The following is a 144179-nucleotide window of genomic DNA, read 5'->3' as shown; positions in this document are numbered from 1 at the left end:
AGTTTCCGGTAACTTCTCCCTCCCCTTTGTCTCTTCACTTTAGGGGCATCTTCATAAGAGCTGTCTTAACAGCTCTTCACAACCCCAGGGCCTGAGGTGCTGCACTGATCTTTGCTGTTTCTCTAAGTTTTGTCCATACCTTGGGAATCAGTCGCTTCATTAAATTCTCCTCAGATTGATGAAGCCATTTGTTTTCTACCAGGACCCATATGCCTCTGAAATTCAATCTCAATCTTCCGGTTTAAGCCTAAAGGTAGAACAATCTGTCAGAACTTGGGGACATTCTTCGTAGTAGTTTGTTCTTCAGTATTCTGAGAAAAGAAAGTACACATACTTGTAAATTATTTACATTGAAAAAGTGTATATACATGTGCTCATGAATTAAGAAATATTTTGGTCTCATTTCTAAGTGATGCCTGATGACTGTAGTTTGATTGATCAGCAAAAGGAGGGAGTCCATCAGGAACCACGGGCTAAATCCCTCTGGGAGCCTCAGCAGCTGAGGCCATCACTCAAAATTTAATGGTGGCAGATTTTCCTTTTGACCTGTAGTGCCATTCAGGAACTAACATCTGCCCTGCCCCTTCCATATTCCATGTTGTCTGATGGATCGTCTTCTTTCTCTTTGGAAAGTTGGAAATTAGGAAGAAGTATTCAACTTGTCGTTATCCAAGTAATAAAACCACCAGAATAGCCAGCGGACTTTGCTTATCACTCTTTACAAAATAAACTTTATTTTGGGATGATTTTAGATTTACAGAAAATTTGCAAATAGAGTACAGGGAGTTCCCATACACCCTTCACCCAGCTTTCCCTAATGTTCATGTGTTACATAACAATGCCAGTTTGTCGAAACTAAGAAATTAGCATTGATATATTTCTATTAACTAAACTCTAGAATTCATTTAGATTTCACCAGTTTCCCACTAATATCCTTTTTTGTGTGTAGGATTCAATCCAGGATAACACGTTGTTCTGATCTGTGGTCGTTTCTCAGATTTTCCTTACCTTTCATGACCTTGACAGTTCGATTTTAAAATTAACTGGAAACTCATGAATGTAATTAGGACACCACGTCTAATTTTATATTCCTATCCAGGAGAGGTAAGAATTAGTTCAAGCTTTTGTCATCCTGTAGATCCCCCCCCTTAGAAGACAGCTGCTCCACCTCTGCCTTGCACATCTCTATTAGTGATAATATTGAGTGTGTTTTGATTCACAGTGAAAATGGAGTGATTTTGAGGACATGCATCTTAGCTTGCGATCAGTGCCTGCTTATCGTAGTAGCCAGCAGCTTTATTAGCTCTCTGTCTGGAGAAATGAAAATATCTCTTTTAGGAAGGAGTCCATTTATTTTTCCCAGTGGCTTCCCCTTTGAAGCTAGTCGATAAACTCCCTTAGGTGGCAGTCACTTATAATAATTTTGAATAACACCCTGAGCCTAAGTTCCCATAAAAGCCTGGCCTGTTGGTTGGTCTTTCTTGAGCTTTCATTGTTATCACTATGAGGGTAATATTCTTTCTTGCAAAAAGCTTTTAAGTATTACTTTGTGAAAGGTGTTGGAAAGGTGAAAATGATAATTAAATCTTATCTCGAGTGTAATTTTATGATTACATAGCATTATTCCCTAGAACTATGCTTTCGAAATTGTTGTGGGCCCACAAATGCCTCTTGTGTATCACTGTAGAGAAAGTGCTAAAATGGGGCTTTGTTGTCCAGTTATTTTCATGTCAGCATCTGAATGGATTCTCAGTCTAGGCAGCCACTCACTTGTGTTCATTCTTCTCATCCATGTGACTAAATGAAGAGGCATGACTTCTACAACCTTATTTTGGATGAAGATAAAGCTAGAGCACCAAAGCTAAGACACTGGGACTAAAGGAGTAAACATCCTTCCTCCCGATGACTCTAACCTTCTGTGAACTGTTGTATCTTACAATCTTCAGGGACTTAAGGTCAGTTAAGCAGCCTCGGTTTTGCATACTTCATCTATCTGGAGGGAGGATACCTTCAGTTATATTCATTTATTTACTCAGGCACTTACAGAGCATTGATAACGTGCTAGATGTTGTATCAGGATATCAGGGATATCATCCTAGGATATCAAGATGACTGAGAATTGGTTCGCATCAACCTAAGAGGGGAGACGGGCAACAGATAATTGCTGCTCAAAGTGCATGTGCGTGAGGGAAGGAAGCCAAAGGGGCCCTGGGAGCACAGGGGGACGGAGAGTGACTGGGGGAATGAAGGACACCAGGGGTCTTGGTCCTGAGGACAGTCCTCTTTAGAGCTTAGGACTTTTAAAGTGAACAGTACCACTGTAAATAAAACTCTAGGGGAAATTCAGTCATGTGTAGTGAGAATAGAAATGACAAAGGAATGAGATAGAAAGTGGGAAGATGCACATAAATACAGTTTTCCACCTCCTCTTCTGTTCTATTGTGAAAGGAAGTCGTGGTCTATAGAAAAAAATGTATGGAACTGGTTTGTAATTAAAGAAATTCTAGCTCTACCACTTGCTGATGTATGACCTTGAGTATATCCTTGGAGTCCTCCAAGTATCCCTTTTCTGTTCCACAGAACGAGATAAAATGTAGAATCAACTGCCTGATGGCTCTCAGATCCTTTCTCTGCCTTTCCCTGATCTGCTCCGTAACACAGGAAGTTTCTTTCCCAGGCTTCCCTGCCCTTTGGCTTCCAGATTGATTTGACCAATGAGAGGCAGCAGCAGAATATTAGAGAGCCTGAGTGGAGGGAACCCAGGACACTTCTCCTCTTGGCTTCCTGTGGCATCCTTGGCTCATTCTTTCCTTCATGGCTGTGGAGCCACTGGATGGCCTCAAGTTCTGGGCTCTGTTTCATCACTTCTTCCCATTGCCCCTCCAGACCTAGGGGTGACAGTGGCTTCCTACTGTTAATTATGCCACGGTTCCTTCAGTGACCCTGATTGTATTCCTAACTTTTCCCTCACCAGAACGTGACCAGTTCCTCTGTATTTGCTTTCCTCTATTTGTAAGAGAAATAGCAATTTTCCATTTTCTGACTAGATCATGGCTAACATGTGAAATGGAAGTGTTTTTTAAACTGTGATACAAATGGGGATCTGTTAGGTTACATTATTACTATTTAGGATGTTTATATCTGAAAAGAATCTTGGAATGCAAAATCCTGTGGTGATTTGAGCTTGGTCCAGTTTGTGCTAGTCAGTAGGCCTATAGGTATAGTAGGCAATCTCTTCAGTTTTGGCCCCCCTGCCTGTGTATCCATACCAGAAGCCAGCAATTGGTTGTGTATTGATGGCTTCTCTGGATCTACACGCTGTGTTGAGCAGAGACACAGATACTTAAAACATATCTTTGACCTTGGGAAACTTATAATCTAGAAAGAATTAGCAGGAAATACGTAATATAGTAGTAACATCCTTTGGGATCTGTACTTAAAAGCAAAGTACAAATCAAGGCAATTACATTAAAAAGCTTCTCTTGATGAATCAACCAACTACCAAGAAATCAAAAAATAATCTAGTAAGTACTATATAGAAGACATTGTTCTAGACAATGCAGGGTGTACAGAGGAGGACTAAGACATGATTTTCTTCTCATGAAGCTTGTTTACAATCTTTTGGGGGAGATAAAAATAGAATTACATGAAATTAATAACAAAATAAGTATCAATATATTACAATTGTTTAAGAATTGCAGAGATGATGTTTTAGGACTTCAGTATGCTTGATCGGTATGTAAGTGCAAAATTCTCCTACTCCCAACTTCACACATTACCTTTAAGTATTTTGCATAGACAGATAGATATAATGTTTTGCAAAAAAAAATGCACTTAATTTCCAGGCATTGGTGTAAACATTTTGGCATTATATAATGCCATTTAGTGTTAGTGTACATACATAATAGTGTATATGCTTGAGATACTGTCATATGGGGTGAGTATATTGGGTAAATCAAAGGGTTTTCCAAGTATATTGGTTAAGAGTCCAGCTGTAGAGTCCAGCAGAGCTGGATTGAAAATCTGATCCCATTGCTTACTAGCTATGTGACTATAGGGAAGTTACTTCCATAAGTCTCATTTTCCTCCTCTGTAAGATGGGGTATTATGTGGTACGTAGGTTATTGTAAGGATTAAATGAGGCAATTAAAGTAAAACTTTTTAGCATAATGCCCGGAACATAGTAAACACTCAAAAAAAGTCAGTCATCATTGTCTCTACGTTTGTCCCAAACTAGAATCTAAGAGCAAAATAATAAGAATTAGAACAAAAGTGTATAGTAGACTTCCGTTTCTGGCCATGATGGAACAAGAGGAACTTTATCACTTTGCTATAGACAATGAAAAACTTGACAAAACATATGAAACAACTGCTTTTATATTTTGGACAATGGGCAGGGGAGGATTGTGATCTCTGAAAGAAATAAACAAATGAGATGAGCCCTGTGATTGCCCCAGCTTTCTTCCTGGAAGGACACTCTGAACCATGGAACAGGGAGTAAGATTGTAAGCAAAGCATGTTGATTCTGTGGAGTTGAGGAGACATAGATCTTAGTTCAGGGAAGCTGAAGTGTCTGTAACATAAAGGGCAGAGTTATGGAGAGGAGGGTGCTGCCCAGAAAATTATCTCCAGGAATATGTATAGAGGTCTCCTTGACTCTTTGCTGAAAACTATGATCGACCTGCATAGGGTGAAATGCCACAAAAAGACGCTGGTAAGCTGGGAGCTGAAGGTTTCCCAGGGATAACTCAGGACTGGGTCATATTCAGGTTCTGACCAAAGAGGGTGAAAAGTCTTTGTTGACCATGCAGGGCATTCAGTGGAAACTCCAGAATAGTTACACCATTGTAGTAAAGTTAAAATATACTCTAGAATAGAGGGTTCTCTAGACACACTCTAAAAGTCTTAAAAACAAGAATCAAGCTTAGCAGGTAATTTAGGGGCCTTCCAGAATAAATCCCGAAGATCTTTAAAGCAAGACAACCAGATACTCAAAAATGTAAAATATACAATGTCTAGCATTCAATAGAAAATTGCTTAACATGTGAAGAAGGGAAATTGTGACTTATAACTAGAAGAAAACTCAATGAAACGGAAGTTATTGAATCAACAGACAAGACTACTAAAGTGTTATTATTACTATGTTCAGGTATTTAAAGGAAAACATGAACATGATGAGGAGAGACATGGAAGATATTTAAAAGAAGCAGATGGAACTTTTAGAGGTAAAAATAGAAATGACAATTTCCCTGAGTGATGTTAATAGCAGATTGTATACTTAACAAAAAAACAAAAGATTAGTGAATTTGAAGACCTAGTAATAGAAATGATCCAAAAGGAAACATAGAAATAGAATGAAAAATAAATGAACAGAACTTCAGCGACTTATGATATAATATCAAGTGTTCTATAATATGTATAATTGGACTTCCAGAGAGGGGGGAGGGTGCAGAAATTATTTGAAGAAACAATGGTCACGAATTCTCAAACTTGAGAAAAACTATAAACCCACACTTCCAAGACATTTATTAAATCCCAAGGCTAATTAACATGAAGAAAACCACACCAATGCACATTTTAATTAAACTGAAGCAAATAAGTAATGAAGAGTAAATCTTATAAGCAGCCAGAGAAATAGATCACAGAGGAAAAAAAGATCATATACAAAAGACAATATAACAATATATTTAAAGTTTTAAAAGAAGAAAGATGCAAAACCTGTCTACCTAGAATTCTTTACCCAGCAAAAATATCCTTCAAAACTGAAGGCAAAATAAAGATGTTTCCAGATTAAGAAAAGCCAAGGAAGTATGTTGCCAGCAGACTTGCACAATAAGAAATGTAAGAGGAATCGGGTGGAAGGAAAATAGTGCTAGATGGAAACATATCTGCACAAAGAAATGAAAAGCACTCAGAATGATGGGTATGTGGGGAATATAAAACACATTTTTCTCATATTTAAATTTCTTCAAAATATTTGACTTTTTAAAAGCAAAAATAACAATGTAGAATTGTGAGGCTTATAAAGTACATAGAAGTAAAATGTATGCCATATTATCAATATGATAAATGTAGGATTTATCCCAAGGAATGCACAAATGGTTTAACATTAAAAATCAGTTACAGTCCTCAGAACACTAGTAATAAAAGGGAACTTCCTAAACCTGATAAAGGATATTTGTGAAAAACCTACAACTCATACTATATTTAATGGTGAGAGACTGGAGACTTTCTCCCTAATATCAGGAACAAGGAAGGATATCTGCTTTCCTCACCTCTATTCATCATTGTCCTGGACATCCTAACCAGTATAATAAGGCAAGAGGAAAAAAAAAAAACATGTATAGATTGCAAAGGAAAAAGTAAAACTGTCATGATCATAGCTATTGAAAATCCAAAGGCTTCTACAAGAAAGTTACTAGAACTAATAAGTTAAACAAAGTGCACGATAAAAGGTCAATGTACAAACGTCAGTTTCTATATATTAGCAACAAACAATTGGAGATTAAAATTTTAAAGATATCGTATGGAATAGCATCAAAACCCATGAAAAACTAGTAAAAATTTTTACAAAATATGAATAAGGCCTATACCCTAAAAACTACAAAATACTTGAAGAAATGCTGAGACAAAGGAGACTGAAATAACAGAACGATCTTGTTCATGTATCAGACTCAATATTGTTAAGATGTCAATTTTCCCTGTATTAATCTATAGATTCAATACAATCTCAATGAAACCCTAGTATGCTTTTTTTAAAAAATCAGCAAACTGATTCTAAAATTTACATGGAAATGGAAAAATACCGAATAAATCCAAAGTAATTTTGAAACATAGGAATAACTACCTGATTTCAAGACTGAGCATAAGGATACAGTAACCAAGACAGTGTGGTACTGGTATAAGGACAGACATATGGACATGTTCAGACAGTGGAACACAACAGTGATTCTAAAAATAGGGCCCCACTTATGTGGTCAATTGATTTTTTTACATTAATTAATTATTTATTTTTAGCTGTGTTGGGTCTTCGTTGCTGTGCGCGGGCTTTCTCTAGTTGCGGCCAGCAGGGGCTACTCTTCGTTGTAGTGCACATGCTTCTCATTGCGGTGGCTTCTCTTTGTTGTGGAGCACGGGCTCTAGGTGTGCGGGCTCAGTAGTTGCAGTGCATGGGCTTCGTTGCTCCCTGGCATGTGGGATCTTCCTGGACCAGGGCTCGAACCTGTGTCTCCTGAGTTGGCAGGCGGATTCTTAACCCCTGCGCCACCATGGAAATCCCTGGTCAATTTATTTTTGATAAAGGTGCCAAGAAAATTTAATGGGGGTAAGGAGAATATTTTTTAAAAATTATAATGGTATAAGTATATTTCCATATGGAAAGATGAATATTGATCATTGCCTCACATCATATACATAAAAATTAACCCCACATAGATCATGGAAGTTTTAAAAAGCTAAATCATAAAACTTGTAGAAGAAAATAAGAGAAAATCTTTTTCATTTTGGAGTAAGCAAGTATTTCTTATATAGAGGAGAAAAAAGTATGAACAATAAAAGAAAAAAGGAGGTGGTTTTGATCAAAATTATTTTTATTTTTCACAGTAGAGTTTGGACTTCTAAAAATTGAAGTATAGTTTATTTACAATATTACATAAGTTCCTGGTGTACAACATGGTTATTTACAATTTTTAAATGCTATATTACATTATAGTTATTATGAAGTATTGGCTATATTCCCTGTTCTGTACAATATATCCTTGTACTTTATTTATTTTATACTTAACAGTTTGTCTCTCTTAATACACTACCCCTATCTTGCTCCTTCCTCCTTTCTCTACCCACTGGTAACCATAAGTTCTCTATATCTGTGAGTCTGTTTCTTTTTTGTTATATTCACTACTTTGTTTTATTTTTCAGTTTCCACCTATAAGTGATATCATACAGTATTTGTCTTTCTCTGTCTGACTTATTTCAGTTGGCATAATATCCTTCAAGTTCACCCATGTTATTTCAAATGGTGAAATTTCATTCTTTTTAATGGCTGAAAAATATTCCATTGTATATATATACCACATCTTCTTTATCCGTTTGTCTGTTGATGGACCCTTAGGTTTCTTCCATATCTTGCCTATTGTAAATAATGTTGCTATGAACATTAGGGTGTGAGTATCTTTTTGAATGAGTGTTTTCATTTTCTTTAGATATATACCCAGGAGTAGAAATGCTGGATCATGTTGTATTTCTGTTTACACACACTGTAGCTGTACCAATTTACATTCCCAGTAACAGTGTACAAGGGTTCCCTTTTTTCCACATCCTTGCCAGCATCTGTTATTTGTGGTCTTTTTGATGATAGCCATTCTGACAGGTGTGAAGTGATATCTCATTATGGTTTTGTATGCATTTCTTTGGTGATTAGCAATGTTGAGCATTTTTTCATGTGATTGCCATCTGAATGTCCTCTTTGGAAAAATGTCTATTCAGATCTTCTGCCCTTTTTTAATGGAGTTGTTTGTTTTTTGACATTGAGTTGTATGACCTATATATATTTTGGATATTAACCCCTTATCGGTCACATCATTTGCAGATATTTTCTCCCATTCAGTAGGTTGTCATTTCATTTTGTCGATGGTTTCTATAGCTATGCAAAAGCGTTTAAGTTTTATTAGGTCCTATTTGTTTATTTTGACTTTTGTAGGCTTTGCCTAAGGAAACACATCAAAAAACTATTGCTGTGATTTTTGTCAAAGAGTGTTCTGCCTATGTTTTCTTCCAGAAGTTTTGTGGTTTCTGGTCTTACATTTTGAGTTTGTTTTTGTATGTGGTGGGAGAAAATGTTCTAATTTATTCTTTTACATGTAGCTGTCCAGTTTTCCCAGCACCACATATTAAAGAAACTGTTTTTTCTCCATTGTGTTAATTCTCTTAATCTATCTATTTGTAGTATAGTCTGAAGTCAGGGAGCATGATTCCTGCAGCCCTGTTCGTTTTTCTCAAGATGGTTTGGTTATTTGGGGTCTTTTAAATTATTAGTTCTAGTTCTGTGAAAAATGCCATTGGTATTTTGATAGGGGTTGTACTGAATGTGTAGTTTGACTTTGATAGTGTGGTCATTTTAACAATATTAATCCTTCCAATCCGTGAACATGATATATCTTTCCATCTGTTTGTGTTGTGTTCAGTTTCCTTCATCAGTGTCTTCTAGTTTTCTGAGTACAGGTCTTTTACCTCCTTAGGTAGGTATATTTCTGGGTATTTTATTCTTTTTGATGTGATTGTAAATGAAACTGTTTCATTAATTTCTCTTTCTCATAGTTCATTGTTAGTATATAGAAATGCAACAGATTTATGTATATTAATTTTGTATCCTGCAACTTCATCTAATTCATTGACTGGTTCTAGTAGTTTTTGGTGGCATCTTAGGATTTTCTAGGTATAGTATAATGTCATCTTCAAACAGTGACAGTTTTACTTGGATTCTTTTTATTTCTTTTTCTACTTTTTAAATTACGTTTTTATACTGATCAGTGTACCCAAATGTACAAACTTACATATATATGTATATCTTACATTATGGAATGGAAATCCTTTCTATGCCTTAGAATATAGTCACATTTCTTTCTAAGTTTGAATCATTTCCAACATTTTATTCTTAGAACTTTCTTTTTTAAAATTAATTAATTGTTTTTTCTTATTACTCATCCATTTTATACACATCAGTGTATACATGTCAGTCCCAATCTTCCAGTTCATCACAACACAACCCCCACCCCTTGCTGCTTTCCCCCATTGGTGTCCGTACATTTTTTCTCTACTTCTGTGTCTCAATTTCTGCTCTGCAAACTGGTTCGTCTGTATCATTTTCTAGGTTCCACATATATGCGTTAATATATGATATTTGTTTTTCTCTTTCTGACTTACTTCACTCTGTATGACAGTCTCTAGATGCATCCACATCTTTACAAATGACCCAATTTCGTTCCTTTTAATGGCTGAGTAATATTCCATTGTGTATATGTATCACATCTTCTTTATACATTCGTCTGTTGATGGGCATTTAGGTTGCTTCCATGACCTGACAATTGTAAATAGTGCTGCAATGAACATTGGGGTGCATGTGTCTTTTTGAATTATGGTTTTCTCAGGGTATATGCCCAGTACTGGGATTGCTGGGTCATAAGGTAATTCTATTTTTAGTTCTTTAAGGAACCTCCATTACTGTTCTCCATAGTGGCTGTATCAATTTACATTCCCACCAACAGTGCAAGAGGGTTCCCTTTTCTCCACACCCTCTCCAGCATTCGTTGTTTGTAGATTTTCTAATGATGCCCATTCTAACTGGCATGAGGTGATACCTCATTGCAGTTTTGATTTGCATTTCTCTAATAATTAGTGATGTTGAGCAGCTTTTCATGTGCTTCTTGGCCATCTGTATGTCTTCTTTGGAGAAATGTCTATTTAGGTCTTCTGCCCATTTTTGGATTGGGTTGTTTTTTCTTTTAATATTGAGCTGCATGAGCTGTTTATATATTTTAGAGATTAATCCTCTGTCCGATGATTCCTTTGCAAATATTTTCTCCCATTCTGAGAGTTGTCTTTTCGTCTTGTTTATGGTTTCCTTTGCTGTGCAAAAGATTTTAAGTTTCATTAGGTCCCATTTGTTTATTTTTGTTTTTATTTCCATTACTTCAGGAGGTGGATCCAAAAAGATCTTGCTGTGATTTATGTCAAAGAGTGTTCTTCTTATGTTTTACTCTAAGAGTTTTATAGTGTCCACTCTTATATTTAGGTCTCTAATCTATTTTGAGTTTATTTTTGTGTATGGTGTTAGGGAATGTTCTAATTTCATTCTTTTACACGTAGCTGTCCAGTTTTCCCAGCACCACTTATTGAAGAATCTGTCTTTTCTCCATTGTATATTCTTGCCTCCTTTGTCATAGATTAGTTGACCGAGGTGTGCGGGTTTACCTCTGGGCTTTCTATCTTGTTCCATTGATCTATGTTTCTGTTTTTGTGCCAGTACTATATTGTCTTGATTATGGTAGCTTTGTAATATAGTCTGAAGTCAGGGAATCTGATTCCTCCAGCTCCATTTTTTTCCCTCAAGACTGCTTTGGCTATTCAGGGTCTTTTGCGTCTCCATACAAATTTAAAGATTTTTTGTTCTAGTTCCGTAAAAAATGCCATCGGTAATTTGATAAGGATTGCATTTAATCTGTAGATTGCTTTGCATAGAATAATCATTTTCACAATATTGTATCTTCCAATCCAAGAACGTGGTATATCTCTCCATCTGTTGGTATCATCTTTAATTTCTTTCATCAGTGTCTTATAATTTTCTGCATACAGGTCTTTTGTCTCCCTAAGTAGGTTTATTCCTAGGTATTTTATTCTTTTTGTTGCAGTGGTAAATGGGAGTGTTTCCTTGATTTCTCTTTCAGATTTTTCATCATTAGTGTATAGGAATGCAAGAGATTTCTGTGCATTAATTTTGTATCCTGCTACTTTACCAACTTCATTGATTAGCTCGAGTAGTTTTCTGGTGGCAACTTTAGGAATCTCTATGTATAGTATCATGTCCTCTGCAAACAGTGACAGTTTTACTTCTTTCCCGGTTTGGATTCCTTGTATTTCTTTTTCTTCTCTGATTGCTGTGGCTAGGACTTCCAAAACTATGTGGAATAATAGTGGAGAGAGTGGACATCCTTGTCATGTTCCTGACCTTAGAGGAAATGCTTTCAGTTTTTCGCCATTGAGAATGATGTTTGCTGTGGGTTTTTCATATATGGCCTTTATTATGTTGAGGTAGGTTCCCTCTATGCCCACTTTCTGGAGAGTTTTTATCATAAATGGGTGTTGATTTTTGTCAAAAGCTTTTTCTGCATCTAGTGAGATGATCGTATGGTTTTTATTTTTCAATTTGTTAATATGGTATATCACATTGATTGATTTGCATATGTTGAAGAATCCTTGCATTCCCTGAGATAAATCCCACTTGATCATGGTGTACGATCCTTTTAATGTGTTGTTGGATTCTGTTTGCTAGTATTTTGTTGAGAATTTTTGCATCTATATTCATCAGTGATATTGGTCTGTAATTTTCTTTTTTTGTAGTATCTTTGTCTGGTTTTGGTATCAGGGTTGTGGTGGCCTCATAGAATGAGTTTGGGAGTTTTCTTTCCTCTGCATTTTTTGGGAAGAGTTTGAAAAGGATGGGTGTTAGCTCTTCTCTAAATGTTTGATAGAATTCACCTGTGAAGCCATCTGGTCCTGGTCTTTTGTTTGTTGGAATATTTTTAATCACAGTTTCAACTTCATTACTTGTGATTGATCTGTTCATATTTTCTATTTCTTGCTGCTCCAGTCTTGGAAGGTTATTCCTTTCTAAGAATTTGTCCATTTCTTCCAGGTTGTCCATTTTATAGGCATGGAGTCACATGTAGTAGTCTCTTAGGATGCTTTGTATTTCTGCAGTGTCTGTTGTAACTTCTCCTTTTCCATTGTTAATTTTATTGATTTGAGTCCTCTCCCTCTTTTTCTTGATGAGTCTGGCTAATGGCTTATCAATTTTATCTTTTCAAAGAAGCAGCTTTTACTTTTATTGATCTTTGCTATTGTTTTCTTTGTTTCATTTATTTCTGCTCTGATCTTTATGATTTCTTTCCTTCTGCTGACTTTGGGTTTTGTTTGTTCCGCTTTCTATAGTTCCTTTAGGTGTAAGGTTAGGTTGTTTATTTGAGATTTTTCTTGTTTCTTGAGGTAGGCTTCTATAGCTATAAACTTCCCTCTTAGAACTGCTTTTGTTGTCTCCCGTAGGTTTTGGATCGTCGTGTTTTCATTTTCATTTGTCTCTAGGTATTTTTTGATTTCCTCTTTGAAAAGGGAATGAATCTTCCTATAACTTGGCAGTCTGAACAAATTTGTGCTCATAGAACTCTTTGATGAGCATTTCAGCTCCACCCCTGGTCCAGGTGTACATCCATTAGCCACTGACCAAGACAGAGCGTAATTTTTATTAAGGACTCTTTTTATATGTACCTGAAGGCTCAGCAGGTTTTTTCATTTGTTTTGTTTTGTTTTGTTTTGTTTTTGGTAAACAGATACATTAACAGTGGTTAACCATTAACAGTGGTTAGCCAATTTTATATACCTCTGCTCTCAGGGTCTGTCTAGGTTAATACATGATAAAACTCAAGGCAATAAGGGTTTCTTTCTTTGGGTTTCTGGATTATAATATGTAAAACTTGGGAACAATAGGCAGCTGTATCCCACTGTCAAACAGAGAAACATAGGGAGCTAGTTTATAGAGAGGAGAATGAAACAGACATACAGAGCAAGGAACTTGACACATGGAGAGAGGAAAGTTTCTGATATTCCTTGAGAGTCACTGGAACCATTACATGCCACTCTATGTGTGTTGTGTAGTTTATTTGTGTGTGTGTGTATGTATATACACACACATACATAATACACATGTAATTTATATATTATATATATATAATTTATATATATATATATAAATTTTCCTGTTTCTCTCATGTTACTTTGAGTTTCCTGAAACCAGAAACGTTTAATATGTATAAGAAATATGTATGAAGAAATATTTTCAATCCAACTGGAGATTTTAAAAAGTGATTTGGAATGATGAAACTATTGCCATATTGCTGGCTTGTGTTGGGCTGTGTGCCAAAAGTGATTGTGATTTTTGAATGAAAAATGCATGGGTTTATATACCTAAAAATAAATTTAGGAAATATGTGCTGTTTTATCAAACAATTGAGGACATAGAATATATTGGGGTATCCGTTAGGGTATGGGTTAGATTGCTGCCACAAAAGCACAACTTAACAATGGATTAGGTAAGATATACGTTTATTTCTTTTTACTTAACCATCTGAAAGCAGAGAACTGGTAGGGCTGATAGAGTGTGTCTGTTATCCCCCATATATGGCTTACATCTCTGTGTTTAAAGTGGCTGTTTCCGATCCTGCTATCACATCTTCATCCTAGTCAATGTGAAGGACAAAAGAAGAATGCCAGTGCACGTTACTTCATTTTGAGGGTATGACCTAGAGGTTGCACATAATACTTGTATTCTGATTGTATTGGCTAGAGCTTGATTGCAGGGGCACACCTGGTTGCAAAGGAATGTACAAAAATTAGCCTTTATTCAGGTGGTGATGTGCCCAGCTATAATCTGGGGTTCTGTTTTTAAAGGAGGAAGAGGACAGTGGATATCAGGGGACATCTACTCATGTGTCTCACAAATGGGAAGACTGGAGTAACATAGGAGTAAGAGAGGGGAATTTAGATCAGGGACTTTTATTGATTCTACAGACCAATTTGAAGACAACAGGGTTTTATGATTTTGTCTAACAGTGGTGTGGTCTCTGGATTTGTGTGCCAGAGGCTGGAGTAAAGTTGGTAACCAGGTGGGAGGTTGTCTTAGTTGCTCAGGAATGACTAGGCTGATGGCCATGGAAATGGTGAGACAGGGCTGGACCTGAGATATAATTTGAAAAGGTTATGGTAAGACTTGGGAGCAGGTCAAAATGCAGAGGAGAGGGGAGTTTCTGGGATGACCTCAAGGTTCTAGTTTGTGAAAGTAGAAGAGAGTTGATTACACCGACCCAAACAGGAAAGTTGGGAGAGAAAACAAATTCTTGGTAAAGACACTGACTTTGATAGGCATATTTTTGTGGCTGCTCTTGATCATGATTTAGGTGTGGGACAAAAAACAGGTTAGTACTTGGTCTATTCTTGAATTCCTGTGCTGATTCTGATCTCTCCCAATTTCTCTTTGATTTTTCCTAACTAAACACACTTAAAACCACAGTGGAAGCCAGAAATCTGGGAGAGTTTTGATATGAGAGGTGGAATGAGATTCACATAGTGTGCCCATGACTGGGCACAGACTCTTCACCACTCTTCATTTTGTTATTTTTAGAAAATATGCAGAATGAATTAGCCTAAGTACTGGCAGAAAATGCACATTGGCTATGTTGATACCCAGTTTTTGCTCAAATCTCATTAAGCTCTGAAACCAGAGGTTTGTAATGTTAGGTGTTCCTCTTAGAAATTTTCTTTTTTATTAGAAACTTCCTTGAACTTACCTTTGAGATCAGTCTAATCAAGCTACATATCAATGTAAGTTTTTCCCAACAGTAGCCAAGTGACAGTTATTGTGGTTGAGTAAATTATTGTTTTGCAAAAATTATTCAGATAGTTCTTCTAAATCCTTTGGGTTTCTAAATGTTGAAAGAAGTATGAAAAATTGCATTCAATTAAACAACTAGTTCTTTTCAAAACCTGAACGAAAAACTGGACGAACTTACTTTGTGATTGCTTAGTAAAGAAATAACGAGTCGTTTGCCTAAATGTAGTCTGGACTTAAGTTTTCTACCTCTAAATTTGTTTGTATATGATGTGAAGACTAAGTCAATTTTCAGAGGAATGGCTGCTCAGAGAGCTCCTGCATGAGTATTTTTGGCAGAAAAGGGGTAAATGAAAATGTTTAGGGAGATTTCCTTCCTTCTCTCTGCTATTCAAGCACTGTTGGGACATTTTGGTCTTTGTGGACGTTCACCACTTGAGGTTTGCTTGACATTTCTTTGTCCAGTTTCTCAACAATCTATTTAAAAATATAAGTGAACAAGTCCTTCCTTGCCACCGTGGGGAGGAAGGTGCATTGTTGTCTCTTATGAAACATTTTCCTTTGTTGCAGAGGACTTTCTTTTCCTTCTCCCTTTTTATTCTGCATTTCTTTGAATGATAGGTAGAGAAGATTCTTAACAAAGAACTTGGTTGGTGAGTTGATCCTATTTGAGTCAAGAGATTGATTTTTTTGTATGAAAATCCTGTCCAAGAAGATTACACCTTACAAGTAGAGACCAGTGGTTCTTCTGATTGAAAAAAAAAATCTATGTACAATGTAGGCAGAGATGAAAAGACTGCTATATAAAGGCATAACTGTCTTTCTAAATTCAGTGGCTGTTTCCTGCTTAATTTCCTTTTCCTTTTCAAAATAGTCATAGGTATCAGACAACATTTTGGGCTAATGGCCTGGAAAAATTCATTATAAAATCATTTTGAATTACTCAGGGAAAATGCAGAGCCTGAAAATCATTGCTTTCCATTTTCCCCCATGAATTCCTCTTATTTTTGTCCATTGTGGACATTTCTCAAATTTGGAGCATTAATGAAAGGCTTTGAACTTGCTTCTCTTTTCCACAGTGGAGATCTGAGCCATTGATTTTGGATCAATTGGTTCCCCATCTCCAATAAAAGGAGAAGCAATAAGAATTTGACAAATTCCTTTTTTTTTTTTTTTTTTTTTTTTTTAAACATCTTTATTGGGGTATAATTGCTTTACAATGGTGTGTTAGTTTCTGCCTTACAACAAAGTGAATCAGCTATACATATACATATGTTCCCATATGTCTTCCCTCTTGCGTCTCTCTCCCTCCCACTCTCCCCATCCCACCCTTCCAGGCTGTCACAAAGCACCGAGCTAATATCCCTGTGCCTTGCGGCTGCTTCCCCCCAGCTATCTACCTTACTACGTTTGTTAGTGTGTATATGTCCATGACTCTCTCTCGCCCTGTCAAAACTCACCCTTCCCCCTCCCCATATCCTTAAGTCCGTTCTCTAGTAGGTCTGCGTCTTTATTCCTATCTTACCCCTAGGTTCTTCATGACATTTTTTTCCCTTAAATTCCATATATATGTGTTAGCATACGGTATTTGTCTTTTTCTTTCTGACTTACTTCACTCTGTATGACAGATTCTAGGTCTATCCATCTCATTACAAATAGCTCAATTTCATTTCTTTTTAAGGCTGAGTAATATTCCATTGTGTATATGTGCCACATCTTCTTTATCCATTCATCCGATGATGGGCGCTTAGGTTGTTTCCATGTCCTGGCTATTGTAAATAGAGCTGCAATGAACATTTTGGTACATGACTCTCTTTGAATTTTGGTTTTCTCAGGGTATATGCCAAGTAGTGGGATTGCTGGGTCATATGGTAATTCTATTTGTAGTTTTTTAAGGAACCTCCATACTGTTCTCCACAGTGGCTGAACCAATTCACATTCCCACCAGCAGTGCAAGAGTGTTCCCTTTTCTCCACACCCTCTCCAGCATTTATTGTTTCTAGATTTGACAAATTCCTTTTTGATAGTAGTAGTTTGGCTGTAAGGATTTTTCAGGTGGTAGCTTAAAAAAAATTAATGGTTACATGCATGTACTAAAATAACATAGTAGAAATAATAGCCGGATGTAGAATTTAGTTCTTAAAAGAATGTGTTTTTTAGCTCTCATTCTGTATATCAGGAAATGAATATAGCATATCACTTTACAAGTATTATGCATTTCAGAAGAGTAGTATTTAGCTTAAAACATGAGCTTTCTTTGGAGTGAATGTATGTAGTTATATGTGTGCCTGCGAGCACACAGTAATGCAAAAAAACAAAAAAATCTCTGATCTGAGTGGATATTGGTTATTCAATTTCTGAGCATTTTACAGCGTTAGGAGTGTGTTCTGATGGGTAACACCAAATGAGGAGGAAAAGTAGCCCACTGATGGCCACCCAGAGGCCATCAGCTCATCTGCGATGTTGGGTTGGGTCTGCCAAGAGCTAGCAAGGTGAAGCCCAGTGTACTCCATCAGCCACATATGGGTGTGGGTATTTTTCATTCCTGGACAATTCCAGTTAAGGTTTGTAGCAGGCAGTACCAGCGTTTGCACACGTGAACTAACACATTGTTGGGGAGACTGGGAGAGCAATGTCCGTGGAGAACTCCCCTGGATTAGTGTGAGGCATATATACTTATATGAATATAAAGAGATGCACCCGGTCATATGTTTTTTGGGGTTTTTTTTGCGGTATGCGGGCCTCTCACTGCTGTGGCCTCTCCGTTGCGGAGCACAGGCTCCGGACGTGCAGGCTCAGTGGCCATGGCTCACGGGCCTAGCCGCTCCGCGGCATGTGGGATCTTCCCGGACCGGGGCACAAACCCGTGTCCCCTGCATCGGCAGGCGGACCCTCAACCACTGCGCCACCAGGGAAGCCCTGATCATATGTTTTTAAGCATATGTAACTATTCAGAAGTGACTTGCTATGAGTGTCACTATATCAGTTGCACGCACTTGCCAAAAGGTTCATGTTCGTACACATGACTCCTTTGTGTGGAGTCCGTAATGTGCTAGATCTGGCTCCTACTGGCATGGGAGCCCCTTGTTAGATTTTCAGAATATTTCCAAGCTGGTTATTAAAGACAGACATTAGTAAAAATCAAATTGTATAGGCTTATAATTAGATATGTTAAAAACAAAGGCAATAGGTACTCCAAGCTCATTCCTTTCTAATTAATTTACTACGTTTTACTCTTGTCTATGCTCTTGAGGATACTTGAGACTATTGTGTGTATATGGTGGAAGCATATATAGTATTGTGTGTTGTGCATCTCTTCCCAGCTCTGTGTTCAGTGGCATCCATTTAGTAACGTGAAATCAGGTGAACAAGAAACCCAGGACACACCTTCCCGCCTTTTTTTGAGGCTTTTGATGTATAAAAAAGATGAAAGGCCAAAATAGGTTAAAAAATCATGGTATGTTTTAAATATTAATCTGGAACAAAAGTACATTTTAATATATTATGATTCTGCTATCTACAAGATGACTTTAAATTTTAATAAAAAATGTTAATTCATAGTACACTAAAAGATGTGTCCTCCTGGACTTTAATCAGAGAAGAAGGTTAAGTTGTTCACTTTTAGTGGTCTTGGTTTCTGTCTGTGATGGTATCCACTCATTTGGAAATAAAAACAAAAGTCTGAAATTGAAGTCTTTTGTGAATGCCAGGCTGGTTCATTTGTTACTTCTGGTCACTACCTCAGGAGGCCTTGCCTTATAAGATCTGATTCTTCATTTCTAAAGTGACTGTAATAGTAATAATGATATTCACTGGATAAAGCTGTAGTGAAAATTCAATAAGATCATGTATAGAAATCACAGTGACTGTTCAAGTCATCTACAAATTGTAGTTATTAGAAATCATCATCGTCATTATGATCATAGCTTTATTGAGTAGTTAATAAAGACAAGTCCCCCTTCTGTTGGGACCTGTCCTAAGAACTTTGCATATATTATCTCATTTAAACCTCGAACAGCCCCCTAAAACAGAAAGAATATTAGCCTCCACTTAACAGATGAGGAAACAGAATGGTTTAGTCACTTGCCTGAAGTCATAGGGCTAGTATGTGGGGAGTTGGAATTTGAACCCAGCTTTGACTCCAAAGTCCATGTTCATATATCTCAACACTTTCTACTTATTCCTTCATTATCCCTCACAAGGCATATAGTAGGTGTTTAATAAGAAATTTTTTTTAAATTAATTCATTTATTTTTGGCCGCATTGGGCCTTCGTTGCTGCACACGGGCTTTCTCTAGTTGCGGTGAGCGGGGGCTACTCTTCGTTGCAATGCTGTGGTGGCTTCTTGTTGTGGAGCATGGGTTCTGGGCACCTGGGCTTCGGTAGTTGTGGCACGTGGGCTCAGTAGTTGTGGCTTGCAGGCTCTAGAGCGCAGGTTCAGTAGTTGTGGCTCATGGGCTTAGTTGTTCTGTGGCATGTGGGATCTTCCCAGACCAGGGCTTGAACCCATGTCTCCTGCATTGGCAGGCGGGTTCTTAACCACTGCGCCGCCACCAGGGAAGTCCCTAAGAAATGTTTTGATAACATTGTTTATGGTGCTTTTTTCTAAGCTGGTCAGCCTCATTTCTTAGCTGTAGGTCACCACGGGTTCAAAGAGAATAAATACCTGCTCAGAGGGAGAAATCTCAGACTGCTCTGCAAGTAGTTTACTAAAAAATCCATATATATGTATATATATATTTCTTTTTAAGGGCATTTTTTCGTATCTTTATTTGTTATGCAATTAAGAGAAGTTTTGTTTTAGTGCCTTGTATATGTGTTTATGAACTTCTCCCAATGAGGCTCTATAATGTAGCACATGGAGACTGTTCCCCTCTAGTATGATTTACCTTACAAATATCTGAAAATTCTTCCAGGAGAAGATTAAATTGTTTAGCTCAATATTTAATCTGTTACTTCCTTTCTAAAGACACCCCATGGACTTTGTCATGCATTTGGCTGATGCGAGGGGTATCGATCAGTCATAAAGCAAAAAAAAAAAAGCAGGAGAATGGCCAGCCTAGCCTCTCCCATTCCCACCTTATAATTAAATTTTGATTTGAGCTGCTTTTGATTAATCTTCTTATTTGTGAGTGTGTGAATTTGAGACGACTGCTAAGTTTCTAAAGTTGCTGGGCATTGGTCTCTGGTGGATGGCTCAGCTAAAGAACAGTATGATTGCATTTTTATGGTTTTCAGATATTTAATAGCTTCTTCGTGTCATTTTCTGAATGACTGAATACGATTCAGCCCTTTGGGAGCAGCGCCGCATCCGAGAGCTGGGAAGATGACTGAGGTCTGTGTACTTGACTGATTGCTTTAGTCTTAATTGTTCTCTTAATTAGCTGCAGTAGCAACTGCATCTGGGGAGAGATCATGGTATCGGTAAACACTTCCACCTTGGAGCTCAGAGTGATGCCTTTTGGAGTCCTCACAGTGAGCAGCTCATGGGCTGGGCTGGGCTGGTCTCTCCTCAGGGTCGGGGACCTGCCAAATTGGCAGCCCCCAAGGCCGTAATGCCCCCTCATGTGATCTGTCACTCTGGGCCCTGAGAAGCAGGCCTCCAACTGTTTGTGCTTAAGCAAATGAAGTTTTAATATGCAAAAAGCTGGCTTTACTTGGCTGAGTGGACTAACGTGAAAACAAAAGGATGAGAGGCCCAGAGAAGGCGCCTTGCTAGGAAGGCCGTCTTGGGAGCAGGAGGCCCAGGAAAGGGCTGCTGTCAGGAGGGCGGTGCCTCCTAGCAATTCGGGTTTTTTCAGGAAGGAGTCAGGTTCAGTTCAGCTCGTCTCTGAGGTGTGACTTAGTCCCCGAAACCTGGCCTCGCCTTGTTTCTATAACCTACGTGGCATTTCTCTTTTTCTTTTGTATTTCTCCACTGAGGTGTTGCACTGAGACATGAAACTTAACCCCTAACCCTCCTTTCCCCCTAAATAGGAGAGAGTTCATCTAATTTGAGGGGTTTGGGGCCTGAAGAGTGAAAACTACAGGAGGTGGCTCAGCTTGTTCTTTTTATGGGTGACAGCGCATTAGTGTCGTGCTGACCCAACTGAAGTATTTCAGAGCTGGTAGAACCTGTTCAGACTCACATTCACGTACAGAATGGAAAGGAAAACAGGTGCTCAGGTGGCCCAATTGCAAGCTCAGCACTTAATACGTATTTCAAAGGGTTACATAAAAGGGTAAGAAATTGGCGTGGAGGTGTAGTGTGATCATAAAAATGAGGTGAACCAATTTTCTGTATTTTGCAAGTAAATAATAGAGAAATCACTAGTGTACGGCTGAAGGGCACAGCATGAATCTGTGAACTCTCAGGCAAATCATTTTCCTTTTCTGTGCAGAATTCCTCTTTGACATAAACAGGTAGATGCTATCTACTCCAAATACTTGTCATGAAGCTCAAATAAGATGATAGTAACGAACTTGCTTTGAAAGTAAAAGGCATTATTCAAAACAGGCTTTAGATAATTGTGATTATCTACATTTTATAGTCAAATTGCAAAACTCTCATGGCCACAGGTATATTTTTAAATAAGAATGTGGCTCAGATGTGGTGGCATTTTCTGGCTATCTCTTACCTTACTCTTAATTTAAACTGTCTTTTTTCCCCCCACCGAGCAAACCCCACTTAAAAAAGCAACTGTAAGTTCAGCCCTCTGCCTGTTTTTATCAATAAAGTTTTATTGGGACCCACCCACATTCATTTATTTACATGTTATCCATGACTGCTTTGTCCTACAACAGCAGAGTTGATTAGTTGCAACACAAATTGTGACAGAGACCATATGACCTACAAAGCTTAAATGACCTGTCCAAATGCATTTGAACTCCACAATAAGTTCTGTTGTTCTTTCTGGCAGAGTGCTGTGCTTTAACCCTTTAAGGCATTACTTTTGCACTGAGGACTGTCCAGCAGGGTGTGCATAAATATTAGGCTTTTGGTTTTCACCAGAGACAAGGATGCAGCCTCCCTGGAGGGCTTGTGTGTGCAGGGGATGCACACCTTCAGAGATAGGACTTTGCAGGCCTGTCCTCAGCCAGGCTTCTCTCAGTATCCGATTCCCGTAAAGTGGATTCTAACCTGTGTCTGATTCTTCTTTAAGCCGATGCCAGTGCTGCTCGCTTGGAAAAACATATGCCAGTGCTAGGGGAAGAGATTCTGAAAGCCTTCAGTCATGCGCATAGTTGCAAGGCTGCCTCTGCAAGGGCACCATCAGAATCCCCGGGCTGTCAGGTGTTTCCTTACCCTTGAGTGCAATTCTTTTTGGCATCTTTGAGAAGAAAGGGAGAAAATACCTCAATACAACTGAAAAATCCAAAAATTATGTATTAATGAAAACAGATAAGAACAAAGTCAGTACAGTTCTAACCAGTTTTCCCTATTGTCATCTCTCCCCATCCCAAGCCCTAGATCTTCATCTATCTGTAGTGTTGAAAAAAAAAAAATACTCATTCTCACTTTACTTTTACTTCAGTGTAGGTAATAACTGATGCATTGCTCTCTTTTTCTCTCTCTCTACTCCCCCAAATAGACCTTTGTGTTCTTCTGATAAAAGAAATGAAAAAGGCAAAAGTAAGTCATAGGTTTTGATATTAAGTCTCTACCTTATTTTGCTCTTTCCTATCTCTTCTCCTACAGATAGGAAGGCAGAAGTCCAATAAAAATAAAAAAGTAGAAGAGGAGAAAGGACAACTATGGTAATACAAAGATGAATTTGAGCCAGGTAGTGTTGGTACTTAATCTATTCAGGGTTGCAATCTATTAGTGGTTTTGGTTTTTGCTTTAGAGGGGCAAAAAGGAAATCTTAAGCTCCTATCTGGAAAATGAAACTTCTGCCTGTCAAAATAAAACTAGCAGGAGAACTAATCAAGCCTCCACACTCTGGAAGATACTCAGCCAAGTAAGCCTTTGGTAGTTCCTGGCCTCCACAAAGAAAAGGATCAGATGATATAAGAGTTGGTCTGTGGCTTGGAATATAAACTTGGGGGGAACTACTTTGCTGAATTTAGGACTCTGGATTCAAGTTCAGTGCTCTGTTCTATGACACCTATTGATATGTTAATATTACTGACCCTAAAAACTCATGCCTTGGGAGACGAACTAGACACTGAATTTGCAAAATGCATCTTGTAGAAGAATGATGTGCCCGAGTCATTTCCAGTAACTCAGGTCTGTAACAGAGGCAGGAAGATTGGAGAAACCTGTGGAAGACACAAGGCAAAGATGCTTTGTAGTTTACCTGTCAGGTGTGGATACTGCAAATGGATTGAGTTCTCTGTCTGGAAGAAAGTGCTTTTCCATTGTGACATGGAAAACATTCTGTCTTGGTACAGCATTTTCACTGTGCATCATGTCCACTCCCCCCACTCTCCAAATATGTACACCTTCCTGTGTGGTCTGGAGATGGCAGGCATGATCACTCATAATTTACAGATGAGAGAAGAGTGACCGCAAAAGGGCAAGAGAACAGGTAGGGAGAGCAGATCTGGGACTTGAACTTAAGCTTTCTGATTCCAACCCTTCCTATCTTTCTGCTACATAAACTCTGATGAAGGAGAAATTGAAAGCAACTGATGTTGACTCTCAGATCTTAACCTGCAAAGAAAGCGTATAGGCTCCCATGTGAATACTAGTTGAGGTTCAGTCCGTGAAGTGTAAAGAAATAGTTTAACTTTGACCACCATCCAGCCTACAAATTCATGGAGCTCTGAAGGGGGCAGGTAGGTAGAAGACCAGTGCATTTGGATTAAACCATTGCAATTCCTTGGCTCAGCCACAGAATGTCAAAATGTCATCTTTGCATCATGTAGCTTTCTGGATAACAGCATTTCCTAGTGGGCAGAAAAAGAGGGATTTTCTTAAAGAAGCCACTTTACAAGCACAGAATTATCTCATTCAGTGTTTGAGTTAAAGCAGTTCCCAAGTTATAGAAATCATTGTTATTTTTTAAAAAATCTCCTTTCTTCTCTTCTGCCTGTTTTTTCCACATTATTGTTATTATTTGCAGTGTTTACCGCTTTTCTGAATTTCTTCTTTAGTATACAGGGTTTTTTTTTTTTGCGGTACGCAGGCCTCTTACTGTTGTGGCCTCTCCCGTTGCGGAGCACAGGCTCCGGACGCGCAGGCTCAGCGGCCATGGCTCATGGGCCCAGCCGCTCTGCGGCATGTGGGATCCTCCTGGACCGGGGCATGAACCCGCGTCCCCTGCATCAGCAGGCGGACTCTCAACCACTGCGCCACCAGGGAAGCCCTAGCATACAGTTTTATAAACTACACATTTTTATTTTAAAAAGTCTGAAACTTTATGTTTTATTTAACCAGCTTAAAGATTTAAGTTTAGAAATTCTTCTTTTTTTAATTGAGTGAAAGATTCTTTAAATTCTGTAGTGCTTTAGTCTTTAAAATCTTCACACACCTGATTTCACATAATCCCATAATAACATTTTTTTACTTCTACCCCTATATTGCCCCTCCCTCCTTCCCTCTCCCCACTGGTAACCACTAGTTTGTTTACTATATCTATGAGTCTGCTTCTTTTCTGTTCTATTCACTAGATTGTTACATTTTTTAGATTCCACATGTGATACCATACAGTGTTTGTCTTTCTCTGACTTATTTCATGTAGCATAACGCCCTCCAAGTTGATCCAGCTTGTTGCAAATGGCATTATTTAATTCTTTTTTATGGCTGAGTAGTATTCCACTGTGTGTGTGTGTGTGTGTGTGTGTGTGTATGTGTATGTGTGTGTGTGTGTGTGTGTGTGTGTGTATACTACATCTTCTTTATTCATTCATCTATTGTTGGACACTTGGATTGCTACCATACCTTAAGTACCTAATACTGAAGATCCCATATTTATAGAAGGCTCTTCATAAAAGAAAGTAAAAACTTAGCTATATTAATGGTTTGGGTGTAATGAATTTCTAAAGACTGAAAATTGAAGACCTACCTTGTGGGGAAGAGATTGTGGAGAGAAGCCAGCTGGTATTGGAGAGTGAGTATGCATGGAAAAGACAGTAACAGGAGGATCCCTGATGGGGATGATGGAGATAAATGCAGAGGTTAACGCCAGAGATTAGTGGAATGGTCAACCACCCAGCTATTCAAACAACAGGTGTTTCTGAGGTTCTTTGTGTTTAAACAGTCCTGTAGTTACCATCTTTCTGAAAACATGATACTGCCTTTTGAAGGGGAAATCAAAAAGCCATCAAGTCATAGGAATTTGTTGACCTCAGAAGTGCTGGGGGGCCCTGGGACTGCTGGAAGCATCCTGGGCATTTGACATCCTGGATAAGATGGCTGTAATCTGCCCCTTGTCCTCTTTTTTATTTTAATCTGTGCTGTTGGTTGGGAGGAAAAGGAGCCCAGTGGCAAAGTTTGCCCTTCTAGGAAGTGCAGACCATGGTGAGCGTGTTATTTCCTGGCAAATATTCACATTTATCATTTCTTCATTAGTTCTATTTGGAGCACACTTCACTCAGTAGCTGCTCAGATTAAGAAAATCCTCTAGAGTCCTTGGTACCCATGGCCTTTCATTACTCTTGGAATTCATGCTTCTTTTTGGATGTGCTTTCTTCGTTTTGCAATTGGACTCTTAATTCATCGATAGCTCTGGCCAATAGCTGTTAATTATCACTTTGTCCTGCTCTTCCCATAGCAATTATTAATTAAACTGCTCAGAGGGTCACAATGAGAAATTAAAGGCTGTGATAATATTTAGGAAGCAGCGTTCCTTGGTCTTGCAGGTCTACATTCTGTTCCAAAGGCAAAACAGGGTTCATTGTTTAATTCACAAACATTTACTGAGCCCCCTATAGGTAGAAGGCCCCATACTAAGTGGCTCATGCTCTAGGGAAGAACTTCAGATCATGGTGTGCATTGCGTTTTGATCCAACTCTTAATTCCTATTGCTTTTTCTCTTTTCAACCTGTGCCATTCCACGGAGGATCAGGCCCAACTTTCCTTCTACCTCCATTACCTACTGTTCCTTCTCACAACCTTAAGAGCATTTGGCTTAACTGCTCCTCTTTAGAGTTCCTATGATAACCTTGTATAAGCCTTTGTCATAGAATCAATACTTTATCATCATTTTTAAAAACACCTCAGCTGAGGGGGACCTTCAAGATGGCGGAGGAGTAAGACGTGGAGATCACCTTCCTCCCCACAAATACAACAAAAATACATATACATGTGGAACAGCTCCTACAGAACACCTACTGAACGCTGGCAGAAGACCTCAGACCTCCCAAAAGGCAAGAAACTTCCCACGTACCTGGGTAGGGCAAAAGAAAAAAAAAAAACTGAGACAAAAGAATAGGGATGGGACCTGCACCTCTGCGAGGGAGCTGTGAAGGAGGAAAACTGTCCACACATTAGGAAGCCCCTTCACTGGAGGAGACGCAGTGCGGGGGAGGGCATGGGGGAAGCTTTGGAGCCACAGAGGAGAGCGCAGCAACAGGTGTGCAGAGGGCAAAGTGGAGAGATTCCTGTACAGAGGATCGGTGCCAACCAGCACTCACCAGCCAGAGAGGCTTGTCTGCTCACCTACTGGGACGGTTGGGGGCTGGGAGCTGAGGTTTGGGCTTCGGAGGTCAGATCCCAGGGAGAGCACTGGGGTTGGCTGTGTGAAGACAGCCTGAAGGGAGCTAGTGTGCCACAGCACGCTGGGAGGGAGTCTGGGAAAAGTCTGGACCTGCCAGAGAGTAGGAGACCATTGTTTTGGGGTGCACGAGGAGAGGGGATTCAGAGAACCACCTAAATGAGCTCCAGAGATGGCCATGAGCCATGGCTATCAGCACGGACACCAGAGATGGGCATGAAATGGTAAGGCTGCTGCTGCAGCCACCAAGAAGCCTGTGTGCAAGCACAGGTCACTCTTCACACCACCCCCCATGGGATCCTGTGCAGGCTGCCACTGCCAGGGTCCCGTGATCCAGGGACAACTTCCCGGGGAGAACGCACGGCGCACCTCAGGCGATTGCAACATCACGCCAGCCCCTGCTGCTGCAAGCTCGCCCCGCATTCCATACCCCTCCCTCCCCCTGGCCTGAGTGAGCCAGAGGCCCCTAATCAGCCGCTCCTATAACCCCCTCCTGTTTGGGCGAAGAACAGACACCAGAGGGCGAGCTGCACGCAGAGGCAGGGCCAAATCCAAAGCTGAACCCCAGGAGCTGTGCGAGCAAAGAAGAGAAAGGGAAATTTCTCCATGCAGCCTCAGGAGCAGTGGATTAAATCTCCACAATCAACTTGATGTACCCTGCACTTGTGGAATACCTGAATAGACAACAAATTATCCCAAAATTTAGGCGGTGGACTTTGGGGGCAACTGTAGACTTGGGGTTTACTTTCTGTATCTAATTTGTTTCTATGTCTTTCTGTATCTAATTTGTTTCTGTGTCTAATTTGTTTCAGGTTTTATGCTTATCTTAGTTTAGTATTTAGAACTTATTATCATTGGTAGATTTGTTTTTTGATTTGGTTGCTCTCTTCCTTTTTTAAATATACATATATAATTTTTTTTCTTTTTTCTCTTTTTGTGAGTGTGTATGTGTATGCATCTTGTGTGAGTTTGTCTGTATAGGTTTGCTTTTACCATTTGTCCTAGGGTTCTATCTGTCGTTTTTTTTTTTTTTTTTTTTTAGTATAGTTTTCAGTACTTGTTATCATTGGTGGATTTGTATACTGGTTTGGTTGTGCTCTTCTTACTTTCTTTATATTTGTATTACTTTTTAATTTTTTTTTTTTTTTTTTTTGCGGTATGTGAGCCTCTCACTGTTGTGGCCTCTCCCGTTGCGGAGCACAGGCTCCGGATGCGCAGGCTCAGGAGCCATGGCTCACAGGCCCAGCTGCTCCACGGCATGTGGGATCTTCCCGGACCAGGGCATGAACCCGTGTCCCCTGCATTGGCAGGCGGACTCTCAACCACTGCGTCACCAGGGAAGCCCTAATTTTTTTCTTTTAATAATATTTTTTAAATTTTTATTTTAATAACTTTATTTATTTATTTATTTTCTTGCTTTTTTTCTCCCTTTTCTTCTGAGCCATGTGGCTGACAGGGTCTTGGTTCTCTGGCCAGGTGTCAGGTCTTAGCCTTTGAGGTGGGTGAGCTGAGTTTAGGACATTGGTCCACCAGAGACCTCCCAGCCACCTGTGATATCAAACGGTGAAAGTTCTCCCAGACATCTCCATCTCAATGCTAAGATCCAGCTCCACTCAACAACCAGCAAGTTTCCATGCCAAACAGCTAGCAAGACAGGAACACAACCCCACCAATTTGAAGAGAGGCTCCCTAAAATCATAATAAGTTCACAGACTCCCCACAACACATCACCAGACAGGGTTCTACCCACCAGAAAGTCAAGATCCAGCCCCACCCACCAGAACACAGACACCAGTTCCCTCTACCAGGAAACCTACACAAGCCACTGAACCAACCTTAGCCACTAGTGGCAGACACCAAAAACATTGGGAACTACGAACTTGCAGCCAGTGAAAAGGAGACCCCAAACACAGTAAGTTAAGCAAAAGGTAAGACAGAGAAATACACAACAGATGAAGGAGCAAGGTAAAAACCCACCACACCAAACAAATGAAGAGGAAATAGGCAGTCTACCTGAAAAAGAATTCAGAGTAATGATAGTAAAGATGATCCAAAATCTTGGAAATAGAATGGAGAAAATACAAGAAACGTTTAACAAGGACCTAGAGGAACTAAAGAGCAAACAAACAATGATGAACAACAAAATAAATGAAATTTAAAATTCTCTAGAAAGAATCAGTAGCAGAATAACTGAGGCAGAAGAATGGATAAGTGACCTGGAAATAAAATAGTGGAAATAACTACTGTAGAATAGAGAAAAAAGAATGAAAAGAATTGAGGACAGTCTCAGAGCCCTCTGGGACAACATTAAACACACCAACCTTCGAATTATAGGGGTCCCAGAAGAAGAAGAGTAAAAGAAAGGGACTGAGAAAATATTTGAAGAGATTATAGTTGAAAACTTCCCTAATAAGGGAAAGGAAATAGTCAATCAAGTCCAGGAAGTGCAGAGTCCTATACAGGGTAAATCCAGGGAGAAACACGCCAAGACACATATTAATCAAAATTAAAAAAAAAAAATTCAAAGAAAAAATATTAAAACAGCGAGGGAAAAGCAACAAATAACATGCAACAAAATCCCCATAAGGTTATCATCTGATTTTTCAGCAGAAACTCGGCAGGCCAGAGGGGAGTGGCAGGATATATTTAAAGTGATGAAAGGGAAAAACCTACAACCAAGAATATTCCAGCCAGCGAGGATCTAATTCAGAATTGATGGAGAAATCAGAAGCTTTACAGACGAGCAAAAGCTAAGAGTATTCAGCACCACCAAACCAGTTTTACAACAAATGCTAAAGAAACTTCTCTAGGCAAGGAAACACAAGACAAGGAAAAGACCTACAATAACAAACCCAAAACAGTTAACAAAATGGGAATAGGAACATACATATCGATAACTACCTTAAGTGTAAATGGATTAAATGCTCCAACCAGAAGATGTAGACTGGCTGAATGGATACAAAAGTGAGACCCATATATATCCTGTCTACAAGAGACCCACTTCAGACCTAGGGACACATACAGACTGACAGTGAGGGGGTAGAAAGAGATATTTCATGCAAATGGAAATCAAAAGAAACCTGGAGTAGCAATTCTCATATCAGACAAAATAGACTTTAAAATAAAGACTGTTATAAGAGACAAGAATGCTACATAATGATCAAGGGATCAATCCAAGAAGAAGATATAACAATTGTAAATATTTATGCACCCAACATAGGAGCACCTCAATACATAAGGCAAACGCTACCAGCCATAAAAGGGGAAATCAACAGTAACACAGTAACAGTAGGGGACTTTAACATCCCACTTTCACCAATGCACAGATCATCCAAAATGGAAATAAATAAGGAAACACAAGCTTTAAATGACATTCAACAAAATGGACTTAATTGATATTTATAGGACATTCCAACCAAAAACAACACAGTACTTTTTCTTCTCATGGAATATTCTCCAGGGTAGATCATATCTTGGATCACAAATCAAGCCTCGGTAAGTTTAAGAAAATTGAAATCGTATCAAGTATCTTTTCCGACCACAACACTATGAGACTAGATATCAATTACAGGAAAAAATCTGTAAAAATACAAACATAATGGAGGCTAAACAATACACTATTAAATAACCAAGAGATCACTGAAGAAATAAAAGAGGAAATCAAAAAATACCTAGAAACAAATGACAATGAAAACACATGACCCAAAACCTATGGGATGCAGAAAAAGCAGTTCTAAGAGGGAAGTTTATAGCAATACAATCCTACCTCAAGAAACATCTCAAATAAACAACCTAACCTTACTCCTAAAGCAATTAGAGAAAGAAAAACAAAAAAATCCCCAAAGTTAGCAGAACAAAAGATACAATAAAGATGAAAGATAAATAAAGATATCATAAAAATGAAAAAGGAATGAAGGAAATGATAGCAAAGATCAATAAAACTAAAAACTGAGAAGATAAACAAAATTTTGAGAAGATAAACAAATTTGATAAACGATTAGCCAGACTCATCAAGAAAAAAAAAAAAGGGAGAAGACTCAAATCAATAGAATTAGAAATGAAAAAGAAGTAACAACTGACACTGCAGAAATACTAAGGATCATGAGAGATTACTACAAGCAAATATATGCCAATAAAATAGACAGCCTGGGGGCTTTGCTGGTGGCGCAGTGGTTGAGAGTCTGCCTGCTGATGCAGGGGACACGGGTTCATGCCCTGGTCTGGGAAGATCCCATGCCACAGAGCAGGTGGGCCTATGTGCCATGGCCGCTGAGCCTGTGCCTCCGGAGCCTGTGCTCCACAACAGGAGAGGCCACAACAGTGAGAGGCCTGCGTACCGCAAAGAAAAAAAAAAGAGGACAACCTAGAAGAAATGGACAACTTCATAGAAATGCACAACCTTCCGAGACTGAACCAGGAAGAAATGGAAAATATGAACAGACCAATCACAAGCACTGAAATTGAAACTGTGATTAAAAATCTTCCAACAAACAAAAGCCCAGGACCAGATGGCTTCACAGGCGAATTCTATCAAACATTTAGAGAAGAGCTAACACCTATCTTTCTCAAACTCTTACAAAATATAGCAGAGGGAGGAGCACTCCCAAACTCATTCTATGAGGCCACCATCACCCTGATACCAAAACCAGACAAAGATGTCACAAAAAAAGAAAACAACAGGCCAATCTCACTGATGAACATAGATGCAAAAATACTTAACAAAATACTAGCAAACAGAATCCAAAGGCACATTAAACGAATCATACACCATGATGAGGTGGGGTTTATCCCAGGAATGCAAGGATTCTTCAGTATATGCAAATCAGTCAATGTGATTCACCATATTAACAAACTGAAGGTGAAAAACCATATGATCATCTCAATAGATGCAGAAAAAGCTTTCAACAAATTTCAACACACATTTATTATAAAAACCCTCCAGAAAATAGGCATAGAGGGAACTTACCTCGACATAATAAAGGCCATATATGACAAACCCACAGCCAACATTGTTCTCAATGGTGAAAAACTGAAACCGTTTCCACTAAGATCAGGAACAAGACAAGGTTGCCCGCTCTCACCGCTATTATTCAACCTAGTTTTGGAAGTTTTAGCCACAGCAGTCAGAGAAGAAACAGAAAGAAAAGGAATCCAAATCGGAAAAGAAGAAGTAAAACAGTCACTGTTTGCAGGTGACATGATACTATACATAGAGAATCCAAAAGATGCTACCAGAAAACTACTAGAGCTACTCAATGAATTTGGTAAAGTAGTAGCATACAAAATTAATGCACAGGAATCTCTTGCATTCCTATACACTAATGATGAAAAATCTGAAAGAGAAATTAAGGAAACACTCACATTTACCATTGCAACAAAAAGAATAAAATATCTAGGAATAAACCTACCTAAGGAGACAAAAGACCTGTATGCAGAATACTCTAAGACAGTGATGAAAGAAATTAAAGATGATCCAAACAGATGGAGAGATATACCATGTTCTTGAATTGGAAGAATCAACATTGTGAAAATCACTGCTACCCAAAACAATCTACAGATTCAGTGCAATCCCTATCAAACTACCAATGGCATTTTTCACAGAACTAGAACAAAAAATTTCACCATCTGTATGGAAACACAAAAGACACTGAATAGCCAAAGCAATCTTGAGAAAGAAAAATGGAGCTGGAGGAATCAGGCTCCCTGACTTCAGACTATACTACAAAGCTACAGTAATCAAGACAGGATGGTACTGGCACAGAAACAGAAATATAGATCAATGGAACAGGAGAGAAAGACCAGAGATAAATGCATGCACATATGGTCACCTTATCTTTGATAAAGAAGGTAAGAATATACAACGGAGAAAAGACAGCCTCTTCAATACGTGGTTCTGGGAAAACTGGACAGCTACATATAAAAGAATGAGATTAGAACACTCTCTAACAGCATACGCAAAAATAAACACAAAATGGATTAAAGACCTAAATGAAAGGCCTGACACCGTAAAACTCTTAGAGGAAAACATTGGCAGAACACTCTATAACATCAATCACAGCAAAATCCTTTTTGACCTACCTCCTAGAGAAATGGAAATAAAAACAAAAATAAACAAATGGGACCTAATGAAACTTAAAAGCTTTTGCACAGCAAAGGAAACCATAAACAAGACAAAAACACAGCCCTCCGAATTGGAGAAAGTATTTGCAAATGAAGCAACTGACAAAGGATTAATCTCCAAAATATATAAGCAGCTCATGCAGCTCAATATCAGGAAAACAAACAACCCAATCCAAAAATGGGCAGAAGACATAATAGACATTTCTCAAAGAAGATATACAGATTGCCAACAAACACATGAAAAGATGCTCAACATCACTAATCATTAGAGAAATGCAAATCAAAACTACAATGAGGTATCACCTCACACTGCTCAGACTGGCCATCATCAAAAAATCTATAAACAGTAAATGCTGGAGAGGGTGTGGAGAAAAGGGAACCCTCTTGCACTGTTGGTGGGAATGTAATTGAGACAGTCACTGTAGAGAACAGTATGGAGGTTCTTTGAAAAACTAAGAATAGAACTACCATATGACCCAGCAATCCCACTACTGGACATATACCCTGAGAAAACCATAATTCAAAAAGAATCTTTTACCACAGTGTTCATTGCAGCTGTATTTACTATAGCCAGGACATGGAAGCAACCTAAGTGTCCCTCAACAGATGAATAGATAAAGAAGATGTGGCACATATATACAATGGAATATTACTTAGCCATTAGAAGGAATGAAATTGGGTCATTTGTAGAGATGTGGATGGGCCTAGAGACTGTCATACAGAGTGCAGTAAGTCAGAAATATAAAAACCAATATTGTATATTAATGCCTATATGTAGAATCTGAAAAAATTGATATAGACGATCTTATTTACAAAGCAGAAATAGAGACACACATGTAGAGAACAAAGGTATGGAACAAGGGAGAAAGGAGGGTGGGATGAATTGGGAGATTGGGATTGACACATATACGCTATTGATACTATGTATAAAATAGATAACTAATGAGAACCTACTGTATAGGGAACTCTACTCATTGCTCTGTGGTGACCTAAATGGGAAGGAAATCCGGAACAGAGGGGATATATGTATACATATAGCTGATTCAGTTTGCTGTACAGTAGAAACTAACACAACATTGTAAAGCAACTATACTGCAATGTAAATTAAAAACATAATTTGAAAGAAACTTTTGGTTGTGCGGAGAATAGACAGCTGGTGGGTGGCAGGATGTAGTTCTGGATACAGGCTCTTCTGCAGTGTGGAGAAGAGCTAGAAAGATGAGTGTCACCCATACTGTAAAAGCAGTAGACGCCAGTGGACATCTGTCGTTTTTGCCACACAGTATCTATTCACCGTTCTTTCCGTAAAGAACTGTGATTATCCTCTTGAGAACTGTCACTCCACAAACCTCAGCTTATAAAGTTTGAGTGGTGTTGCCTCCACCATAGACTGTATGTGTGTTGGGGGTGGGAAGGGTGAGAGAGGCTTGGCCAGCAATATATCCCATCTCTGGCCACTGAGATGGTCCAGTGAGAGTCAAACCCAAGATTTTCATTCTGTTTTTTTGGAAAATAATTACCCATTTCTACTGGGTTTGTGGTTATGAGAATATAAGCTGGAGAAGGTCTGATGATGAAAGAGATTACCAGGAGTCAGGCCCACATAGGTGAGAGCAGATACCAGCAATGGACAGACTCAACATCCTTTGGGGAATAGAGCCAGGTATACTCTCTATATCTCAACTATTCAGCCAACACATATCCTTTTTTGTTTAACCCGGTTTCAGTTGTCATTTTTTCTATCACTTGCAATCAAGGTGTCCTGATTAACCTAACAACTAGAGAAAACATGCCTGGGTTTGAGATCAGAAGACCTGAGCTTAAACTCTACCTCTGTCACTAATTGGCCATTTACTTCACTTCCCTGAGCCTCGGTTTCTTTATCTGTAAAATGCAGTAAATGATGCCTGTATTGCAGGTGTGTTTGTCAGCATTCTTCATAGTAAGCAGCCAAAAGTGACTCAATCAGAAAAGGAATTCATTGGACAGATATCAGATAACTCAGAATTGAGGAGAAGGCTGAGGAGACAGGATTGGAAAATGGGCAGAGACCAAGGGAAGCTGAACAGCCAGAATGTCAGCAAAGATGCAGCTGAAGGAACAGTCCTGTTAGGATGCTGCCACCTCTGGATGCACCACTGTGTGACGCTCCAGCTGTGGGATACTGCGTGGCTCTCAGCTCCATTCCTCTTGGCACTCCCTCCACATTTAAGCCTGTTTGGGGCTGGACATTCTATTGGGCGAAACGGTGGAAGGTTCTCGGAAGGGAAGAGGGCTTGGATGTTAAGCCACCTAACATGATGACAAACGTTCATGACAAAAGAGCCGCTGAGAGAATTGCATAATGTCATGGCTGTAGAGGCCCATTGCTGTGCTCAATCGGTGTTAGTTTTTCTTTCCCTTCCTCACATTTCTGCTCAGGGCTGACTCTACCAATCCTGTAAGTCTCTCTGTCTTCAGAGAACCAGCTCTGACAAAGCCCCAGATCTAACAGGCCTGAGTAGGCTGGACAGCAGGTTCCTGCCTCTGTACACTGAAGTATTCAGTGACTTTTCCTGTCACTGGGGACCTCTCTATTCTGCTGAGTTTGCCCAGTTTGTCTTTGCTGTGCAGAGGCTCAGCTACTCTGCTAAATGGTTAGGTTCTTGAGGACATGGTCAGCATCTATTACATCATCTCCCTAAAAGTGCTCAGGACACACTCAAGCACACAGTAGGTGCTCTTTGAGTCAGTGTTTATTTAATGATTGGTCCCAAATTAGGATTGACTGGATGACCATTCCAGGAAGACCATGGGTTGGAATGTATTCCTAGTGCCAAGAACTGTGCCTTGAATATAGGTCCCTGTTGAATGGATGGGTGGACAGTAGTGGCAGAGTAGGCAACATCCACTACCCTACTGTAGTCCTTCCTGTCAGTGAGATCTTGTACTGAGCCACTTGTTACATATCTCACACATTGCCACCAGGTCAGTGTAAATGATATTAGTGATGGTTTACTGGGCTCTGCATAATCTTAGGTAAGAGACAGAGGTGTACACTGGAGAATTGAATCCCTCTTTGAGGTGTGGGCATGTGGGGTAGGCAGGCCATCCAACAACAGTAGCCGTCTAGGAAGACCTCTTATGTGCTGGGAACTGATGTACAAATATGATGGAAATATAGCCTGTGCCTTTGAGGAACTCAGAATCTGGTGAGCTCGCAAAACATAGCTTCTTAGATGCTTTGAAATTAGTCTTCAGCACAGAGTGTATCCTTGGGAAGCATTAAATAAGAGGAGGACACATTCGTGTATTGACGACACCATTTGTATGTCTGGGTGGATTTTAAGTTCTGGAGGATTTTCTTGGAGAAAGGAGATCTTAACATTCCTTTTTTATAATTCAGGTCAGAGGCTTCTCAGCGTAGTCTCCTCTCTCCTGATGTTTCTAGCATCTCTCATGACAGCTTACTGCCACAGTTCTAGGACTTAATCTTGCCCAAGCCTTTTTACTATCACAAATTGGTAACTCCTCTGAGTGTGTGTCATGTGTGTATGTGTGTGTGTGTGTGTGTGTGTGTGTTTGCATGTGCACGTGCATGTGGTCCTGTGTGAAGACGACGATGTACTGGGAGAGTTGTGGAAACCAGAAAAGAGAGCAGGATGATGTGTAACTGTTAGCTCTTCTTTTCCTGATTCACCATCAGTGACACCATTAGTGCTTTGCCTGTTTAACTACTTTGTGTTAGTCTCCTAGGGCCTTTCCATGTCCAAGAGCCTCAAGGTCTTCTTTTTCCATGTTCTGAGAGCCTGGAGGGGGCACAGCTAGGCAGACAGGGATGGAAGGTGATTCTCTCCGTGATCTGTCTTTGATGACAAGCATTTAGAGCCTTCTTTGTGGGGTGCCTTTTCATTAAAGGAGTTAGTGCAGTTTTCTCTACAGCGACTTTGGGGGTGGGATGAATCCTCCCTCAGTTCCTAGTTCAGTGCCCTAGGCTTAGGAGATGTTCAAAAGCACGTTGCTCATCACTGCTGCTCGTCTGCCCTGTGCAATAGCTTCGCAACTTGGCCTTATGCTCAGTGAATTCTTAGTGTTTCTCCCAAATGCACTCAGTTGTTCCACAATCCCACAAAGGTCATATGGTCTGTGCACCAGGCATGTAATTTGCTGATCCCATGATTAGACATGCACACAACCTCAGTGCTATTAAAATGAACTCGGCAGTTGGCTTTTGGATTGCTTTCCCCGAAACAAACCTTCTAGGCACATGTGTATGGAATTAGTCCTCAGATCACGCTGGCCTGCAGCACACTGGCATTAAATACTTTAGCTGTGTGGTACTTCCACGGCTGGGGACAGCTCAGGTTTCTGTGATCAGGTATATCTTGGTCCTGGGTGCCTTCCTTGCACCCACAATCCCAAGGTGAGAGGTACCTCACCCTTAGTCTCTTGTGGTTTGGGTATCGAACTTGGAAGATTTCTTGGTTCTTTCTTTCTCTGATATTGTTCTTTTGTTGTCTTGGCAACTAAAATAATAATCTTAAATGTCTGTGTTTGTATATTCTTTGGAGAATGTTTTATCACAGATCTTTTCCAAGAATGCCTGTCTCGTAATGCATTGATTACTCCTCAGTGTCTTCCTTTTGTGTATGTGTGTGTGTACTTATTTTCTGCATTTGGGAGAAAGAAATGTTAGCATGATGTAACCGGCCCCTGGGTTGAGGATCAAGAGTCCTCTGTTAGTACGGGGCACTTCACATCATTGGCCTTCAGTTTCCCAGATTAAATGGACTGGATGATTTCTATAAGCTGTGAACTGCCATGACCCTAAGCCAGAATTAGGTAAAAATGTGTCATTACTTGCTGTGATTCTTACAAGAATCTTGTCCATTATGCATGGGAATTTTCTGATTCTTCACTCCCTCCTTGACCGGAATATTTTTCATTTGCTGAAATATGTTGCTTCATTTACCTCAGTCATTCATATTTTGGGGGAGGGGTGAATGCTACCAAGTAAACATGATACTGGCAGAAAGCTGATGCTGTCTCAAGCCTTTGTTTTACTCTGGTTGGAATGAATGTCATGGAAGTTCCTTCCTCTGGTTTTTAATAGAGCTCTTGTACTTGTTCCTCCTCTCCTGCAACTGGCTGCCCTCATCACCTGTTTGTCACTTATCAACTTGAGGACTTCAGGGAAACTTCAGACATCCCTGAGAAAGTGAGTCCTCATGGGATAGGAGGCCCCTGGGAAGGTAGAGCATCTAAACACTGGCTTGGTATCCCTGACATCTGACATAGAGATGCTTCCTTCAACCTTGACTTTAGGGTCAGTTGATTCTGCTTTGCGCCCATGGATGGTGGTTGGGGAGGGATCTTTGGTGCCTGTGACAGGATGGCTCCTCTTTGGCCATATCATGTGTTCATTTGAGAGCTGAAACAGGAACACCACCCAGGGTAACTTTTCCTTGCATCATTGGACAGTAAAAGCAACATACATAAGAGAGGTCTCTTCCTTTATTTTAGCATTTAGGTAGAAAAGAGAGCAATCAGAAGTGTATGATATGAGTTTAAGTGATAAGTGCATATTTATCATTTAAAATATAATATTTAAAAATAAATAATATTTTAAATAGTAGCACTGAACCAGTTGTTAAAATGTTGAAATAGTTCTTTATTGAGGGGTAAATAGCTGCTGCCTTGAGTTTCCTGTGTGGCCATCCTGCCATAGCCTGGTCATTACCCTTGGCCTACCAGATAATTACTCCCCATGATCCTGGCCTAGCAGGTGGTCTCCAGCACCCTGGTACAGCTCTAAGACTGCTGTTCATTCCTGTAGAAGGGTTCATGTACTGTGCCACTTGTTAAATATCTCACATGTTGCCACCAAGATAAACGTAAATGATAATAGTAGTGATGGTTTACTGATCTCCCATTATGTGCCTGGGACCGACTTTAGACTTTGGATGGCAGTGGCTGTGTCTTCATCTTTTGGATCTAGCACACACAGCACTCCATAGATATTTTCTCAGTAGTAAACAATCTCATCTGATCCCATCAGCAATATTTCAAGGCACATGTTTTTAACCCTGTTTTATAATTGCTAGAAAGGAGTCCTAGAGAGTCCAAATAACATGCTCTGGGTCCACTTAAGGGGTGATGGAGTGGAGAGTTTAACCCAGGAATGTCACTCCAGATCCAAAGACTCAGCTCTCCCAGAGTGCTATGAGATGTTCCCAAACTTCTCAATCCCTGCCAACTAGAATGGTGCGAACATTTGGGGGTAATTTGGCTTGAAGTTCCATGAGAAGGATGGGTGGGAAGTAGGGAAGTGTGTATGTGAAATGGTGCAGGAGGGAGAGGCTGTGGATCCAGGAGAAGGGGCCCTAAGATCATCATGAGAGGTTAAAACACACCCACCTCCCCCACACTGTAAGTCTCCTCCCTGTAGGAAATGGAGAAAGAAAGGTCTGTATGAGAAGAAACTAGAAATCAGCCACCCTACAACATACCTGTTCTCCCATTACCCCTATGTGGATATAGAGAGAAGGGGGCATCTATTTTCCAGACGTACTAATGGTTTCTAATTAAGGCAGGGACATAGGATTTGAGTGTTTGGAGACCTTCTTTACTGTGTTAAATGAGGCCAGAGCAATTGGAGGAAGCTGGTCAGAACAGGGAGGCTGGGGTTAGGGTTAGGACAAACATCTCCAGTTTCTGAGTTTGTGTATATGCCTCTTCGTAGCTTGCCCTGGCTTATTTGCGTCATCAGAGTTGCCTAGAGACAGGGCGCAAAAGCCTGGGGCTATGTTTTAGTAATTACAGTTGATAAAATTCATTAAAGGGTAATAAAGTAATGTCTGCCTCATTTTGGAACTTTTGTATAGATAGGCATAGCTATCAAAAACACTGTTTGTTAACCCATGGTAATAGCTATCATTTATTCAGCGCCTCCTCTGTGCTGGGCTTTATATATGTTGATCTCATTTAATGTTTTCAGCACCTTATGTGATAGTTATTTCAATTGTGAGAGATTGAACCTCAATTCTTCACTCCCTCTGTGGCTTTACAAAGACTTCATGGGAAAGAGAGGTAATAGATTGCATTTCCCCCTACTTGACTTTAGGTTATGCAACTGCTTTGGCCAATGAGATCTTAGCAGACATGACTTGACCAGGGACTTGAGATGTGCTTGCACTTTGCCTGCCCCTGTGCTCCTGTGGCTTGCTAGGAGAGGAACATTCCCTAGGTTGCCACTGGTTTTAGGAGAAAACGGAAACATATGAACCCAGCCCACAGCCTAGAGCCGAGCTGTGCTGACCCTGGCCAATCCCAGTAGACCTAAAACTGCTGGCAGACCTGTGAGCAAGAGAATCAGTGTTTGTTTGTTTTTTTTAAGACAGTGAGATTTTGAGATTATTTGATATGCAGCAAAAACACACAATCTTAGTTTCCAAGAGTAGATGCTGAGGTTCACAGAAGTTAAGAAGCTTGGCCAGAATCAGCAAAGTAGCACAGTAGAGAGAGGCTGGGTTCAAACCATGGTCCACCTCCTTTCAAAGTTATATTATTGTTTGGAAGAAGTGCCCCATATTGGAGCAAGCTTGAGGTTAAATAGCATAATGGACATATTAGAAGTGTCTCCCCAAGGCTTATACCTGGTGGAGGAGACGGTCAGTGAGTTTGAGAATGGTTGTCAGAGAGAAGCTGATCTGACCTCTGTCACCTCTCTGCTTCGAGAATGTGTTTCTTTAACATAGGAGTGAGATTGCTGATGGAGATATTTCAAGTTGCTGAGGCAACTGGTATCCCTGAACATCACCTAGTGTCATTTGCTTCCCAGTTCCATTAACTATGACGGTGCCCCTCCTGGGTCATCTCAGGCTAAGTCTTCAACAGATCTCTTTCCTGAATGTTTAATATACTGGAAGCTTATTGACATTCTACATGGGAAGCCTCGTTTTTCATTTATTAATTGTTACCAGAGTTATTTTAGTTGTCTTAAATATAAAACCTCCCTCTAGGGAGTTCTGGGGCCCATTATAGATATGAAGAACCCAACAATCCTCTGGTGTTTTTTTTTTTTTTAACATCTATATTGGAATATAATTGCTTTACAATGGTGTGTTAGTTTCTGCTTTATAACAAAATGAACCAGCTATACATCTATCCCCATATCTTCCATCTTGGGTCTCCCTCTGTCCCACCCTCCCTATCCCACCCCTCTAGGTGGTCACAAAGCACCAAGCTGATCTCCCTGTGCTATGTGGCAGCTTCCCACTAGCTATCTATTTTACATTTGATAGTATGTATAAGTCCATGCCACTCCCTCACACCGTCCTAGCTTACCCTTCCCCCTTCCTGTGTCCTCAAGTCCCTACTCTACGTCTGCATCTTTATTGCTGTCCTGCCCCTAGGTTCTTAAGAACTTTATTTTTTTTTGGTTCCATATATATGTATTAGCATACGGTATTTATTTTTCTCTTTCTGACTTACTTCACTCTGTATGACAGACTCTAGGTCCATCCGCCTCACTACAAATAACTCAATTTCATTTCTTTTTATGGCTGAGTAATATTCCATTGTACATATGTGCCACATCTTCTTTATCCATTCATCTGTCGATGGACACTTAGGTTGCTTCCATGTCCTGGCTATTGTAAATAGAGCTGCAGTGAACACTGTGGTACAGGACTGGTTTTGAATTATGGTTTTCTCAGGGTATATGCCCAGTAGTGAGATTGCTGGGTCGTATGGTAGTTCTATTTTTAGATTTTTAAGGAACGTCCATACTGTTCTCCATAGTGGCTGTCTCAATTTACATTCCCACCAACAGTGCAAGAGGGTTCCCTTTTCTCCACACCCTCTCCAGCATTTACTGTTTGTAGATTTTTTGATGATGGCCATTCTGACTGGTGGGAGCTGATACCTCATTGTAGTTTTGATTTGCATTTCTCTAATGATTAGTGACGTTGAGCATCCTTTTATGTGTTTTTTGGCAATCTGTATATCTTCTTTGGAGACATGTCTATTTAGGTCTTCTGCCTGTTTTTGGATTGGGTTGTTTCTTGATATTGAGCTGCATGACCTGCTTGTAAATTTTGGAGATTAATCCTTTGTCAGTTGCTTCATGTGCAAATATTTTCTCCCATTCTGAGGGTTGTCTTTTCGTCTTGTTTATGGTTTCCCTTGCTGTGCAAAAGCTTTGAAGTTTCATTAGGTCCTATTTGTTTATTTTGGGTTTTATTACCATTTTACTAGGAGGGGGGTCAAAAAGGACCTTGCTGTGATTGATGTTATAGAGTGTTCTGCCAATGTTTTCCTCTAAGAGTTTTATAGTGTCTGGCCTTACATTTAGGTCTTTAATCCATTTTGAGTTTATTTTTTTGTGTATGATGTTAGGGAGTGTTCTAATCTCATTCTTTTATATGTAGCTGTCCAGTTTTCCCAGCACCACTTATTGAAGAGGCTGTCTTTTCTCCATTGTATACTCTTGCCTCCTTTATCAAAAATAAGGTGACCATATGTGCGTGGGTTAATCTCTGGGCTTTCTATCCTGTTTCACTGATCTATATTTCTGTTTTTGTGCCAGTACCATCCTGTCTTGATTACTGTAGCTTTGTAGTATAGTCTGAAGTCAGGGAGCCTGATTCCTCCAGCTCCGTTTTTCTTTCCCAAGATTGCTTTGGCTATTCAGGGTCTTTAGTGTTTCCATATAAATTGTGAAATTTTTTATTCTAGTTCTGTGAAAAATGCCAGTGGTAGTTTGATAGGGATTGCATTGAATCTGTAGATTGCTTTGGGTAGTATAGTCATTTTCACAGTGTTGATTCTTCCCATCCAAGAACATGGTATATCTCTCCATCTGTTTGTATCATCTTTAATTTCTTTCATCAGTGTCTCATAGTTTTCTGCATATAGTTCTTTTGTCTCCTTAGGTAGGTTTATTCCTAGATATTTTATTCTTTTTGTTGCAGTGGTAAATGGGAGTGTTTCCTTAATTTCTCTTTCAGATTTTTCATCATTAGTGTATAGGAATGCCAGAGATTTCTGTGCATTAATTTTGTATCCTGCTACTTTACCAAATTCATTGATCAGCACTAGTAGTTTTCTGGTAACATCTTTAGGATTTTCTATGTATAGTATCATGTCATATGCAAACAGTGACAGCTTTACTTCTTTTCCAATTTGGATTCCTTTTATTTCCTTTTCTTCTCTGATTGCTGTGGCTAAAACTTGAAAAACTATGCTGAATAACAGTGGTGAGAATGGGCAACCTTGTCTTTTTCCTGATCTTATTGGAAATGGTTTCAGTTTTTCACCATAGAGAACGATGTTGGCTGTGGGTTTGTCATATATGGCCTTTATTATGTTGAGGTAAGTTCCCTTTATGCCTACTTTGGAGGGTTTTTATCATAAATGCGTGTTGAATTTTGTCAAAAGCTTTTTCTGCATCTTTTGAGATGATCATATGGTTTTTCTCATTCAGTTTGTTAATATGGTGTATCACACTGATTGATTTGTGTATATTGAAGAATGCTTGCATTCCTGGTATAAACCCCACTTGATCATGGTGTATTATACTTTTAATGTGCTGTTGGATTCTGTTTGCTAGTATTTTGTTGAGGAGTTTTGCATCTATGTTCATCAGTGATGTTGGCCTGTAGTTTTCTTTTTTGTGCCTCTTTGTCTGGTTTTGCTATCAGGGTAATGGTGGCCTCGTAGAATGAGTTTGGGAGTGTTCCTCCCTCTGCTATATTTTGGAAGAGTTTGAGAAGGATAGGTGTTAGCTCCTCTCTAAATGCTTGATAGAATTCACCTGTGAAGCCATCTGGTCCTGGGCTTTTGTTTGTTGGAAGATTTTTAATCATGGTTCCAATTTCAGTGCTTGTGATTGGTCTGTTCATATTTTCTGTTTCTTCCTGGTTCCACCTTGGAAGGTTGTGCTTTTCTAAGAATTTGTCCATTTCTTCCAGGTTGTCCATTTTATTGGCATATATTTGCTTGTAGTAATCTCTCATGATCCTTTGTATTTCTGCAGTGTCAGTTGTTACTTCTCCTTTTACATTTCTAATTCTATTGATTTGAGTCTTCTCCCTTTTCTTCTTGATGAGTCTGGCTAATCGTTTATCAATTTTGTTTATCTTCTCAAAGAACCAGCTTTTAGTTTTACTGACCTTTGCTATTTGTTTCCTTTATTTCTTTTTCATATATTTCTGATCTGATCTTTATGATTTCTTTCCTTCTGCTAACTTTGTGGGTTTTTTGTTCTTCTTTCTCTAATTGCTTTAGGAGTAAGGTTAGGTTGTTTATTTGAGATGTTTCTTGTTTCCTGAGGTAGGAATGTATTGCTATAAACTTCCCTCCTAGAACTGCTTTTGCTGCATCCCATAGGTTTGGGGGTCGTTGTGCTTTCATTGTCATTTGTTTCTAGGTATTTTTTGATTTCCTCTTGATTTCTTCAGTGATCTCTTGGTTATTAAGTAGTGTATTGGTGAGCCTCCATGTGTCTGTATTTTTTAGTTTTTTTCCTGTAATTGATATCTAGTCTCATAGCATTGTGGTCAGAAAAGATACTTGATATGATTTCAATTTTCTTAAATTTACCAAGGCTTGATTTGTGACCCAAGTATGATCTATCCTGGATTGTTCCATGAGCACTTGAGAAGAAAGTGTATTCTGTTGTTTTTGGTTGGAATGTCCTATAAATATCAGTTAAGTCCATCTTGTTTAATGTGTCATTTTTAAGCTCATGTTTCCTTATTTATTTTCATTTTGGATGATCTGTCCATTGGTGAAAGTGGGCTGTTAACGCGTCCCCTACTATTATTATGTTACTGTCGATTTCCCCTTTTAAGGCTGTTAGCATTTGCCTTATGTATTGAGGTGCTCCTATGTTGGGTGCATATATATTTATAATTGTTATATCTTCTCTTTGGATTGATCCCTTGATCGTTATGTAGTGTCCTTCTTTGTCTCTTGTAATAGTCTTTATTTGAAAGTCTATTTTGTCTGATATGAGAATTGCTACTCCAGCTTTCTTTTGATTTCTCTTTGCATGGAATATCTTTTTCCATCCCCTCAGTTTCAGTCTGTATGTGTCTCTAGGTCTGAAGTGTGTCTCTTGCAGACAGCATATATACGGGTCTTGTTTTTGTATCCATTCAGCCAGTCTATGTCTTTTGGTTGGAGCATTTAATCCATTTTCATTTAAGGTAGTTATCGATATGTGTGTTCCTATTACCATTTCTCAATTGTTTTGGGTTTGTTATTGTAGGACTTTTCCTTCTCTTGTGTTTCCTGCCTAGAGAAGTTCCTTTAGCATTTGTTGTAAAGCTGGTTTGGTGGTGCTGAATTCTCTTAGCTTTTGCTTGTCTGTAAAGCTTTTGATTTCTCCATCGAATCTGAATGAGATCCTTGCTGGGTAGAGTAATCTTGGTTGTAGGTTTTTCCCTTTCTTCACTTTAAATATGTCCTACCACTCCCATCTGGCTTGCAGAGTTTCACTGAAAGATCAGCTCTTAATCTTATGGGGATTCCCTCTTATGTTATTTGTTGTGTTTCCCTTGCTCTTTTTAATATTTTTTATTTGTATTTAATTTTTGATAGTTTGATTAATATGTGTCTTGGCGTGTTTCTCCTTGGATTTATCCTGTATGGGACTCTCTGTGTTTCTTGAAGTTGATTATTTCCTTTCCCATATTAGGGAAGTTTTCAACTATAATCTCTTAAAATTTTTTCTCAGTCCCTTTTTTTTCTCTTTTTCTTCTGGGACCCCTATAATTTGAATATTGGTGTGTTTAATGTTGTCCAAGAGGTCTCTAAGACTGTCATCAATTCTTTTCATTCTTTTATCTTTATTCTGCTCTGCAGTGGTTATTTCCACTATTTTATCTTCCAGATTGCTTTTCTGTTGTTCTGCCTCAGTTATTCTGCTATTGATTCTTTCTAGAGAATTTTAAATTTCATTTATTTTGTTGTTCATCATTGTTTGCTCTTTATTTCTTCTAAGTCCTTGTTAAACGTTTCTTGTATTTTCTGCATTCTGTTTCCAAGATTTTGGATCATCTTTACTGTTAGTATTCTGAATTCTTTTTCAGGTAGACTGCCTATTTCCTCTTCATTTGTTTGGTCTGGTGGATTTTTACCTTGCCCCTTCATCTGCTGTGTGTTTTTCTGTCTTTCTGTTTTCTGTCTTCTCATTTTGCTTATCTGTTTGGGGTCTCCTTTTTGCAGGCTGCAGGTTCATAGTTCCCGTTGTGTTTGGTGTCTTCCCCTAGTGGCTAAGGTTGGTTCAGTGGGTTGTGTAGGTTTCCTGGTGAAGGGGACTAATGCCTGTGTTCTGGTGGTTGAGGCTGGATCTTGTCTTTCTGGTGGGCAGGACCACGTCTGGTGGTGTGTTTTAGGCTGTCTGTGACATTATTATGATTTTAGGCAGCCTCTGTACTAATGGATGGGGTTGTGTTCCTGTCTTGCTAGTTGTTTGGCATAGGGTGTCCAGCGCTGTAGCTTGTTGGTTGTTGAGTGGAGCTGGATCTTGGCGTTGAGATGGAGATCTCTGGAAGAGCTTTTCCCATTTGATATTTTGTGGAGCCAGGAGGTGTCTGGTGGACCAGTGTCCTGAACTCGGCTCTCCCTCCTCAGAGGCACATGCCAGCTGGATCACCAAGACCCTGTCAGCCACATGGCTCTGAAGAAAAGGGAGAAAGAAGAAAGAAAGAAAGAATAAAATAAAATAAAATATTTATCAAAATAAAAATAATTATTAAAAATAAAAAATTTTAAAGTAATGAAAACAGAAGAAAAAAGAAAGAGTGAAAGAAGAGAGCAACCAAACCAAAAAACAAATCCACCAATGATAACAAGTGCTAAAAACTATCCAAAAAAAAAAACCCCACAACAACAACAAAAATGGGCAGACAGAACACCCTAGGACAAAGCAAAGTTATACAGACAGTATCACCCAAAGAAGCTTACACGCACACACTCAGAAAAAGAGAAAAAGGAAAGAAATATATATATCTATATTTTAAAAAGGCAGAAGAGCAACCAAATCAATAAACAAATCTACCAATGATAATAAACTCTAAATACTAAACTAAGATAAACATAAAACCAGAAAAAAAAAGTAGATGCAGAAAGCAAACCCCAAGTCTACATTTGCTCTCAAAATCCACCACCTCAATTTTGGGATGATTTGTTGTCTATTCAGGTATTCCAGAGATGCAGAATACTTCAAGTTGATTGTGGAGATTTAATCCGTTGCTCCTGAGGCTGCTGGGAGAGATTTTCCTTTCTCTTCTTTGTTCTCACCGCTCCTGGGGTTCAGCTTTGGATTTGGCCCTGCCTCTGAGGTCGCCCTCTGGCATCTATTCTTCGCTCAGACAGGACAGGGTTAAAGGAGCAGCTGATTCGGGGGCTCTGGCTCACTCAGGCGGGGGGAGGAAGGGGTACGGATGCGGGGCGGGCCTGCGGCGGCAGAGGCCGGCGTGACGTTGCACCAGCCTGAGGCGCGCCGTGTGTTCTCCCCGGGAAGTTGTCCCTGGATCCCGGGACCCTGGCAGTGGCTGGCTGCACAGGCTCCCCGGAAGGTGGGTGTGGATAGTGACCTGTGCTCGCACACAGGCTTCTTGGTGGCGGCAGCAGCAGCCTTAGCATCTCATGCCGTCTCTGGTGTCCACGCTGATAGCCGCGGCTCATGCCCGTCTCTGGAGCTCACTTAGGCGGTGCCCTGAATCCCCTCTCCTCGTGCACCCCAAATCAGTTGTCTCTTGCCTCTCTGGCAGGTCCAGACTTTTTCCCAGGCTCCCTCCCGGCTAGCTGTGGCACACTAGCTCCCTTCAGGCTGTGTTCACGCAGCCAACCCCAGTCCTCTCCCTGGGATCCAACCTCAGAAGCCCGAGCCTCAGCTCCTAGCCCCCACCCACCCTGGTCGGTGAGCAGACAAGCCTCTCAGGCTGGCGAGTGCTGCTCGGCAGAGATCCTCTGTGCGGGAACCTCTCCTGCACCCCTGTTGCTGCTCTCTTCCGTGGCTCTGAACCTTCCTCCCTGCCACCCCGTCTCCTCCAGTGAAGGGGCTTCCTAGTGTGTGGACACTTTTCCTCCTTCACAGCTTCCTCCCAAAGGGGCAGGTCCCATGCCTATTCTTTTGTTTCTCTTTTTTCTTTTGCCCTACCCAGGTACGTGGGTAGTTTCTTGCCTTTTGGGAAGTCTGAGGTCTTCTGCCACTCTTGAGTAGGTGTTCTGTAGGAGTTGTTCCACATGTAGATGTATTTCTGGTGTATTTGTTGGGAGGAAGGTATCTCCACGTCTTACTCCTCCGCCATCGTTAAGGTCTCCCACTCCTCTGTTCTTACGACAAGCCTAGGAGGGAGGCAAAGCAGGAGCCACCTAATCAGAATTATAATGTGAGGTGAAACTCCTGAAAGCTTTAAAATGGAAAACTCCAAGTGAAACAAATTAAGAAGGTAAAGCTTGGTTGCTGTTGTCAAATCAGCCCCATAGGGAAGGGAGGGTTCAGCACACACAAAGGAGAAAGGAGAAAGAAGAAAGGGAACTAGAATGAGACAGAAAATAATAGTGGGTTGGAGGACCAGAAGGATAGAGGCAGGTTCTGAAATCCAGAGACAAGCTCTGCTGCGTGGGCAGTTACTTCCATTGCCTGCAAGCAAGCTGCCCCATTTGGTTGGGGCCACGAATACATATCATTAGAGCTGTGGACTCATCCCCAGGACTGACCCCAGTTTGAAGGGATGGTGATGAGAGCTGAAGTTACCTCCCTGTTGAGTAGCAGCCAGCCTTACATTAGTGTCCTCATACCAAGGGCAAAATTACTGGAGAAGTCTTCCCCAACTGCTGTCCTTATCCAACTCTTACCTAAAGCATTTAAAATCAACTCTTTTCAGCCTGAATGCAGTAATTCTGCATGTCCTGATTTAATCCTGGCTGGCTTTCCCTCTATGACTGTCTTCTTCTAAGCACATACGGGGAAGTACATTTTCCCTTTTGAGCTAGTGTGAGGCAAATAATCCTCAACAGTAAAAATGGGATAGAGCATTTGCTACAGTTATTCTAGGTGGATTTTCTAAGCCCTTCTTTTTTCACATTCCTGCCAGTTGCTCTGGGGCCATTTCATAGCTTCTTTTCTCTTCAGCAGAGTACTCATGAATCTCAAATCAGTCCAACAGTGGGCTTGTGCATAACTTGGGGGCCAAACAAGAGTAGCTGGGAATAATTTTTTGGTAGATAAGGATACTGGGGTACTTCTTCCACCATCCAACCTAGGAGGGTACTGTGGCAAGTAACAAGCAAGTGTAGATGCCCTCTTTACCATCAGTCTGCACACCATGTTGAAGTGGCACCTCCATGATTCTAAACTTAATCTCAAATAATGGTTCTGAATGTTTTTAGAAACTGTCAACCTGTTCAAACTACCTACCTTTTGCTGCAGCTAGTCTTACTTCCTGAAGCTTAGGACATAAATCCACAGTGGTGGTTGTCTCTTGGGTAAACTTAATATCTCAGCAATCTCTGATTTGCTACCCAGAGTCTTCCATAGGCGACTTAGGTTGGAGCTATGATATATATAGTGTCACAATTTAAATTTGCCTGAACAGCAGCTTGAACCATTGATGCTTGATTGAGGGTGTAGGTGGACATCTCTGTAAGAAATCTGTTTGGGGGCTTCCCTGGTGGTGCAGTGGTTGGGAGTCCGCCTGCCGATGCAGGGGACACGGGTTCGTGTCCCAGTCCGGGAGGATCCCGCATGCTGCGGAGCAGCTGGGCCCGTGAGCCGTGGCCGCTGAGCCTGCACGTCCGGAACCTGTGCTCCTTAATGGGAGAGGCCACAACAGTGAGAGGCCCGCGTACGGCAAAAAAAAAAAAAAAAAAAAAAAAAAAAAGTCTGTTTGGGAGAGGGGTCATCCTAGAGATCCTCTCTACCTGATGACAGAGGCATCAGTGAGAAAAGACCTTCAGACCCTAGGCTGGTCAAAGTAAGATCTTGCAAAAGTTTATTTGCCTTTGGCTTCTCACAGACGCTTTCCGTGCTCCTTTCTAACCCCTTGATCCTATTTGATGCTCTGAACTTGTGTTAACTCCTGGTTAGGCTACTTCTCCATTTACCTAGTTTGCTCTTAAAGACCACAAACCCAGAATCACTTGATTCCCCATTCCACCACACTTCCATCAAAACCCCTTATTAATCGTTTTAGCTGATTGTGCTTAAGGGAGGTCACAGTCCCCCCTGCCCCGCTTGCACCCCCATCTCCAAGGAGGAGGAGTTTGGCTGTGCATGGATTGGTCAAGCCTGAGGGCATTCATTGGGTCTCATTTTCTAAGGTGTAGCGGCTTAGTCAGAATAGCATAATTAAGTGCATTTTCATGGCATTTAGTCTTTCTAGATGCAGCTCCTTCCTAGGGCTTAGAGAGGCAAGGCGAGGGCTGTGTAGAGACTTGCTATGCTTGGAGGAAGGCCTGGTAGGGTCTGTCCATCTGTCTCTTTCTTCCTGTATTGCCTATTCTTTCTTTAGATGGTCTGCCCTTCAGGAGGCCAGAGGTAAGAGGTCTCCCTTTCCACTGTGAAAGAATGACCCCACCACTCCCTTTAAACCTAAGTGAAAACTAGAGTAAGACTCAGGGGAAAGAAGGCTACTTCAGCCTTCCTAGTCTGGCCAAGAGGAGTTCTGGCAGGCAGCAGAACTCAGCAGGGCTTGAGACCCACCTTGGGATTTGGGACCAAAGCCCCATTTCTAATAAAGGGCAAGTGTCATTGTCCTCTGTGTGTATAGGTTTTTAGACCACTCCTAGGGTGGGATGGCTAGTTGAAACCAGGATTCTGGGGTTCCTGGGCCTTCCTGGGCAAATTCCTTAACTTTTGAAGCTCAGATGATTATGAGACTTATTCATCTGTAGCTTCATCTCTTCACCTTTCCCATAGTCATCAGAAACAGATGTAAGAAATCTAGCAAACATTTATAACTGTTCATGCTAAGATCCGAATGATTGAAAGTCCACCCCTGCAAGTAGTACTTACGTTTTAAATGGTCCAGAATTAAACTTAAATTTTATTTCATTTATTGGAGTCACAGTGCACAGGGAAGGGAATAATTTTGGGAAGAGTCAGAATTTAGGCAACGATAACCTATATTAACATAAATTAAACCATATGTCTATTTGCAGTACAAGGCTAGCCCTTCATTTTTGATCACCCTGAGTCAGGACTGCGTTTTGTAACCTTGGGTAGTGATCATTTTTAAATAAAATTCTGCCTGTTGGCTGTCTCACACACAACATGATTTCACGAGGAAATCCTGGTGTAAGTGTGGGAGGACTGGGATGGGGGTTAGGAGGTTCATTATCCTATCTTTATTTATGAGAGAAAGAGCCTTTGGTACTGGAATAAAGGCAGATTGTTCATTTAAATCTTAAATCCTAATTTCAGAGAGTTTTCCACATGCCTAAAATGTTTCACTTTGAAAAGCCAAGCTAAGGACTTTCAATTTTGGGGATACTCCAACAAATGACACTGTTTTGAAATTTTTGTAATCCTTATTGAGTAATTTTGGGTGAACTGTTTGAGCTTTGTTATTTTTGAATAGTCCTATGCACTTTTCTTAAACCTTTTTAAGTCTTCTTCATTGCTCTAACCCAGCATTTCTCAGCATCGCCACTGCTGACATTTTGAGCCAAGCAGTTCTTCGTTGCGGGGGCTGTGCTGTGCATTGTAGAAAGTTTACTAACATCACTGGCCTCTATCTATTAGATTCTAGTAGCATACTCCTCCTCTACCGCCACCCCCTGCAACCTGTTTTGACAACCAAAAGCAGTTATCAGAATTTTGTCAAACTTCGACATGGCCAAATGGCCCCAGTTGAGAACCACTTGTTTATTGGCTCCTCTGGGGATTAACACAGGGAAACGTATTTTGAACTCTGCTGGCATACTCCTGATCAACTGTGCGATGAGCTCCCTGCTTTCTTGGATGCTGTTTGAAAATGGCATTTGTGCCAACACGAACACACCCACACAGCAGAGTATTCGGGGAGCTCATTTCTTTAGGTTTACTCATGCCTGGCACAGTATCATGGCAAAATTATTTCAGCGTCTTAAGGAACAAGGTATTAGTTATTCCCCAGTAGCAACGCAGAGGGCGATATGGCTGAACACATGTCATATAATCAGATTTTTAAACCTCCAGCTCATCAATTGATGATGATAATATGCTTGGGCATTGCCCATGTTGTTAACCTCAGCAATCAAAATAAAGTAATTATACTAATTACAGACCTCTCAAAACCCAGCTCAGTATCCTTGTGCATGAGAGGAAAACTGTGCCACTGTCATTTCGTGTGGTTCTGATGCCCCACAAAGGTTTTAGTAGCTCATAATGGGGCTAGAGTAGTCACTCTGCCAGGGAAAGGAGAAGTAGAGGTGAATCCATGGGGAGACTGATGGCCTTTTCACTCAGGAATGGCCCTACACGCTGGAAATAGTTGCAAGTAGCTGGCTGGGCCCGATGGTCTGTAACCAGAGATTTAAGACACACCCCAGCCCAGTGAGCTGTGACTGTCCGAAATGTTCTGGCTGAAAGAGTCAGTCATCCACTTGAGCCAGATTGCTGAGAGGGTATTAAGGGAAGCGCCAGTAAATGCACAGCTATTGGAGACCTCTATAATGGGAATTGAGGTGACGATGTGCAGACCTGCGAGGTAGCCACATTTTATTACCAAATATCTTGAACTGACAGCCAGGTTAAGTGAGCAAAATGTGGTAGATCTGAAACTAGTCAAGGTAAAGAGAAGCCTAGTTATTGAATCAGAAATGGATATACCATCAGATATGAGTGCTCAGATCTGGGAGCAATGAATGGAAATTTGGATAAGGGTAGAGAGTATTATTGTAGCTTGAAAAAAGGAAGGAAAGGTATAAATTTCAAATGAATTCTGATAGTTTTTGAAAACCATGGCACTCAAAAATTGTTTGCAAGAATTACGTTCATTGTGGCTTTGAATTTCTTTCATACTCTGACCTAATGAAAGACACCACACTTCCCAGATTTCCTACTTTACAATAATTAGGCTATTATGCATTACCTCAATAGCCAAATGACAGGTCAGGCTTAAAATAATATGTGTAAAACATCTACTATAAGATTGTTGCAGCAGTAGGAAAAATGACTTAAATAATTCCACAACATAGCAGCAAAGGGGTGAATAGGGCAAAATGTAGTGAAACAAAGGGACAGAAATTTGGCAAAGCCACCAAAAGCCCGGGAAGACTTACATGGTATAAAAATAACCATGGATCTGACAGACTAAACAATAAAATTGCTCAGCTAATTAGTATCTTACATTGAGTGACTTAAGTGAAGATAAGTTGATGGGAATACTTGACAAATGCACACAAAAATTAACTCAGTACTCAAAACATTACAGAAATAGAAGGAAATTCAGGATTTGAAAAATTAAGTAATTCCAGGAAAACCAAATAAAACGTTCTTGGGTTTGACAATAGCACCAATTAGCTCTCACTGAGTGTGTTCCTCAATTATGATGTGTGATTGAATTGTTGGCAAATGTTTTCAAAGTTCCTAATACTGAATGGGCTGCAGCTTTGTGGTTGTGAGAGAACCAAATGGGGCAGATGAACCATAGAATTGTCAACCTGTTGTCATATCTGAACAGGAGGTTACTGAAGCAATCCAAATAACAATTCACTAGAAAGCAGCAGGTTCTGACTTGCAAATAATCTAGTCCAAGAAGCTCCCAATAACACATGACAGTATTGCAAGATGTTTCCTGCAAATACCACGTCAGTCAGACATAAAGGTTGATTCATGACATCTGGAAACATCTGCCTTTTACTGAAAGACAATGAAATTTCAAACTGTGTTAAATATAGCCTGCTAGTATGCTTACCTGCCATCCACAAATCATTGGCAGACATTTGGGGCTGAGAAGATTTCCTCGCATTGTCAGAAAAATCAGGTCATGACTAATAAACAGAAAGTGTGTTACAGTTTGGACAAGGAGGTAACAACCATATCCTCAGAAGGGTCAAGGACAGTGAAGCCAATCAGAACTGTCGGGAACTGTGATAGTGGGTACTCAAAAGTGATGGGGTCTGGGATTCCACATGAATGGATGGGCACGTAATGGTTTTCTTTAACAGTTGTCTCTCTGGGGAGAGACAGCCTACGACCAGATCAACATCACTAGATTCACCCAGAAACCTGCTATTAACCTAGTGTATCTCTGTCTCATCTAAACCTTGATCACTGCTAATTTATACACAGTGCTCTTTTCTGGAGCTTAAACTTAGGAGACAGGAATAACTGGGTTCAAACAGAAGCCATTCAGTGTGTTGTTCCTAAAATATCATGCTTTACTAAGTCTTTTTTTTTTTAACATCTTTATTGGAGTATAATTGCTTTACAATGGTGTGTTAGTTTCCGCTTTATAACAGGGTGAATCAGTTATACATATACGTATGTCCCCATATCTCTTCCCTCTTGCATCTCCCTCCCTCCCACCCTCCCTATCCCACCCTTCTAGGTGGTCACAAAGCACTGACCTGATCTCCCTGTGCTATGCGGCTGCTTCCCACTAGCTATCTGTTTTACGTTTGGTAGTGTATATATGTCCATGCCTCTCTCTCACTTTGCCCCAGCTTACCCTTCCCCCTCCCCGTATCCTCAAGTCCATTCTCTAGTAGGTCTGCATCTTTATTCCTGCCTTGCCCCTATGTTCTTCTGACCATTTCTTTCTTTTTTCTTTTTAGATTTCATACATATGTGTTAGCATACGGTATTTGTTTTTCTCTTTCTGACTTACTTCACTCTGTATGACAGTCTCTAGGTCCGTCCACCTCACTACAAATAACTCAGTTTCGTTCCTTTTTATGGCTGAGTAATATTCCATTGTATATATGTGCCACATCTTCTTTATCCATTCATCTGTTGATGGACACTTAGGTTGCTTCCATGGCCTGGCTATTGTAAATAGAGTTGCAATGAACATTTTGGTACATGACTCTTTTTGAATTATGGTTTTCTCAGGGTATATGCCCAGTAGTGGGATTGCTCGGTCATATGGTAGCTCTATTTTTATTTTTTTAAGGAACGTCCATACTGTTCTCCATAGTGGCTGTCTCAATTTACATTCCCACCAACAGTGCAAGAGGGTTCCCTTTTCTCCACACCCTCTCCAGCATTTACTGTTTGTAGATTTTTTGATAATGGCCTTTCTGACCGGTGTGAGATGATATCTCATTGTAGTTTTGATTTTCATTTCTCTAATGATTAATGATGTTGAGTATTCTTTCATGTGTTTGTGGACAATCTGTATGTCTTCTTTGGAGAAATGTCTATTTATCTCTTCTGCCTATTTAGGGATTGGGGTGTTTGTTTTTTTAATATTGAGCTGCATGAGTTGCTTGTATGTTTTGGAGATTAATCCTTTGTCAGTTGCTTCATTTGAAAATATTTTCTCCCATTCTGAGGGCTGTCTTTTTGTCTTCTTTATGGTGTCCTTTGCTGTGCAAAAGCTTTTAAGTTTCATTAGGTCCCATTTGTTTATTTTTGTTTTTATTTCCATTTCTCTAGGAGGTGGGTCAAAAAGAATCTTGATGTGATTGATGTCATAGAGTGTTCTGCCTGTGTTTTGCTTTAGGAGTTTGATGGTGTCTGGCCTTACATTTAGGTCTTTAATCCATTTTGAGTTTATTTTTGTGTGGCTGTCAGGGAGTTTTCTAATTTCATTCTTTTACATGTAGCCGTCCAGTTTTCCCAGCACCACTTATTGAAGAGGCTGGCTTTTCTCCATTGTATATTCTTGCCTCCTTTATCAAAGATAAGGTGACTATATGTGTGTGGGTTTATCACTGGGCTTTCTATCCTGTTCCATTGATGTATCTTTTTGTTTTTGTGCCAGCGCCATACTGTCCTGATTACTTTAGCTTTGTAGTATAGTCTGAAGTCAGGGAGCCTGATTCCTCCAGCTCTGTTTTTCTTTCTCAAGATTGCTTTGGCTATTCGAGGTCTTTTGTGTTTCCATACATATGGTGAAAATTTTTGTTCTACTGTGAAAAATGCCATTGGTAGTTTGATACGGATTGCATTGAATCTGTAGATTGCTTTGGGTAGTATAGTCATTTTCACAGTGTTGATTCTTCCAATCTAAAAACATGGTATATCTCTTCATCTATTTGTATCATCTTTAGTTTCTTTCATCAATGTCTTACAGTTTTCTGTGTACAGGTCTTTTGTCTCCTTAGGTAGGTTTATTCCTAGATATTTTATCCTTTCTGTTGCAGTGGTAAATGGGATTGTTTTCTTAATTTCACTTTCAGATCTTTCATCATTAGTGTATAGGAATGCAAGAGATTTCTGTTCATTAATTTTGTATCCTGCTACTTTACCAAATTCATTGATTAGCTCTAATAGTTTCTGGTAGCATCTTTAGGATTCTCTATGTATAGTATCGTGTCATCTGCAAACAGTGACAGCTTTACTTTTTCTTTTCCAATTTGGATTCCTTTTATTTCTTTTTCTTCTCTGATTGCTATGGCTAAAACTTCCAAAACTGTGTTGAATAATAGTGATGAGAGTGGGCAGCCTTGTCTTTTCCCTGATCTTAGTGGAAATGGTTTCAGTTTTTCACCATTGAGGGCGATGTTGGCTGTGTGTTTGTCATATATGGCCTTCATTACGTTGAGGAAAGTTCCCTCTATGCCTACTCTCTGGAGGGTTTCTATCATAAATGGGTGTTGAATTTTGTCGAAAGCTTTCTCTGCATCAATTGAGATGATCATATGGTTTTTCTCATTCAGTTTCTTAGTATGGTGTATCACGTTGATTGATTTGCGAATATTGAAGAATGCTTGCATTCCTGGGATAAATCCCACTTGATCGTAGTGTATGATCCTTTTAATGTGCTGTTGGATTCTGTTTGCTAGTATTTTGTTGAGGAATTTTGCATCCATGTTAATCAGTGATATTGGCCTGTAGTTTTCTTTCTTTGTGACATCTTTGTCTGGTTTTGGTATCAGGGTGATGTGGCCTTGTAGAATGAGTTTGGGAGTGTTCCTCCCTCTGCTATATTTTGGAAGAGTTTGAGAAAGAAAGGTGTTAGCTCTTCTCTAAATGTTTGATAGAATTTGCCTGTGAAGCCATCTGGTCCTGGGCTTTTGTTTGTTGGAAGATTTTTAATCACAGTTCCAATTTCAGTGCTTGTGATTGGTCTTTCCATGTTTTCTATTTCTTCCTGGTTCAGCCTTGGAAGGTTGTGCATTTCTATGAATTTGTCCAGTTCTTCCAGGTTGTCCATTTTATTGGCATATATTTGCTTGTAGTAATCTCTCACGATCCTTTGTATTTCTGTAGTGTCAGTTGTTACTTCTCCTTTTTCATTTCTAATTCTATTGGTTTGAGTCTGCTTCCTTTTTTTCTTGATGAGTATGGCTAATCGTTTATCAATTTTGTTTATCTTCTCAAAGAACCAGGTTTTATTTTATTGATTTTGCTATCATTTTCTTCATTTCTTTTTCATTTATTTCTGATCTGATCTTTATGATTTCTTTCGTTCTCCTAACTTTGGGGGTTTTTTTGTTCTTCTTTCTCTAATTGCTTTAGGTTTAAGGTTAAGTTGTTTATTTGAGATGTTTCTTGTTCTTAAGGTAGGATTGTATTGCTATAAACTTCCATCTTAGAACTGGTTTTGCTGCATCCCATAGATTTTAGGTCGTCGTGTTTTCATTGTCATTTGTTTCTAGGTATATTTTGAGTTCCTCTTTGATTTCTTCAGTGATATCTTGGTTATTAAGTAGTGTGTTGTGTAGCCTCCATGTGTTTGTATTTCTTACAGATTTTTTCCTGTAATTGAGATCTAGTCTCATAGTTGCAAAAGATACTTGATATGATTTCAGTTTTCTTAAAATTACCAAGGCTTGATTTGTGATCCAATATATGATCTATCCTGGAGAATGTTCCATGAGCACTTGAGAAGAATGTGTAGTCTTCTGTTTTTGAATGGAATGTCCTATAAATATCAATTACATCCATCTTGTTTAATGTATCATTTAAAGCTCGTGTTTCCTTATTTATTTTCATCTTGGATGATCTGTCCATTGGTGAAAGTGGGATGTTAAAGTACCCTACTATGATTGTGTTACTGTCAATTTCCTCTTTTATGGCTGTTAGTATTTGCCTTATGTATTGAGCTGTTCGTATGTTGGGTTCATAAATATTTACAATTGTTATATATTCTTCTTGGATTGATCCCTTGATCATTATGTAGTGTCCTTCTTTGTCTAAGAGTCTTTGTTTTAAATTATATTTTGTCTGATATGAGAATTGCTACTGCAGCCTTCTTTTGATTTTCATTTGCATGGAATATCTTTTTCCATCCCCTCACTTTCAGTCTGTATGTGTCCCTAGGTCTGAAGTGGGTCTCTTGTAGGCCACATATATATGGGTCTTGTTTTTGTATCCATCAGCAAGCCTGTGTCTTTTGGTTGGAGTATTTAATCCATTTACATTTAAGGTAATTATCAATATGTATGTTCCTAAGTACATTTTCTTAATTGTTTTGGGTTTGTTATTGTAGGTCTTTTCCTTCTCTTGTGTTTCCTGCCAAGAGAAGTTCCTTTAGCATTTGTTGTAAAGCTGGTTTGGTGGTGCTGAATTCTCTTAGCTTTTGGTTGTCTGTAAATCTTTTAATTTCTCTGTCAAATCTGAATGAGATCCTTGCTGGGTAGAGTTATCTTGGTTGTAGGTTTTTCTCCTTCATCACTTTAAATATGTCTTGCCACTCCTTTGTGGCTTGCAGAGTTTCTGCTGAAAGATCAGCTGTTAACCTTATGGGGATTCCCTTATGTGTTATTTGTTGTGTTTCCCTTGCTGCTTTTAATATTTGTTCTTTGTATTTAATTTTTGATAGTTTGATTAATATGTGTCTTGGAGTGTTTCTTCTTGGATTTAACCTATATGGGACTCTCTGTGCTTCCTGGACTTGATTGACTATTTCCTTTCCCATATTAAGGAAGTTTTCACCTATAATCTCTTCAAATATTTTCTCAGTCCCTTTCTTTTTCTCTTCTTCTTCTGGGACCCCTATAATTCAAAGGTTGGTGTGTTTAATGTTGTCCCAGAGGTCTCTGAGACTGTCCTCAATTCTTTTCATTCTTTTTTCTTTATTCTGCCGTAGGTATTTCCACTATTTTATCTTCCAGGTCACTTATCCGTTCTTCTGCCTCAGTTATTCTGCTATTGATCCCTTCTAGAGAATTTTTAATTTCGTTTATTGTGTTGTTCATCACTGTTTCTTTGCTCTTTAGTTCTTCTAAGTCCTTGTTAAACGTCTCTTGTATTTTCTCCATTCTATTTCCAAGATTTTGGATAACGTTTACTGTCATTATTCTGAATTCTTTTTCAGGTAGACTGCCTCTTTCCTCTTCATTTGTTAGGTCCGGTGGGTGTTTGCCTTGCTCCTTCATCTGCTGTGTGTTTCTCTGGCTTCTCATTTTGCTTAACTTACTGTGTTTGGGGTCTCCTTTTTGCAGGCTGCAGGTTCGTAGTTCCCATTGTTTTTGGTGTGTCCCCAGTGGCTAACGTTGGTTCAGTGGGTTGTGTAGGCTTCCTGGTGGAGGGGACTAGTGCCTGTGTTCTGGTGGTTGAGGCTGGATCGTGTCTTTCTGGTGGGCAGGTCCACATCTGGTAGTGTGTTTTGGGGTGTCTGTGGCCTTATTATGATTTTAGGCAGCCTCTGTGCTAATGGATGGGGTTGTGTTCCTGTCTTGCTAGTTGTTTGGCATAGGATGTCCAGCACTGTAACTTGCTGGTCGTTGAGGGGAGCTGGGTCTTGGCGTTGAGTTGGAGATCTCTGGGAGATTTTCGCCGTTTGATATTACGTGGAGCTAGGAGGTCTCTTGTGGACCAGTGTCCTGAACTTGGCTCTCAAACCTCAGAGGCACAGCCCTGATGCCTGGCTGGAGCACCAAGAGCCTGTCCTCCACACGGCTCAGAATAAACGGGAGAAAAAAATAGAAAGAAAGAAAGAAGAAGATAAAATAAAGTTATTAAAATAAAAAATATTAAGAAAAAACAATTTTAAGTAAAAAAAAAAAATGGACAGACAGAAACCTAGGACAAATGGTAAAAGCAAAGCTATACAGACAAAATCACACACAGAAGCATACACATACACACAAAAAGAGAAGAAGGGGAAAAAAAATATATATCGTAGCTCCCAAAGTCCACCTCCTCAATTTGGGATTATTTGTTGTCTATTCATGTATTCCACTGATGCAGGGTACATCTAGTTGATTGCGGAGAATTAATCCGCTGCTCCTGAGGATGCTGGGAGGAATTTCCCTTTCTCTTCTTTGTTTGCACAGCTCCTGGGGTTCAGCTTTGGATTTAGCCCCGCCTCTGCGTGTAGGTCGCCGGAGGGCGTCTGTTCTTTGCTCAGAGAGGATGGGGTTAAGGAAGCAGCTGATTTGGGAGCTCTGGCTCACTCAGGCCGGGGGGGAAGGAGGGTGCGGATGCGGGGTGAGCCTGCAGCGGCAGAGGCCGGCGTGACGTTGCACCAGCCTGAGGCACACCGTGCGTTCTCCTGGGGAAGTTGTCCCTGGATCACGGGACCCTGGCAGTGGCAGGCTGCACAGGCTCCCGGGAGGGGAGGTGTGGAGAGTGACCTGTGCTTGCACACAGGCTTCTTGGTGGTAGCACCAGCAGCCTTAGCGTCTCATGCCCGTCTCTGGTGTCTGCGCTTTTAGCCCCGGCTCGCACCCATCTCTGGAGCTCCTTTAAGCAGCGCTCTTATCCCCCCTCCTCGCGCACCAGGAAACAGAAAGTCTCTTGCCTCTTCGGCAGGTCCAGACTTTTCCCGGACTCCCTCCTGGCTAGCCGGGGCACACTAACCCCCTGCAGGCTGTGTTCACACCGCCAACCCCAGTCCTCTCACGGCGCTCTGACTGAAGCCCGAGTCTCAGCTCCCAGCCCCACCCGCCCCGGCAGGTGAGCAGACAAGTCTCTCGGGCTGCTGAGTACTGGTCAGCACTGATCCTCTGTGCTGGAACCTCTCCGCTTTGCCCTCTGCACCCCTGTTGCTGTGCTCTCCTCTGCGGCTCCGAAGCTTCCCCCCTCAGCCACCCGCAGTGTCTGCCCACGAAGGGGCTTCCTAGTGTGTGGAAACCTTTCCTCCTTCACAGCTCCCTCCCACTGGTGCAGGTCCCGTTCCTATCCTTTTGTCTTTGTTTATTCTTTTTTCTTTTGCCCTACCCAGGTACGTGGGTGGTTTCTTGCCTTTTGGGAGGTCTGAGGTCTTCTACCAGCATTCAGTAGGTGTTCTGTAGGAGTTGTTCCACATGTAGATATATTTCTGATGTATTTGTGGGGAGGAAGGTGGTGGTCTCTGCATCTTACTCTTCCACCATCTTGAAGCTCCTCCTACTAAGTCTTATTTTTTTCCTTGTAGTCAACATGGGGATGACATTGGTACCAGCAGCTTTGGATTATTAAAAGGTTTGGATCAGCTTACATACAGAATGCTTTTTAGTAGCTAAAATTAAAAAACCTGGCTGGGTGGGGAATTTTGTAAATCATGAACAATGTATTTTCCTAATGCATGCAGGTCTGTGGGCTGGTACTGAGGCAGAGTCCAGTGATTCAGACCAGAAATTGGCTGAGTTGTCAGCTTCAGTGGCCAGAAAGCTCAGTCTGAGGAGTGAGTACCAATCATGAGAGTGAGGTAACAGACAGAAAGGAAGGGATCAGTGTCAGACCCAAGGGGAGACCTAGGGGTCACACCATGGACAGGGATGAAGCACGAAGTAGAGAACTGGGCAGTCAAGATTGGAAGTGGAGTGCAAGGTGGGATAATGCCCAGGAGTCTGGGGAGAAGGCAGGGGTGCCAGGATCTTGTGCCTCCTCAGGGCTGGTGGTATGGCACAGAAGTGGTTCGCGGGCTCAAAGGGTGAGATTGTGGTAGACGATGCAAGTCTCACGGTTTGCCTTTAACACCTATTTATACCATTTGATGGGTTGTCTAATAACAGCGTTTGCTATGTATGGGAGATTATTTGACGGATTCTCACACCATTTATTCTTGAGGCATCTCCATCCAAATGGGACTGCTGACGATGATCTGAAACCTAATCAACTGGCCTTTTGTTTTTCGTAGACTGCCACTGTAGCAGAGCCTGTTAGATGCTCACCAAACCCATTTCCTCTTCTTCCTGAGTATATGGCTCAAATATATTTTCCTGCTTTCTTATTGTACCCGTGTAACTGTGTTCTAGCCAGAGGAATGTGAAGAGACACGATATGTACCACTTCCAGGCCTGGCCCCTAAAATCCTCCTATTGCTTCTTCTGAGCACCCTTCTGCTCTGGCTTGCTAGAATGACATTGACCCTTTAGGTGGTTTTGGAAACCACATGTTGAAGATAGCAGAACCTGAGCATGAAAGGAGGCAGGGCTTTGACTCCCTCCTTGGAGGATAGCCGCTCAACTGCTAAATTGAACTGTTACGTGAGTTTGTTGTTCCAAGTCAGTGAAATGTTGGGGTTAGTTTGCTTTATCAGCTAATGTTACCTTAAGTCCTATGGCTACCTGATGAAGCTGTTGGGATGTGAAAGGAGCCCATAAACACCACCCCTCTGTTCCTGGCCTGAAATCAGAGTGAACTGAAGATCAGCACAGGAGCCAGTCAGATGGAAATCAAATGGTTAACTTTAACCATTACATAAATATGCAGCCAAATGGGCTTGTTAATACGCTCTGCTGCCCCTCCCTCCAGTCTAGACCCTAAAATTGCCACTTGAAGGAAAAATTAGCATTTTCACAGCAGATATACTCATCTGGGATTGCAGCATTACTCTGGTCCAAGGAACAGGAGAGGAAAAGAGACCAAATTTTAGGGTTTGTAGTTCTCTTGTCACTTAGCAGTGTGAGCTGATAGTTTTCACCCTCCATCCTTGGACTGTTTGTAAGGAGTGGCCCATGACCAGGAGACCAGGAGGATTATCTAGTGGACATCTCTTTACATGTCAACACAAGGATTGCAGTTCACGTCTCCACACCACACATGATGTGATGGGCACAAAATGCATTTACCACCATGGCCTTTCCACGAATACTTTTAAATCAACCAGAAACACCCCTGGTTTATGTCTCCTGTCAATCTCTGTTTGGGAAAGTCATTCACTTTATTGACCAAGCTTCTATGTGAGGGATGTTTGTAGACCAGTGAGGAAGGGCACAAACCTCTAGTGTGTTAGAGAAGTCGATCTTCAGAAATTAGGAGGCGGCATGTTCAGGTGGATTACCTTCACAGCTTGCTCTGTCTGTACATTCTGGGTGCCGATGGATTTATTTTGTCATTGTCCCGTGGAGCATTTTCCATCATGATTATGATTGATTTGGGTCATCATGCCAATGCTTGTGTGCAAATTGGCTATTAATAAGGCCCCAAAGTCAGAATAGGTGATGAGATGTGTCACCCAGCCACGTAAAAGGGTGGAAATTTGATCTCTCACTCACACTTATTAGAGGATCTGTCAGCTTATAAATCCTACAGTTCTTTGTTTTGTTGCCAGATGAATGGAGCATTATTACAGCTTTCAGCTGGGGAAGGTACCTTCAAATTAAAGGCTAACTCCTAAAGCAGTGACTGTTTCAGGGAGACTTGCTTGGTCTATTGTGATTGTGCCTGTGGACTGAATCCATGAAAGATAAAACTAAGTAGCACTGACTTTGGGGTTTAAGATTAGACGTCAGGACCAGTATCACTTCATAAGCCATTTGCTGTACAGAGGTAACTGAGCTTTCTGCCAGCTCAAAAGCACAGTTAATGTGGCTGTTAAACAGAATAAGAAACTTCGAGATGATCTACAGTTGTAGTGGGGTATCAATGAATGCAAGTCAATCTAAATGATGAAAAGCAATTCCATTCTGATGGCTGGGTCATGGTAGGGAAATTCAAATCTTTTGAGCTTAGAGGACTAATGGAGAACTCATCAACATCTGGGATGTGCCAGTATTTCAGAAGAGCTGACCACCCAAGAGTAGAAGAAAAATTGAATAGAGCATTTATTTACTATTATTAACAGACTTAAATTTTCAAGGCTCCCCTTCCCTACTTTTATGAAAAGACACCTTCAATTCTATAAAGTTCTGTATGTTATTATTCTGTTACTTCATTTGAGTCTTAAAACAATCCAGGGAGGTAGAGAAAAAGGGGAATATATTCAACATGTACAATGAACAAGATGTGGGCCATTGCTATATGCTGATACTCATCAGGGAGTACAGCAGAGACCAAAAGGACTCAATCTAGACCTCAAGGTCCCCAGCAATGCCAGAGAGTCCTGAGAAAATGATCTGAATAGACTCCGTGAGTAGCAATGGGAAGGATCCTTCTGTCCTGCAAGCAGGAGAGTCAGTGAAAGTCTGTAATTCACTTTCTGCACAGATTGCAAAATTGAATGCTGATTAAACTCAGATATTTAGAAATTCACCTGTATACATGACCACAGAACTGTGGTTTGGGTCTGGAAATACAAAAGCAGCACTGACCACTTCCCCACAATTTTATAGCTGAGTCAGATTTAGAAATAGAAGGTACTCAAATGTTTTTGATTAATTAAATGTTGGTTAAGATGAGCTAAAATGACAGGTCACAATGAAGTGTTATAGGAACTCAGAATAGGACAGTGTGGAAAACACTGGGTTGACATAATTGGATGCAGAAGTACAGAAGCTAATGTGAATTATGCCTGAAATTAAAGGAGTGCATCGTTTCATCTTATTGTTAAAATAAAGAGCTAACGCTATACAAGATAGACTATAACTGGGTCGGCATGTGGGTAACCGGGCACTAGAGTATAAAAAGAGTATTTACAACAGTGCAAGCCATAGGGAAACTGTATGTTGAAACCATATTCATCTATTTGGACCAACAGAACATAGGGTCTCTTGTTTATTTATCTTAAACATAATTAAAGTAGTGGATATTATTGTTGTTCGCTAAACAGAAATGTCCCAGGAACATATGCAAAAGGATAAGAAAGCTGGGTCAGACTGAGAGAAATTTGAAGATCACAGTTCATGGAAGTAAGGCAACTCATTAATCTGGCTCCCAGACTGACCTCTGTTGAACCTCTTTGTCTGCGACACTGATTAGAAAGCCATGGGATGTTGTCTCTTAACCAGACAAGAGTTGGTCTCGATATCGTAAAGCACGCTTCACACACTGTTTCAGAGGGCTATAATTCTAGATATCTGACACAATTGGGAGATTAGGAAGCTCGAAAACAGTTCAATATAGTTCAAGTCCACTTTGTTAATAAAGTGATTCATGAGACCAGATCTATCTGAGATATAGAAATATTAAATAATAACAGAACCTAGAATTTATGGGACACCTTCTCTCTCCACAGTATGAAATGTTTTCACATATACTCAATTTGATTTAGGTTAATATCCTCTCCATGTCATGGAAGTAATGTGAGTAAGTAAAATCATTCCCATTTAAAAGAGAGGAGAACCAAGGCATGGGGAGGTGAGGCTATTTACTCCATGCCTCGGTATCAGAAGTAGAACTAGAGATTTCAGCTTATCAGCCACTCTCTCACTAACGCTGATGGTCCAGATTCTAGTGGGTTATCCTAGGGGCATCAGAAACACTGCAGGCTGAATTCTTGTCTGCTTCCTCATACTATTGTAATCTCTTTGCTAACTGCATATCCTTTGACTGAAAGATTCTTGTATTTCTGTGAGAGAAATAGGACATTAAAGAGTTTCTTTGGAAGTCAAGGAAATCATTGCTGTTTTGTGGAAGGGAAGAAACTTGGCTAATTGCTGCTCTGCCACTCTGGAAATGTTGAAAAATCAGTAGCAAAGACTTAGTTAAAGCTTAAAAGAAAGAAATGCAGGACAATAAGCCACCTGCTGTGGCTGGGAGTTGGGGGCGCAGAGCAGTAAATCCAGGAGGTGGTTTTCATGTACAGTGTATAATTTGGGCTTGACATGAGGAATAGGCCTATATAACTATTGATCCACAGGGCTATCAGGGACATAATTTAACTTGATGGCTTGTCTTGGTCCCTTAGGATGTGGACTCAGCTTTAACCTGCAAAGAAAAAAAAAATTAAAGGTAAATGAAAGGAGTAGAAGGGAAAAACCATGGAGAATCTCTCATAATCCTCCCTTTTAATATGAAACATTAACAGATGACCCCAGTTTTTAGTTCTCAGTAAGTGTTGGTTTATTTCATTTATTTACTTATCTAATTATGTGGAGGAATGCCTACTTCCTAATGTTCTATTACACATTTACAAATATATCATCCTCACCTAGTCTTCAACAGCGATTAAAGCCTAGGAGACAAAGGGAAAGAGGCTGCCCCTGGCCAGAGTCAGACACAATCCAGGCCAGTGGGAGACTCCACAGCAGGAAAATGGGATGCTTGTCACCCGGTGGGTGGAGTTGGGTGCCAGCAAAAAGACAGAGTGATCTTCTCTCACTGAGACTTTGCTGTACCTGGAACTGCAGAAGCTGGTAGGTTTTAGCCCATTGATTAAATCCTGCCACTCCTTGAGGCCATCGCAAATATTCCTGACCCGTGGATCTGCCTCCACGTCTGGCCCATCTCTGACACTTTTGCCTTTTTCCTGTCCCCTTGCGTGGGCCCCCTTCACACTCTGTCTTCATTCTACTTCCCAACTTGTTTGCCTGTTTTTTGATTTCTAATCCTCCGCTGGGTTATCTGTTGATGGCCTGGCTTCATCCTGTTGACCTAATTGTCTGGCACCCCTGCTCTAGTTTTGACCTTTTTCCCCTTTCTTTGATCGCAGTTCAGACTGGCCTTCCAGTTATATTGCTTTCAGCTGCCTTTAGTAAACACTCCATTTGGGCCTGGCCATGTTCCAGAAATTTAAACTGCAGTGTATGCTTTCCGGGGGTAATGTTCCCTCTGACTGCACATCATGCTAAGGGATAGACCCACATAGATTTAAAGGCTAAAAGATCAAAATCCTGATGCAAATTCATCACTAGTCTTTTGTTCATTTTCTACCATTAACTGAAGAGTATGTTTGTAATCAACCCACAGATATTACTCACTGTTGGTGAAAAATAAGATGCTTGCATGTCATATCTGCTAATGTGCATACCTCCCCCAGACAGTCTCTTGTAAAATTTGTTATTCCTTCGAGGTGTACCCTCAATGAATATTTCATATCATTTCCTTGACATAATTTGTGAATTGAAGGGAAAATGTTTTATGTCTTGGATCTTCTAAAAAGGGAAATCTCTGCTGCTTTAGGTGCCCTGGCTCTGTGCTCTTTCAGGTCCTCATCTGCTTCCCTGACCTTCCTGCATGTCCCCCTCACCTGTCCTCAGGCCTGGTAGTCGTGGTGTGCTTCTGGGTTTGGTCTTGGCAGCTTTCTCAGCCCACACAATTTCTTTGATGACTCCCTGATCTTAGATTGAGCCCATAACCTTCTTTTCTACCCAAATGCCTAATGGATCTCCTACTTGATTATCATAAAGAAATTTCCAACAAAAGTGTCCAAACCCATACTCATCCTCTTCTCCTTTCCAAAGCTGATCACCTGCCTGCATCCTCACTCTCAAATTATACCAGTTTCTCCCTTTCCACCTTCACCTGAGATGGCCTCCAACCCAGGCTCAATTTTGTTTCCCTGTCCCCACTGTGCACAGTCAATCATAGGAGTTTAACGTGCTGAATCAATGAATGAACAAGTCAATATATTAATGGTAAGTAGGGAACAAAGCCTTAGGGGTGAATACAAGCGAAGTGTGAGCAGTTAAACTTAAACCAGGTATGGCAAGCACATTTCTACTCCCTTGCCAATGATGATCTAATGGTAGTGGTTGTCTGGAGCACTGTGTTTTAGGAATGTCAGACTAAGGTAGGGTTCACAGGTGAGAGTCCCATGGCCAAATAGGAGGGCTTGGGAGGAGAACGTTGCAGCTTTATTGCCATGAATATGCACTTCTATTCTCTAGGCAACAGGATTTTCTACAATTTATAGAGTAGTGTGAAGAATATGACATTGAGAAGTATCGTGATAAACGATGGTGTACAGGATGGGTTGTGTTGGAGAAAGACTGGAGCCCTTTTGTATGTGTATGTGTGTGTACACGTTTGTGGGTACCAACAGAAAGACTACCTTCATTTTGATTCCTCTAACACGTACTTTTTATGTGTCTGAATCTTGATTTGCTCTATTGTTATAAGTTCCTGGAGGTCCAGCATCTTGTTTCTGAACATTTTTGAATAAAAGCTTTCTGTGTTGTTTCTTCCTTACGGAACCTCAGTGGGTGACTTTAGGATCAAGGTCCCGGGTGAACTGCTCTAGAATGGATTCTCCCAAGGTGCTTCCTAATCTGGGAACCCCCTTGCTTGTTGCTTGTATCCTCCTAAGAACTGGCAGAGAGTGGGTGTTTATTGGCAGGTGTAAACAAAAATTATGGCTATGTTATCAGAGGTTACTCATGCATCCCTGAGGCCAGAAGTTAGGATGTCATAGAATGAGTTCAAATGGTCTGCCGTGACAGGAAGTGTGCACTTTTACACATCCCTACTGCACGCACAAAGGTATGGCACATTCCACTGGCAGGGTAGCCTTGCCAAAGCATTTAGATTGTGTATAGGCACAGTCAAAACATGTTGCTGAAACACAAGAGAAATCAACACCAAAGCTTGATTTCCCCCCTCCTCCTTGTACCTTTAACTTCAGAAAATTTTTCCCTTTTGTACATGAAATTGCTGCCAATTGCATAGTACCATGGAACTTACCTAGTTAATATTGGCAGGAATAAGGGCCCACGTAGTTGAACATAGAGAATAGAGTAAGGCTGCTGTTCCTAGAAGCTCTGGTAGCTGTTTTTCATCTCTAAGATTTATAGGAGTTTACACATTTAATATTTACACTGGAAAATCTACTGAGGATCAGAAGAAGCTTCAGGTTACAGGACTGGGGTATACTGCTGGTTGAAGGTAAAATAGCGTAAAACTAAGAGCACTCACCTGAGATTGACAAGGGAGTATGCCAGTGACATGAGGACACGTGACTACAGAGTATGCATATCGAATTTGAGATGGCTGTGAGTTTCTGCCTGTACCATCTTACTATGTAGACACTGAAGGCTAGATATCGGCTGCTTTCCATTTGAGGTTGCTCATTGAGAATGAACACAATTCTATCTACTTCAACATAATTCTAGGGTAACTGTAATAGGAGAAGTTAGGAGAGAACAAATTCGAGCTCAGCTGCTACCCTGCCACTAATTGGTTTAGGAAAAGTCACTTCTTCTGTTAATGCCTCTGTTTCCTCATGTATAAGATGGGCAGAAAGCAAAATATGGAGGCATTGCTTATTTTTCTGAGTTTTCAGGAGAAGAAAAGAGAACTTGTGCAGCTGCTAGGAGGGAAAGAAACAACAAGAATAAACCTTTGGGGCACATACTGGAATTGAGTCTTGGGTCTCTCCCTCTTGAGGCAAAAAGCAGCTACTCAGAGAGAGGTAATACAGTGTGGGAACCCCAATTATGAATTCAGTGAAAGGATGCTTTTTATAGGATAGCACATTTCTGTAGGCACAGAGTTCAATGTGAAGTTCAGACCCACACAGGCACTGAATCTGGTGTGGATGTTCTACCAGGAGAAAAGAACTGGAAGAACGTGGCAGGCTTTAATCGAGCAGGTCGGCGTCAGAGGCTCTATTCATTTTATTCATGAATGAAAGGGCAAGTATAGAAAACACTGGGACTTTGTTTAGGAGGCATTTTGCTTGCGGTAAGAGTTCCAGTAAAGCAGCTTGGTTTGAGGTTTCAACTTGGCAATATGAATGGGAAGTTGGGCTGTAGCAAGTTGGATGGTATCTAATACCATAGATGGTGACCTAAGAAATCATTTGTGCATAGCAGTGTGCTGTTAAGTCAAATGTTTTAGTTGTGGAAGTCAAGGGTACCAGATAACTGAATTTATATAAACATTTGAGAAAGAGACCGTATAAAAATTGGTTAAAGATAAATTTTTAGTTAAGTTAAAAAATGAAAGGAAGCACTCTTAGGTCTTAGTTCAAAGAAAAATAAAAATATCATTCTAGACTATTTAGACATGAAATGAGAACATCACACACAAAAACTGATGGAGTGTAGCTAAAACTATAATCAAGATAAATGTATAATTTTAAATATTTTAATTAATAAATAAGAAAGACTACAAGAAGTAAAAACAGAGTGTAGCCTTAAAAAGCATAAAAGAGAAATCAGTAAATATAAAAGAAGATTTTAATGAACGAGAAAAGAGAGCTCAGAAGAGGAAGGTAAGTGGGATGAATTTCTGCCCTCGCTTCTGTCACTGGTCTCCAGATGGCAACCAGTATTCACCATCTCCTCCACTGTGCATCTTAGTATCACCTCATGATTGCCTAGCACTTCTGCTGGTCTAGGTGTTTACCTGGTAGGATGACTGAGACCCACATGCTTGAGTAGCCAGAGCCCCCAGTTGTCATGCCCTTCTCAGGCCATGGCTGTGCACTTGTCCACATACTGTCAAAATTGGACAAGGTTCTACCAAGAGATGCCTCAGTGGATCAGTTGGTTTCCAAAAACATTCTTCCCTTCCCAGTCAGCACCCCTCCTTCCTCCTGATGACTAGGTCAGTTACCCTAGTGACTCATTGTCTGCTGGTCTCTTGGCACAAGGATCCTGAAGTGACCAGATGGAATCAGAGCTTAGAGTTTAACGTGGTTCTTGCTGTGTCACCTGATGGAAGCCTTCCTTCTCTGGGACCCAGTATCTCTAAATCTACAGAGTTCAGGAGCAGGAATCACGAATTCCCACAAGTGAGTCACTGTGAGTGATGGTAAGTGGTGCCACTCCTGTTTCCAGCCATTTTTTTCTGAAACTATACAGTCTGCCTGTGGAGATTCAGCACCATGTAGTATGCATTGACTTGGAGTGTATATTACATTCTGGAGAGGGTGCCCCATTCTTACATAGTATCATCTCTGAGCTGGCACCTCAGTTGCACCTTCAAAAGGCCATCCCATTGCTTTATCCGGCTGACAACTTCCGGGTGATGCGATATGCGATAAGACTAGTGGATCCAGTGACCATGCACCCATTGTTGTGCTTCCTTTGCTGTAAAGTGGGTACCTCAGTCCAATATGATATTTGTGGGGTCTGGGTCAGCAGCTCAAATGTTCACCTCTAAAATAGTGACGCTGACTGAGGCCTACAGACAGGAAAGGCAAACCCATGGATAGAAAGTGTTTTAAATCCAATCAGGATGAATCACCGAATCACTTCTAGGATATAGGATAGGGTGCAATGTAATCATTGGTTGTCTTTTTGAGGGATGGTACCTTTTCAGAAACTCAGCATTGGTCTCTCTTTGTGGTAGGTGAGACATTTGGGGGCAGCAGTAGCTACATCAGCCTTAGTGCCTGGGAGCCCATGCTCTTAGGCCCATGCACAGACCTCTTCCCTGTTTCTTTGGCCACTCAGTCCCTACAGACATTCTGCCAGCACTGGTGGGTTGATGCAGAGGCTGGCTAACATCAGTTGAACAAGTCGTCCTGCCTGCCTGTTTGTTTAGGCCTTCTATGGTGGACACTCTCCGGTGGATTAGTTAACATGAAGGTAAAGATCTTCACATTCTGTGCCACCTTCTGGAGATTCATCCTCATGCTTCTTCCTGAACTCTTCTTGTCCATGATCTTCCAGTGTCTCTCCTTCAGGCTCCTGACACACCAGAGGAGCCATTCCCCATTGGCCTTAGCCCACATGTATCCTTATCTTGAGTCACTTCTCATTCCATAGTGCACTGCCCACTGCATCTTCTGAAGCTCTGCCCTTTGGGAGGATTTTCTGTATTACTGCCTTTCTAGGCCACCTCTGAGTGGGGCTGTTGTATAGTGGCTGCCCATTTTCACCCCACAACTACATATTGAACAGACACATCTGTGACCAAGCTCAAACTTCTTTCTCTTGTCATTTGGTCCCATGGGAGAGTCTTAAAGGACCTGACCCTGTGGCCATAGACTTGAGCTGAGGGTGAGGCATTGGTGTAACTGCAGTGAGTGAATTGTGGATTGAGGCCACCTGCTTGTGCTGGTTGCTTGTGCCCTCTGGCCCGGCTTGTTGGACAGGACTCATCTTATGAGGAATTGTTGCTGAGCCTGCCTGACCTTATCACTTGTTAGGTTTGACAGACCCTAGTTCATGGTGAGCAGTTCTGGTCACATGGTCATTTGATGTCCCGTAATCAGGCATTATGTCTCTACTAGGAGCCAGTAGCATACAGTAATCATTTTTCAAAAGACATCATTTTGTCTACAGGTGTCATGACTTTGCTCCAGAACCCCAGGGGGCTATGCTGTGATTCTTCCACTGGGGCTTACCATGAACTCCACAGGACATCTTTTCCCCATATCAACACCTCTCATTAATAGAGGCTGCCAGTAATGTTGACCAAGGGTCAGGCCTGCTTTCATCAGAGCTTGGTCCTGCTTTGCAGAGCCCTTTTCTGCTCTGGGATCTACCCCAAAGTGGTAACCTATCATGTCACCCAGTAGGGGGATCAGAGCAATATTTTCAAGTACAGAAAAATGTTTCCTGCAGAACCTAGACTATCAGGCATTGTACTTCCTCCTTATTGACAGGAGGTATGAGATGCAGAATTTTGTCCTTTATTTTTGGAAGGGATGAATCAACATCCCTGGGTCTTTAAAAAAAATTCACTTATCTAGCAAGTCCCTGAATCTTCATAGAGTTTATCTCCCACCCTCTGGAGATGTGTTTTACTGAGGCCTCCAACATACTTGTTACTTCTTATTCATCCTGCCCAATAGAATGGATCAGTGTGATATTCTGCAATAGGTCAAGTAGATTTCAATCTCTTAAAGTTACAGTATGACAGAGGTTGGGGAAGTTAACAGTCCCAGAGAACGATGGTTATTGTATTCTCTTGCCTATTCCAAAATGAAAGAGAACTATTTCTGATCCTTCTTTCTAACAGGGATGGAAATAGGGATTCACCAGATCAATGGCTATATACCATATATTTAAGGCCATGTTGATCTGCCTTAGAAAATGTACCACATCTGGCACAGCAGCTGTAATCGAAGCTACTGCTAGACTGAGTTTGATGTCATCACTATCATCCCTTAGAATCAGTCTGGTTTTTGTAATAACCAGACTGGAGAATTAAGTGGGTATGATGGGGACCACCACCCCTGCATCCTAGATCATGATGAAGTCTTTAGAGGGCTACTAAACTCTGCTATTCTCCCAGGGACATGATAGAGTGTTTTATTTATAATTTTCAGCTGGGAAGGGGACGTTTCAGAGGCTTCCACTTGACCTGCCCCGCTACAATAGCTCTTACCCCAAAGGTCAAGGATCCCGTGTAAAGATCCTGTCATCTACCACGTATGTCCATTTCATTTATACATTTGGCATCCGAGGACATTTTCAAATCCCAGGGGTGGATTTGTGGACCTACTGGGCCTGCAAGCAAGATTGGGCCCAGGACTCCATTTATTACTTGGCCCGCATAAGCTCCCACTTTAATAGTGGGGTATTTGTTCAAGGATATAGGTTCCATTGCAGGGCAGAGACCTCTGCATCATCTTTAAGCAAGGGGGTGCTCTATACTCATAGAAAGCAGTGAGCCTCTTGCGTAGGCCCAGAGAGGTCAGGGGGATCTGGAGTGTAAAGGTTTTCAAATGTATTGACCAAAATGAGCCATCTTAAATCTCACGGTCCCACACCTTCCCCATTCAGGGCCCTGACCTTGGCAAAGTGCACTTACCTGGGCTGAAAATTCAACTTTCTCTGCAGCTTTGTTACTCTTATAATTAAGTCTTCGGCTTGATCCTTAACCTCCTTCTCCCACAGGAGATGAGAAATCAGAGCATCTTTACATGCTGCCAAGGAGGTCCTCTGATTTTCACACTTAGCATTCAATTAGTGATTAATCACCCTCAGCCTTTTCTTGTCTTTCTCCAGTGCATCAGTGCCACTCAGCAAGCCATTGTCCTTATAATTACTACTTCCTCCAGACCTCTCAAAGCTTAACCTACTGCACCTGCCCGTGCATTTTCTTCCATGAGTATCCTATCCCAGGTTGTCACTGGTGAAAAGTTTTAACAGTTGCACTGCTACAGCAAGACTGTAGTTCTCTACCAACCTCTAGGGATGGGGTCCTCATTGCCAACTAGTTAGCAGGTGATCCAGTTCCAAAACTGCCTATTAATTCAGCCTTCTTTCTTAGATTACTTCTAACAACAACTGTCTTTCTTAAGAATGGTTCCCTGATTGGGCTTCCCTGGTGGAGCAGTGGTTGAGAGTCCGCCTGCCGATGCAGGGGACGCGGGTTCGTGCCCCGGTCCGGGAAGATCCCACATGCCGCAGAGCGGCTGGGCCCGTGAGCCATGGCCGCTGAGCCTGCGCGTCCGGAGCCTGTGCTCCGCAACGGGAGAGGCCACAACAGTGAGAGGCCCGCATACCGCAAAAAAAAAAAAAAAAGAAAGAAACAGCATGGTTCCCTGAGAAAAAGACTCTGAATTGGATGCTCCCATGCAGGAAGCTAATTGGTGAATGCTTTCAGGGTCAGTACCTTAGGGGGAGTGAAGGGAGGTGTTAGACTGTGATGAAGTTGCCACAAGAACCATATCCACTTCCATGGGGAGCCCTGGAGCTGGGATGGTTCTTGAGAATCTCCCTGCTTTGAAGCGAGGAGTCTGGACCTTCATATCCCTAACCGACCAGTCACAGGACATGGGCTGTCTAGGGGAGGAGTATGGCTCGAGGCAAGGCAGCTCTCTCCTGCTAAGGGCGGGTGAAGAGAGGGACTCAGTTTAAACTGTCATCCATCAACACCCAGAAGCTAGAGAAATGAGTGTACAAGCCAAGATGGAGGGTCTAAGCAGCGCATCATAGCAGCCATTCCTTTCCTGTATACAAGTGATAACCCCTAAAACAGGATGAAAAAGACCATCCCTTTAATACTAGCAACCAGAAAAAGAAAATGTGTTTATACAAACTTAATGAGGAACGTTAAAGACTTATTTGCAAAAAACAACACGCTTTTATTGAGAAACAATATCTTAATAAATGAAAGTTCATTTCTAAATAAGAAAACTTAAAAGCCAGTTCTTTTCAAATTAACAGGATAGAATATCCAAAAATAGACCTAAGTATATACAATGATTTTTATGTGATAAGTATGGTACTTAAAATCACTGGGGAAGGAAAGATTATTTAAGAAAAGATTTTGAAACACATGGCTAACCATTTGGGACAAAAATTAAGATCTCCTGCCTCACACCATGTACCAAATTAAGTTCCATATGAATTCAATATTTAAGTAGATAAAAGAATCCATAAAAGTACTAGGAGTAAATATGGGTGCTTTAGAAAAAAATCATCTTTTGGTGGGAAAGACATTTAAGGCATAATACCAAAGGTAGATAATATATAAGAAAAGAGTAATTAATTTCCTAAATAAAGACTAGTTCTCCCTAAAAATAATGAAAATTTAAAAGTAAGTAAAACTAGGGATAAAATATTTATAAGGATAGGTCTACTAATATCCTATAAAGAACTCCTATAGATTTTAAGAAAATGACAAGCACTCTAGTAAGAAAATGTATAAAGGATATGAACAAATAATTCACAAAAACAGAAAAATAATAAGCATATGGAAAATATGATTACCTACTAGTGACTAAATACATGCAATTGAAAGCAACAAATAACACCATTTATCGTCTATAAAATTGGAAAAGGTTTTTTAAAAAATTGTAATACCAACTGTTGTCCTGGATGTGGGACATACACATGCCCATCTCCAGAGAACATAAATTGTTACACGTTCACGGAGAATGTAAAGCCCATACAGAAGGTGATCTTGATCTATATACCCCCAAATTTGATTCATGTTTCTTGATGTAGCAGTTCCATTTCTAGGCATGAATCCCCCAAAAACAAGCATTGATAAGCACAAAGCTTCCTCTACAATGATGTTCAGTACACAATTGTTTATAATCCCCAATGTTGGAAGCATCCTGTGACTCACAGTAAGCATTTGTTGAATTGACAATAGCTTATCTATATCATGAAATACTACATAGTCTTTAAAAATGATGTTGTAGAACAATATTCCATGACACAGAAAAATGTGTACATTAGAACGTTAAGTGAATTTAGAAAGCAGTAAAATGGGATGAACAGTTAATTCCATTTTTTTTTTTTTTTGCTAATGCATCAGGAAAAAAAACCCTGCAAATACATACTCCAAATGTTAATGATGATTATTTCTAGCTTGCCAGGTTTTGAATAAATTCAATCATTTTCTTTTTGATTTTCTAATTTTCTACAGTGTTCTATGGATCAAGGTTGCAATGATTACCTTAAAAGTGAATGGGAAAAAACCAGTTCTTTGTTCAGTCCTGATTCTATTGTGAGTCACCCTGATACTAGTCTCCCACAGGTCCTTTGCAGATGAGCTCACGTTTTTAAAGAGGTATAAAATTTTAAAGAATAAACCTTGAACCAGGGATGCATAAGAGAGAATGTCTAGTGTAAAAAAAAGTAAAAGAAAAATATGAAAAGAAAATTTCAAAAAGAAAGAGAGCTAAAGCTCAAAGTATGAAGGCTTTCAGAAATGCTTAGCATAGGGAAAAGGATTTAAAGCTAAGCATGGAATAAGAAGGAGAGAAACCCTTTGGCTGGTGCTTGGCAGCACCAGGGTACTGCTGATGAAAGATCAGTACAGTGCAAACTCTGTCAGCCCTCTTTTACATTCATCTCTTCTGCCAAAAGGAACGACGCTGGGCCTGTAAAGGAGGAACAGATCTCAGTAGGCAGGAACTAGGCTCATGTGCGTGAGCAGATCCAGGGACCTCCCTGCTCTGGGTGAATTCTAATTTTCTGGCTGGAGCAGACGCCCTTCTGTGTTCTTGCACCCAAGAGGGCAGGTCACTGCCAGTGTTCATGGACCGACTGGGTCGCGGTGTGGGGGGGTGATGAGAGGGGTTCACAGATGGGATGTGGGCAAATATAGTTCCCTGTTTCAAAAAGGAAAGAAAGGTGAGGCCCTTAAACTTCAGTCTAGTGGGAAGGATTCTCAAATTGATCATTCAAGAAAGGAATGGGTCAGAGGAAACCCAAAATAGGAAGCAAATGTTCTCTATAAAATAAAAGAGAACTAAGTAGGGAAAAAATAGTACAAATCAGAGAACAAATGAGATGCATCTCTGTCGACACCATGCAGGTGATGAGAGACAGGAGGTCAGGAAATAATAACAATGCCACCTACACATAGCTCACAGACAGGGTTAGGGCTGGGAAGCTAGGAGATGGCATATGAGAAGAATAGAATAAAACAGGAGTTCTTTAGGTAATTGTTCTCAGGAAAAGTGCAGGGGAAGGGGCAAGGCTGTGGACTAACTCTGGCATTTCAATCAAAGTTGCAGAAGTTGGTGACTCAGTGCAGACATCTGAGCTTAGGAAATGAGTTGGAGGAGTCTCTAAGTGCACTCATGACTGAGGGTCTCACTGCTCTGCTGGATTCTGTGTTAAGTTTGATGATTGTCTGATCTATTTTTTGGCAACTGTTTCCAATGGCTAATAGGAGAATGATGATGAAATAACAAACACAATAGAAGGAGAAGATGTAGCAGCTCTTATGGAAAGGAAAGATGAAAGCCAGTATGAGTTCTCAAGCTTTTAACCTCTTTTCCTTCTTTCCTCCCTTCTTTTCTCCATCCCTCCCTCAAGCATTTATTAAGCTACTGCTATAAGCAGAGTATTGTGCTAAGCGTGGAGAATATTCATTTCTCAAATATTTATTAAGTGCTTCCTCTAGGCACTGAGGATTCAGCAGTGACCGAGACAGGCAGAGTCCCAGTTCTCATGGCGCTTAAGGACATCTAATGTGGTGGTGGTGGGGGGTGGTGGGGAGGGGCAGAGACAGGCAGAGACAACAATAAGCAAATGGGTTATAATCCAAGAGGCTGTGATGTGTGCTATGAGGAGAAACAATCAGAGCAGGAGGATGGAGCACGATGATGGGTGAGGTGCCGGTGAGGGGAGGGCTCCTTGAAGAGGGGACATCTGAGCCAGCAACTGCAGAAGTGAGCCTGAGCTATGCAGGGATCTGGGGGAAAGCTTTCTACAGTTCCTAACTGAATGGTGAAGAGGCGTTTGCCAGCTATCCAAATAAAATGGAAGAGGAAAACTCCTGCAGCCAGAGCGAATAGCTTGTGCAGAGTCTGGAAGGTGGGAAAGAGCATGACTAGTCCAAGCGACTGAAGGAAGTTTGGTTTGAAATGTGATGTGGGAGCAGCCATAGATGAGCTTGGACATACGGAAGCATCAAAACATAGATAGCTTGTAACCCTGCTCAGAGTCTGGACCTGCTCTTAATGGCAGTGGGGGGACTCATTGATGGTTTTGGTCAGAGTAGTGACATGACCGAATTTTCTTTTGGAGAACTCTCTCTGGCTGGTGCAAGGAGATGTGATTGCAGTTGGACGTGGACGAGAGTGGGAGCAGGGAGACCACTTAGGATGCTGTTGTGGTAATTCAAGTAAGAGCTATTGGTGGCTTGAATTAGGCTAGTGAGAGAGAAGCCTGAGAGAAGGGGGCAGGTCAAGAGATGAGCTGGGGATGAGGGGGAAAGAGGGGAGAAATCAGGATGACACCCAAGTCAAGGATGACCTCTGGTGCACGGCAGTATATTCACCAGGGAGGAGCAGCAGTTTTTGGGGTAAGAGGAGGAGTTCTGAAGAGTAAGGAATTCAGTGATGGAGTCTGATCAAGTTCAGAATACATTTGGGCCATGCGGTGACAATATCAAATAATTTATGAAAATAAAACTCAGATGGGCGATGTGACTGGGCCAGATATCAATATGTGTTGCAAAGACCATAACTCATAAGACCTGGGTCTGCATCCCCGTTTACTCATCTCTAAATGAGACAGTTGGATTCGATTTTATAGGTGTCTTTCAGGTTTAAAATTCTGTGGCAGGTTGAAGAGTAAAGGCTGAGTTTGTAAGAAGAAAACTTTTGGAAAGATTCTCTATACAAATAAGTAATTTCCATTTTTGAAGTTGATGGTTTGAGGCTAACATCAATTTATTTTTGTGGCAGCAGAAATAGAATCAGGGTGATGAGGAAGGGCAAGTAAATACTCTCTATTGCAAATCACGAGGAGAATAAGTATAAGTACCAAAGGATATGGCCAAGAAAAGGGGGTTGCAAAGGGGAAACAAAACAAAATCTGTTGTGAAAAGTGTGGGCATCATTTGATCGGGATTATGGGAGTAGAAAAGAGAAAAAAAAGAAGAGAAAATGGGAGAGACATCAACTTATGAATAAAGATCCTCAGAAGCAATTGAATTGTAAGCATCTATATATATAAAACAACAGTGTAATACAGGCTATAAAAAAGGCAGAACTGACCAGGAAGGGAAATAAGCTTTAGGGAAGAAGAAAGGGTAGGACAGTGGATGGAGAGAAAGATCTTTTCAGGCTATGAGCAACTGTTAATGTACGGTTTACAGAGATATCGCTAGTTTGCTTGGTGGTGTTAAGATAACTGTAGATACACCTCTCACTTGTGGGCTTTAATGCCTGTGAGCATCAAATGTGATAACGATTGAAAGTACTTGAAATGGTATAAGTTCTATACACATGTAGGGAATTCTTCTTAAGCTTTTTCAGTTAGAGAAGAAAAATATTCTTTCCGATGAGTATGTTCTTCCCCACTTAAAACCACAGAGGAGTAGATCAGATAAGTGAAGGTGTGTTTACTTCTCACACAATCTCCAGAGAAGGAGACATGCTCATATGGCTTAATTTGGGCAATTTATTCCTGGTAATTTAGGACAATGATATTCAAGTTCCTCTGCATGTCGTAGCTATTCTACAGGGAACTACTACATCTGTCAGTTCTGCTAAAGTCTCAGTTTGAAGATTGTTTCATTCCTGTGACTTCCTTTGATAAATCAACTAGTGTCTTAATACTCTGTAGACATGACCAAATGTAACTTGAAGGGAAATAACACCGGGAGGTAGGATTTGGGGAAGGTATCGTCCTCCTTTAGGACTTTACCAGCAGATATTGATTCAGGCCAAGCAATTGAGATAGATAGAGAGAGGTTGAGAGACAGTGACAGAGACATTATTACATTCACTGGAGGGCAAGCACGTGTTAATGAATGTACTTTTTCTGTTAGCCAGTTAATGCAGCTAATAGATTCTTGATTTTTCTCCTTGGCCCAGCATGAATCACTTGAAGTCTACCTGAATGATTATCAGCTTTGGTTCTTTTCTAGCAGCATCCCCTTGGCTCCTGACTAAGCCAGTTTCCCTAAGCAGAGTCATGGCTGCCACATGGCATTATTCATGGGAATGAGAAAAGTTTACTCTCTACCTTCAGGTTTTCCCACATAGTTTCTCTTAGCTTCTCCTTGCTTTCACGTGGTTGTCTCTGACGTCTTTTCACCTGTACTTTTTCACATTACTCAGCGTAGTACCTGAAGAACTTTTTATTGAGAGGTGCTGCTTCTAGAGAATGTGCTCCCCTTGAACCCCTGGTTGTGCTTCCAGAAGAGAACATCCTTGCCCTCCTCTCTCCTTTCCATTCTTTTTTTTTTGTGTGGTACACGGGCCTCTCACTGTTGTGGCCACTCCCGTTGCGGAGCACAGGCTCCAGATGCACAGGCTCAGCGGGCATGGCTCACGGGCCCAGCTGCTCCGCGGCATGTGGGATCTTCCCGGACTGGGGCACGAACCCGTGTCCCCTGCATCGGCAGGTGGACTCTCAACCACTGCGCCACCAGGGAAGCCCCTCCATTCTTTATTGTCTGTCCTCTTTCCTTCTTTTTCTCCCCCACGCATAGTTGGATGGTCAAGCCTGGAGAGATCAGAGTTACATCAGTACCTGCCATGAATTCATTCCTGATTCTTCTCTTATCTTTTCCTCCACTTGGATCCCTGAGTCAGATGTCTGGACTGTGAGAATTTCCCTGGAGGAGTTGTCCCCTCCCTCTAAGGTGGCTGAGTAACATTCTACATGTGGCAGGCACATGGCTGCACGTTCTGCCTTTCCACGGGATTGGATGTTGATTGACAAGACACCAATAGCAACTTTATTTTATGTACCCAGAGCTCAACTAAGCTATATGCCTTACCAGGTGGCAAAGGCTAGTCTGAAAGTCTGGAGAAACTGGTAGTGTCTGAGTGAGTTTTGATATTTAATTTTGCTCTGATCCATTTGAGAGGCAGAGGGGGAAGACCGTGGGTGGTACAGAGCCTCTGGGGGTGTAAATGACACTCTGAAAGCATTCCTTCCTTTCTTAGTTGCTGTTCCTTGAGCTAATGGAAACAGAGGGCCACATAGAAATCTCCTAAGCTTTAACATTTAACTGGTGCGTTTGGGGAATTCAGGGAGGGGAGCACTTTTCCAAACTGGTAGAAAGACCTCCAACATGGAAGTAAAAAAAAAAAACCCTTTAAAATAGCTGAAGACATATTAAAATAAATAGGGCCACGTCGCCTTTTCCCTTTCAGACAAGACTTTTTATGTAGCCGCACGAGCATAATCACTGTGCCTGGGAGTCTTGGGGACTCTACAGACACTTGATGGATTCAAGACAGAGGCTTGGAGGGCTGTGCTGATTGTGGCCGAACCTAAGAGAAGAGATGGTAAAGGATTCTGGCATATTCCCATGTATTAAACTCCCCCTTCCAATTTACTGTGTTTCATCGCATTTGCCATCAAGTGTAATAGATGCCATTATTTTATGTTGTTCTGTTAGGAAAGGAGAAGCAAGTTGTCTAAATTAAACTATGAAATGCCATTGATTTTCAAATGCATCTTTATTTTAGAGATGTTCATATGTGAACAGCCTTACGATAGATGACATACAGTAATAGAAGATCTACAAACCCTAGAAGGGAAGAGAGACTACCTACCCTTCATCCCGTTCCCTTTGCCAGAACACTGAGCTGAATGCCTAAACTTCCTTGGGATTCCTTCCTTTAGTAGCTGAATAGAACTTAATTGGTTTTCCTCATCTAGTTGATAAGTAGCAGTGCCTTTGACCTCTTGTGTATCTTCTGTGCACTTTGCAAAGTTACAGTTATCCCCTAGGACCAGGGATAGGCCAATTTGTGAAACAGATGGTGTATGCTTTTCAGACATCTATATCTTGCTAAGTCCAATCCATTCTGTGACACGCCATTCATTATTCTCCCAATACTGTGTGCCTTCGTGTTCCCTAATGACTGCCCAGGCTGCACTGTGTAACCCCGTCAGTGTGTATATTTTGAGAAAATATTCAAAATTCCTTTCCTTTTCATCCCCCATGTCAAAACTTAGCTGTTCTAGATACCATTCCCTTAGGCCCTTGCTAGGTGACTAGCTAGTTACTCTGAGATTGAATAGTAATAAGCTGGTAATAGCTTAAGTCATTCCTTCCAAGATACACATTTTAAAGTGAATTGGGAACTTGTTGAAGATTTTTAATTGTAAAAGTGATTATCAAGAGATCAAAATAATTGAAAAAATATTTGACCTGAAGGGCTTACTGTATTCTTCAAATCAGAGTACATACATAGGAGCATGTTCTAAGCCTTAAGTTTACCAGGTTAGTATGCAGACTGCCAGAAGGATCTAGGGCAGGCCTAGCATGTATCAAAAACTGTTCCCCACTCCTGAGCCCATGGCACACACTATTATTTGATCACAGCTCACTTCTTATTGAGACATGACCTCAGAATCCTCCTTAACAGAACCCTTACATCAAATGATTGGAGTTGATGTGTGAAATGAAGCCTGCTTTCTAGATCTAAGTCCTAGTGGGTAAGAATATCTATCAGCTCACATACCTTTTCTCACTTATGAGCACAGCACCTTCTTTCCATCCAGAGCCTCTTAATCCATCAGGTTAAGGTGAAGGAAATAGTGAGAAAGTGTATGGAATCTTATTTTCAGAAGTATTTCAGTCTAATGCACCAGGGCATTTGTCAGAACTGAAAACTGGAGAAGACATTTTTGGAAAATAGTGTGTGCTTGTCCTATTTGGAGCTCTCCCGGCAACGTGGACAGCAGAGAATTGGGGCAGGCTCTGGGCCAAGCAAGGAAGATGATTAAAAGGCTGTGGGTGGGGCATATTTGTATGGCAGTGTTGAAGAATGGATCAGCCTGGAAAGGAAGAGCCTGCTGGGTAACCTGAGGGAGGTCATGAAGTGCTAGGCGCGTTATTGTAGAATGGGTGTTCACTAGCTATTTTCTGTCTCCGGGAAGATTATGGACCTCAGGCCATAAGGAAGTGTCTATTTGCTTAAGAGAGGAGCTCCCAGGAAAGCCTGCACGAAAGTGCACGTATTGAGTGTTTAGCACGTAGTAGATGCTCTCGTGGGTGGTGCCCATCTGTGATGGAGTTGGGCGGCTACAGATTTCCTGCTCTCAAGCAGCTGATGATGACTAGGGAAGGAGGAGACATCATGTTAGTATCATGTTAGTGAACAGTTACTTAGGGTCCACACGGCACTTGTAGGCACCCTTCTCCGTGCTTTCCATATATTACTTTATTGTCCCCATTTTACAGATGAGGAACTGAGCCCTGGAGAAATTCCGTAAATTTCCCAGGATCACACAGCTGGCGGTTATTTGAGTTACTTAGAGTCAGGATTCACGCCAGGCAGTTGGGCTCCAGAATCTATACCTGAATCGTAATACGATGCTCTCTTCTCCAGTCACTCTCCCCCTGGGCAGAATGAGTTAATCTGGAAAAAGAGAAGTGAAAGAATGTTCCTGGATTACTTAATCTGAGCTCACTGGGATGTCCCTGTGGCGACTGAGAAATTCTCATTGATGAACTCTGTGGTTCTCTTGTAAACTTTGAGAGCAGCATCAAGGCTTCATCCTATTTGCATCCCCAGTGAAAAGTGCAGTCCTTGATAGGAGGAGTGTTAGACGGGTGAATGGATGTGTGTATGTATGTATGTTTACATGGGATATCAGCCTAGTTTTGAAACACACGCTAGGAGAGAGAAAATAGCCTCTCCCAATAAGGAGGGGCATTTACGTCCCATGGTCTCAGGCAGTCGGCCTCAGTTAAGCAACAGCCAAAATTCAAGACTTTATTCCTTCCCATGAACTCAAAGATTATGGCTTGTTAAGACCTTACCCAAAACTTACTTTTCTCCACAAATCTCCACAAAGAGCCTCAGACTTACTCCTTCCCATGCTAAACATGTTTCTTTGTCTCTCAGCCCTTCTGCATGTACTTTGCATGTCTCTGATATGGAATGACTCCTATTGCTAGTGAATTCTAGTATAGAATGAGTTCTGTGAGGTTACACTTTAACTCTCCAGGAGAGGTAATGGCCCATGTCTTATATCTTTCATATAAGTGTTTTGGTTTGGCTCAGAACGGGCATTTGAGAAATACCACTGGCATTAAATGAATTTGGATATTTCCACTCAGTACCTAGCAGGTGAACCAATGCCAGCCCCAGAAAGCACCACACCAGTGTTCTCGTAATGCCTGCTATTCATTTTCATTGTTTAGAAAAGAGAAATCTAGATTTTGCTGCTGTGATGCTGATCACTCCATATAATAATAACTACATTTATTAACTCATTTTACTGTAGGAGCGATGAGGCCATCCAACTCCGGCTAGAGGGCTGAGAATATAATGCAGGCCTCCTGGCTCTCAGTCCCTTGCTTATTCCTCTAAACCTCTAAATTCTATTAGAGACTAGTCGAAGGAGTCCTCGTAAATGACAGTAGTCAAAAGTAAACTTATTGATCACTAATAAGTTAGAGCCTTCAGGGGAAATTGTCTAGGGCAGTGGTTCTGAAAATTGGTTTGTAGGTCATGACATCAGGATCAGCTTGGGTTCTTATTAAAAATGCATATTCCTGGGCTTCTGCTCAGAACTACTGGGTCAGAATACCTGCAGGCCAGGCCAGGAATCTGCATGTTCCACACATTCCCCAGGTGATACTCACAGCCAGGAATTTAATGGACCAGCTGGTCAAATGATTTCCTACAATAGAAACTGCTTATTGAATAGGCTTTTTGCATAGAACAGTCTTAGGAGATGATTTAGTTCCATCCCTTCAGTTACTTTCTTAGGAGGGGGTCTTTATTTTTGTTTATTACTTTTCATATTTCAGGACATTTAAAATTACATTTAAAAGGAGTAAAAGAAAAGAATAGTGCATACCATAAAATATGGGTTTCTTTGAGTTTGCAGTTTGGGCTGGGTCATATATATGTGCGTAAAATTTGTTCTTATGGGCTTCCCTGGTGGCGCAGTGGTTGAGAGTCCGCCTGCCGATGCAGGGGACACGGGTTCGTGCCCCGGTCCGGGAAGATCCCACATGCCGCGGAGCGGCTGGGCCCGTGAGACATGGCCGCTGAGCCTGCGCGTCCGGAGCCTGTGCTCCGCAACGGGAGAGGCCACAACAGTGAGAGGCCCGCGTACCACAAAAAAAAAAAATTTGTTCTTATATACATGTAAATAGAATTTGTTTTCAATTTGTTAGCCACATACAGCTGCACTGGACAAAGTGTCTATGTGTAAAGGGATCCCCTCTGGAAGCTGAATCACCTAAATTGGGTAATCCTGCATAGAAACAATCTGGAAAAGAATGAGGTTTGGAGAAACTTGCTGTCTGACCTAGTTTCCTTCTGAATGATGTTTTAATGCCCTTTCCCACAGCCCCCTTTTCTTTGATTTTTCCATATGTCTTTTAACGTAAATTCCGAGATGGGCTCTACCCAGAGCAAGATCTACAGAGAAGCACCAAGCTAGAGGCCCGGGACTCAAAGTCCGAGCCCTTGGGCAGGTTTCTGTGTGGCTTCTCCATTCAGGCTCTGTGGCCCACGACTCCTTCCTCTTCCTCATTTTCAGGCCCTTCCTTGCCTTTAGGTGCATGATGAGATGCTCAAAATGTCTCTCCAGGTCTATATTTTGCCATCTGTAAAATAGCTAAATTTACATTCCATCAAAGCATCATCAAAGATGCGGCAAAGTTTTTTTTTTAAAAAGTTATACTCATAATATGCGATAAGCAGGAGTTCCCTTGGATCAAGAGGTTTAAACTTCTGCCAGGAGGTTACTAATCAAGACTGGCCTGTTCACATGAAAAGCTGCTCAACATCACTAATTATTAGAGAAATGCAAGTCAAAACTACAATGAGGTATCACCTCACACCAGTTAGAATGGGCATCATCAGAAAATCTACAGACAACCAATGCTGGAGAGGGTGTGGAGAAAAGGGAACCCTCTTGCACTGTTGGTGGGAATGGAAATTGATACAGGCACTGTGGAGAACAGTATGGAGGTTCCTTAAAAAACTAAAAATAGAATTACCATATGACCCAGCAATCCCAAAACCATAACTCAAAAAGACACATGCACCCCAATGTTCATTGCAGCACTATTTACAATAGCCAGGACATGGAAGCAACCTAAATGCCCATCCACAGACGAATGGATAAAGAAGCTGTGGTACATATATACAGTGGAATATTACTCAGCCATAAAAAAGGAATGAAATTGGGTCATTTGTAGAGACGTGGATGGGCTTAGAGTCTGTCATACAGAGTGAAGTAAGTCAGAAAGAGAAAAACAGGTATCATATATTAATGCATATATGTGGAATCTGGAAAAATGGTACAGATGAACCGGTTTGCAAGGCAGAAATAGAGACACAGATGTAGAGAACAAACGTATGGACACCAAGGGGGGAAAGCAGGGGTGGGATGGTGGTGGTGTGATGAATTGGGAGATTGGGATTGACATATATACACTAATATGTATAAAATAGATAACTAATAAGAACCTGCTGTATAACTAAATTAATTAAAAAAAATAAGACTGTCCTTTTGCCTTGATGATGTCCAGTTTTTCTCTTAGATACAATTTTCAAATGGAATTAATATTGGAATCTCAAAAATCAAGGCTGTTTTGGCTAAAGGTAGATACTAGAATCTGAAGGTCTACTGGGTGCTCTGAAGCCCAGTGAGATAAAAAAGATTTTCCAAAGTCACATACCTTATCAGTGGCAGAGCTGTTGAATCAAGTCTTGGACTCCTGGTCCGATGTTCAACTTAGAATAGCATCAAGGGGCCTGACTCTTCTATTGCAGATCTTTTTTGCACACTCATTAGCGTGGCTGCAAAGTGGAAGAGGCCACAGCTGGCTTCCCAGGCATCAATGACTCAGATCAAGAGGATAGCATCCTTCAGGCAAAAGTGCACCTAGAATCTTGGGGTTTTTTTTAAAAAGCAAAAGTTGGTCATTATACAAATCATACTGGCCAGTGTCCTTGCACATTTTATTAATGCTAAAAAATTAAAACATAGAAATAGTTTTTCACTTACATTGCTATATGGTTCTCTAATTGGAAAGTGACAGTCAGACCTTACAATATTAGCTGTGTGATATTGGTAGAGCTACTTACCATCTCTGTGTTGCTTTTTCCTAATCTTTAAAATGGAATTGACAGGATCTGCCTTACCTACCTTCCAGCATAGCTGTGTAGAAGAAATGAGATGTGTTATAATAATATTTCAAAAATTAAAAGAGGTATAGGAGGGCTTCCCTGGTGGCGCAGTGGTTGAGAGTCCACCTGCCGATGCAGGGGACACGGGTTCGTGCCCCGGGTCCGGGAAGATCCCACATGCCACGGAGCGGCTGGGCCCGTGAGCCATGGCCGCTCAGCCTGCACGTCCGTAGCCTGTGCTCCGCAACGGGAGAGGCCACAACAGTGAGAGGCCCGCATATCGCAAAAAAACAAACAAAAAAAGAGGTATAGGAGAATTCCCAAGATCTGATACAACTGTGATACAGTTCAACAGTGTAACAGCCTCTGAAAGAAAAATGGGGAACTCAAAAAAAGATAAGCGCAAGAGGGATGGGACTACCGTTCATCCTCCCCCTACAGCTTTAACAGGCTGGTTGGCCACTCTGAGGTCTACATTTTAGGTGAATGGGTGGGTGAGACATCCGTCCATCATTCTCAGTCATTTCTTGGCTGCCACTTGGTCACAATTCAAAGTACTGTATCTCTCTAGGTTATTTTGTTTCCCTCATTCCCTGCGTCTTGAATGGAAAGCTCCAGAAAGGTGCAATGATTACCCAATGACGTAAAATTTTCCAAAGATTCAGAAAGCCAAAGTCAGCCCAGTGAGAAAACAAATAAAGAAAATACTAAAATAACATTGAGGACAGAGGTCCCCATAGAACCTGCCAAAAAGATATGAAGTTTGATTAGAATAATTATTTTAATTGAATTATCATTTTAAATCGATTAAGGAGAAGGATTTCAATGGAAAGATGCCAAACCCTGCGCATGGGATCCATTTGTTGGGCAGCATGTTGGGAGCCTAAATAATTGTGGGGTACATTCATGCCTTCTTTAATAAACACTCACACACACTCACAAAACCTCTCACAATTGATCTTCACACCCAGGACTGCAGACCTTGGCTCTGCTGAGCCTTGTAATGGTATAACTCAGGGTGATTATGTGGTTTAGTAAATATCCATAAATTAAGGATAGTGTTTGAAGGCTGCCAGTAACGACCTCAGTTTCCCAGTATCCCCCAGAGGAGTGAATTAATTCTTCCTAAGAGTTTGGGGCAAAGGCAAGCCAGGACAGAGAAGATTAGCTCCTTCTATTTCTCCCCTCCCATAATTGGTTACCTTCCTGGTCCCTCCCAGGACACTGGAAGCAGTTCACGCAATCTCTGGGTCTCAACAGTAATGTACTTCGAAGAGGAGGCTGATTATGTTGACTGAAATCCATCCTGGCAAAAAGCTTTTGCTGCAGCTGGTTCCATTTACATTTTGTATTTTTGGAGCTTGTGCCTGTTCCAGGGAGGGATGGGGTAATTGATTTAAATCAAATTATGAAACGTGATACTCTGAATTCCTAAAAACATGTTTCCTGGCACTGCATTCAGCAATGGAGCTCTCACAGGTACGGTGGAATGGGATGGGCGAAGCTGAGCCTCCTTGAACCGTGTGTGTGTGTGACTTCACATCCCTCATTTAGAGCTTGGGCTGGGATCTCTGCCTGAAAACCTTTAAGGGAGTCTGGTCTCCCCTTGTAGGTGAGAAGCAGCCATCACGTCGCCACTGTTCCTCTCTCCAAGTACAGCCATTGATTTTAATAGTGAGCTTCTCAAGTTTCATGTCTTTGATCATGGAGCTGAAATTAAAGACTGTACGTCGCGTAAATGACAAAGGAAATAGATGGGGGCTCAGCAAAAGATGCTAATAACTTTAAGACTTCACTGCGTCACACATTCATTTTCATTTGGAAAGACAATTTGCCTCTTAGATTTTAAAAGCTATTTTAGAACGGTTTCAAAATCAAGGTCCTTAATGTTGCTTTGCTCCCATCTGTAGCCTAAATTATTTGTAATTAAGTTAAATAGCTTCATATAAATAGTAGACCTGTGCAGTCGGGAGAATGATTGTTTCACATATATCCGTGTTTTGTGGAATTGTGAATAGCAACAGCATCTTTGAAAAGTAGCCCCCACTCTGGTGCAGAACTTTGATGTGGAATTTTGGAAAATGATTTTTCCTTCAAATATTACTGGTGATTCACTTTAGACCCTGGGTCCAGTGAGATAGCTGGATTTGAATTACACCTCTGCAGTTACTAGTTCTGCAACCTTGGGCAAGATATTTAACCTCTCGGTGCCTCAGTTTTCTTATTTGTAAAAGAATGACCATAATAATACCAGTATTAGATCATACAAAAAGCGCTTAGAACATCCTAGCACATAGCAAGGCTATTATTTCTTTTTTTCAGTCATTATTGAAGAAATAATAACATCCATCCTGACAATCTATATAATTCCTGGAGTGTTTTCAGCCATTTATTTGGATGGCTTGTTAAGCCTTGCCATTTCCACTCACGTGGGCAAGCACTCTTCTCGTCTGGAGACTTAACCCAGCCCAGGGGACAGCCTGGGAAGGTCTTGCAACCTTGCAAGCTACTTTGAGCTGTTTGGACTGAGGGGTTTTACCTCTTAGACATGCAGCCCACTGAAAGGTAGGCCTTTTTGAAACCTCACCTTGACTGACCTTATATTTACTTACAGGTAAACTTACGAACAAAGATGGACCTCTCAGACCAGGGGTTAATTTCAGAAGACCAGTGCTTGCTATGTTGCCAGACATTATAATCCATCCAGAAAGGTGTGTGGTTTCTTCCAGCTTCTCCCCAGCAGCAACCCCAGGCTTGGTTCTGTGAGGGGTTTTTTAGATGAGTCAGACTTGATGACATTGCTGCCCTCCTAGGGGAGCCCAGATACCTTTGCTCAGGCTTGACATTCAGCCCGTCTACAACACCAGGGCAGTCCAGGAGAGGGCTCAAAGAGAGTGAGTGGGAGAAGATTGACACAACTTTGCCTTCTGTGGTGCAAATTCAGAGAAATAGGGGGAAACCCAGCCTCATGCTCAACTCTTTTAAGGTAGAAATGTCAAATAATGTCAAATAGTGCTTAGAGTCACTATTAAAATTCATTTTCATCTAAGTGATACATGCACACAGTTAAAATCAAATGGTACTAGATAACAGAGAGAGAGCAGTCCTTTGGTTCCATTCTCATAGAGAGAGCAGTCCTTTTTTTTTTTCGGTACGCAGGCCTCTCACTACCGTGGCCTCTCCCGTTGCGGAGCACAGGCTCCGGACGCGCAGGCTCAGCGGCCATGGCTCACGGGCCCAGCCGCTCCGCGGCATGTGGGATCTTCCCGGACCGGAGCACGAACCCGTGTCCCCTGCATCGGCAGGCGGACTCTCAACCACTGCGCCACCAGGGAAGCCCCAGAGAGAGCAGTCCTTTGGTCCCATTCTCATATACTCCCATAACCCAGAGAAATAGCTTTCAATAGTCTAAACTGTTTCTTCTGGTGTGTATCTCCATATTGCTGAAAGAATACCATTATTAACTACTATTTTTTATTTATTAATTTTAGACCTTGTCTGTTGGCTCTCTTAAACCACTACAAACGCTTAACTTCTTCTCCCAACCTCTCAACATAGTAGTATCAAAAATTTTATTAAATTAATAGTCAGATTTCCATTATCACAATGATACAAATATTATCACTGTAGAATTAGTAGCATACTGTGATTCTAAATTGCCTTAGTTTTACACATGTGGATTTCCATATACTTATCAGGATGGGGGACAGGTTTCACTGAGTAACAACTCAAAACAACGGAGGTTTCTTTCTTATTCATGTCGCGTGTCCACTATGGGTTGATTTAAGGGGTGAGAGAGAGACTACTTATTATAGTCACTAAGAGTCCTAGGCTCTTGGGGCAACCACTACCTTGAACCTAGTCAGTCTCCACACCGAAAAGAAAAGTGCTCTGAAGGGCAACAAACCATTTAAACTGCTCTGGGCCAGATGTGATGCATGTCACTTTTGCTTACAATTTTTTGGCCAGAATAAGTCACATGACTTCACAAACCACAAGATGCCTTAGAAGAGAAATTCTACCACATGTCTGAAAGGTGGAGAGGTAAAAATATCTGGTGAAAAGCATTTAAGATGACCACTGAATCTTTTCTTGATTTTTCCCAATTGGTTTGTCAGGTCTATTTTGTGTGTGTGTGTATATATATATATATATATATATATATATATATATATATATATATATATATATATATATATATATGTTTTCCCAAAATGTTTAAATATGTCATTTAATCAATTCCTTTAAAAAAAAAAAAAAAGGCTATTGCATAGCTGCCATAATGGAAACTTCCCTTTGTCATTCTTTTGGATTGAATCCCTTACTTAGAGATCTCCTTAAATATTTCTCCCTCTGAGTTTACTCCTTTTCATCATTGGGATACTATTTCAGTAGCTTCCTAAGAAAGGGTACAGGGGATCTAGAAGATGCAGGGAAGTTATAGCTGAGTCTTCATAGCAGTCTTCCCTCCTCTTACCTCCAACTAATTTTCAGTTTGACTGCATAAAGAATTATGATTTGGCAATCACTTCTCACTAAGAATTTTGAAGGCATTATTCCATTGTTATCCAGTACTTTATTGTTGTTGAGAAGTCCTATCATTTTGATTCTTGTACCTTTGCCAGCAACCTGGATTTTCTGAGTGGAATCTTTTTAGAATTTTCATTCTACTCTTATTTTGAAATTTCACAGTGATGTGCCTTGGTATGAGTTTTTAAAAAATGATTTTTCCTGGGGTTTTTCTATGTTCACCTGGGGTTCTAAGAGTATAGAGCCATCAGAATATTCATAATTTTTGCTTAGAGAAGTTTTCTTATATTTGATCATTTCCATCTCACCATTTTTTGTTTGCTTTTGTTAGAACTTTTATAAATGAGGTGTTGGATTAACCAGATTTATCTTCTATGTATCTCTGCTTTTCTCTTTATCTGCTATCACTCTATCTTCTTTTATTTTCTTTTAGGATTGCATGATATTTTTCTTCCAAATTTTCTACTGATTTTTAAAGATTTTTAAAAAAGGTTTATCTACCATAACTTTAGTTTCTAAAAGCTCTTCTTTTTCTCTTATTGTTCCTCCTTTATTGCATCTAATTGTTGTCTTATGGACGTAACATATCTCTGAGGATATTAATTATAGTTTGTGAAACTTTGTTTTGTTCCTACATTATCTGTGTTTCATCTTAGTTCCTTTTCCTCTGTTGCTTTGTTCTTGTCTCTTATTCTGGAGATTTTTCTCAAATCTGGTAATCTTTGAATATCTGCTCTTATTTGAGAATGGAGTTGATTGGAAGCTTTGTGGGCCTATTAATTGGCAGGCTTCACTGTAACATCATTGCACAGAGAGTAGCATTTTCATTGGAGAATGCTCCATATGTCAGCGTATGGAAGTCTGGGACTGTTCACCATCTCCAGCAAAGAATCTGACAGAAGGAGCTCTGAGGGCAGGGCATACACTTTGCTGTAGGAGTTCTTCAGACAGGACAAGTAAAGGAGGCTAATTGACAGGCCCACAAAACTTCCTTCACCCTCCAGTTTTTACTTCTTCATCCCACCCCATCCATTTGCTATGTCTGGAGCCTCTTTAGTTTATTCCTTTTAGAAGGATACACACTTACAGTCTTCTGCCTGAGGATTATGTGGTATGAGGAAAGGGATTTAGACAGGTAACCATTTTCTATGCAGACTTTTACCACCAACCCCCAAATCTGTATTTAGACCTGAGCCTGACCACTGCCTTATCCAGCACTGTTAGTTCCTGGGCCTCTTAGGGACTCTGTAAGGGGTCATCACTCTCTTCCCATTGTGGTATCTCCCTTTGCAGGGACTTCTGGTTCTAGCTTTCCTTGCTCAGCTAGATTGGTCACCACTCCTCCCTGATATATTTTCCTTCTAAAAATATATTAAATTTCTCATCTACTGATGTCTCCTCACCTGCTTCCCTGTCCTCAAGAACTTATATGCTTTTTATTCATTTATAATCATTTTAGTGGGGACTCAGGAGGAAGAAAGCTTACATGTCTGTGGTCAGGCTACCATATTTAACTGGAAGTCTCTTTAATGAAAGAAGTTACATCATAGTTTTGGTGACAGTTTCCTCTCCTTCCCGTGTCATTCACAGGAGTTCTTTTTCTCTAGGAAGTCTCAGTCCTGAACAAGAAAGGTCAGTCCTTTCTTAGGATCCCTTCAGATTCTAGACTTGAGACTACGGCAGACTTCAGTGTCTTGCTAAGAGTGGCATTGCTTAGTGGTTTTAAAGCATGAGCTCCTTTTGAGAAAGCTTGGGTTTTTGCATTTCAGCTCCATTGCTTCCCAGCTGTGTGACCCTGGGCAAGTTTCTCATTCTTTCTAAGTCTGTTTTCTCAGCTATAAAATGTGTATAATCATGGTGCCCTCTTCCCTGGACTGATGAAAGAATGAAAGAAGATTATACATCACCTGTAAAGTGCATAGCATAGTGCCTAGCACATGAAAAGTGAGCGATGGTAGTGGACGTTGTTATCCTTAATTTAAATATTTGGGATTTCTGGTGGTGGTGTGCCTAAAAGAAAAGTTTTCGTTTATTTCAGAATTCTGAAAAAATTGCAAGCTGAACCTGTGACTGGATCATTTCCAGCAGGCACTGCTCTTGAACCTGAGTTTAGTTCACTTTCTAGAACCCATATTCTGTCCTATTGAGGGAGTGAGCTTATTCTCAGTGACACATTTTAATTAAATCTTAGCAACCTTTTGAGCTCAGAACGGCTGAGCCATATCCCAGAAGATTGAAGTTATGGTCAACCCATAGTCTAGAGCAGATGTTGGCCAACTTTGCTTGTAAAGAGCCAAATAATAAATATTTTAGGCTTTGTGGTCCATATGGTCTCTTTCTCAGCTCTTCAATTTTGCCATCAGAGTGTGAAAGCCATCATAGACAGCACATAAACAAATGCACCTGGCTGTGTTCCAGTGAAACTTTATTTACAAAAATGGTGTCAGTTGGCTTGGTTGTAGTTTGCCAACGTCTGGTTCAAGGCATAGGAGCAAGAAGGGGAAAAAGAAGAGAGAGAGGAAAGGAAACAGAAATGTACCTATAAGGAGGGAAGCCATGCCTCTCAAAAGTAATCTGGTGATTTAAAGGAGGTTTAAGGATGTTGACTACCGTGAAATCTCTCCTACTTCTCTATCTAGTTGCCTTATAAGGGGTAACCCTTGGGAAAAGTAGGATGAAGGAAACAGTTGTGAATTGCAATCTGAGGAACTTCATGCTCTGCCCCCTTTCCTTCACATTCTTCTTTGACTCCTCTACCCTTGGTTAGGTAGTGATTTCAAACTTCTTCCCCTGTTCCTTGTTAGAGCCCATTAATACAAAAGGGTAAATTACTAGTAATAGCTTAGTTTATTATTTCTCCTAGGTGAATTTGTACTTTAAAAAGGAAGTAGGGCTTCCCTGGTGGCGCAATGGTTGAGAGTCTGCCTGCCGATGTAGGGGACACGGGTTCGTGCCCCAGTCCGGGAAGATCCCATATGCTGCGGAGCGGCTGGGCCCGTGAGCCATGGCTGCTGAGCCTGCGCATCCAGAGCCTGTGTGCCGCAATGGGAGAGGCCACAACAGCGAAGCCCGCGTACCGCAAAAAAAAAAAAAAAAAGGAAGTAAAACGGAAGAATGTATTTCCTCCTAAGGAACAGGTTTTTGTTTCCTTTTTTTTGTTTTTTGTAATGTATACAGTAGGCACACCTCATTTCTGAGCCTCACCCCACCCCTGATCCTGTCTAGAATGTAGTTCAGAAATTGGGTGGTGATCCATGGTTTCTGTTGCAAATATTACTTGGCAATAAAAACAATGCTTCAACAATTTGAGTTGTTTTGAAATGGTCATGTCAAAATGTCCTGTTTCATCAAAAACATTAGCTTAACTTTTTAACAGAGTGATTTGATTGGATAACCCCAGTGGAATATATTCTCATAGTAGAGAAGAACTACAAAAGACCTTAAACTTTTTGGTAACCATATTATTGATCATAGCACTGATATTGCTATCCTGAAGTTGTTGTGTGTATATGGCATAATTCAATAGATATTATTTTGGTTTGTTTAGAACTGAGGTTTTCAGAGTGGTTTAAGGAAATAAAGATGTAAGATCAATGAGATAAAGTGAAAATCCTGTAGTCCAGAATTTCAATCAGAAGAATCAGTGTAAATTCATAGTACTCTTTCTTTAAAAAAAGACATATTTTCAAGCTCTAGTCCTAAAAAAGACTTAGAAATAATAACCACTCTGGTATCAATATGTACCCCATGCATCTGAATTCTGTTCACTCAATTCCATTTCTCACCAGGGGATCACATCTCTTTGGAGAAATGGGCAATTCCATGTATGGGGAAGGATATGTACAAGATTAGTGGGGAACACTTTGTTAGACCAGGTAGTAACAAGGCTCTCAATAATACGGGGATTCTTTAAAAAGGACTCAGAAGGTGATTTAAATAAACTTACTTAGAAAAGATGGGACAATATGAGCACTAATAAGAATTGAATGCAATGGACTTAAACATAGGGAATGGGTTCATAGTGGTACTTTAAAACAAAACAAACAAAAACACCAAAAAAAAAATACCCTCAACACCTCATTGGTCACCTTTGGAGAATACTAGGATGCTATCTCATATTAAAAACAGATAAGTAGAGGGAAAGAATCTAGCATGTATCCTGTTTTTCCTATATGATCTGTACCTTCGGTAACCACATAGTTGATGAGAAGTTTCTTTTTATAGGAGTATTTCAGTTAATAAAAAAGGAGAAATAATTGAATTAGAAAATCATGATTTTGCAATCTGAATGAATCTAGATCAAGAGTCAACAAACTTGCCCCTGTAAAGGATCAGGTAGCAAACATTTTAGGCTTTGTAGGCCACATAAAGTTTGTTGCAACTACTCAAGTCTGCGGTTGGAATGTGAAAGCAGCCATGGGCAATACGTAAACAAATGGACATGATTGCATTCCAATAAAACTCTATTTATTAAAAACAGGGAACACTGACTAGATTTTGCCTATAAGCCATAAATTGCAGAACCCCCCGATCTAGTGATAGGTAATGATAATCTGTGTCTAATAACATCACAATAAAAGAGACAGCCAAGTTATGTGCCTCCTAATGGAGGCATACAACTCCATGAAAAAAAGAAAATCAAACCAGAATCTGATCAAGCCTCTAGGTTTCATTACCAATTTTCAGAGAATAAAAGGAACATAGGAACATATTAGAAAACCCAGGGAGAGGCAATTAGAAAAATCTAGACTCTGGGAAGCTCTAGAGAACAAACAACAGATTTCTCAAACTAACAGAAACATTGCAAGAGGAAAAATAATATGAAGGAGTTACCCATAGATTAAAAATGACTTAAGAAACATGTCAAAATTTCAATGGATGCATGTGGTTGTTCCCCTGCAAAGATGGTCACCAGTAATTCCTCCCAACTCTATACAATCATGTCCTTTTCCTTTCAAGAGATGGGATCTATTTCCTCTCCTTTCAGCATGGATTGGACCCTAACTTACTTTACCAATAGAATGTGGTAGAAATGACACTGTCCTGGGTCTGAGCCTTTGGCCTGGCATCATCCGCTTTTTCTGTCTTGGAGCTCTCAGCCATGATATAAAGAAGTATTTCCTGGGGAGAGAACACATGGATTAAGGGGGTGGGGGGAATTCTGGCCCTCTAGTCATTGTCATCAAGACCTCCAGCATGAGAGTAAAGCCTTGGTTATTCCAGCTCAGTCAAGATACCAGCTGAATATAGCTACATGAACCAGAAGAATCACCCTGCCAACCTATAGAATCATGCAAAATAATAAACGTTTGTTTTAAGGCACCAAGATTTGGAATGGTTTGTTATGTAGCAATAACTAACTGATACATTGAAACTTACTTGGAAACAATTCAAACAAATTATCAAAAAATTTATCAAATAATAGGGGAAATATGAACACTAAATGAATATTTGATGTTACTAAAGAATTACTGTTAGTAATCTGAGGATGTTTCATAACTTTGTATGGTGACAGATGGCAGTTAGACTTATTGTGGTGATCATTTTGCAGTGTATAGCAAATATCAAATCATCATATTGTATACCTGAAACTAATATAATGTTATATGTCAATTATACCTCAATTAAAAAAAAAGAAATCTGAGGATAAACCTTTAAAAGCTTCATATTTAATTTATATAAAATTATTGTTAGTTTTTTAAGGTGTGATAATAGTACTGTGGTTATATCTTAAAAAGATACACATATTGGAATATTTACACCTACAATATCTGGGAGTTGCTTCAAAATTATCTGTGGAGGAAGGAGTTGATGGAGTAGAGAGGAAATAAGTTTGACCCTATATTGATAATTGTTGAGGTTGGATGATAGGTACATGGTGGTTCATTATATAGTCTCTCTATTGTTGTATTTGTTTGAGAATTTACATAATCAAAACTAATAAAACTAAACCAAAAAAAGCCTTAGTTTACAGAACTTGTGTATTAAGGGTGAAATTCCAGACATCCTGCATCAGTAGGGGAGTTAAATTCTTGAGCAGCAGAACCTTCCTGGCCATCTTGAAAATACCATGAAGATAAATATCTACTCAGCAAAAACAGTCTCAAATGATCACTCTTAGGGTTATTCTTTTGGGATTAATTTTATCTAGAAAATTAATGTTAAATTCATTTATTTTAACACCTGAGGAATGACATGTTAATTTTCACCCTTATAGACACTGCATTCGAAGTCAGAAGAACCTTTCCTCTTTCAACTAATGGAGAAGATTTTAGTCAGATCACTTAGCCATTCTGAATCTCAACTCCTTTATCAGTATCGAGTGGGGACTTACTTGCTTTACTTTGTTCATCACATTAGGCCCTGAGACAGTCTGGTGATTTCCATAGGAAGTAGCCAGGGAACAGGGTGTAGGAATGTAACGCTCTCTACCCATGGTCTCATAGAACTGGAAAATACTTAGGACATCCTCTTATGACTTTCTTTCCACAGAGATGGAAATGGATGATCAGAGAATTTTAGTGACTTGGATAATGTTATGGGCTGAATTGTGTACCCCTCAAAACCTATATATTGAAGTCCTAACCCCTGGCCTCAGAACGTGGCTATGTTTGGAGATAAGGCATTTCAAGAGGTAATCCAAGATGACTGATGTCTTTGTAAGAAGAGGAGTTTAAGATACAGACATACATAGAGTGAAGACCATGTGAAGACACAGAAGATAGCCATCTATGAGTCAAGGAGGGAAGAAACCAATCCTGCCAACACCTTGTTCTAGGACCTGTAGTTTCCAGAATTTTGAGAAAATAAATCTGTGGTTGAAGCCATAGAAAACAAATACAAACTTCCCAATCTCGAGAATTATGATTCTCAACAAGAGCATGGCCCTGGTGGAATGGAATGTAAACTCTGTGCTGGGAGGAGCTAGAAGGCAGTCGGGGTAGGAAAAAAAAGGCAAAACAAACAAAAAGGAGCAGGGCAGAATGGAACCTTGGTGCTCACCAGACCCTATGAGAAAGGGACTAAAAGGGAATGACAAAATATGCAAATATCATCTTTGCATATCGACGAGGCTTGAAAGCCTGAACCGTACATTGATCTTGCATGTGTGGGATGGGAGTTGCTGGGCATAACCTCTTGAGGTAGGGTTGTGACTCCATTATCAATAATTCCATCTAGCTAATAGACATTTGCAGTAGCTTACTTCTAGGACAGATAACTATTTCAGAGAGAAAACCACATTAATATGTTTAAAAACAAAAATTCTTTAAAATAAAAAAATGTATATAGGCACTCCTTTTATTTAGAGTTTTAAAAAGAATAGGAGCAGCATAGGAAGAAATGTGTAGTGACTAGGTAAATTTAGTACTAGTTTTTACTATTTGTACTTAATGCTTCTTAGATTACTCTGGAATTAACCTTCATGATTGGAAATTTTTCTCAAACTTTCAGGTCAAGCTCAAAGTCTCTTTCCCCCCAGGTAGCATTCCTGGAAGCTCCCTAACTAAATAATAAATGTAAATATAACAAACATGAAAACGAAGTAGAGATAAAGTCTTCATGCCTTTATGTTTTATCTTCTAGTTAGTTATTCATGTGTTGTTTTTTTTTAATTTGAAGATCGAAAGCACTTTGAGGTCATTTTTTGTAGCTCCACATTGCCTAGCAGAGTGCGTTATATGTTGACCCTCAATAAATATTTATTAAGTTACATTTTGTCTCACCTTCAGAGCCTCCAGTAATTGAGAAGCAGCCACAGTCTGGTTCTAATAGGATATGAAAAGCTTTACACTATATTTTATCAGAATGAAGCACTGACACCCTCATATTCCTCTTTCTACAAACTAGCAAAAAGTATCAAGGGCCTGCTCAGCATCTTGGGTGGTGCTTTTCCTTCTTTCTTTCTTTTGCTGCCCATCTTATCTCTGAAGGTTTGGCTCATTGCCACCTCTTGCTTATATGATACCAGAAAACCCCACCAAACATGGGTCAAACCAAAAAGCTGCTTTTTTTCCCCCACACTCTGTGATCTCACCTTTCTCCTAATTTATTGCAACTAAGCTAGGAGCTATGAAATTTTCTCTTCTACACTTTTCATTTTTGTTCCTTTTCTTTTATTAAAAAAAATAGGTGATTGTCATTGCATAGCTTCTTTTTTTCTTGGAGTCCTAAGGTTTTTTGCATTTCACCACTTGCTGCAGAATTCAGTGTAAAAAGGTTCAACTTTGTTTTCTGAGCTTTCTGAAATGTTTCTGATTGTAATATAATAGACCAGTAATTAAATACTGATTTAGGGTGTAATTTTCTTGTGTTCCATTTCATCATCAAGGGAAGAAAACAGTTATAGTCATCAATCTGTGAGGCCGTGTGGTGCTAATGTAAGGTTTTGATTAGAAACTTTTCATCCACCATTCTCGAATCATTTTATCAGCCCTTGGAATTTTTTCTAGTTTTGCCAAGGCTTACCAGGGAGATCCATGCAATGTCTTAATGGCTTGGAGACAGACAGGGTAATGCCCCACACCTCAGGGTTTTCTTCACATGTGCCCTCTGTATAGCCTCTGGGTCCAGGTAAAATGCTGGTACAGTGGCTGATTTGAAATGTGAGCCTCCCACACATCTGCCGAGGACACTGACTATGGCAGAGAAAGCGGCCCTCTCCAGGTTTTATTTGGGTCATAAAAATTCACGCTGTGCACCACCTCTTTAAGAATCTGTGCCATTAAATGTGGCTAGATCCAGAGTACACTCTGGAGGAAGCCAGAAAGGACATTAAAATGCTTAGTCTATGACACACTTCCTTATTTTTGTCATTTTGACATTTATGTGTTGTTTCATTAGGGATTTTTAAGAGAAGACCCTTTTTCGGCAAGACGTTTTCCCCAGATCTCCATAAGAGTCAACAGTTTATAATCAAACAGCTGTCTGGTTTTCATTTGGACTGAGCTGGACCACCTGCCGGCTGTTAACCTCTGGAAGGTTATTATGATACAATTGTTGTTGTTGTTTGTTTAAAAAGTTTCAGAGCTCAAGGAAAATATTAGTAATGAGTTACTTAACCTGCAGTGTTTACTCTTCCCACTCAACTTGCAGATGGTGTCCCAGTGGCCAGCGAGAGGGAGGGCTCATCCGAGTCCAACACTATTTTGCACTTGTTTTGGAGGCGAACCATAAAGATAGGCTTGGCAGTGAGGACGACTGCCCTTCTGGGAGGAGGAGTGGGCAGCCTTACAAAAGACTTTTAAAAGGAAACACAGCCCTTTCTGATGACTGAGATTGAGAGGCACCATCTTAACATAACCCTTAATTCAGCACACAGTAAACTTGTAGCTGAGGTCAGGAGATCAGTGGATCTTTTGAGCACGTGTGGTTCAGCCTTGGCATTTTGAGGCTTGCTCACTATCTGCTTTCTTCACTGATATGTACACCCCTCTGACTAATGGAAATGATGGCTGCAAATTCTCTCAAGTGGCTGTGTGGGTACAATTTTCTAGGCCCTATAAAAGTCTGGTCCCTGGACATCTTTGTGTGGGCTCTGATTACAAGACAACCTGCCTCTCCTCTGGACCTGGGGGCCTGAGCATCATTTGTAAAGGCGTGAGTGTCTCTGAATGAATGAAAGGGGTTTACCTGCAGGGGCCACAGAGGACAGACACTTACTGGAATAGATGATCCATGAGGATTGAGATTTCATCTGTTTCATTCCCTTTCTCATCCCTAACGCTTAGAACAGGGACCAGCACGTGGTGAAAACCCACGAAATAGTGAAAGACAGAAAGAATGAATGAATATCTTTTCTTTCTGTTTTCTGTTCATCTTCTTATTTATCCCCCAAGTAATAATGAATAGTATGAATAATCAATAAGTACGGTGACTCTCACCATTCATATCACAAAACTGCCAAAATTCTTTCTCACTTTCAGAGTTTCAGAACACTGAAGATGAAAATTTAGTCAAGATAGCATTCAGGGGCTGACTTGTGAGGCAGAAGAGAATGGGAGAAAGGATTCAGACTTTGGCCGTAGACAGACTTGAGCTTGGAGCTGGAATATCTCTCTTGCTCTGTGACCTGGGGTAAATTAATTAACCTTTCTTATTCTCAGTTTTGTCATTTATAAAATGGGAATAATGATAGCTATCCTATAGTTTTTGTGTTAGAGACTGTACAGGTAAAGCCTGGCACAGGACAGAGGAGCTGTAAATAGTAATAATAATAGGAATAATATAATAATAATCCATATGTTATCGTTACCATACTATCAACACTATTATAATACTTAATATTACTATCATTACTTCTTTCTCACACTCACTGACTACCAAGGAATTAATTCTTTGTGGACTGCAACATTTTGTGACAGAAATTGCCCAGGATTTGGAGTTCTAGTAGCTAGTTGTGTAACTCAGGGCAAGTCCCTTAACTTTTGAACCTCACTTTCCTTATCTGTAAAGTGAGGGAAATAGTTACGCTGATTCTGACTAGTAGGAAGCATTTAAGAAACCAGAGCTGTGAGAATGATTGCCTTGCAAAGTTTTTATAACCCTGAGAGAATTAATATGAAGCTACTTGGTCAACTGTTAATTATTATACAAACATCACTTGTTCAGTTCATTTCAGCTGAACACATGCTTATTGAGTACTGTGTACCAGACACTATGCTAGGTACAGAAAAATAAGACATGGCTCTTATTTCTGAGGAGCTTTTACTCTGGTGGAGGAGATGGTCACGTTTACAGAGCACAGTTACTGCTGTGATGGTGAGGTTCATACTTCTTAATTTTGCTCATTGTTCCACTGTTGGCACCTTAAACAAAAAGGATTTGGTGACAGTGTAAGTTGGGACACCTGGTGTGGGGTTTTCCCCTCCTCTTGCACGGGTACAGAGAATTGGCCGCAGTTTGCACTACCTTTCTTCTCTGATTGCAGGAGGCTTATGAAGTCAGTGCCTCCACCATCTCATGTCTTTGCTCAAGAAGTGGTCATGAACTGAAGTCTCCCAGTGGTCACAGCACCCACCATGATGTTATGGGGAGGCTGCTCGAACGGTGCTCCAACAGAGCTTGTGATGAGGAATGAAGAGTTCCTTGGAGAGAGAGTCCATGTCTTTTCCATTTGTACATCCTCAGCCCAGAACCTTTCCACTCTGCCTCCTAGAATCCCCCTTATGGGACAAATTCTTTTTTGTACAATATCTTCTCTAAACTGGCATCTACCTCCTAGTTAGCTAAAACTCTGGCTTTCTCCTAAGCACATGGTTTCTTCTGCAGCTAGCTTTCACCACCCCACATAACATGACTTCGGTCTGAGAGGTACCATCAGCATCTTCTTGACTCCTTCAAGGTCCCGTTTAGACTGACCTTGCCACTGTCATTATATATATAATCACCTTTCCTCCGTAGAGGCTCATGCCATCCAATTAGACTGCCCTCTGCCTCTCCTTATTGTAATTTTTCACCTTCTGCATCATTATTTCCTTATCACTGAAGACACTGGCATATGGCTCGACCTCCTCTATCCCTAGTCAAGATTTTCCATCGTCCAGGGTGAAAATATCATCCATATGATGACCTAATAACACTCTGGCCACTCGGTTCCTTGATCACTTCAGTTCCTAATTTTAGCTTCCACTTGGCTTCAACCGTCCACTCCTATAGCTACTCCCTAGACTTTGGTGTCACCCACTACTGCTTTGCTGATGAGACGATGTCATTCTACAACCTAACCTTGTCTTCCTGCCCTTCTGGGGGCTCTCAGAGCTGCTTTCATTCAGGTCATTTAGCATTTTCCAGCCTTCCAGCTCCCTGGTTTCTCTCATCTCCACTTTCTTCCTTGCTCATCCTGGTCCCATGATCCCTTTTCAGCCACTCTTTTGAAAGTCTCTTCAACTCCTTGAACTGATGATTCTTTTATCATATATACCAAGTAACACCTTCAACTATGGGTCCTTGACCCACTCTCTTCTCCATGGCAGGCTGCTAAGTAGATGGGGCTGCTCAAAATTCAAGGCCTCCAATCTTGATGTGCTCGGAAGTCCTTTTTCTGTTTTCCTAGAGAGATGGCTATGACAAAACTCCACCATCTTTGCATGTTCTAGGCAGCCATCTTTCCATTTATCTTAGTGGATGGCCCTGGGTCTAACTTCACAGAGAAAATGGAAAGCATAAGATAGTAAGTCCCTCAGCTTCCTGCAGCCAAACTTACGAACCTGCAACCATGCCTATCCTGCCCACACCAAGCCCTCCTCCTCAGCGCTGCCAGAGAAATCTTTCTAAAGTTCAAATATGATCACACTGCTCTCTGCCTAATGCCATTCAAAACCTCCCCTTTTCTGCCTGTGGAAAATCTCCAGGTTTCTTGGTAAGATTTAAGATGGTTCTTAATGGTCTAGCTCCCGTTCGCTTTTCTAGCTTCACTTATTACTAACCTGCTATTCCCATTTCAGCCTCTACTTTCCAGCTGCACACACTTTTTGAAGTTATGTGCACTCTCCTATCTTCTGGCCTTTGCACATGATAGGCCTTCTGCTTAGAATTCTTCTACCCCTCACCACCCTTGTCCAGCTGACTCCCACTCATCTTAAGATTTTTAAGATCTTTCTTAATTGAGGAAACTTCCCTGACTCCACCAAGCCCTCAAGTGTTACGTGCTCTTCATCTGTTCTTCTCCTGATTTTAACAATTGTGTGTTTTAATTACCTGCTTGACTGTAAAATAAAGTAAGATCCTTGAGGGCAGGCGTTATTACTTGTTTACCATTGTCTCCCTAGCACCTAGAAGAGCACCTGCTACATGGCAGACACTCAGTAGATATTTGCAGAGTTAATACTGAATGAAGAAGATACTGTCTTAGCTGAATCTTAAAGGATTGCAACTTCAAAGACAGCAACATGAAGAAAAATGGGAAGGGCATGCCTTGCTGAAGGAATTGAGTTAGTGAGCTAACTCGTGGAAAATGTCAGGAGAGGGCAGGAATTTGGTGAGACGGATTTGTAGAAGTTTTTGAGAGTTATGGGATTAGATCTTCTGGATGCCAGAATTTAACAATCATTTCAGTGAAACAACAACATATGGTTGACTGGATTAATGAGTTGTCTAATGAATTGGTCAGTTCAATGAAATAGTACAATTGGCTGTAAACCCCAGGCAGTAAAACTCAGTGATGGCCTAACAAATGCCCATCAATATTCTTAAAATAGGAACAGTTAAGAAGAGTATTAAATCTCTCTCACCACCAAGTCTTCCTTTAATTCTGGAAAATTCTCACTTATTGTCTCTACAGATATACTGTCTATGCTGTTTCCTCCTTTTTTCTTAAACAGGGATGATAGAATCAGGATATGCAAACTTTTCTGTAGAGATAATAAATAGGCTGTGTGGGCCATTCTGTTCTTGTTGAAACTATTCACTTCTATTGTAGAAACAACTCAATTCTTTTGTAGCCTGAAAGCAGTCATAAACAATAGGTAAACAGACAAATGTGGCTATGTTACAAGAAAGCTTTATTTATGGATACTGAAAATTGAATTTTTGTATAAATTTTATGAGTCACAAAATATTAGTTTTCTTGTGATGTTTTCCAGCCATTAAGAGCTGTAAAAGTCACTTGTGGCTCACAGGCAGAAGGCTGGATTTGGTCTATTGGTCATAGTTTGCTGACCCCTGGGTTAGAGCATATCAGTCTAGAATCTGTATCTCATAGTTGTTCTTTCGTGTTGTCCTTGGTCTCTCTGTGCTTTGTTCTGGACAGATTCCTCTATAATATCTTCTAATTATCTATAATATCTTCTAAGTCTAGATTTTAACTTGTCTATATGAGTTTCTTCCATAATATTAATGATTATATATTTTACTTCCAAGATTTCTAATTGATTCTTTTTCAGACTCACATGTTCTTATATTATTTCTGCCTGTTCTTGTTTCACAAGTTTTGCTCTCTTTTAAACAAAGACTATTATTTCATTTTCAGTTGAGTACCTTAAATCTGCTTATTTTAAAGTCTTTGTCAATGCTGTTCTACACAGTCAATATTATCTGGCATGAATCCACTTTTCTAGTGCTAATTTTTTCAGATGTATCCCTTAATACTAGATTATCTCATATATATGTTTTTTAAAGTTTTATGTCCTGTTTTTTTAAATTAATTTTTATTGGAGTATAGTTGATTTACAGTGTTGTGTTAATTTCTGCTGTACAGCAGTTATGTAGATATATCCACTCTTTTTTAGATTCTTTTCCCATATGGGTCATTACAGAGAATTGAGTAGAGTTCCCTGTGTTGTACAGTAGGTTCTTATGAGTTATCTATTGTATATATAGTAGTGTGTATAGGTCAATCGCAATCTCCCAATTTATCCCTCACCCCCACTTTCCCCCTTGGTAACCGTAAGTTTGTTTTCTGTATCTGTGACTCTATTTCTGTTTTGTAAATCAGTTAATTTGTACCTTTTTTTAGATTCTACACATAAGTGATATTATATTTGTCTTTCTCTTACTTACTTCACTTTGGAATTTTGTTACATAAGTTTATTTTGAATGGGTCCCTGCAACTATATTTTCTCTTCCTCAGTGATCACCTCTCCTTGTCTAGTAGGTTTGTGGTTGCCTCTCCCTTACCCTTTGTTCCCTCTGCCCCAAGTTCAGGATTAGATCTTACAATAATAACATTTTATACTTCTCCTTAAGATGATGTTAGGAGTGTGGCACATCCAGGAACTGAGTCAGAGGATGGCTTAGCTCATTTCTTATTTGTGAAGCTGAATAATGCCTCTATGCTACTCCGTAGGTCCACAGCCATAGAGCTAGGCAAAATAAGGCAGTAGTCTCCCACCCCCAATCTCAGTTTCATTTCATCAATAGGAGAACTTCAGCTTAGTCCCTAATTTCAACCTCTCATTTTATATGGAGCTGAATTCCTGGCTCCAGTGTTTGCTTCCAGACCTGGAGCCCAGTTGGCCAATTGCTCCAGCCAGCTTCATCTCTCTGCATTTCTGGTTCAGGAATGCTTAACTTTTGAATTCAATTATGCTTTTGTATTATTTCGGCAGACTTGGAGAGAGGGATTCCATTAAAATGTTGCTACTCTTCACCATCTTGACTAGAAATAAATTTACTTATATACCCTTTGGTTAACTGCTAGAATGTTAGCAACTTGAGGGTAGGACCCCTGTCTATCCTGTTGACCACTGTATTGCCAGTGGTAAGTAGAGAGTAGCTGCTAAATTAATGCTTATGGAAAGAATAGTGATATAGATAACAGCAAATGAACAACCTAGATATATATTAAAATCAAATTTTGTTCTTTGTGCAAGTTGTAATTTTATTTGATGACAAGCATAATTAGCACCATACTCACCTATCTGTTTATTCCATGTATTCAGTGCTTGCAGGATATATTTGTGGAAGTCAGGTATGGCCATGTATTTGTAAGTTATTATTCTGCCTCCTGTTAGCATTAGTCTTTGCACCTGTGAGCAAAAATAAATAGAGCCATATAAATACCAAGTATTATCATCACTTTTATTACATCATTATTATGCTACCAGTGGTATCAGCTGTAAGGTAAAAATGAAGAGAATTGAAGCGATGACAGACAGAGGCTTTTCTTGACGTCCTGTTTGGCTGCTCTTGCCGTATGGGAGGCATGTACCAATATATCCTTAACTGAAGGTCTGACACTTCTGTGGCATTGTAAAGCTGCTTTCTGCTTTAGTTCAAAAGCATTTGTGGAGCATACATAGCTAGGTCCTGACCTTCAAGACTCCTTTTAGGGTAGGATAGTAGGTGGGGTGTAGCAGTCCTTACTGTCCATTTGGGTAAATGATCTCCAGCCATCTCCATGGGAATGTCAGCTCTGCGGGCTTCTAGGAGCTAGCAGCCTGGTAGACTGGCCAGGGAAGACTATACATTAGTAAGTGTAAGACTCTCTGTGGTCCCTTCTTTGTCTGATTTGACAAGGAAGCTCTCTTCTCTGGGATCCAAAGTGGCAAGGACTTGCCACTTCAGCTGAGAACTTCCCAGCAAGTTGAGAGCCAGCTGTATTCTTGGGGAAGGGGTACGATCTGTCTAGTGCTTGGTGTCTCTGCTGGAAGTGTGTTGGGCTTGTTGAGTCTATCACAGGGAGATTTATCTAACAGAGAGGCAGTGAATATGTGTTAGGTATTATTATTAAGAGCTAGGTTGCTCCCATCCCAAGCCATGCTAAGTGTCAGAGAACAATTTATATTACCACCTAGAATAGTAATATTGGGAGCTTACTGAGATGACAGAATCATATTGTTAGCTGGACTACTTTTCTATATTGAAAACGTAAAGTATTCTAGATCATATCATATAATCTACATTTACCCTTTCTCTCTTTAATTTGATTATGAACTATTACTGTGCTTTGCCATAAAATATGAAAGTTTTACATTTCGATAGTTTTTCAAATGCTTATTTTACTTTCTGTGCAAATACTTCATATCTCTCTAGCATAATTATTTAGCAGCCTTTTCGGGTTAATTATTGTCATTAACAATATGAGTCCTGTGAGGGAATATCAATTAAAATATGCACAGCTGAACTTTCAAATGAGTAAATAATTTAGTTTTGGAAAATGACTGGAAACAGCAGGGTAACAGTCAAAAGGGGAACAATTATTTTAATGCTTATTTGACAAATGAGTCATTTTTACAGCAAATTAGATTCTTATCACAGCACCCCTACTGGTTACCACAGGAAAGCTGTTAACATGAGTTTTTAAAATAAAAGCTGTTAAGTTATGCATGCAAAGTTAAGGAAATCATTTGTATGAAGAAAAGGTGATTAGGCTACGCATTGTTAGCTAATGGAATACTGCCACTGGGATCTAATTAGGGCCATAAATCACACAAAATGATGTGTGTATATAGGGCTTGAAGCATCGGAGTGATACATGCCATTGACAGTGAGATGGATGATTCCCCCCACCCTGACTTTGATAGCTGTCCTTGTCTTTGTGCCGGCCAGACCCTAAAGTCCTACTTAATGCAGAGTGGAACTGGGGCCTGAGCCACAGGAGCTTACCGTTGTAAAGGATGCTGGGAAAATTCCAAGATGGATCTCCATTCTTTTCATTAGGAAAAAGGTCAGGAAAAACAGGATGGTGACCTTTAGGGTAAATAGCCTTGAGATGAGCTTCAATTTGCATTTTGTCAATTTTATTTAGTTTTTTTTTTTTGTAAATTTAACTCAGTGATTCCAGAAGGAAGGAAGAGAGGGAGGGAGGGAGAGAGAGAGGAAGGAAGGATAAGGGAAGGGAGGGAGGACACATTTACAGAAACCACATATTATATCTAAGATATGAATAATACCTACTCCAAGCCCCATAGGGCTCAGCATAGGGTTGACGCAGAGCCTGTTTGTAGAGTCTTGGAGTTCTGAAACCAGATAAACACACGCATCATTTCTCCAGCTCTTTTGCTGGTGCGGTTGAACTGAATTGCTTTCCTGACTCTGCTTACACCATCATCCCACAAACTTCTTTGTCCTGGCCACAGAACTGATACCACATTCCTCAACTTGTATGGGAAGTTGCCCCCTCTCTGTCCTGGATAGAGTAATTGGACTGAGGCAGCCTACCAGGCACAAAAATCAGACCCCAAGAATGGTCTTGGGAAACATTCTAAGAAATGATCTAGGCCATTCCCAGGTCTGCTGCATCAGCATCACTGGGAACTTGCTAGAATTGCAAATTCCTGGGCTCCACCCCAGACCTACTGAGTCAGAATCTCCAGGGTTGGGGCCCAGCAATCTGTGTTTTCACGGGTTCTTCAGGTGCCTCTGGTGCGTGTTCAAGTTGAGAAGCACTGGTCTAGGCTAGCACCTGGAAGAACTAAACTGATATTAATTCTTGCAGACGATTATGAAAATGATGCCAAGAAGTCTCCAGGAATTAAGAGCCCTTATAAGACACTAAACCCTAGTACCTTCCACTCCCCCTTGCCATTCCTTGTTAACTACAGGTGTGACCATGTACCTTCAACTTAGTGTTTTCAGGGTCTTAGTTTTTCATGGGTAAATGAGGGTGAAACATTGCCTGTAGGGAGGCAGGAATTTAGACAGATTAACTTGTAAATTACCTGCCAGTTCTTGACCTCTAATTTTTAATATGGCCAGGAAGATTAAAACAAGTAAGAATATATATCAAGATACGCTTTCATTATACGTTTCTTGAATTCTTTCACAATTGTCACTTCTGAAGTACCGCCCCTTGCATGCCTTTTGTAGAGAGACTGAAATCTCAGGCTCTGAACTCTGCCAGGTAAGCATCTGCTAAACATCTACACTGCAAGTCTGAAGAATCCACTTTCAGGATCACACCCTTGCATTAGCTTATCGAGAAATTTTAGCCTCAGAGAAAGTGTCTCTGTTTCTCCTTCCTTATATTACCACACCCAGTGGGATTCTGACTTCATTCCCTTCTCATCACTGAGAAATAATGATGTTTGTGTCTGTCTTGAAATTCTGTCCAAATCACGTTCTTTGAAGTGTCTTTACTTCCTACCTAAAGCTGAGTGTTTTCCTTGAACCATCTATCATTGATGGAATGAACTTCTGCATTCAAAAACTTCACCAAACCAGTTCTGCAGAAGTCCGTGGCTTCTTGGTATGGGGGGTGGGAGGGGGGAGGAGAAATTGGGGGGTCAGGCAAGGGGTATATCAAAATTTTAGCAACCACTTATTGTGGGGGTGGTCCAGCAGGCGAGTTGGACGTAGAGTTCACATTTTAGAGACGCACTTCTCCCATTGGGCAAAGCTTAGGAGTGTCTAATTCCTGTCTAATTGGACCTTGAATAAAGTCATCGAGATCATCTTTATTTGAGACTTCCAGGAGGTATTGCCTTGCTCACATGATCTCTCTATGGCGATCACAATTCTCTCCAACTTCTTTCAAAAAGAATATATTCCACAGAAGAGTGTATTTCCAGTTGCTAGTCCAGCATCAGCTAGTTGAAGACTTTCATTTAACAACTGAGGAAACTAAAATCTAGGGGATGAAAAGACAAAACAAAGGCCATGTGGGTAACTTATGGCAGAGCTGCACATAGAACCTAGGCTTTTGGACTCCTGGCCCAGGGCACCCCAGGGCCTTCCAGGACTTGACAAGACTTAGTAGTCACCATCATAATCAGTGTCTAATAAATATCACTTAAATCATCAAGTCCCTAAAACAGCCTTATAAGGTAGCTCTTTAGAAAGTTCTTATAGAACTTTCCCCCTGTATGTAGCTGGTTAACCACAGGCCCTGGACTCAGACTCACGTCTGATGACTCTGAAACCCATTCATGGAACCTTCATTGTGTGTTGACATTGATCAGAGCTTCTGAATAGAATGGGCACCACAATTTGCTTTTTCAATTTTATTGTTAAATTTCCAAGACTTAAACCTCAAAATATATGTGCTCGATCCTGATAGTAAGTTGAATGTGAAGGAACTGTCTTAAGGCCACAAGGTGCAGAGATTGCCACAATGAGAGATTAGCACAGTTAGAACCCCTTATGTACATGTAAATACAGAGAATGAAAGATTCAGTCTCTTCTCATCCCCCAGGAGTTTTTCCTCCTAGAAATGACCTTCAGAGGCCCCAAGTTTTTACACTTGCAGACTTCTTAACTCACTCTGGCTCTTTGTGGAAGGGGCCTGATATAGCCACATAAATACAGGAGCTTACGCAGGATCCTCCTTTGCTAGGGAAGTTGGGACTCCCAGAGAATTCTGGTTTCTGTTAAAACATGGGCTACTGCTGGAATCATTAATTTCTAGTACCCCAGGCAGATTTCCAGCATATCAAATCTAAAGACCTCACTGACAGAGAGAGTGCCCTGGCAGCAGCTGACAAAGCTAATGAGCACTGGGAGAGATGCTGTTCGGATGTGGGGAAGGCATTCAAAGCTAGAGTTTTAGAGTGGCCATGAGAGAGATTGCATCCATCTTTGTCTTTTTTTTTTTTTTTTTTTTTTTCCTCGCGGTACGCGGGCCTCTCACTGCTGTGGCCTCTCCCGTTGCGGAGCACAGGCTCCGGACGCACAGGCTCAGCGGCCATGGCTCACGGGCCCAGCCGCTCCGCGGCATGTGGGATCTTCCTGGACCGGGGCACAAACCCGCGTCCCCTGCATCGGCAGGCGGACTGTCAACCACTGCGCCACCAGGGAAGCCCCCATCTTTGTCTTTTTACCTCTTAGTTCTTGCTATCAATTTCTGTTCAACTCAGGCCATACCTCCCCGCTCGGAGATTTCCGAGATCATATGAAAACTATGACTGAAGCGCTGCATTCCTCCCTCCCTCCCTCTTTCCCTTCCTTCTTCTGTCTTTGCTGCTCCTCTCTCCCTCTCTCTTTCCTTCTCCCTTTATTTCATTGCCCTTTCAGGTTTTCTTATATTGAGAAAGTCAGCACTGAAAAATATTTGCTCCTGGTAAGCAGTTCCAGTGATGTGAGTTCAGCCTAATGAGAGGTAGAATTGTTGATATGGCTCCAGTGAGGAGCAAAGTTTTTGTTTTTTTAATATTAATATATCATTTTATTTTTTTAATTTTTATTTTATATTGGAGTATAGTTGATTAACAATGTTGTGTTAGTTTTAGGTGTATAGCAAAGTGATTCAGTTATACATATACAAGTATCTTTTCTTTTTCTAATTCTTTTCCCATTTAGGTTATTACAGAATATTGAGCAGAGTTCCCTGTGCTATACGGTAGGTCCTTGTTGGCTATCTAATTAGTTACGAGAAGGCCCCTTTACACTAAGAGTGTCCTAGGAGTCCAGAGGACTGAATGCAGAACTTTGGAGTGAAGCAAGCAGGGCCATTGGGTGACCCCTATCTATGGTGGATGATCTGTGTATGTGAGTTAAACCAATTGTTTCTGAACAAGAATCAGACTTTATTCCTATCTGGAAGTGTACACTGCCTGGCCCCTTTAAATCTTGGGAATTAGATTCACACAGTTTCCTAGAACACTACTTTCATAATCCCAAACACAGCATATCCATGTTCCTGATACTTTTTGAAAGATGACACTCACAGTCAGTCGAATGTCCCTCCAACTCTTAAATCACTTTCTTTCATCACCTTCTCCCCTCCTCTAGCTGTTTCTGGTTCTCAGCCTTTTCATATCCTTGCCAACCAGAACCTTCACTGGCATGCCATAATTAGCCCTACTCCCCTTACCAGTATCTCCTCATCAATCAAAACGTACCTGTCTTACATTCCTTTCCCTCAAAGCCCTGATGGGTAACTGAAACCAACATGACAAATCAATCACCAAGAGATGTCAATGTCTGATTGCTGTTCCTTAACAACACACTACATTTTAGGTAACTGCTACAACAGATTCCTTGACAATCCAGGAGAGAAGAGATTTTCAGCATGCAGAGGCTTTCCTACAATGTCAGAATTATAGGGTGCACCATCTGAGCTGCCAGGTGTTATTCTAATTGCTAAACTGACCCCAATAATACACTGTTCTTTGCTGGTTTTGTTACTTGCTGAATGGCACCTATTTTAATGTAAGATCATTACATTAAATGTGGTCCTGACATTGAAGGGTGTCAGAGTAGCCTCTGAGGCTCCATGGCGGTTGGAGGTTCACATTGACAATGCCTCTGGACGTGGCTTCACATCCTCCATGTATATGACATTTGGGGTGGATAGGGGAGCCCTTGATTGGTGCTCTGGGAGAAGTGAGACGTCATCCACCTTTCTAATGTGTATGGAACCTCTCACTTTTTTTTTCCCACGTGTGGAACAAGTGTATTCATCAGACATTTCAGAATTTGTAGCAAATAGGTATAGTGTGAGTGCATGTTCTAGGGGTAGAAGCTGAATGAGAATTAATTATGGGCCACTGCAGGGGCCATTTTTTACCCTTTCAGTTGATCATCAATCAGTCATTCAAACAGTTCGTGCATCTTGATTGCACACTCATTTCACCAAGCTCAAAATGATGAGGTAAACCGTGTGAAAACTAGAAAGAAGTGTCAGACACTGTCCTTGTCCTCAAAGGCCTCATAGTATGATCAGTACAAGGATTCCTAAAGTGTGGTGTAAGCTGGAGTGAAAGAGGGGTGGGCACTCACCGGAATCATCTGGAAAGGTTTTTCAAAATACGGTTGCCTGTGCATCACCCTTTGTCTTCTGGATAAGTCAACAGGAGTAAAAGCTGCCCTGACATCTGCACTCTGAAAGCACCTACAGAGGTAATGTGATGCACACCTTTGTTTAAGGACCCTCGGGTTAATGAGATAAGGCACATAGTCACATGAAAGCTTAAATTGCAACATGGGTCATGGGAAAGACTGCCAGGTGCCAAATGAGGGTGAATGGAGGACAAGGTGAGAGCACCACAGCTGGAATGGTCTGAGGACCTCAGAGATGAGAAGTGTGAGTTAGGCTTTGAAGGACAGGTAGGTTTTGCACAGAACAAGACAGGATAAGAGTGTTTCTTTCGGGCTTCCCTGGTGGCGCAGTGGTTGAGAGTCCGCCTGCCGATGCAGGGGATGCAGGTTCGTGCCCCGGTCCGGGAAGATCCCACATGCCGCGGAGCGGCTGGGCCCGTGAGCCATGGCCGCTGAGCCTGCGCGTCTGGAGCCTGTGCTCCACAGCGGGAGAGGCCACAACAGTGAGAGGCCCGCGTACCGCAAAAAAAAAAAGTGTTTCTTTCTCTTTACTAGTCATCATATTTCCCGAATTTCTCAAGCCATTAAAATCACACTTTATACTTGTGAAAAGGCAAATCCCCAAACCCAGAGCTAAAGGATCAAGTTTTCTTGGAGTGGATCCTGGGAGACTGTATTTTAATCAATTGCCCAGGTAATTCCAGTAGTTAACCAATTTTGTCAAATACTATACTTTATCTTGACTTCAGGAATCTTGTTGGGATTTTCAAATTGTGTTTGCAGAGCAGGAAGTAAAGCAGTGTGGTACCAGTGCTTCAGTTAAGAGTGGTGGAGCTGGGGGATGATGATGGGAAGGTGGTTAGAGTTCACAGGATGGCGAGCCTTCCGCGCCAGCTGATACATTTCCTATCTAATAAGTATGAGAGTGCCTTTACACTTTTTTGAGCAGGGGAAACCCAAGATAATATGTTATTTTGCAGTGGAGGTTGAGTGACTATCTAGCCTGATAGAGATCCCAAGAGAAGAAGTGGAGAGGGGGAGAAAGAAGCCTGAATCAGTGCAGGGAACCTTTGGTTTTAGTGTGAAGAACCCAGGAAAGAGCTATGCGTACCATATGACACATGCTGGGACTTACAGGCAGAGGGTCATCCGTGGGATAAAATAAACACATTTGCTTTCATTTGTCATCTCATGGAGAGGCCTGTGGGGGACTGGGCACAGCTGGACAGTGTGTGAGTCACGCTTCAGGAGAGGAATCCTGCTCTCCTTCTTCTATCCCTTTTTATAGATATTTTGGGAGTGGGGAGTGGGGAGACTAAGAGTATGAGAATGGGGGCTTTTCCTGTCATGAGGGTACCCTGCTAGGGAGGAGAGACACCTTACAGCCTATGTCAGCTGCTCAGAGGATTGACATATCTGTGCTGGTAGCACGTGGAGACTTAGTGGGAAGATGAGACTGCTGAGGACAGAAGCCACTGCTCTAGCCAGTTCTTTGCCAGGCAGTCCTAAAGAGCTGCCCGAATCAGCCAGAGATAAACCTAGTTATTCCTCCCAGAGCTGTCACCCAAGGTTGGGAGGGCTGGGAGTGTTAGCAGTGGAGGGCATACTTTCTCTCTCATGCCTGCCCTTAATCTAAATGTTGCATCATTCTGTAAAGGAACAATTAAGGAAGAAAAGTTTCCAGGAAATCATTCTGTGAAAGCCTCTCCTCCCGCTTACATCACGGGTGTCTCAACAGGTAGGATGGCCTGTGAGAGGTTTTAATTAGAGGAGGCCGCACCTTCAAGTAAGCCACTCTTCAAATTCTTTCCCAGGCAAACTCATCACTCTGTAAATAAACTTGTAGTCATGTTTACATAAAAGTATTTAGCATATCAGCGTCTCCTCTGAAGATCAGGGCAAAAGAAAATAGCCAGGATCTCCTTCTGTCAGTTAGGATTGTGTTTATCTGCACGCTACAGAAAGCTGGGTTTGGGTGGCTTAAATAAACTAGGAGTTTGTTTTTCTCTCATAGTAAGAAAGTCACAGGTAGGCGATTGCTGAAGTTGATTCAGAGGCTCAGCAGTGTCAAGACTGACACCTCTGGGGTCCTCTTGGTTGGCCTTTCTCTTAGGTTCGTGGCAGGTCCAGCCAAATGGGTGTTCAAGGCAGGGAGAGGGTAAAACCAGAAGAGGTGCAGGAGGCACAGCCGTCTCTTTTTATCAGAACAATAAAAGCGTTAAAGAAGCCTCTTTGTCTGACCCAGCAGACCTCTGACACTTGACCCACACCTGGGCACATGGTCACCCCTTAACTTTAATGAAAGTTGAGAAAGTGAGTCATTTCTCCTTCCAGCCTTCACAGAGAGGAGTGGCAAGGGAGAAGGGGATTAGAAATGACGTTGAGGTTGCCAAGTATCAAAGTCTGCCTTACTACTCAGGCTCATTAAATTAGAGCCTTACATTAGGATCAGCCAAAGGAGCTTTAAAAATCCAGGTGCCCAGGGGGGCTTCACTGGTGGCGCAGTGGTTAAGAATCCACCTGCCAATGCAGGGGACACAGGTTCGAGCCCTGGTCCGGGAAGATCCCACATGGCGCAGAGCAACTAAGCCCATGCGCCACAACTGCTGAGCTTACGTGCCACAACTACTGAAGCCTGTGAGCCTAGAGCCTGTGCTCCACAACAAGAGAAGCCACTGCAATGAGAAGCCCGTGCACTGCAACAAAGAGTAGCCCCCGCTCACCACAACTAGAGAAAGCCCGTGTGCAGCAGTGAAGACCCAATGCAGCCAGAAATAAAAAATAAAACAAAAATCCAGGTGCCCAGACCACACCCCAGACCAATTGCATCCAGATCTCTGGGAGTGGGACCCAGGCATCAGTATTTTTGAAGGCTCCTCAGGTCACTTCAAAGCACAGTGAAAGTTGAGAACAACTGATGTAGCCGACTCTCCAGGATATTTTGGAACAACTTCTCCAGGTAATATTGATGCAGATGATTCCTAAATCCTTTTGAAAAACACTGTTAAACTCTTATTTATTGACAAATTTATTTATTTATTCAGAAGTATCTACTGAGTGCCTCCCATGTTTATGGGTACAGGGGAAAAGTGTGAATGGATTTATGCTTTATGCTCTTCAGTTTATGCTCAGCTATGCCCATGCGCCACAAGTACTGAGCCTGCACTCTAGAGCCCGCGAGCCACAACTACTGAGCCCATGTGTCACAACTACTGAAGCCTGTGCGCCTAGAGCCCATGCTCCGCAACAAGAGAAGCCACTGTATTGAGAAGCCCGCGCTCCACAACGAAGAGTAGCCCCCGCTCGCCGCAACTAGAGAAAGCCCACGCACAGCAAAGAAGACCTAATGCAGGCAAAAATAAATAAATAAATAAATTCCAGAGAGGTAGAGTTTGTATCAGAGGTAGTCTTCCTGGTTTCTGGATTTGTGCAAATGGCAGTGAAGGAGAGATAGAAAAATATGAGGATTTTAAGCATTGGTGGGTGAATCAAACCTTGATTCTTCCGCAATAAAAAGACACATTTGTGTTTCAAGGGACTTTTTTCTCACGGAGCAGGACCGTCAGTGGGTCTGGCTGGAATTGCTGGGAACTTGAGGGGATGCTGAATGTGGGCGCTCTTCTCTCCTGGGACTGTGACTGGAAGCAGGCTGGGTGTGAACCCAGTCAGCAGAAGTGCTGGCAAAGCCCGACATTGAGAAAAGGTTAAACAGAGAACGGAGAGGTTTATGGGACACTGAGAAAAGGGAGGCAGAAGAGGAAGGGGGAGGGGGTGGAGGGGGAGAGAAAGTAAAAGAAGAGGGAAAGGAGAGGTTTAGACATTTTGTATTAGAAGAATAGAACCTCTGTGGCGATTTATTAATATTAATTTTAAGATCATCCCATTTTCACTTTTTTCTAGAGCTGTGTACATAGCTGCTTTGAGTTCGAACGGATTGTAAAATATGTCCCCAAAGCAGTGTGGAATATTCCTCATTATGAAACCCATTTAAGTCTCTTTTAAAAAATTACATAACTCTTAGTTGTAAGAGGTGTCTGCTCTGTGTAAGGGATATAGGTGCCTTCAGAAAACAGTTTCTGAGGCTTTCTCTTTTTGAGTATCATTGAGACAGTCTACATGGCTCAAAGATCTGAGTATATTGTTAAGGTAGTTGAGAGCTTGATGTAACTAATTAAGTCCTCTAGAAATTAGTTTTAACAAGTTCTGCCAGATGCACTTATTGGAAATAGCTGCTTGGGAATTAGGAAGGTTGAGACAAAAATGAATAAAGTGGAAGCTTAGCTACTTATAGTTGTAGAGAAATAGAAAAGAAGGCTTGTGTACTCCCTGCTGTCACATGAAAAGAAGGGAAGACTAGGCTTTGAGCACTGAATTCTTTCCAGCAGCCTGGATGAGGCGCCTAGAATATCTGTTAGTGATACAGAAACAGAATACGTGGATGTTAGCAAAGCCCAGAGGGCTCTTTGGATCTGAGGAAACTCAGAAGTTTTGAACAAATTGCTGAGAAGGGATTTTGATACCAAGCTTAGCAATTCAGATAAGGTGATTTAAAGAAAGGCTCAGAATTAGTGAAAAAGGTACTTAGTTGTAACTTAGATGTTCATTTCTTGAAAAGTTGCTCTAAAATGTAAACTTTGAGATTATCAGTTTAAACATAGCTATTGGTAGCCATGGAAGACAATTCTGTTTCTACTTAGAATTTTCATACTGAAGGATTTTATGCTAGAGGATGAGGAAATATATTATTAGCAGGCTACAAGTGTAGCTGTTTTTGATGTATCAGTAGTGGGGAAATAAGTTGGTAAAGAGACCTAGTAAGTCTATAAAGAGAAAAGTGTTAGTAGAGATCTACTTCTGAATGACAGGCAAAGCCAAAGGTTTTTGTTTTTGAATCAGGTGACTGTAGCAGGAATGCCACTGTTGTTGGTGGCAGCATACTTAAAGTGTGCCTACTAGATTTTGAGTTGGGGTGATGAATAAAGTTCTTTTAAAAGTTGAAACTATGAAATAAAGCTTATGAAGTGACAAAAAAAAGTTATAGCAATAGTGCTTGAATGGCTTAAACACGGCCAAGAAAATATAAAGTATCTCTTGTGCTACTAAGAATGAACAGAGGGTTGGAAGAGATTTTTTTTTTTTTTCTAAATGCTGTCTACTTCTTTAAATTGTGTCTATTTATTTTGGGTTTCTGCCTCAGATTTTTTATTATGTATATCTGTAGCCTCCCTATTTGAGTTATTTTTAAACTTGTCACTTTCTTTCCCCTTTTGGGGAGTAGAGAGAAAAAGAAAAAAAAAAAAGTGAGTTCTGATTAATTAACCTTTTGTAGACCAGGGAAATTATTCTCTTATTTGGCCCTTTAATCACTGGATCACAGAACTCAAGTGAGGGAAAAATACGGATGTTAACTTTACTCTAGAGGGGAAAAATATTTCAGTGTCAGAGTGATGTTTTTTGTTTGGTGGCTTGTTTTTGTTTGTTCTTAATATGAAAATCCATGTGTTAAACTAAATGAACTACTGGCTTGTTTTGGGCTTAGCTCAAAGTATATTTTGTTGTTTTGGATTTGTCTAGTTCAGTGAAATGAGAAAAATATATAAGGTCAGCACTCACTGAACCAAGGTACGGCACTGGGTCTAAACTTTTGGCAAAAATATATTTCAGTTGGTGATGTCACCAACTGAAAATGTTGATATTTGTGTCTGTTGCATTTTATGCTAGTTTTGTGTACCTAGTTTGGTAGATTTAAGTTCCTCACAGGAAATAACAGGAATGTTGATAATATGTAGAGATACAGACATCTTTAATTTATGATGATCTTGAAGTAATTTTTTAAATTTTTGCTGGTATTTATTGAAACATACTTAGTGCCTCTTAGCCTTTTTCTGCACTTCAGCATATGATGATTTGTAAGCCTAATGTTACTGAGCTCACCTGGTCTCTACCACATGAGAACCTGAGGCACACACTGTCAACGCCTGGTGCATTAGTGGACACCTTCTTCAGGTGGCAACAGGGTCGGGTTGATGAATTTTGTCCACGAATCAAGCATGGAATTATTATCTAGAGCTCACAGGTAGTGATTTTTCATGTTATCAGTACCTAGAGTAGCTTCTAAATGAGCAGCAATGAAGTGAAAACCTAGAGTCTGTCTGGTCATCTTCTGAGATCAAACCGTTATGCCTCAGTGACCAATGTCCTATAAAATGGAGGGGAAAAATTATTTAAAGCCAGTGCTGGCTTTAGCCTCTTCTGTGTTTTGAGAAGGGCAGCATAATTCATATCAGTGGGACCAGGAATATTGAGACTGTTTCCCCCCAGCCATTCCTCACGGGGGCTGGAAGGTGTGAAGCCTGGAGCAGATGTCACAGGATGTGCAGATGCTTTGGGTGTTGCCAGAGTCCAGCCTAGGGGCGGAGACAGTAGAGAGTGAAATTTTCTGTAAAAATGGAAGGATTTTTTTTTTTTAAGCAACTAGAGGTCAGGGAGACTGGGAGAATAGAGGAGAGTCATGCAAAAATGACATGAGATTTGTTGACAGAGTGACCCAAAACCCTCCAAGAGAGATAGGGGTCTAACATTAAAATATACATTGTTTGCAATGCAGTGCTGTAAGCATCCTGCATCACTGCACATCTTCAGTAAAATCCTCAATGAGTACATATTCTTGGGGGGAGTGTTTTCATTTTTGTTTTAGTTTTGTAGCAGTCAAGAACAGAGCTGAGTTCTCTGCCAGCGTTGATAGAAAGCATGGAGAAAGAGGACAGCTATGGAGGCAGGGCTGCTGTGAGATTGAGGATAATTGGTTCATAGGAGCTGGTACTCAGATCAAAAGTGGCAGCATAAACCCCAGAGAATGTGCGGGAAGGACAAGAAATAGAAGTCCTGAGCCTCTGGTTAAGAGAGCGAGATAGCTAGCTAGCTAGCTAGCTAGCTAGTTTCCACAAGTATGTGCCTGTCATGTGTTAGGTGAGAGCCCTCACTGTCCTTTGTCCCATGTTAGGTAATGTGAACTGAGAGAAAAAGAGTAACACTTGGGGCCTTCCCTGAAGAAACCACGAGCCAAATTGGGAAAATCAGTTTATCACATGCGATTTGGTAACAGTATTACTTCATATTTTCTGACATAGTAAAACAGAAAGTGCTGTAGCAGAAGCAGCTTGGAAAAAAATTAAGAAGTCGGTGTCTTTGTGGCTTTCTTCTAAGTAGAATTAGAGTCAGCCAAATGATGGAAAACTTTGTTCAGCGTCGCGAGTGAAGCTTTACATCTCTGTAGGACATGCCTCTTTCCCTGTGCTTCCTTAACAAACGTGTGGAATTAGCAATAGCTTCCCACTGAGGGATGATGACTCAGGGCAACTACCATCTGATACCAATCCAATAATGACACAAGAAGTTAACTAACATTTGCTTGGAGCTTGATTATCTAAGCACTTTACAGTTATTAATGTATTTAATTTCCACAAAAATACCTATGAAATAGGTACCACTGTTTCCCCATTTTACAGCTGAGGAAACTTAAAGAGGTTAAGCAGACTGTCCGAGGTCATATTGTCAGTTGACAACTGAAATCTATTGGTCAGCCCTGTAGTCAGTCAGTCTGTGTCCTTGTTTCTTAACAGGGGTGGCACTGCCCTCCAAGGGACATTTGGAATTTTGTGGGAGCAATTTTTGGTTGTCAGAATGATCAGTGGGCAGGAGCAGCAATGCAAGGACAGTCTTACGCTGCAGAGAACTGTCCCACATTCTGTGTGGCTTATAAGTATTCCACTGGGCATTCACGTAGATAAAACACTTGCACGTGATTAACCAACATACTGTATTACTCTGCATTTGGAGCTGTTGCATTCTCAGCAATTTGCTCAAAAGAGGCAAGCATCTGCCGATGTCATCACGCCTTCCAAGGCAGTTATGTCCCAGCAGTTATGCACTGAAATACATTTTTAAATAAAGTACCCATTTTTTACCTCTCCTTTACATGATAGCTAGGACATTGTATTTAAATTTTTGAATTAAGCATATACGTAGGTTATTTATCATAAATTTTATTTTAGAAAAAGGAAGTTGTTCCAAAATATTCATTGTAAGAAAAGGGTCATGTGGATGTGAGAGATCAAACTAATGATGCCACCGAGGCCACCGCTCTCGGGTCAGAGGTTGCAAACTGATGGCTCGCAAGCCAAATTTAGCCTACAGACATGTTTGGCGTGATCCTCAGAATATGAAAAAAGGGGTTCAAATGTGTTGCCAGCATTTAGAACTAGATTTTTCAGAAACCTTCTGCATTTCTGACTTCTCTTGGAAATTCTGGCAGTCTAGCAATACGGGGACTCGAATGGTCATGGAGGCCCCGACCCGCTTTAGAGGGGCATCACCTCTCCAAATCACCAGAGTCCTGACTTAGCCGATGCGACTCATTAAGCTTCTTTATGGTGCCCATGGGCAATTGCGTTTGTGACTCTTAGACACAGGGTGACTCATTTGGTAAAAGTGACCATGCTGTCTGTCCCCGTCTTTGCTCTGCGTGTTATAACTTGTACTGAAAAACTAGGCTTCAGCTTCCTTCATCTGTAAAGCCAGTGCTCCACCACAAGCCCCCACCCCTCCCCCGCCCACCCCAGCTTAATACACCTAACTCCACGCAGGTGTGTGCTCGCAGGTGCTACTGCCCGCTGTGATTTCTGGTTTAGGCCCAAGAGGTTGTGCTGTCCATGCTTCCTGAGTCACCGTCTCCCCAGAGCCCCATAATTAATACATTTTATAACCACCTGTTCCTCTTTGCTTTGCTTTGTCATGTTAATTGGGTATTTGGGTTTTGAAGTTAATGTTAGAAGAAGCCTCATAGTTGAGAACTTTTTTTAAAACACGGGGAAATACTGTCGAGAAAGGGAACACAAGACACCCCTAAAATCATCTGCCACAATTTTCTCCTGCACAGGTTTCAGTTATTGTATTTTCTGCCTCTAGAGAATGAAGAAACTAGATGAATTTTGAAATCAAATTCATGGGGTGTAGTAAGAGGTTCAAGAAGTTTGTAAAGTGAATGGTGAGGCACATGATTTTTTATCGTGTTCTGTTTTCGAACCCCCAAACTGGTCTTTGGCATCTCTGTGATGTTTTGTTCTCTCGGAGGCAGGCCTAGTTGGCGGACAGCCTCTCCACCTGTTGGAATCCTGCCCAAATCATCAGACAGGCTTGGGTAGATCTTCCCCTCCAGGCTAAGGAGAGGCCGGTTTGGTGCGGTAACCAGCACCCCTTGCTTCACTAATAATAGTCTGGTGGCTTAGTCACCCCATGAGCACACACTCCACCCTGTTTGAAAATACAGGAGCAGAGAAAAGCATATAGTTAAGGTTAAAACCCCATTTCAATAAATGCCCTTGCAGTTCCTCACTTTCTGTGGGACAGTCCTCACTGACCTAGCCTGTCAAAGACATTGTCGTAGCAAGCAAACTGTGTCTTCTCATCACCTGTACCAACTCAGGGCTTTTAAAAAATAAGCACATGGTAATATGTGTGGAAGGAATGAATGAGTACTTGAATTTTGGTTGGGTCTAATCTCTTAAGATATTAATTTCTTTACAGCTTCATTTACTCACTCATTCATTCATCCATCCAACAAATATATGCTGGACATCCACTCCATGCCAGGCACTATTCTAGCTGCTGGGGATAGAGTGATGGGTAAGGCAGGGTTCATGCCTTCACAGAGCTGCAGTTTAGGGAGACAGACAATAGACCAGGAAGCAGATACGCAAGGCAAATGCAGATAGGGAGAGATGCACCAAGGAAAAGAAAACAAGGGCTAATGGGAGCAAATGAGTGGGGCTGGGGCTAATTCAGATTGGGTGGCCAGGGAAGGCTGCACAGATAAGATTTGATGAGATTTGAATAAAAAGAAGGAGCCGGCGATGCAAATATCTGGGGATGCAGTGGTCCAGGGACGGGCAACAGCAAGAGTCCTAAGGTAGAAGTGAGTTTGGTGTGTTCAAGGAACCCAAAGAAAGTCTGTCCATCAGGGAGAGTGGGATAAAATGAGATGGGAGAGGGAAAGGGGGCATTGGAAAAAGTCTGACGTACTAAAACTACAGTAGAAAGCCAGAGGAGGGCTCCAAGCAGGGAGGATTATGATGGAACTACTCTTTCCTAAGATGAATCTAGATGTAAATGGGTAAATAAATTTTGTTTTCATGCAATGGAATATGGTACAGCAGAGAAAACAAACTATAGATCCCTACTTGTAACAATATGGATGAATCTCAAAAAATTAACGATGAGTGAAAGAAGCCACAGAAGTACATACATGACCCATTTCTGTTGTGTTCAGAAGCAGATAAAACTAACCATAAACTTGGGGGAGCACTTCGGGTTCACTAAAACATAAGAATAAATGGCATCTTTCTTTAGTACATGCATGTGTATGAATGCATAGAAAAAGAACTGAACTGATAAAAACCAAAACTTACGACAGTGGGTACCCTGGATGAGGGAAATGGAATGAGGTGGGAGGAGAGGAGGTGGTCTAGAGGTATTTGAACCTTATCTATAACCTTTGAGTTTTTAAAAATTAATTTTTGTTGGAATATAGTTGATTTATAATGCATTAGTTTCTGCTGTACGGCAAAGTGAATCAGTTATACATATTACCTATATCCACTCTTTTTTAGATTCTTTTCCCATATAGGTCATTACAGAGTATTGAGTAGAGTTCCCTGTGCTCTACAGTAGGTTCTTTATAATTTCTGAGTTTTGTATCCATAGCACAGGTATCAGTTTCCTGTGACTGTTGTAGCGAATTACCAAAACTTGGTGGCTTAGAACGACACATACTTGTTCTCTCACAGTTGTGGAGGCCAGAAGCCTGAAATCAGTTTCACTGGGCTGAAAGCAGGGTGTTGGCAGATCTGTGTCTCTGAGGAGACTCTGTCCCTTGTGTCTTCCGGCTCCCTGTGGCCCCCGGCATTGCTCGGCTTATGTGCGCATCCCTCCAGTCTCTGCCTCCACAGTCACACTGCTGTTCCCATTTCTGCGTGCACCTAATCTCCCTCTGCTTTTCTCTTACAAGGACAGTTGGGATGGTATTTAAGACCCACTCAAATCATTCAGGATCATCTCCTCATTTCAAGGTCCTGAGTCACATCTGCAAGGACCATTTTTCTAAATAAGGTCACAATTTACAGGCCCAGGGTTAAGAGGTGAATACCTTTTGGGGTCATTTTCAGCCTCCCATAGTGCATCCATGTACGTGTTATATAATTTAAAAAATAGTTTTTGAAGGGTGGGTGGAAAATTATGCCCATGGCTGCCTTGTGAAGACCAGGTAGGAGGTGCTTAGACTTGTGCAGGTGAGAGGTGACAGTAAGCTGGACTTGGGAGGTGGCCATGGTGATGAGGCAAGTGGAAGGAATTGAGACGCAACCTGGAGATAGTTTTTAGGAGTGGCTGGTGGGTCAGATGCAGAAGAAAGGGGACAAAGGAAAAAATAAGGATGACATATGTTTATGGCCTGAGAAGCAGAGAGGTGCCAGGTACTGAGACAGGGAATAGGTGTTGGGGGGCAGGTTTGTAAGGACAAACTTGGGAACTTGGGCTATAGCATATTCGTAATACAGTCAATATATCTTTCACCTTTTGTAAAATGATCAGAATTACCGAGCCAAGAGAATTTCGTGTTTTAATAAATTGAGTGACCGTGGGTTATCAAGGTCTGGGAAAGAGGTTTGGTGAGATCACAAGGAAGGCAAAACGTTTAGTAGATGGTTTGCAGAGCTCCTGGCTCCTTCAGCAGATTGAGTGACACAAGGAAGCATCATAGACAATGACTGCTCAAATGACAGCAGAAGGAAATGGTTCTGAGGTCTGTAGGTGGAGCTCCCTGCACCTGACCTCTGATATTTGCTCTCCACGGTGACTGGAGCTCCTGTTTCATAGCTTCCCCCTGTGAACGTAATGCTAGGACAAACAAATATTGTATGTGCATCTTCTCACCCTCCTTGCAAATAGTAACACACTGTTTATAGAAAACAAATGTTTTATTTTGCAAATTCTTTATTTCTCTCTCGCCTGGCAGGGGCTTTGGGGTCAGACAGACACAGGTCAGGCTGGCGGCCGTCTCTGCCACTTACCTTGTGACCCTGAGCTGGTTACCCAACCTCTCTAGGCCTGAACTTCCTGGTGGGATTGTTGTGAAGGTCAGACTGTGTGCTTGGTGTAAATGTTTGGTGTTATTACTGTTACCAACTCAACTGCACAGCCTTCAGATGTCTCCCTGTAGTTTTTATTTGGAAATGCTGAAATACAACATTTCCTTCATGATAAAAACAAGCCCCAAATGATTCAGGTACCTTCTTTCTCCCCGCAAGGCCGAGGCTACCTTTGACGATGACCTATAAATGAACAATTGTAATATTTCTTCTTTCAACATTTTCTGTTCTAATAGGTTTAAAAAAAAAACAAAAAACAACTCTCTTCAGATACACTCAGCAGTAGTTATCTGGGAAATTACTGCAAAACAACCCACCTGCTTTAGCCCGAGTTCTGTAGATCCCCGAGGCAAAATGGGGATAATTACTGAGGGGGTTATCAGGGAACCTTCATATCATCTCCGAACCCTTCTCTAGGATTCCTTTGCGCAGACGCTGTAAACATCAGCGGAGAGCCTGTGAAATTTCATCTGGTTTGAGCTCTCTTTGCTTCTAAAGCTAAATAGTGTCTGATAGTCTCTTTGCCCCGCCCCCAGTCCTCTTCCCCCGCATTTTATTTAAAGAAAGCAAGTCCAGTAAACATATTTCACACAACCATTGCTGTTAGGTGAAGTACCAAACAGGGTCTGGCCTAAGTTTGCAAATGAAGACAACCCAAACTGATTTGGAAACCTGTCATTTGTAAATGTTAAATAGCTGAAATATATGGCAGTTAAGAAGTTGTTTAAGAAAAAAAAAGTTGTTGTTTAAGGTTAAAAGACTTGGTCCCAGAAGAAGGGAGAGCCATACTGTTATGAGCTGTTTTTTTCTATTTCTTTCTCTTTGCTTTTCAAGTGAAATGAGATTTTTCCCCGTGAATATGGTGACTTTGACAATTGGTGCCTTTGCTCTCAGATGCTAAGACTTCTGAGTCCCCAGGCTGCCTCCCTTGTCAGTGAAGAACACTATCCCTCCCCTCATCGTGGGTTGAGGGCTCACTGTGAAGACAGAGGCCCCTCTAGCAGGGGATTGCTCCCTTGAAATGAGCTCTAGGTGTGGCCTCGGAGGGACCTAGGCCTGCCCCTTTTCTCCCTCACACGTATTTCTCAAGACAGCTCTGATGGAATCTAAGAACTCAGCATCCTTCAGGTCACGATTTAACTGTGTCTAAGGAAACAGAAGCTATGGATTTAGCTCATGGGTTCTCTAAATGCAGTGCCCCGACCAGTGACATCAGTATCACGTGGGAACTTGCTAGGTAAATTCCTGGTCCCCACCCTAGATCTCCAGCATCAGGAACTCTCGGGCTGGAGCCAGACAGTCTGCTTTAACTAGCCCTGCAGGTGGTTCTGACACATGCTGAGGTTTGAGAGCCACAGGTCTAATTCCTGTACAGATTCAGATAAATTTAATCGAAGTTTCTGTATTTGCTCACCTCCTCCCAGGTCTACTTTTAGAGCTGTACAAATCGGGCACAGGGAGTCAAATGCCAGGCAAAGCATTTGATGCTGGCAGGTCTCCTAAGGCTGGCAGCAGTGCCCCTCCTGGGGTCCGACTTCTCAACAAGACAAACATCTGGAAGCTTTATTGATGTATCTTCAGCCGGGGCGAGTGGGTGGTAGAGGGGAAAGTAACCATCCCTTTTCTGTTTGAAAATGTTTAGCTGAGTGATGTGAAGATTTCAGTAGATCTGTGACAAGATCAAAGACCATAAATTATTTAACAGCGGCTCTACTTTTGTGGAATTATTTAAAGTATCATAATTGCAGTTCAGCTTCCCAGCCTTCATTTTCGAGTCTGGAATTCTGTTGGGAGCTATCATAATCACTGAAGAGGATAATATTACAGGCTGGGTATAAAAATATCTTTTTAATGACTAGCAAATTAGTGAAATGTCTTGACCTGAGTGGAGACCAAATAGAGACGGTGTTTTTATGAAGGGGGGGAAAGCCTAAATTGTCGCCACATTTTTATTCTTGTTGAATTCTCTGATCCTTAAAAACGTCAGTTGATTAGATAAAATTTGTAAGACGGTGTATCAGTATAAGTGAGGAGGGGCCGTGTGGCACACAGAGGTGCCTCGGAACACGTATAGTTTTGGTTTTAATTTTAGCATCACAGAGTGAAAGCCTAGGTGATTCATTACATTGACCCCATATGAACAGCTTTAAGGATTCTTCTCACCTGACCAGGACAGTAGGACCAGGGTTCATAAACAAACAAACAAAAATGCTTTCTGAGACACTAGGCAAATGAGCACCTTTACAATTTTCCCCTGTAAATCAAATAATTACTTGCTACACATATTTTCCAGTTTCTATAGCTTCTCTAACATTCAACCTAAGGAGTCATAAATTGATCTGTGTGGATTTAGTTTTCAAAATGACAGGTATTCCGGTAACAGCATAGGCAGAACAGATTTTGCCAAATTTATAACCTTACAGGTTTAGAGTTTTGAACCGAAAACTTGAAATTCTTGTGGTGTCAAGACTATTTGCTAAAAGCAGCTGAGAGTCTAAAGAGATGGCTCTTGGTATCAACTAACTCTTTCTGAACAAGGTCTTAATGAATTAATTTTTAACCAGTCAACCACAGATGTACCATAGTTTCCTTGGCGTACACGTGCATTCAGAGGGAAGGGTCAAAGGCACCTAATTAATTCATGCATTTGAGGCTATATTGACTCTGTACTCAGTTTTTGTAAAAATTAGAAATAACATACATACAACGTGTCTCATGTTCAGTGGGCCAAGGACAAGAAAGAATTCATTGTACAGTCTATAAAATACTGTCCATATTATCTTTTAACCCACTGTGCCTACGCCTTGCGCAAATTTATTCAAGGAAGATACTCTGTGTTGAAAGCTGGAACATTTTGTGAAATTTGCCCCAAATGGCCTGACATTGCTGTACAAGCAGAAGTTGTTCCTTTCAGAGGGCCGCCCCCAGACCTGCCCAGCCTGCGGACGCCCTGACTGAGCGTGGAGGAGGGCCATTCCTGCTTGCCTTCTCTCTTGCCCTGATCCTCTCCTCCTTGCTTAGCAGCAACTCCTCCATTAGACACAGGTGACCCTAGGAATTCCTGTGTAGGTGGGTCTTGTTGATCCCATAGTCAGAGTCAATCACATGATTCTGACACCCACGTGGGAATTATCACAGGCTCTCAGGAGAGGAGGGTCCTGGGAGTCAACCAGTTCATTCTGTCCATTTAAACTAGCTCAGAAAGATTATCCAGAGACTCTTAGAAAGTCTTTGGTGACTCACTCTCCAGGAAGGGCTTGTTTTTTTCCCTCCTCCTGTTCTACAACAGTAGCTCTGTACTAAAACATCTTAACTCACATCATGTCAATTAATCCCTCTGTCTAGGTATTTCAATTGGCTAATGGAGCCCAGATTTAGAACTAGGGCCTTTGATTTTAAGTTTAAACTCCCACTGTGCTCTGCTGCCTCTTACGAAGTCCTAAATCCATAGCAAGTAGTATCTTGAGGGTGCCTCCCAGTTCAGGGGCACTTTCTCATATAGAACCTAATGGATATGACTAACCCTCACAAGAGCCTCGTGAGGTGGGTGTATTAAATCCAGTTTACCAATTCGGATTTCAAGGCTTGAGAGGTTAAACTATTTGTGTAAGATCACCCAGCCTTGAGATGAAGTTAGGATGTGAAGTCAGCTGATTCCTATGGCTACTGCAAAACCCATTTTCTTTCCACGTTTGTATAGATTTCTTGATGCCTAACCCAAAGCTTATCCGCCATTATTGTTCATTCTTGTTCTTTCTTCTCCCGATTCAAAACACATTCAGGACAGAAGCTTTGGAGGCTGAGTGTACATCATTTGTTCATTTACTCCTTTCATTTGCCATATATTTAATTGTGTGTCAATTCATTAAATTCATTGCATATATAAAATGAGTTAATACATTTACATGCTTAAAATCATGCCTGGTGCATAGTGCACACTCAGTAGATGTTAATTATTTTCATTCATTTATTCATTCACCATTTATTGAGTTCTTGCTCTGGGCCCATTACTGAGAAGTCTCTACAGGGGAAACCAGAATAAACATTATTTGTCACCTTCTACTCTACCAAGATTCCACTTACCTCTCTTATCTCCTAGACTGTAGTCTGCATGGGGTCAGGGACACACCTGTATCATTCACCTTTGTATCTCCAGTGTCTAGCACAAGGCCTGATGTACTTTAAGTACATAAAAATATTTGTTGAACAAATAAATGAAAGCTTGGACATTGAAGAGTTGATAAATTTTTTCTAAATCATCTCAATCTAGAAATCAAATCATACCATTCAGGTTGGGTTGTCATAATTATTTCCTTTGTTTTCCTGGCTGTCTGAATGGCACCTGTGCACACTGTATCTGGTGAACCTCCCCTTTTGTCTGTGTTGCGGTAACACATATTCATCCTAGGCAATGCCCAGGGAGTTGGTCTCCAGGCCCAAGTCCCTAAAGATCCTGACAGTCGTAGGAAACCCTGATGGGACCAAGTATAACTGAGGCTTAAAGAAGTTTACTCAGGGCTGAAAAGGCCTGCTTGGGAGTGATCCGTTTGCAGGTTTCAGCCACTCCCTAAAAGGAAGGCCCTTCCCAAGAGTCCCCAATCCTGAGCTGTGAGCTCCATTCCAGAACTCTCTCAACAGCTTGCTCTGTAGCTTCAGGCCAACTCCCTGCATCTCTGAGACTTCTCAGTTTGCCCTCTCAGGAGTGGTGGTTGTGCTCCGGCCCCTGGAGTTTTATGTGTGTATGTGCAGGTTGGGTAGGATGTGGGGAGGTTAGAGAGATTTCTGAAAGCTTTGGCATACTTTGCGACTGTTAGCCCCAAAGAAACTCAGCACCCAGAGCAAAGGGCCGAAGGCACTGGCTGCCTGAGTGCTGGAAAGGCTGGGGTCTAACTCCAGCTCGTGCCTCCTTCTGTGGTCTGCAGTCCTTGCCAGCAGGGCTCCGACTTGCTTTATTGTGAGCTACTGCAGAAATTCACAGAACGGAGATGACAAAGGCAGAAATTCGCCCAGGGCTTCCTCCAGGGCCATCCTACATCAGCTAGCATGGTTTAAGCAAGTTGTGAGGACATGTGGTGCAGAGAGGGAATGTGGCCACATTGACTCAGTCCTGAGAGGAGGCCAACCTCATCATCATAGGACCTGCCATTTTTGAGCATCTACTGCATGCCACGCCCTTTACATATTGGGTGGGCCAAAAAGTGCCTTCGGTTTTTAAGTAAAAATAAAAGGCACATTTTTCATTTTCATTTTCACCAACTGAACAATGTATTCACCCTTTAGTTCCGCTACCCTCTGCCATTTTTCAGGCAACTTCATAATTCCGTCTTCCCAAAACTTTTTATCTTTTTGAGCAAAGAACTGTTCCAGGTGCCTTTTACAGTCTTCCAAGGAATTGAAATTTTTTCCATTAAGAGAATTTTGTAAAGACCTGAATACATGGAAATCCTAAGGTGCAAATGTCTGGTGAATACGGTGGATGAGTCAGAACTTCCCAGCCAAGCTGTAACAGTTTTTGCCTGATCATCAAAGAAACATGTGGTTTTGCGTTATCCTGATGGAAGCTTATTTGTTTTCTGTTGACTAATTCCGGACACTTTTCATGTGCTTTTCGAGTGCTGCTTTCAGTTGGTCTAACTGGGAGCAGTACTTGTTAGAATTAATTGTTTGGTTTTCCGGAAGGAGCTCTTAATAAGGGACTCCCTTCCAATCCCACCATATACACAGCATCACCTTCTTTGGATGAAGACCAGCCTTTGGTGTGGTTGGTGGTGGTTCATTTCTCTTGCCCCACGATCTCTTCCGTTCCACATTATTTGTACAGTATCCACTTTTCGTCGCCTGTCACGCTTTGTTTTAAAAATGGAACATTTTCATTAAGTTTCAATAGAGAATCGCATGTGGAAATACGATCAAGGTTTCTTTCACTTAACTTATGTGGAGCCCAAACATCAAAGCGATGGACATAACCAAGCTGGTGCAAATGATTTTCAACGCTTGATTTGGATATTCTGAGTATGTCGGCTATCTCTCGCGTGGTATAACATTGATTGTTCTCGATTAATGTCTCAATTTGATCACTGTCAACTTCAACTGGTCTACCCAACCGTGGAGCATCATCCAGCAAGAAATCTCCTTCACGAAACTTCGCAAACCACTTTTGCCACGTTCCATCAGTCACAGCACCTTCTCCATACACTGCACAAATCTTTTTTTGTGTGTTTCAGTTACATTTTTACCTTTCTTGAAATAGTAAAGCATAATAGGCCAAAAATGTTTCTTTTTTTCCTCTATCTTCAGTATTAAAATGGCTACACAAAAATTCACCAATTTGATGTCTTTTTTTAAATGCACGCTCATATGAGAGTGTCACATACAATCTAACAAAATTGTTTCGAATGAAGTTAAAGACAACTAAGTGCTACTAGAGCCATTTACAGAAAAAACCGAATGAAACTTTTGGCCAACCCAATATTAAAATATCATTTAAATTAATATTTTTGCCCATCCTATGGAGTTTGAATTGAGAACCTTTCTCTCCTATGCACTTTTTTTTTGAAAAAGATAAGTCAATTAAATCTTGGTGAGGTTAAATATTTCCCCTGCAGAAAATTAAGAAGGTGTGGGAACTGAACCCAGTTTTGACACCAAAAGTCCATGTTCTGGACCACTTTACCATCCCACCTCATTTTCCATGCAGCTCCCCACTGGAGCACCACCACTTAAGACAGGTGTCTTTGTAGCTTTCTTACTCTTCCATGTCTTTCTTCCTGATTTGGGCCATGCAGCCATGGTTGCACAAACTTTGGTATATAGTAGAAAAGAGTCTTATGTTCTCTCTGGGTTGGCTTCCAACAGGTCTCCGTAGAAACTCTTATTGTGTTTATGAGAAACAAAGCCAATAATATATTCTTCACGTCTGCTACATCCAACTCCCCAAAAATTAACACATAAGAGTGAGAGCAAGAATACAGCACACATGTTTCTCTGGATTCCAAGTACAAAACGAACTTGAAATTCCAAGTGGAGATTGGGTGAATTCTGACACTGGGTTTAATATAGAAGATCTTCAGATTGCATTGTGCTATTCTAGCCAGTCGGAAACTGGATTTCAACGCTCTTCTCATGGTCTAGCCATTTTGCCATCATAGTGACAACTTTATTGTCTACGTCTCAAACTCTGAGAAAAATTAGAAAGTACTCAGTCGTGGTTTCTTTGAGAAAGAAAACTGATTACAGTTGACCTGACTGGGAAATGGTCATGCAACCAGTAAATAATGTCACACTAAAACCATCATCTTCTCTTTTGTAGTTGGTTTAGCTTCCAGGTGGTGTAAATGTAAGGAGCAGTTTGATCAGGAAATTTAATTTCTACCAGGAAGATACAAGAGAGCAAGAATTCTGAATTGTCTAGAGATGATGTGAGACTCCTTTTCAAGGGTCAGATGGCAAAGTTAGGAAGTGGGGACAGCATGGGTCTTCAGAGTCAGCCGTGGCTCCATAGCTTAGGTTTGCTATCTGCTACCTGCAGGATATTATGTAAGTTACTGAAATTCTCTGAGCTTCAGTTGCTCCATCTGTAAAATGGGGAGGTGATAGCTACTCTGTAGGGTTATGATGAGGATTAAATGACATAACATAATAATGTAAAATTCCTGAAATAAAGTATATCCTCAAGAAATGTTAGCTCTTTCTCCTCATTCCTTTTCCATCTCTCTGTTAGAGGTTAACCCTTCCAGAATGTATTAGTTTGCTAGGGCAGCCGTAACAAAGTTTTGGAGGCTAGAAGTCTAAAATCGAGTTGTCAACAGGGTTGGTTTCTTCTAGGCTGTGAGGAAGTTGCATGCATCTCCCCTCGTTTTCTGGCAATCCTTGGCATTCCTTGGCTTGAAGAAGCATCACCCCAATTCTGCTTTCATCTTCACATGGCGTTCTCCCTGTGTATCTGTCTCCAAATTTCCCCTTCTAATAAGGAGTCATTGAATTAGGGCCCACCCAAGTGATCTCATTTTAACTTGATAACCTCTGTAAAGACCCGATCTCCAAATAAAGTAACATTCTGAGGTACTGGGAGTTAGAACTTCAACATATGAATGGCACGGGGAATGAAATTCAGCCTCTAACACCGGGCAAGTGGGTATGATACTGGTTGGAGAAGTAACAATATAATGGATTGGAATTTGAGTGTTCTTCTGAGAATTTTGTTTATGTTAGCTGCAGGCTGATTTAGCTACCTAGTGACTTCCTGTATATCATAGCCCCTTTGAGACAAATGGTTACTGCAGTAACAGCAGGAAATAAGTTTCTAGTGAGCTGTAGGGACAAGTCTCATCCCTAAAGTATTAAGGCTGACTTTATATACACACTTTAAGATGGGGAAGCCAGAATGAATATTGCTTATATGGCTTAAATTCTTGAAGGTAGGAAGTTTTACCTCCAGATAGCAAAGACGTTTAAAAAATTTGTTTTGGTGTCAATTCTTGATTGACATCATATAGCCTCTTCCGATGCAATCATAATATCATGCCATTTTTATAGTTGATACTTTTTAATTGCTCACCATGCAACAGGAACATTTATGTTATCTTTTTTGATTCCTAAAACAACTTGTAAGGGAGTTTTTTATGAATAAGGAAACTGAGGCACAGACAAGTTAATAGACTTGTGGGTTGTGGGTCCTCTGACTTCAAGTGATCTTTTTCATACCACAGTTAACCACACTGAGGAGCTTTCCTTGGGTGACAGTCCAGAGGAAACATGGTCAGATACAGTGGCACTGGAATATAGCAGGCATCTCTGCCTTGACAAAAACTACAAGGCCTTTTGCATGTGGCAATACAGACTATTCCAATCGCAACTAAGCCAGTCTTATTCACGGTTTGGATACACAGTAGCGCAATTGGCGGAAACACAGGAGTGTTTGTCACCCTGATTACAGTGACTTTCAGGACCATGACTGATCGGTTTAGACCAAAATTCCAACCAACAGTAGTTCCGGAAACTTTCACTGCTGTGGCGAATGTAGAAGTAGTCACAGTCCAAAATCACCTCCATCACACATACATTTTGTTTGTTATTGGAACCTGAATGGACTGATGGTTTTGACTTTCCACAGCTACTATTACACCTAAGACAAGAGTTCTAGGCTGTTGTTTAGTGAAACCATCCCTTTGAGGGCATTCAAGTCATGGCTTACTCTCTAAATAAGATTATCAGTGATGGGCTTGGTAGGTGCCATTTAGATTTCTAACTGAGGTGGTGGAAAAAGAGACCTCTCGTGTTCTAACATTGATGGGCACTGTTGCTGGGGAGCACCCTGCTGTAGTTCCGTTCTAGAGCTTTCTAGATTTCTCCATTGTTCTTAGGCTTAAACAGGAGATTTCCTTGAGAAGTCTTTATCCTGGAAGGAGAGTGCTGTAATAACTGTTAACTAAAGTTTGAGAAACTGTATAATTTAGCACTGCCATGTTCAATCTAGTTCACCTTGTCAGTATTCCTTCATTGAAAAAGAAAGGGTATCAGACATAATCAAACAGACCCAAAGTCATGTTTTCCTTTCTTAGATTTTAAGTTTCAATGGGAACAAATGGCCTTAAAATTGGCTAGAGCCACAGAACTTTTTCAGTGCCACAGGGGAAACTTTTTGTTGTTTACTTCCCAAACATGGCAGCTTGGCATTTTGTGACATAGTGATGGCTCTGGAGCATGTTATATCCTTTGAGATTTGACAAACGTACAAGGTAGAGGTGATCATAGGAGGTGTGTCAGGTACCACACAGACTCCTGCCATTTCTCCTTTCCTTGACTCAATCTCAGATTTAAGCTGACATTCCTAGCCACACGGGGTCCATGTGGCAGCTGCAAAGCCAAGATGTCCAGCTGTATCCTGGATGTCTGACAGACGTGTGAGTCTGGGACAAGGGAAGTTGGCAGCTGAGTTGTCACTCCTCATATTCCTTTGAGTTGGTCACGAGCAGGTTTGTCGGGACTTTCCAATCTGTTTCTTTCACATCCAGAAAGATACAGTAGTGAAAAATGAAATGAATTGTCTGTTCCAACCCAGAAATGATTTTTCTATTGGAATAATGGTCAGTGGTAAAAAAACAGATTTGAAGTAACTTTCCCCAAATTATCGACTGTGCAAATGAGAAAAACAGCACTTAAATGAACAGGAGAACTGAAACCTAACTAATACATACGATGTGAGCCAGAAAGGAAAATATGGGTAGCAAATATGAGTATTTTGAATAGATCAACGATTGAAAAGATTTCTTTATGAACTAAGTTAAAGGCTTGAGCTCCAGTCCATGGAAAGGAGATCCACAGCCCTAGAAACCAGAGTCTTCAGAAGGATGAAAATATTTTCAACATTGAGGCCTAAGGGCACCCGTTCCCTCTACCAGCTTTTACTGCCTTCACAATTTGGATTTTATGTGCTGCTAATTAGAGGGCATTTTCCATGTGTCGATTATTTATACAAGACTTACTCAGATGCCTTTTCATAAAATATTTTTCAAATCTTTATTGATTTGTGAGTCTGTCCATATCCCTATCATCTACATTAAAATCGTTTATCTTTGGGCTTCCCTGGTGGCGCGGTGGTTGAGAGTCCGCCTGCCGATGCAGGGGACACGGGTTCGTGGCCCGGTCCGGGAACATCCCACATGCCGCAGAGCGGCTGGGCCCGTGAGCCATGGCCGCTGAGGCTGCGCGTCCGGAGCCTGTGCTCCACAACGGGAGAGGCCACAACAGTGAGAAGCCCACGTACTGCAAAACAAACAAACAAAAAAAATCGTTTATCTTTAAACAAGGTATTAGTGATGATAAAACAACCAGGAGAACATAGGTTATGATTTACAACTGCACTGTCCAATATGGTAACTACTAGAAGTAATGTGACTTTAAATTAAAATGTAATAAAATTAAAATTTTAATTCAAGTGTATTAGGCAGCATAGATATAAAACCTTTCTATTATTGCAGAACATTCTACTGAATTTAGAAAGCTTCTTGCTCTTTTGGGTCTGCCTTTCTTTGCTAGCCAGCATTTTTAAAAGCATCCTGCTCCGTCCAAAAGATAATAGAAAAGCAAGTCTGTATTGCCAAACAGGAAAATACCAGATAGCTTTTTTCACGTGGAAATGATTCTGCATTGTGACTCAGTGTTTGAATGGTATGGGAGCAACTAACTTATAGCAATCTGTACTGATATTGAGAACTAGCATCTATGAATCTTTTATATGGTCCCTGCTACCCTAAACCAGAAGTTACAGAGCTTTTCCCTAAAAGGAGCTGATAGTAAATATTTTAGGTTTTGTGAGGCTATACTACCCCTGTTGCAACTAGTCAGTTCAGCTATTGGTGTGGAAAAGCAGCCTTTAATAACAAGTAAACAGACATAGCTGTGTTTGACAAAAATAAGCATGGTGATAGTTTGTCCATGCCTTTCCTAGAATACACTTAATATTCCTTCATGTCTCAAAAGATGATCATGGATGCAGTTGATTTATTGGCTTGAGAATAACCAATGTTTGTTTGCTAATTCTCGCTCTAGTGCTGTGATTAAAATGTAGACCTGTTTTAAACTTTAAAATGTAGGGCTTCCTTTAGGATCCACCCACATAAATACATACTGTTACCTCCTTACACTGTCTATCTTTGACATTAGATAAACAGTTGTGTATGTGTATTAGAACGCCAGCCTCAGGAAAGCAAGAATCATAGAGAAAAATTGGCCTTGGAGAATTTTGCTGAAATTTTTTTATTTGGTTGATTTTTGTTTTTATTTTTGTTTTTGTAGTTATATTGAGGCCTACATGACATGAAGATGGTACTTAGGCTAGTAAGACAAATCCTACTCTGAGATGCTTTTGAAAGAGGTGGGTTACTGATCTATAATAGCCACATCTAACCATCATTAGATGGTTCTGGAAGTCTTTCCATAAGACCCAGCCTAGAACCTGCTCCTTCAGCCCATCCAGTGATTTTGAAAGCACCTGATTCTCTGTATTAAATAAGTCTCTTCCTGCTTAAAATACCTAAAGTTTCTGTTTCCTACACTGAATCCTGACTGATAACAACAGTGTATATAATTTTTATAAATTCTGAAATGTGTCTAACTTAATTATCTTTTTGGAAGGTTATATCTCTACATGAGCTCCAGCTCAGTTTATCTGAACCCTAGGTTTAGCTTTTCCTCGTCCTCTTTGAAGTGTCTTGAATGGTAATCATCGCCCACTTCCTAGATGGGGAAGTCTTCACGGAAGGATGGGAGCCTTAATTCCAGTCCACCCTCGAAGGAGTCAGGAACCATTACATGCTATGCATTCCAGCCTTGGACTAGGTACAAATGATGAAACTGAATACTAAGGTCATGTGCTACAAGGCTGCCATTAAAACCAGAGGAGACCGCAATTCGTTTGAAGCAAGCACCTATCAATCTTCAGTAACGTGTATCCAGTACAGTCCCATGGCATAATTATGCGGTGAGCTTCAAAGCCTTTGCTATGTTTGCAAAATGCATTAAAGAGACAACTCATCACCTGACTTTCATGTTTTCAAATTAGATTGTTTCTGTACACTGGGATCCAGCCAGCTCATATGGGTCTTTCTTTTGATCCGCTTAACATTTCTTGAAATGCCATCTTGACCCTCCTATTTAGATCCCTAAAAGAGTGGAGGTTTTCAATGTGCTCCTTGTGTTAGAAAGGATTCCCAGCCTGAGCATTTATGTGATATTCACAATGCATCTCAGATAGCTTTTTCTGTTTAATTGTGATTCAATGGAATGCCAACCAGAAGTTAAAAAAAAAAACGCATTACAAAGCATAAAGCTTTATGATTAATTACCTTGAGTTCAGATATAATTTAAACATATTGACTTGTCTGAAATAAGTGCCAGACAGTGGAGCTGGGGAGACAGGAAGTGCCTGGGTGAGACTGCTGAAACAGGCTGGAAGAGAAGTCAAAGGGGTCTGAGGACACCATCATTTAACTGTTCTCCATAGCCAGGCAGAAAATGGCCACAACTGCTGATGGTCAGTGAAATCAAAGGGATAAATTATGGCCGAGCCCTGCGTTTGAAATTAACGGAAAAGTTAGTCGATACTTCAACTTTGCACGATCCTGAGGAAACGGTTCTCAGACAATCCATTACAAATGATTTTTTTTTCCCTTCTGTGCACATGATCTGTGCAGAGATTTCTCTGAGAGGCTGGAGCTGCTTTGCTAATTCCCAGCCTCCTTGTTCTGAACTGGTGGGGTTTCAGAGTCCCTGCTTGGCTGACGCCCCCAGGCTGGAGGTAGAAAGGCATTGGCAGTGGGGATGGGCAGCAAATTTCCCAGCATGAATGAAGCCTTAAGACCAGCACGACGTTCCTTTATTTGGGGGAACCAGGATGCCCCAATGCTTTCTGTAGCCGAGCTGTGAGAAGGAACAAAACTGACTTCTTTGCAGCAAACTGGGACCAGATGCGTTTCTCTGTGTAGAAAGTTTAGAAATCCAACCAGCTGCTTTCAGTTTTTGATAATGGATTATGGTGTCAAGGGGCCTGCACTAACTTTGATACCCGTGCATAGGAAAGCAGAATGTAAGTGTTTGGGCTAACCTCACTGGTGGATTTTTAACACACCCAGGACACACGTGATTCTGCGTTCGCTTGAAACTGAGCATAACTGTTTAATGCCATCTGGGTAACAGGGATGTCATCCAAGGAGGCCTGCTCACAGACTCTCATTCATCCCCTAGTCTGGCTCCATGGTCCTCACGGAGGGTCTTCGATTCAGCACCGAGAACTGAATTCTGGTTCATGTCCCTGAAACTTCTGGAGAGCTTGGGATCCAGCCTGCTGCTCCTCTCCCTCACACAGAGGCTCACTTGAAGCCTGCTGTTGCTGTGCAAAAATTTCACACAGTCAGTGAGAGTAGCAACATTGGCCTCCTGGATGGCTTTTCAGATAAACTCACCGCCCTGTCTCTGATGCTAAAACCCAACCTCCAGGCTGTGGGGGAGAATGCGTGGTTCTATGTGAATTCATCCTTCCCGAGTGAAGTGGAAAAAAGAGAAGGGAGGGAGCCTGTTCAGCTTTTTGAGATCTCTGGCCAAGGCTGAGTGTAACAGTGGGCTTCTGCATGCATCCTATAAGTCAAGACAGCTCAGAAAGCCATACAGAACTCAGAGAAGATTCCAGAAGGATTTCAGGAACTGATTACATAATGTAAAATAGAATTTGGCTATCTTATTGGATAAAATTTTGGGTAAAAGACTTGAATGTGTGTGTGTGTGTGTATGTGTCTAACTGGAGATTTATTAAGAGCTTTATTTTAATAGGTTGGCTTACATGATTATGGAGGCTGGCACGTCTGAAGTCTGCAGGGTAGACCAGTAGGCTAGAGACCCAGGGAAGAGAAGATAATGTAGCCCAAGTCTGAAAGCAGTCTGCTGGCAAAATGCCCTCTTCCTCAACAGACCTGTTTCATTACTTTTCTTTTTTTATTTTTTATAAGTTTATTTACCTTATTTATTTAATCTTGGCCGTGTTAGGTCTTCGTTGCTGCGCACGGGCTTTCTTTAGTTGCGGCAAGCGGGGGCTACTCTTTGTTGCGGTGCACGGGCTTCTCATTGCGGTGGCTTCTCTTGTTGCAGAGCACGGGGTCTAGGCGTGCGGGCTTCAGTAGTTGTGGCACGTGAGCTCAGTAGTTGTGGCTCGCGGGCTCTAGAGCACAGGCTCAGTAGTTGCAGCGCACAGGCTTAGTTGCTCTGCAGTATGTGGGATCCTCCCAGACCAGGGCTCGAACCCATGTCCCCTGCTTTGGCAGGTGGATTCTTAACCACTGTGCTACCAGGGAAGCCCCAAATGGGCCTGTTTCCTTTAAGGTCTTCAACTGGTTGGACAAGGCCCATCCACATTATATAGAGTAATCTTCTTTACTCAAAGTCCACTGATCTAAATGTTTATCTCATCTAACAAATACCTTCACAGTGACCTCCAAGTGGTGTTTGACCAAATATTTAGGTACTGTTTCCCAGCCAAGTTGACACATAAAATTAACCATCAGAAAACCCAAGTATGAGAATATTTATATTTGTTTTTGTTTCCCTGAATACCAAAAGAACTGGGGTGCAAAGGAGTTAAGTCTCAATATCACACAAAATCATAGAACAACATGTATTCCTCACACACCCATCTGTGGACACTCATCCACATGTACACACACATACATGCACACACAGCTCTGTGCATCCCAAGTACATCCACGTAAAAGCACAAATGAGCATCAGGGCAAAAGCAACTAGTAAAGAAAGGAAATTAAAGATACACAACTCCTTGTGTCCTATGTGTTTCCTCTTTCTGGGTAAGAAATGGAAAAACTTGACCCTGAAAATTCTCCACAACCTTCACTCTTTCCTGTTAGAATTTCCTAAGGAAAAAGCCTGATTTTTTAAAAAAACTGTGGCAGCTCAAATATCACTGTGTTCAGAAAAGAAACCTTTGCACAGTGATACTCCCTTTTGTTTATGAAAGTCCTTGAGGATGATGGATCACCATGATGAGAATTCTCTTCGAGGAAGTCCAACTTAATTTTAAAGTGCAACAGTGATCCTCATTCCAGTGGGCAGAAAACCTTGGTCTAAGAAACGACCAAGATTGTGTTTTCGAAGACACATACATATCTGTGGAATTAGATATACTTTTATAATAAAACTTAATCACCAAAAAAAATGCTTTTTTGCCCAAAGCATCTAGAAGAAAAGTATAGCAAACATTAGGTGAGGTTGAAAATGAAAGCTCCCTGACGGTTTTCTTCCTCTGACCGTTGGCCAGCATTTGGCGTGGTATTCTGTAGAGCCAGCCTTTGGGTATTTGCAAGATGCAAGTCCAGGGACCTATGTCCAACCCCCTGTGTGGTGATATTTTTCAATCTGATTATAATGAAGCCACTACTTTGGCTATTTCTTTAAGATTGCTGCAGGGAGTGGGACTAGATAGCCTGTAAGGTCCCCTCCCAGGCCCAAAGCCATTGATCCTGTTGTAAAACAGCTGAACTTCAGCCTCCCTGCATTTCTGATAGTCGCAGTATCCCACAGCCTTTATAATCCGAAACAGGCCACTGAGAGGAGTGTCTGGACATGGGAGAAGCCCACTCGTTCCTTTTCTTCACATTAGAAAAAAAAAAATCTACAAGTTGCCACCAAGCCACTGGCTAGTTGTCCCTTGAGTAGGGTTGCCAGATTTAGCAAATAAAAACCCATAACATCCAGTTAAATTTGAATTTCAGATAAACACCAAACAATTTTTTACTATAAGTATGCCCTGTGCAATATTTGGGGCATATCTATGCTTAAAAAAGAAGTATTCATTGTTCATCTGAAATTCAGATTTATCTGGAAATTCTGTATTTTATCTGGCAGTCTTATCCTTGAGGAGTTCTGTTTCGACTGCACTCCAGGGTGGCATGTATCTTATTTTATTGCCTGTGGGTTTGTCTCCCAAGTCATTTTCCCATGACAACATTTCTGCTCCCTCCTATTCCACAGAGATGCCTACAGTCTCTGCTGCTTTCCTATTTTGGCATGTGCTTTCTTGCTTTCCAGTCATCGCCCAGGATTTATCTCCACCTGGCATATTTAAATCACCAAATTTCGTTCTTTCTTAGTTTTTCCTGAGATGCCAGTAGGACTTCAGAGCAGCAGGGATTCTTTGCTGTGAAAGGGGGCTATAAATGCAAACACATTCAGGAGCCAATAGGCAATATAAATGTTTGAAACAGGACAGGTGACGTCCAACAGAGGATGGTGGAGTCTGTGTCCAACAGCAGAGTGCAGGCCCTTCCTAAAGACATTTCCAAACGCTTTATAAATCACTGTGCTGGCCAAACCAAGCCTATCTGCTCAGCTAATGTGCTGTCATCTTGCATCTCCCGGTTTAAGGCAAAGTACTTCCCAAAGTATTTTCCTTGCAACACTTAGGTCTTACAAGATATTAAAATAAGTTTGAGAAACATTGTGCGTCCTCTCTTGAGTATTAATGCAAAGTTTGCTAACTGGACCTAAGTTCGAAGAAGGCAGGAATGACGTCTGTTATGTTATCTGCTTTAATCCCAGGGCTTAGCGTATAGAAGCCTCTCAATATATATTTGTTGAATGAATAAGTGAAGAATGAAGTAGAGAGAAGTTTTAGTCATTTTCTATCCTCCACTGTCTTATTCATCATGAGAAACCAATATTTTAAATACAAACTTGGGATGAAAACCAAGCCGTACAAGATTGTTAAAGATTCTTGTGGCTGAGAAATTAATTAAATTTAACATATGATACCTAAACTTTGAACCTGGGGCTTGCTAGCTGAATGTGGCCCTGGGATGTATTTTATTTGGCCGGTGTGGTGTTTTAGAAAAATGTGAACTTTCATGCCTTGAGACAGACACGAGTTGATGGCTCACCAGTGTCTTCACTACTCCCTACTGTCCCATTAGCTCTCTCCCCTTACATCACTTACCTGGTCTCTGGAGGCATTTGAGTTTCAGCTTCTGCTAGGGAATGATTCATCAACTTTAAGAACACAGATATGATGTAAGAGTTTTAGGTTGAGTCCCAGATCTTCCATTCACTAACTGTATGACGTTGGACAAGTTATTTACCTAGGCTCTGGGTTCCTCATTTACAAATACAATGCCGATGGTAATAGTACTTCCTTCATAGAGCTGTTAAGAGTATCGAATGATATGATAAATGCAAACTGCTCAGCACACATCTGGCACATAGTAAATGTCCTATGAATCTTATTTATAAAATAATAATAGTTGTTATTGCTGTTTTGGTTTCACATGTATGAATGCCAGGTTCTGGA

The sequence above is a fragment of the Phocoena phocoena genome, chromosome 14 (genome assembly GCF_963924675.1).
Source record: "Phocoena phocoena chromosome 14, mPhoPho1.1, whole genome shotgun sequence".
NCBI lineage: Eukaryota > Metazoa > Chordata > Mammalia > Artiodactyla > Phocoenidae > Phocoena > Phocoena phocoena.
The sequence above is the reverse complement of the archived record's forward strand: the minus strand, read 5'-3'. Positions refer to the sequence as shown.